At 47.4% G+C, this 142,332-nt stretch overlaps 3 protein-coding genes across 8 annotated transcripts in view; all 3 read right to left on the minus strand.

Annotated features, from left to right (window-relative positions):
* Positions 1-12,751: 12,751 nt before the first annotated feature.
* On the minus strand, positions 12,752-46,493 carry ARHGAP27 (Rho GTPase activating protein 27). Of its 6 annotated transcripts, none has more exons than XM_053568059.1 (19): positions 46,310-46,493; positions 46,014-46,188; positions 44,977-45,112; positions 43,029-43,700; positions 21,995-22,390; positions 21,356-21,541; positions 21,029-21,109; positions 20,871-20,954; positions 20,339-20,406; positions 19,983-20,073; positions 19,399-19,503; positions 17,244-17,345; positions 15,720-15,831; positions 15,441-15,563; positions 15,245-15,343; positions 14,979-15,056; positions 14,765-14,899; positions 14,498-14,603; positions 12,752-14,391 (listed from the first exon to the last, which is right to left on the minus strand). In XM_053568059.1, exons 4-19 carry the CDS (start codon positions 43,680-43,682, stop codon positions 14,214-14,216), a joined length of 2,598 nt encoding a protein of 865 aa, XP_053424034.1. In that variant the 5' UTR covers positions 43,683-43,700; positions 44,977-45,112; positions 46,014-46,188; positions 46,310-46,493; the 3' UTR covers positions 12,752-14,213. The 6 variants fall into 6 exon arrangements, with proteins under 6 accessions (XP_053424034.1, XP_053424033.1, XP_053424031.1 ...); XM_053568058.1 differs by having other exon boundaries at positions 45,267-46,188; XM_053568056.1 differs by lacking the exon at positions 46,310-46,493 and adding an exon at positions 45,267-45,482 and having other exon boundaries at positions 45,864-46,122.
* A 1,650-nt stretch (positions 46,494-48,143) lies between these two features.
* On the minus strand, positions 48,144-101,841 carry PLEKHM1 (pleckstrin homology and RUN domain containing M1). Its single transcript, XM_053568055.1, has 12 exons — positions 101,716-101,841; positions 94,352-94,440; positions 90,903-91,150; positions 88,578-89,204; positions 80,158-80,563; positions 67,254-67,524; positions 63,774-64,682; positions 59,026-59,171; positions 55,681-55,874; positions 51,678-51,741; positions 51,038-51,195; positions 48,144-50,236 (listed from the first exon to the last, which is right to left on the minus strand). The coding sequence occupies exons 2-12, from the start codon at positions 94,397-94,399 to the stop codon at positions 50,125-50,127; spliced, it is 3,183 nt and encodes a 1,060-aa protein (XP_053424030.1). The 5' UTR covers positions 94,400-94,440; positions 101,716-101,841; the 3' UTR covers positions 48,144-50,124.
* Positions 101,842-125,864: 24,023 nt separating this feature from the next.
* Positions 125,865-142,332, minus strand: part of LOC128571135 (leucine-rich repeat-containing protein 37A2-like) — a 46,957-nt gene continuing 30,489 nt past the window's right edge. The window contains exons 12-21 of the mRNA XM_053570773.1: positions 139,897-139,968; positions 139,097-139,171; positions 135,724-135,842; positions 133,789-133,938; positions 132,149-132,438; positions 131,175-131,279; positions 128,467-128,525; positions 127,147-127,198; positions 126,926-127,065; positions 125,865-126,551 (exon numbers count right to left, since the gene is read on the minus strand). Coding sequence (XP_053426748.1) covers positions 126,467-126,551; positions 126,926-127,065; positions 127,147-127,198; positions 128,467-128,525; positions 131,175-131,279; positions 132,149-132,438; positions 133,789-133,938; positions 135,724-135,842; positions 139,097-139,171; positions 139,897-139,968 — 1,147 coding nt within the window. The 3' untranslated portion in view covers positions 125,865-126,466. The remainder of the gene's footprint in view (positions 126,552-126,925; positions 127,066-127,146; positions 127,199-128,466; positions 128,526-131,174; positions 131,280-132,148; positions 132,439-133,788; positions 133,939-135,723; positions 135,843-139,096; positions 139,172-139,896; positions 139,969-142,332) is intronic.

A 142,332-nucleotide genomic window follows, 5' to 3' on the forward strand; every position in this document is an offset into this window, starting at 1 on the left:
GTCCCAGCTACTTGGGAGGCAGAGGCAGGAGAATCGCTTGAGCCCAGGAGTTTGAGGTTGCTGTGAGCTGTGATGTCACAGCACTCTACCCAGGGTGACAGCTTGAGTTGGCTCTGTCTCAAAAAAAAACAAAACCCATCTGAGGCTCAAATGTTCATTTTCTTATGTTTGTCTTTAATTGCTTCACTTTTTAAAAATTTAAATTTATGTGATGTTTTTCTTGTATAATAGACATAGGAAGAAGTACACAAGTCAATTAGTTTTCATTCATGTAAAAAGGAGTAATTTCTCCCCAAGTCAAAACCAGAGTATTATGAGCTCTTTGGCAGCCTCTTCCTAAGCATAACTCCACAGGTAAACATTCTTGGAGTTTTCGATTAGTTTTGCCTGCTTTTGTATTATATGTAAGTGGCACCATAAAACCTTTTCTTTTTTTTTTTTCCTTTCTTCTTCCTCCTCCTCCCCTCCCCTCCCTCCTTCTTCTCCTTTTTCTTTCTCTCTCCTTCCTCCCTTCTTTTGCTTGACATTTGTATAGTTTAATTCATTCTTACCTTTTTTTTCTTTTTAACAGACCAAGTCATGCTATGTTTCTCTTCTGATCATATAAATTTTTCACCTTTTACAGCCCAACTCTTAACTCTGTCGCCCACACTGGAGAGCAGTGTGGCTTGATCATAGTTCACTGTAAACTTGAACTCCTGGGCTCAAACACTCCTCCCGCCTCAGACTCCCAAGTAGCTGGGGCTACAGGTGTGAGACATCCAGCCTATTCTTACTTTCACACAGCATTCGGTTCTGTGAATATGCCACAATGTATTTATCCATTCTCCTGACTCACATATAGATTGTTTTTAGTTTTTGGCTACTATGAATAAAGCTGCCGTGAACATTCTTATGCATGATCTTTGATGAACATCATGTACCCATTTCTGTTAGAATTTTATGAAGGTGTTCATTTCCTAGGTCATGGGAGTAGGAAAGATAGGTTTAACTTCTGTGTACACAGTTTCCCAAAGTAGTTGTTACAATTTATATCCTCACTAGCATTAAATGAGAGTTCCGACTGCTCCACATCCTTGCCAACATTTGGTACTTAAGATTTTTTCATTTTAGCTCTGGCAGGTGTACAGTGATATCATCTTGTGGTTTTAATTTGCATTTCTCTGATGACTAATGAAATTGAGCACTTTTCCGGCCGCGCCTGTGGCTCAGTGGGTAGGGCGCTGGCCCCATATACTGAGGGTGGCGGGTTTGAACCTGACCCCGGCCAAACTGCAACAAAAAAAAAAGCGGGCATTTTGGTGGGCACCTGTAGTCCCAGGTACTTGGGAGGCTTGAAGCAAGAGAATCTCCTAAGCCTAGGAATTGGAGGTTGCTGTGAGCTGTAATGCCACAGCACTCTACTGAGACTGATAAAGTGAGACTTCAGTCTCTAAAATAAATAAATAAATAAATAAATACATAAATAAATAAAATAAATTGAGCACTTTTCATGTTTATGGGCCTCTCATATATCCTCTTGTGTAAAGTATTAAGTCTTTTGCCTATTTTTCTACTTTTTAAAATTTCTATTAAGTAAGAGTTCTTTATGTATTTGGATGTTAATTTTTTTGATGAATAGGTGATTTTCAATATCTTTATCTTTGCCAAATTTATTTTCCTGAATGTTATTATCCTAACTAGAAATCCAATCTCATGTGATCAGGGCAGTGGCTCATGCCTGTGATCCATGCTAGCACTCTGGGAGGCTGAGGCAGGAGGATCGATTGAGCTCAGGAGTTGGAGAGTTGCCTGGGCAGTTGCTTGAGCCGAGGAGTTTGAGTGAGCTGCAGTAAGCTATGATGATACCACCACACTCTAGCCAGGTGACAGAGGGAGACTCTGTCTCAGAAACAAACCAACAAACAAACCCCTCTCCCCAATATCTCACATATCACATTATAGTAAGTAACTGTAAAACAAACAGAATAAAAATAAGAAAACCGTGTTATCTTTCCATTCTAGCTAGATATTTTTCTTATTGGCTGGCAGCTATGGCTGGAGTGCTGATTCCTGCAAAAAAGGAAGATTAGCAAGTGAAAAAGAGATGTTTCCTTGGTGAAATCAGAAGGCTGGACAGAGTTGGAAAGAACCAACTTTCTCATCTTTCAATTCCTGGTTAATGATCACCCCAGGGTGCCCTGGTGCATGGTGTAGGAGAACCTCCCAGAATCATGTCTTGTGACACTCACTGCATGAGTCCTACACTTCAGGAAATACAATTGGGATATGGATGCAGTAAGGGCTTTAAGGTGGAGTTGACATAATGAGATTGACATTTTAGAAAAATCAAAATAAAGGTGGAGGTGGGGAATCCTGCTCCTCTAAGGAGGAGTGGAGGAGGCCCAGGGCATAAGGGTAGAGGGATTAGACTAGGAATGAGCCAGGGATTGGAGTGGGGTGGGGATGAGGAAGATCAGAGGTGGAATCCGGGCAATGTAGTGACTGGTTGACGTGTTAAGAGAGGAGGAGCCATCTAGGGTGACTTCAGGGTTTCTAAATTGGGTGATAGAGAAGGAGAATAGTGGCAAAGGCAGGAGAAGGAAATTATGGAGGGCATATTGTATTTGAAGTGTTCACAGAGCCTCAGAGAGCCAGTCATTCATTTATCCATTCATTAATTTCACAAATATTCTCCTAGTATGTGTAGTTGCCAGGGCCCTTTGGTCCATCAGACGGGCAAGATTCCTGCTTGGATGGAGCTTAACGTTTGTGGGGAAGACAGCAATGGGAAGGATGGACAAAGACAGCAGGCAAAGGGGAAGCAGAGGGAGGTATGCCTGGGGCTTGGGGCCCGGCAGCACAAATGTGGCACCTGACTGCCTGGGTGGGTGATCTTGCCTGGGGAGGGAACAGAGTGAGCAGAACAGAGGGGAGGGCGCCTGTCAGCGCTCAGGGGCCTAAAGGGAAGGAGTGCTGGCAAAGAAAACCACTACGGAGTTTCTGGGAAGGAGAGTTTCAAAGATGCGACAGACAGCCAACACCTTCACTCATGTATTCAATCAAACTTCTCTTGGGCCTGTCTGTGTGCCAGGCTGGCAACAAGAGATGGATGAGAAGTCTCTCAAGGAGCCATGTCTGTGCACCACAAATTATTAGGCAAGGCCGCAGGAGGGAGATTCTCTGAGGAAGTAACGTAACATACATGTGGGGGCCCAGAGGATAGGGACGCGCATTGTTTTCACCCACAGGTCCCGGGGAGGGCTTCACGGAGGAGCGGCAGGAGGTAGAGAATGGGCGGTGGCCACGGGGAACAGCGTGAGCAGGGCCCAGAGCTGGCCACGGAGGCCCTGGGGAAGCTCGGCCCAGCATATGGATGGATGGAGCAAGCCCCAGGACCCACGAGGAGACGAGGATGTGAAGACTGTGCGGACTTTTGGAGGCCAAGGGCCTACGGCTCAGCAACGTTCCACCAGGCGGATAGGAGCCAGGGCCGGCGGAATCCCAAGGTCCCGGAGGGAAAGGCGTCCCTCTGCGGCCTCACAGCAGTTAGCAGATGCCAGCACACAGCATGTGCCCACGCTGCACCCTTCACCAGTGCGGAGGCCTGAGTGGGGGCGGGGGCGTCAGGGAAGGCGTCTTGCAAGAAGTCTGCGGGAGGGGTCTAGGGAGAGAAGTGGGCAGAGAAGTGAGGGATGGGGAGAGTGGGCGGAGATGCCAAGGCCAGCCCTGTGGTCTGAGCTCAGAGCCATTCTTGAAGAGCAGCCTCAGGACCAATGAGGGCCTGCTTCTACCTGCCTGACCCCACCCAGTCCACCTCCTCTTCTTGGTCCAGGCCTCCTCTTGACGCCTCCTCCTTGAGTATAATACACAGCCTCATCCCGCGGCCTCGGAGCTCAGGGCTGGACTGAAATCTGAGTTTTGGGGTCCAGAGAGGGACAAGACTTAAGGGTTATCTTGGCCAATATGCGTAGTGATCCAAAGCTCCCACTCATCTGCCCTGGCGGTCGGGTTTTGGCATCACCCGTTGGGCAAAAGGCCTCTGGCGCCCCCTACTGGCAGCTCTGCTTCGCGCCTTCCTATCTCTGCTTCGGTCCGGACCCGCGAGGCCCGAACACCTGGAGGCGGTGGGTCGGGATGCACGTCTGCTTTGTGGTATTTAACTGAACACCCGCAGCTTCCTAATTGGTCTCCTCCCTCCATCCTTCAGCCGCTGGTGGGAGAATTTCTTTAAAAGTGTAAGTAGGATTTGTACTAACCTGGATGGAGGTGGAACACATTATTCTTAGTGAAGCATCACAGGAATGGAGAAGTATGAATCCTATGTATTCGACTTTGATATGAGGACAATTAATGACAATTAATGACATGGTGGGGCATGGAGGAAGGGGAGACCAGACAGAGAAGGAGGGAGAGGGTGAGGGAAAGGAAAAGAAAAAAAAAGGAAAATAAAATAGTGACTAATTCTCACATAAATTGGTTTTAATTTTGACCAAAGTGCATTACTTAAACATTAATTTTTAATTCAACTTGTTAATACGTTGTTTAGGATATTGCATCCTCGTTTATAAGTGGAATATGTTTGTAATTTCCCCTTTAAAATAATATATTTTCTCCAATTTTAATATCAAGTGTATCCAGCTTAAGTAGAATGATTTTGAAGTTTTTCTTTTTTTTCTATTGTCTATAAGATTTGGCATGATCCGTTTTTTGAAACTATCTTTTACTTTTATTTATAAATATTAGTTGTCTATTTTTTGAGACTTTGGAAAGAAAATAAAAGAAGTTAACTGATGACTCCATACTGAACCTCAGAGTCAAAGCATTCTATAATAGACATTTATTTGACAATGTGAATGTTACTTTCTTTGCATTATTATTATTATTTTGCTTAATAATAAAAAAAAGTGTATGTAGGCCAGGCGCAATGGCTCACTCCTGTAATCCTAGCACTCTGGGAGGTCCAGGAAGGTGGATCACTTGAGCTCAGGAGTTGAAGACCAGCCTGAGCAAGAGCAAGACCCTGTCTCTACTAAAAATAGAAAAAAATAGGGTATAGTGGCCCACTCCTGTAGTCCCAACTACTCTGGAGGCTGAAGGAAGAGGATCTCTGGAACCCAGGAGTTTGAGGTTGCTGTGAACTATGACACCATGGCACTCCACCCAGGGTGACAGAGTGAGACTTTGTCACACACAAAAAAAATACAGTAAAAAAATTGTATCTGTGGAATACTACTGGACAGTAATAAGTAATGAACTATTGATACCCTTGAGTGGATCAAATAGGGCATAATGCTGAGCATGCAAAGCCAATCTCCAAAGTTACTTATGGTATGACTCTATTAACATTCTCGAAATGACCCAGTATAGAAATGGAGAATTACAAGGTTGCCAGGGATGAGGGAAGGAGAGGGAGGATGTGACTCTAAAGGAGAAGAATCAGGAATTTCTTCTGAGAGATGGAACATTCTGCATCTTGACTGTGGTGGTGGTTATATGAATCTACACATGTGAAAAAAATGTCATGTAATGATAGACAAAGACGAGCAAAAATGAGTGCATCTCATCTTCTGATAAAAAATAAAATTAGTGCTTGCAGAGAGTGGCGGAAATCAAGCAAGGTCAGTAGTCTAGTCCCCTGGTCCCAAACCCCCAGGCCAGGAAGGGCACCAGTCTGTGGCCTGTTAGAACCAGCCACACAGCACCACCTCCTGAGCTCCACCTCCAAACCTATCCTCCCCACCAGCCACTCCTTCATCCCTGGCTGTGGAAAAATTGTCTTCCATGAAACCGGTATCTGCTGTCAGAAAGGTTGGGGATCACTTGTCTGGTTGGCTGCAGTGCTGACTCTTTTCCCATTTTGATATTGTGGTATGGTTATGTGTGATGCCACCACCAGGGAGAGCTAGGTGCCCGGTACACTGCACCTTGTTGTACTATGTATGTAACTTTTTGTGAGTCGATAATTCTTTCAAAATCAAATGTTTTAAAAAAGAAATCGGCTTGGCACCTGTAGTACAGTGGTTACAGCGCCAGCCAGGTTCAAACCCCCCAAGGGTTCAGGTGAAGGGTGGGTAGGTCATGCTAAAGCTGATGGGTTTGAACCCGGCCTGGGCCAGCTAAACAACAATGACAACCGCAACAACAACAAAAAAATAGCCAGGCATTGTGGCAGGCGACTATAGTCCCAGCTACTTGGGAGGCTGAGGCAAGAGAATCGCTTAAGCCCAAGAGTTTGAGGTTGCTGTGAGCTGTAACTCCACAGCACTCTACTGAGGGCGACATAGTGAGACTCTGCCTAAAAAAAAAAAGAAGAAGAAGAAATCATTCCTGCCTGTATTGTCCAACTGGTCATCACTTAGCTGTGCCTGCTGGGCTATAAAGAATAATGTCCATTCTCCCAGCAGGACATGGCCTGCCTCTTCTCCCTGAAAGGAAATCTGCCACCTCCCTTAGCATACAAGGTCCTGTTCTGGGGCTGCCTAGCAAATAAGAATATCCACGCTTGGAGAGCAAAAAAGGCTGGACCTCTCTCAGCCCCAATCCCACATGGTAGGACCTCTCAAGTCAATCCCAATGGGTCCCCTCCTGTCCTGGCCTGAGGGGGACACTTGCAGTTCTGATGCTCCAGCCCCAACAGACAAAGTACCCTCCCCAGGGCACTGCTGGGCTGAAGTCTTGAAAAAAGGCTGCTCTAGAGCTCTGGAAACAAAAAGGTCACAGGTTCAATGTGCTGTCCTGCCCTGAGGCAATCTGGCTGCACCTGAAGGCCCTCTGTGACCCTTCTGCTTCTGGCCTCTGTGACAGAGCCTACCTCATCTTGGGACCTAGGGCTATCCTTGGGTCTGTGGAATGAAGACCAGCAAGATTTCACAAGTGTTCCTGCACAAGTGCTTCTGGGCCATGCATGCTGCACGTGTCTCATTTTACAATTGTAAGAAGTTTCTGAGGTAGGCCTGAGTGTCCTAGCTTCACGGACAAGCACTTGGAGGTGAGCAACTTGTCCAAGATGATGCAATAGCTAACGGCAGAGCTGGGGTTCTCACTAGAGCTGTTTTCCTTCCCAGGTATTGGCTCTCACACCTGTTATATCCTAAGGACTGCACGTTACAGTGTCCCCACCCTCCTGGGCTTGTAATGGGCCAGTGAGCAATAATGATGACATATTAATGCAAAATGACAAATCGAGATAAGAGAAGTGCATTAGTGTCTGCTGGTTCATAACAGAGAAAGCAGACTTAGCCAGGCATTTGGAAGAAGTGCCCAAGGATTGGTTAGCTGAGCACAATAATAAAAGATGACTAAGCAAAGGGAAAGAGAACTGCAAAGAGGGCACAGCATGTGCAAAGGTCCTGAGGCAGGAGGGAGCATGAAACATTGAGAGGGAGGCCAGTGTATCTGCAGTGCAGAAACTAAGAAAGCAAGTAAGGCATGAGTCCCACCAGTGTTCTCAGAATGTTTACTCTGAACAGACTCTCTTCTCAGAACCTCACAAGTATTATCTCCTGAGGCTGGTGCTGCTATTTCACACCCATTCTCCAGATGAAGAAACTGAAGCACAAAAGAATGAGTCAGTTATCCAGGATCATCTGGCATTGTGGAGTTCGGATTTGAGTCCAGGTGGCCTGACTCCAGAGCCCATGCTCCCATCCACTAAGTCACACTGATTTATTAGAGGAGGCCGGGTGGACAGGTCATGCTAAATCTTGAAGTCTTTTCCTTAGGTGAGTGGAACGGGCAATAATATAATCAGGTTTGTATTTTAAATGAGGCTGGATGAAGTCAGGACAATGAGGTCATAGGAAGGGAAGCTGGGAGCTACTGCTGTGTCTAGATGGGAAAAGTTGGTCTCTGAGACCGGGGAGAGGCCCTGGATGGAGATGAGGGGAGCAGGGAAGAAGAATGACAGGAATTGGACACAGATTGGGTACAGAAGTGGACAGAGAGATGGAGATGGAGGGAATAGGCCATGTTCCCAGGTGAGGGGTGAATGAAGCCTTTTCCTGGGACAGGTACAACCCTGGAGGAGGACAAGGTAGTGGGAGGAGTCTTGGGATGAGGACTATCTCAGAGCAGATATCGAGTTGTGAAGGCGATGCTGAGGTTGGGGGTTTCCAGGGGCAGTAGGGCCTGGTCAGCTAGTCACCGATGGTAAGGGCGAGGTCACTGGGGAGGAGGCCAGGGAGGGGAGGCTGGCCCCAAAGGTTCTGCCTTTCCTGGTTCCACAACAGAGAATGAGCTTCTTGGCCAGAGGAAGGAGGAAAATGAGGAGGGTGTGGCATCATGCAAGCCAAGAGGACAGGAGTGTTCCCAAGGTGAGAGTAGCGAGCGGAGGACAGGATACCTCCAAGGATGATGAAAATGAAAACCAGAAAGTTTTCATTCCACTGTGGAATCTCAGTGGTCTGTTGGTGCATGGGGCTTGGGGAGTGAACAGGAGCCGCTTGTGGGGACAATGAGTGTGGAGAATTCTTTTAAGAAGTTTGATTGGAAGGATCAGGAGGAGGAGAAGGAGGAGCATAGGCAGCTGCAGAGATGTGGGATTGAGGGAGAGTTTTTCACAGAGACTTGAACAGGTTCACACAGTGAGGGGAAGGGGCCTGTTGGAAGTCACAGCAGTTGCCATGGGTACCACCAGATTCCCTTCTTCAGGGCTGAACACAAAGCTGCATGGGGCTCAGTGGCCGGCAGCTCTCATCTGATCCTCTCCCCGTAATGTGGCCTGGGCTAAAGAGTGTGGCCCTGCATGTGACCCACATCCATGCCCTCCCTCCCCCAGCCCTGCAAAGCAGTGGACTGGTCCCTGGCTGCCGTGTGGCATGACTCTGAGGTTGTCTCAGCTCCAGAGCTTCCCGTGGAGTGGCTGAGGCCTTACCTGGGCCTGTGTCACAGCTCAACTGACCCTCAGCGCTGTCCTGCTGCCTCCACCCACACAGGTGTCAGTTCTGAGAGCAGCCCAGTAAGTTTTCTGCTCACTGATCCCCATTTCCTCACTGACCCAGGACAGCAGTTCATGAGCAGGAGAGAAGAGTTGTCTGTGATCGTGGTTATTTTCCCCCAAATGGAGACTAGAGAAATTTCTGCTCTTGGGTTGCAGGGGAAAGGAGCCCAGGGAGCATGTCGTGAAGGAGATCTGAGCTTGACAGTGGGATAAGTGTTTTCATCTTTTCTGAGAGGTGGAGGCAGGCTATCTGTTGAGACAGTAGGAAGGTAAGGAGGGCCAGAGGTTTGAGGAAAAGGTTAAAGTTAGACTTACCTTATGACCAAGTAATTTCACTTCCAAAGAACTGAAACATGAGTTGTGGACTGAGTTTTTGTGTGTTCCCCTCCCCAATTTTATATGTTGAAGCCCTAATCCCCAACTAGATGGTATTTGGAGGTGAGACCTACAGTTTAGATGAGACCGTAAAAATGAGATTAGTGTCCTTAGGCTGGGCGCGGTGGCTCACACTTGCAATCCTAGCACTCTGGGAGGCCGAGGTGGGTGGATTGCCTGAGCTCACAGGTTGGAGATTAGTGTCCTTGTAAGAAAAGGAAGAGACTGGAACTCCATCTCTCTCTATCATGTGAGGATGCAGCCAGAAGGCTGCCATCTGCAAGCCAGGAAGAGGGTCCTCATCAGAACTTACCGTGCTAGCAGCAACTCGATCTTAAACTCCAGCCTCCAGAACTGTGAGAAAGAAATCTTCATTGTTTAAGCTACTCAGTCTATGGCATTTTGTTATGGCAGTCCAAGCTAAGACAATAGGTCCACATAAAAACATGTATACAAATGTTCAGAGCAGCATTGATAATAGCCAAATAGCGGAAACAACTCAAATGTCCATTATTTGATGAATGGTTAAACAAAGTGTGGTATATATCCATTTGACGGAATGTTATTTGGCAACAAAAAGAATGGGGTAATGATACCAGCTGCAATGTGGATGAGCCTTGCAAACATTCTCCCAGTGGGGAGCAGTAGATGGAATCACAGCTGTATCCAAGGAGCTAAGTGTGATGAGGGAGCTGCACATAGGGAGACCTGAGGCTTCAAGGAGGAGGAGGAATGAGCAAGAAGCAGCCTGGAGTGTGCTGGGAGTGACATGCTCAGGCACAATTGGTAAACAGAGGTTGGCAACATGTGTGGTTAGCCTGTTACTGGGTAGAGGATTAAATAGGGAGAGGAGCACTTTTATTTTATTATTTATTTATTTATTGTTAGAGACAGAGTCTCACTTTGTCGCCCTCTGTAGAGTGTCATAATGTCACAGCTCACAGCAGCCTCCAGGTCTTAGGCTTAGGTGATTCTCTTGCCTCAGCCTCCCAAGTAGCTGGGACTACAGGTGCCTGCCACAACGCCCAGCTATTTTTTTGTTGCAGTTTGGCCAGGGCCGGGTTCCAACCTGCCACCCTCGGTATATGGGGCCGGTGCCCTACTCACGGAGCCACAGGCGCTATTTTGAGACAGAGTCTCACTATATAGCCCTTGGTAGAGTGCTGTGGCATCACAGCTCACAGCAACCTCAAACTCTTGGGCTTAAGCAATTCTCTTGCCTCAGCCTCCCAAGTAGCTGGGATTACACGCGTCTACCACAATACCCAGCTATTTTGTTGTTGTTATTGTTGTTGTTGTCATTGTTGTTTGGCAGGCCTGGGCTGAGTTCAAACCTGCCAGCCCCAGTGCATGTGGCCAGTGCCCTAGCCACTGAGCTACAGGCACAGAGCCAGAGAAGAGCACTTTTAGAGGCTGCTGTGCTCACCCAGAGGAGAGAGATCAACAGAGGATGGAAGAGGCAGAGCTGGGAAATATTTAGAAGGTAGAAGATAAGGACTTGGGGACTGGGGGTGCCATGCTCAGAAATAGGGAAAAAAAGCTGGTTTTGGGATTTTGTCGCAGGCAGGTTGCACTTGGAGTTTCTGGGAGCTATCCATGTGGAGGTGTTCTGCAAGCAGGTGGACTTTGAATGTGGGACTTGGAAGAGAAAGGTCTGGGTTGGTGACAGAGATTTGGGTGGCACATGAGCAGGCTTGGTGACTGAGTCCCCAGCATTCCTCCTCAAGGAGGGCACAATCTGGGAGGAATCACCATTTATAGGGTGGACAGAAGAGGGGGAGCCGAGGAAGGGAGAAGAGGAGTGATGGGGAGGACCTATGTTGTTTTGGGCAAAGGAACCATGTGTCCCAAGGAGGACAGCAGACAGTTCATGTGTCCACCAGACTTAGCCACCACCTTAGCCTTTTCAAAAGTAGCTTTAGGGACAGACTGCAGGCTGCAGGAGGATTTAGGGGCATCTGCTGGGAGACTGCTGGCTTGGTGAGAGGTCCCTGCCAGCCCTTATCAGCTGTGCCATTGTCACTCCTTTTTATTTCCCTCCCCCAAGCAGGCAAGGACTCAAGAGAGCTGATATTGTTTCTAGATGCCTACGTATCTCTGAAGAGAGTCCAATTCATTCAGAACATCTTAGATGTGGACCTACAGTGCTCACCAGGTGCTGTGTTCAGTGTCACGGACATCTGCTTTGCCTCACATTTTGGTGGGGTGCACAGTAGCTCTTCAGACAGCAAATGAAGCTCTGGGCCAGATGCTGCCAGCAACCTGCCAGTGAGCTCAGGTGAATTATGACGTCTCTCTAGGAGTTTTCTCATTGGCAGTGGGTGATTTTTGCAGCCCCTCCTTGTGATAAAATGCCTGTAATCTTAGCAGTCTGGGAGGCTGAGGCAGGTGGATTGCCTGAGCTCATGGGACCAGCCTGAGCTACAGCAAGACCCTGTCTCTAAAAATAGCTGGGCGTTGTGGCAGGCACCTGTAGTCCCAGCTATTTGGGAGGCTGAGGCCAGAGAATCGCTTGAGCCCAAGAGTTTGAGGTTGCTATGAGCTGTGACACCATGGCACTCAACCCCAGGGCAACTGAGTGAGACTCTCACACACACAAAAAAATTCCACCCAAGTATCCTCCAGCTCGTTGTCCTGGTAACTCAAAGTTCTCAGCCATAGGCCCCACATGCTCTGTCCCCTGCCAGCTGTCTAGTTTCACCTGGTGCCCATGCCCACTGGTTGCTGGGCTCCATTTATGATGGTTTTCTCTCAGATCTTGTTCTCCCCACAAGCTCCCCTGCCCCTGAGCCAGACATGCTATTCCCTCTGACTAGACACCCGGCCCTGAACTCCTCGCCTGGTTGATTCCTCTTCATTCTTTACCACTTCACTCAAATGTGGCTTCTGCAGAGGCATCGTGAATCCCTAGGCAACAGTCCCCCCATGACACACCTCAGAGCACCCTGCACTGCTAGCTCTTATATGGTAGTTAAGCAAATAATTGGTTAGTTAAGGTCTGTCCGGTTCCATCCTTAGACCTGATTGACAGGGGTCCCTGCTATGGGACCTTCTCTGTCTATGGCTCCCAGGATGAGGGATCTGTGGAGCCCTCTCAAAGGCAAGATTCCTCCCTTTTAGACCATACTCCCAGTATGGGGCACCCTACAATGTTCTTCCCAAAGAGACCCAGGCCCTTTCCCTCAAAGGGTCGACTGTGTCACCAGTGGGGTGGCTAAGTAGCAGCTGGTGGCAGGAGGTATGAACGGTTTGCATACATGGACTAGAATGTCCACATGTGACCATGTGGACTTCTCCTTGGGGCAAGACGGCTTTGAGGGTGGGAAGATGAGGGGGCAGGCTGAGGGCCAGGTCAGCTCTTCTCATGCCAACCATCCAGGCAGGGAACTTAGAAGTCAAAGAAGTTTAAATTAGAACCTGGCCTTTTAGGTCATTATGAAAGCATATCTGTCAAAGTAGGAGAATAGAACATACTTTATTTAACAGTTGTTAGCTTGATTTATAGCTTTTAAATGTCTGTACATTTGGTATGAGGTCTCCACGTATTCTTGCCCTGGCCCCGCTGGCACTGGGGGTGGGCACGAGTCAGCCTCACCTGCCAGACCATACGTTCCACCATGGCAGGCAGATGTACTCTCCCTCACCCCAGGGCACAGTGCCTGGCACAGAAAAGCAGACAATAAATATTGGCTGTGACAAACAAATGAGATAATCCAAGTAAAATGCCTGGCATGGTACAAATGTCCAATAAATATTAGCTGTCATTGTTGAATAAATGAACAGGTGGGTGGGGCCGGAGGCTGAGATCCATTTGCTGAGGTGGCTCATGTCTGAGGAGGGGAGGGACAGCTGAATGCAGGGTTCACACTTCTTGTCTTGAGGTTTCACCCTCCTGTCCCCTACCCTATAGCCTCTCCCAGCTCTTCATGGCAAGGTGGGCATGAGGTGGGCATATTTGGCAGACAGAGTGCCAAGAGAGGCTGGGGGCTCCTACAGTGTTTTCCTCTCCCCTCAGGAGAGAACAGCTAGGACAGGCTCCCTCTTTCCCTTCAGAGACCTACCCCAGTCTAGACAGAACACACGCAGCTTAGTCCTTTTGCTTAGCTCACAGGCCCATGCTAGAGGTTGGGGGTGGATAGATGAAAGGATCAATCCCCCTGACCTCAGGCTGTGCTCTAAGATGAGAGGAGACTTTTCTGGGGAGTCAGATCATTCACTGGACCTTGAATAGGTCACTTTGCCTCTGCAAGCCTCAGTCTCCTCATCTGTAAAATGGGATGGTGTGTGGAAATGGTGCACTTCTAGTGGAGGTTCAGGGTATACATTTAGCTAACATAAAGAACCCTTGCACAGAACACAGGTGAGTCAGGGAGGGCAGAGGCACTGAACCCGAACAGGAAACTGGTCCACGGCCAGCCTGCCAGAGGGTCAGCAGGAGCTATCCCTGAGGCCTAAGGAAAGTGGGTTCAGCTGCCCAGGCTGGAGGCCTGGTCAGTCATGTTTCTACAGTGGGGAAGTTGTCACAGCTGCTTCAGGACTGCCACAGGGGGCGCCCACGGGTCTCAGTGAAGGACAGAAGAAACTAGGAAGCCCCTCACTAAATTTCTCATCCCAGCATGGTCCTTCCCAGAAAATTCCCCCAATACATACTCTCCCACAAGCATGGTAGACTGCCTGCTGTGATAGAAAACAAAACCCAATTAACCTCCAAATAGGACATGCTGGGGCTGGGGTGGGGAATGGTGGGGGGTGGGGGTGGTGTGCGTGTCACATTTTGTGAACTGCCCACCAGGGGTAACCATACCCTCTGAACCGAGGGGGTACAGAAGTCACACCTGCCTGCAGACAGGTGGGAGGCGGAGGGTCTCAGAAACTCCAGCTGGGTGACCTCCAGTCACCCCCAGTCCCTGGTCCGCAGTCAGTGAGGCCGGAAGATATCTGAGCACTGCTGCAGGATGAGCTCCACCACCTGGTTCTGGAACACCATGGTCATGGGCATGCTGGTTTCTTCTACCTCCGGCCGGAGCAACGTGGGTCCGAACACGATGGCCACACTCTGCACTGACATGCGGTTCTGCTCGCCGTGCTCGATCACCCTACGGCAGGGTGAGTGGAATCAAGCCCCAGAGCTGGAGGGAAATGGGGGCGGGGGGGAGTCCTGCAAGGACCCGCCTCCCCATTCCCGCCCGTTCGCCCTCTCACCGGCACAGGTGCTGGAAGAGGGTCTGCAGTGTGTCGTGGTTGGGGGCAGGCAGCGAGCGCACCAGGTCCCGTACACAGCGGCTGCGCTGGGCCTGGTCCTGCAACTCTGGACAAGGGAAGGGTCAGAAGGCGGGAGTTGGACGGGGAGGGAAGAAAGGGAGGGTGGGCTTAGTGAGGGGAGAGGGCTCAGAGCCCAGCCGAGTAGGTGGCCCAAGGCAGGACAGCTTCACCCCTTCCCTATCCGCCCCATCTCCCATAGGTGCTCACTGATGGCCGCGATGAACTGGCGGAAGTGAGAGAAGGGGAAGAGGGGCTCGGGCAGCTCCCGAAAGAAGAGCTTCAGGGCGCCGGTGATGACATGCACGTCCTCCCAGCGCCCGTCGTCCAGATCGAGGCGCTCATCTGCAGACGGAGGAAGGGAGGAGGTCAAGGCCCCTTCACGCCCTGGGGCCCTGGGGCCGGGATAGGGGACAGGCCTCACCGTGGTCCACTTTGTAGCGCAGCTTCTGGATGGTGGCCAGGTTTCCACTGATGCGGTATAGCCCGTCGATGTCCAGCCCTGGGGCAGAGAGAGGCGCTGACACCGGGTTGGGTACGGTGGGGTGAGGCTGACGCTCCTAGGATTCCTACTCAGGGTCTTCTGCTCTTCCCACTCAACCCAGCACCCACCCAGGGCTCTCCATCCTGCGGTCCTGGCAGGAGGCTCTTGGGCGCCGAATGCCCCGCCCAGCACGCCGCCCCACCTACCGCGGGCCTCGACGGTGCGGATGCACTGCTGCACGAAGCGCGGCACCCGGCTCCGCTCGCGCTCGCACAGCGCGGCCAGCGCGCAGCCGAACACCTGGTCTGGGGGAGAGGCTCGTCAGCACAGCCCAGCGGCCGTCCGGCACTGCCTTGCGCCTCCCAGGCCACCTGTGCCACCCGTGGCCGTGTGCCCCGGTACCTTTGATATAGCCCTTTTCCCGCAGTGACTGCAGCGTGGGCCGCCTCTGGAGGAACTTGCGGAGCTTGTGCCGGACCTTGCTCAGGTCGCTTTCCAGGCCCCCGGGACCCAGAGTGGGTGCTCCTGCGGCAGGAGAAAGTGGGATTGTGTGAATCAGTTGTTGGCATCTGGTTGTTGGCCTATCAGGTCCCAGAGGCAGTCATCACCTCCCACGAGAGGTCTCCCGGATGATACCCCCTATTCCTCCTACCCCCAACCCCGCTCGCCCCCGTGTGACACCTGTACTCAGTCGCACGTCATCCTCTTTCTCCTGCCAGCTTCCCAGGCGCTCACTGGACCCGAAGTCCGCGCTGCAGGTCTCGTTCTCCTCCTCCCGGGGCAAGTCTGAGGACTGGAATCACACAGTTTCAGAGAGGCAGGGCCTTGGGCCAGCTGGGGCTCATTTCTGGGATGGGGCAAGGGGCCTGAAATGCCCTCCCAGCAGGCGTGCCCCCCAAAACCCATTTCTCTTTCCTTAACCAGGTTAACTCCCCTCACCTCTGCTATGGAACCTCAGAACACTGGCCTCTCTCAGATGCCTAGAGCCCTAACTGTGTTGGAACCAGTCATCCTGTTCTCCCCTACCCACCTCCCAGTACCTGGCCCCCTCTTCCTGTATTTTCCTCAGCTCCTGTAGGTGCACACCATTAGGTCAGCGTTTCTCAGTATGTGGCTCCCAGTTCTGAGCGTCTAATTCCAGCTAAGGCCAGGGCACTATCAACAACTGCACCAATGTCACCTCCTTGGCTCTGAATTCCTACCCTGTTTTCCCGAAAATAAGACAGTGTCTTATTTTAAGGTGTGCTCCCAAAGATGCTCTAGGTCTTATTTTCAGGGGACGTCTTATCTTTCCTGTAAGTAGGTCTTATTTTTGGAGGATGTCTTATTTTCGGGGAAACAGGGTACCTCTATTATAACTGCACCCAGTGGCTTGGCGCCCATAGCACAGTGGTTAAGGCGCCAGCCACATACACCAAGGCTGGGGGGTTCAAACCCAGCTCCGGCCAGCTAAACAGCAATGACAACAACAAAAATAGCCGGGCTGGGTGGCACCTGTGGCTCAGTGAGTAGGGCACTGGCCCCATATACCAAGGGTGGTGGGTTTGAACCCAGCCCTGGCCAAATTGCAACAAAAAATAGCCGGGCGTTATGGTGGGTGCCTGTAGTTCCAGCTACTTGGGAGGCTGAGGCAAGAGAATGGTTTTCTGTGAGCTGTGATGCCACAGCACTCTACCCAGGGTGACATAGTGAGACTCTGTCTCAAAAAAAAAAAAAAAAACTGCACCCAGTGTTGATTCATAGGGAACTAAGGGTCAAAAGTGTCAAAAAGCCCAGGTCATTTCCAGTTCACTAGTTGCCAGAAGGGACCGCCCTATCTCTACTTATGCCATTGATATTTTGAAACTAAGAAATAGCAGACTCCTGAAATCAATATTTTTAAACTTTACCTTCCAGCTTCAGCCTGCCCATTCCAGCCTGAAGCTGGTCCCCAGAATATTTACTTTTCCTCCTGCTTCCCTTGAAGCGGGAAATTCCTCTAGGAGGATATGCCCCCACTCTTACCTGGGCCACCCCAGGGCTGGATTTACAGACTCACAGAAGGCAGTTTCTTTAGCAGCTTATCCTGCCATCCCAGCCATGCAGGGAGTGACACCCACTGGTGCCACAGAGCTAGTTCCCTGTGTCCCATAGTGGGCACAGATGCCCTGCACAATAGCTGGCCATCCCTCCCCACTGGCCTGAGAGCCCCCAGTCTCTGCTTACCAGCTCCTGGGCAATGGCCTGGGCAATGGCCTTGTACCAGGTGCTGATGATGGCCTCTGAGTCATGCTGGATCAGGTACTCTGAGCCATCTCTGCTCCGCAGCTGGAGAGATACAAGGCACTGTGTCATCTCTGGTTCCCTGGGCCTTCCCTGAGGGTTGACCCTCAGAGGGGTGAAAACAGAGATGAAGATCTGTCTCTACCCCCAGTAACTTAGAACCTAATGGAGCCAGGGCCTCACTGTAGGCCAAGGGCTTCTGCCTCACTTAAAGCAGTGGGTGATTGCTTCTCTGTGTCACAGATGACCAAACGGAGGCTCAGAGACTTTAAGCAACTTCCTCATGGGAAATGGCTAGTGGTGATGGAGTACAGATCTTCATGGCTCAACTGTCTGCTGCATTTTCCCTGCCTTATCCCATCATTAGGGATACGTGGGACATGGCAGACCTCACCCAGAGCACTGGCCTGCAAAACACCAAGGGAAAGACATTTGCTATGGGAGAGCCCGGCCACTAGAACTAACAGTGAAGGAAATGTGTGGAGTGAGGATTTGAAAGCAGATCACAGGTGATCCCAGAGAAAGTGAGTGTCCCGCCAGCCCTCTCTCATATGCATGTCCTACCCACCCTCTCTCTCCCACAATCCAGCCTGGGCAACACATTCCCTTTCAGCCCACTTCATTGAAAAGCATAAATTAAACAAATGCCAGAGGAAAACTTGCTACAAGCCTGAAACTCAAAGCCCTTTCTCAGAGGATGGCAGCTTGGGTGGGTCCCTGGTCAAACTCTCGCTCTGAGGACCACACGTTCCAGGTTAATGTGAACGCTGGGCTGTGGCAGCTCACACCAACTCCTGCCCTTTAGGTTGAGTGACAGAGGAGGCAGAAACAGTCTCAGACGGGGAACACCTCTAGAATCAGAGAGCACTGTCTTTCGGCCACCCTCCTTTTAAACTTATGCATAAATACTAGTTAAACTGCTTTAAAAATGGGGGTGGGGGAAAGAAAAATATGCCCCCACCTCCCTTGAAGATACTAGAGACCCTTCAGAGGCAGCCCCCTCAACCCTGGTGGGGATCACCCCAAAGAACAGCCTCACACCACTTCTGAAAAACCTCCATATCATTTTTGGCAGCTCCCTCAAAACACAACCACTTCATATTTGAAAGTTTCATACAGAAGGCAAAGCTGTATTACTACACAGCAATGTATTTCACAAAACATTCATCCTGTTGAACCCACAGGCAAGCTAAGTTCTAGTGGCTCTTAGGGGGACTGAGACTGAAATTTTCTGTGGCTAGGGGTCCTCAGGAAGACCTGCTGTGCTAAGAGTTAGGAAGAAGCTTTGACCCTGAGGGTAGGCTTTATTATTATTTTGTCAACAAGAGCCACTTAACTGAGAGGACTTCTCTTTTCACATTAGCTACCAGGAAAACTGGAGCCAATTCTTTTCAATCACCACTGCCTTGGCACCTGGATATCATGTGCCCCTAATTCCCCTCCACCTTCAGCCTGTCTTTCACTTGTTTTGCCTGGTCCTAGTTCTATTAGTTTACCACATGTGTTTTTGTTGTAACCTGTCTAAAAATATTTAGGGACTGAGGTGAAAAGAAGGAATAGTTTAAAAACAAGACAGCACCTGGACAGGGAAGGGAGTGGCACTGGGAGGACCCTTGCCAGGGTCTTCTCTCCCTTCTCCTTTCCTGCTGGGAAGGCTGAGAAGTGTGTACACTGTCCTGGCTTATTCACTGGGAACCCAGTCCAGTCAGAAGCTGGGCTTTGGGCCAGGGGCAGGGGCAGGGACCTGGGGAGAAAGACCTAGCCCAGCCTATCAGAGTAAGCAGCTAGGGACCAGGAGGTCCCTGTTTCAGGCTGGGATGAGGGTTGACATTCTAGGTGGGACAGAGTTCCATCTCCCAGAGACCTCTGCTTCTCACCATCCTCCAGGGCAAGAACTGTTAACTCCACTTCTGGAGAGGGAACTGAAAAACCCACGATGCCAGAAAGCCTGAACAATTCACTGAGATGGGGCCGGCTTTAGCCTTGAGCCCTGAGATTGCTAGCTCCAACTCTTCCCAGGTCCTCTTCTTGGGGCTTGGCTGAGGGTCCCTGGACATTAGGAAGCCCCTCCCCTCCTTCCCCCAATCCCACCACTCACCTCCAGCACATTCTTCTTGCTGGATTTGTCTTTGGGAGCCCAGGACAGAGAGGCCCCCTTCAGCTCTACCGTGTACTCAGGGGTGGAGAGTTTGGAAGGCTGCCTCTGTGGGACAGGGAGGGTTGGGGTCAGGGTCACGAGAAGCCCTCAGCTCAGATGGGCCTGCTACAGCACCCTGGCTCTAGGGACACAATGGGGTCACTGGTGTGGCCAGGCAAGAGCTCTGGGTGAAAGAATCCCAAGGATTCCTAGAACCCAGAGGTCCGGCTGTCTGGCTTGTCCTTTGCTGTCTGCCCACCCAGGAGAGGAAGGAAGGAGCAGAGCCCCCACCCCCGCAAGCAGGAGTGCTTAGCCCTCCCCATCCTTCCGACCCTCCAGCCTGGAGCTGCCCACCCTCAGAGACTGCTCTCTATCCCCAAGGTGGCTACAATTGCTTGCCCTGAGATGACTCTGCTGTCATCACCTGCTCCTTGCCAAAGCCCAACTCCTTTGGCACTCATGGACCTATCTCAGGCTGGCCTTTTCTAAGCCAAAGCAGACAAGAACAGACAGGATAGTCCCTGGCTTGGGGGCCTAGGCCTCACCAGGCCACCCGAAGCTGAGGTCTTTGAATCTTTGAAGAATGTCAGCACACCACCCTCCAGCACTGTCCACGAGGCACTCCAGTGCTTCTTCCTGTATGGATATGGGAAGCAGAGTGGGCAGGACTTAGATTTTGTCCAAGGCTGAGGCCCCCCTGTGACCCCCAGGAGTGGGGCACAGAGCTTAGAAACATAGCCTAGGACTTTGGGCAAATAACTTTAATCTCTCAGTGCCTCAGTTTCCTCACAGGACCGCTCATGAAGTCACTACAAAGATTAGTGAGAGTCTTGGCACATGGGAAGAGAACATCATCTTTAAAGCCCACCTTGCCCTGGTCTAGGTGCAGGTGGGTCCTTACCGGAGCCGCTTTCCCTTGTCCACTGTCCTGGTGCGATGGAGCACCCCTGCCTTGTCCAGTGTCTTGATCTAAGAGACAGAAGGGGGGGGCGGCACTTGTGGCTCAACGGAGTAGGGCGCCAGCCCCATATGCCAGAGGTGGTGGGTTCTAACCCAGCCCTGGCCAAAAACTGCAAAAAAAAAAAAAAAAAAAAAAGAAGAGACAGAAGGGGAAAGAGCGAATAGTTCTGAGGGTGAACCATGGGGGTTTTGAGGGGGAGGCAGGAGCTAGTCTTCCCCCAAGCTGCAACTCCCTGTGGGCTGAGCCTGGGTCTTCATCAGACCTTCGTCACCAGCTCAGCCTCCTGGGCAGCCCACAGTAGCCATTACAGGAGAGATTTTCTCCCAATTGCAAACTTCACTCACCCCTGGGAGGTAGTGCTGGGACCTATAGAGGAGACAGATATGTCTCACCCAGTTCTTGCCCCCAGGATCTCCAGAAACCCATTTCTTCTGTGGCCGTCCTTCCAGGGCCTTCATGCCATCCCTCTTACCTTTTCCTCCGGGAGGCTGGCCTGGGCTGGGGTGTCACTGTCTTGGCTGGATTTGTGGATGCTTCGAGGGGCAGGGACGGGGACCTAGAGAGAAAGAGATGCTATCATATATAGTCTCTTCCTCTCTCTCTAGCATTCTCCTTTCCCCATTTGTTTACCTGGGGCAGCTCCCACCGGACGGAAGAGTCCTCTGGGTTGTAGAAATATGGCTTCCCGTGCTGGTCCTCCAACTTCACCCACTGTGGGGAGAGGGGTGATCAGGGCCCCCTGCCCAGCTCGTGAGAGGAGAGGAAAAGGTTCCCCCAAGCAGGGTCTAGGACAGCACCAGGGAGCTTTGAGGGGTAGATGCAGGTGACTCCGTGTCTTGGGCTGGCCTAGGGTCCTTGTGGGAGCTGCAGTTTAGAGTACTAAGGGGAACTACTAGTAAAGAAAGTTGAGGGATGCAAACCCGTGGCTGTCTGGGTCCATCTGCCCACTGCCCCTACCTGCTCTTGGGTGAAGTGGTTGGTATAAAGCGTCTGGTTGTCCTGGCTGATGTGACAAGACCAGCCGGGGGGTGTGGTCAAGGGGGGTGAGGTGGGGCCGGGCTCACTGAGGGAGCCCACGGGGGAATAATCTTCCTCCGGGTAACTTGTCAGCAACTCGGGGTAGTCCGTCTCGGGGGTGGGGGGCTGCAAGGATGAGAAGGTGGAGTCAGAGGCTCTCAGTGCCAGCGCTGCCTCCTGGCCTCCTCTTTTGGACCAGACCCACCCCCATTCCCTTGGGTCCTTGGGGCTAGGCGGAGCAGGAGGCGTAGCCAGATTTCAGAGATAGCCCCGCCCACCCTGGCCCACCCCGTCCTCTGGCCCCTGGGGCTGTGAGAAGCAGGAGGTGGGGCCAGAGGCTCCCAGGGATAGCCCCGCCCCTCACCCTTGGGTCTCTGGGAAACAGAGGCGGGGCCAGAGGGCTCCCAGATGTAGCCCCGCCCACCAGGCCCCGCCTCCACATCTGGACCCCGGGCTGTGGGAAACAAGAGGCGGGGTCAGAGGGATCTCAGGGATGGCCTCGCCCCCGCCAGCCCTGGTGGGGTCTAGGTGGAGCAGGAGGCGCGTCGAGGGGTTTTAAGAGGTGGTCCCGCCTCTCACCCTCTGGTCCCTGGGGCTGCCGGGGCTCAGGCTGGGTTGCATCTCCAGCTCGTCCTCAAGCTCGTCCTCCCAGGCTGTCTCTCCCGTCAGGGGGTTGTAGAAGAACACCCTGCGGCTCTCCTCATCCCAGTACTGGCCCCAGTCGGTGTCTAGGCTCTCGCGGCTGCCCACCGAGGCCGGGGAGGTGGCCGGGCTAGCGGCACTCTCTGCAGCCTCGAAGGGCGACTCCCATGTTGTCACGCCCGTGTCTGGGTTGTAGTAGTAGGGGCGCCCGGTGCCAGCATCCGTGTGTGTCTCCCACACCGGGCTTGGATGGGGGGTCTTGGCCGTGTCTGGCGAGGTGGCCCGAGGCTGCCTCTCTATGTTTGCGTACACGGGCTCTGCGGGTTCATCCACCTATGGGAGGACGAAGGGTACCTGACTTTCAGAGGACCCATGGGGTCACACAGTCCTGACTCACTACTTGCAACTTGGCCACCTTCAGAAAGTCACACTGCCTTCCTGCCTCAGTTCCTCAGGTATAAAATGTCTGTTCTGCCCATTACAGAAATTGTAGTGAAGAGAGAATGTGGTGGCTCACGCCTGTAATCCTAGCACTCTGGGAGTCCGAGATGGGTGGATAGCTTCAGCTCGAGTTCCAGACTAGCCTGAGCTAAAAGCAAGACTCTGTCTCTACTAAAAATAGAAAAAAACTGAGGCAAGAGAATTGCTTGAGCCCAAGAGTTGGAGGTTGTTGTGAGCTATGACACCGTGGCACTCTACCCAGGGCAACAGATTGAGACTCTGTCTCAAAAAAAGAAAAAAGAGAGAGAGAGACATAATAAGGAAATGTTTTTGAAATGTTTTTTAAAGTATTTAGTGCCCTAGATGGATATTTATTAACAATAATTAAGAATACCGGTTGGTGCCTGTGGCTCAGTGAGTAGGGTGCTGGCCCCATATACTGAGAGTGGCGGGTTCGAACCCGGCTCCAGCCAAATTATAACAAAAAAATAGCTGGGCGTTATGGCGGGCGCCTGTAGTCCCAGCTACTCGGGAGGCTGAGGCAAGAGAATCCAGGAGTTGGAGGTTGCTGTGAGCTGTAACATAACAGCATTCTACTGAGGGCGACAAAGTGAGACTCTATCTCTAACAAACAAACAAACAAACAACCCCCCCCCCCAACGATAATAGAATACCAATAACCCAGATCTCACAACTATGCCCTCTTAGGGGCAAGTAAGATGTTGGGCAGTAACAGAGAAGTGGCCTGGGATCCACCTTTTGGTGGTTCCCCTCCAGAGCCCTGTGCATTCTATAGCCCCTAGTAAAAGCTCCCACCCCTCTTTCCCTCCCAGTTAGAAAGCTCTGGGTTTGGAATAAATATGGCCTCTAGATTTGGGGCTAGAATTTTCCACTGTGGAATTTGCAGGTGTCAGAATCAATTCCAGATGAGAGAGAGAGAGAGCTGATAGCCAGATGGGCTAGAAAATGGACAGGCAAAGACAGGTACAGCCCTGTTTCCTTCCAAAAGGAAGTGAGGGTGGCTGCAGGGTTCAGTCCCACAGAATGTGAGATTGGTCATGTTTACCACATGATTCACACCTCAGGGCTCCCTGTTGGCTGCAGGTCAAAGTCTAAGTCCTTAACCAGGCATAGGAGGCCACTATTGCCTGCCCGTGCTTCTACCTTATTTCCTGCCACTCCTTGTCCCTTGCCTTGAACTTTAAGCTCCAGTAACACCAGTTGCTAGAGGTCCCCGCCCTTTGCTATGTCTCCTGCAGGTCTGGCTCATTTACAGCCTGCCCTGTCCTATCTCTGCCCCTTTCATATCTGGTTCATGACTCAGCTGAGGTGCCATGTTCAAAACCTTTCCTGAGATTCCTCCCATGTGCCACCACACTTGTGGTCCAGTACTCTCAGGCCACCAGAGGGATAGACAACTACATTATCCAACCCCAGGCAGCAGAACAGCATTCAGGGGTTAATACTGTTCTCTAAGAATACATAATGCCCCAGGGAAAAAGTAGATTTCAAAATGGTAGAGTTAACATAATTTCAATTTTGTGTTTTTAGAAATGCTTAACAGAGGTTCCTCTCTGAGCAATGTGATCATAGCAATTATATTTATGTTTTGTTTCTTCTTCAAACTTTTCTGCAGCCTCAACATTTCATACAATAAAATGTTTAGAAAATCCTAGAAGTTCCTCTGTTGACTGAGACATGTTCACTAAGCTCTAAACTCCTCAAGAAGGAAGCATATCCTGCTCAAGGTAGCCTCTGCCTGGGTCTTAGGCAGGAGCCTGAAAAAAACATTCATTCATTTTTTCAGCAAACTGATGCTAAAAGAGAGAGAGAAGAAAAACATTCATTCATCCAACAAAGATGTGCCTGCTCTGTGCCAGGGACTATTCCAGGCAGTGAATAAATGGACACAAATCCCTGTCCAGGTGGGGCTGACTCTCAAGTTCACATGAGTGTAAATGGTGGTGGCAGCGGCTGATAAGTGAATGCACGGCACGCCAGTGATGATCACTGCTCAGTAAGAAAGCAAAACCAGTCAAAGCAGGGGCATGACAATTTCAGATACTGTGCTGGTCTCAGGTACATGGGGCAGGGAGAGCTGGGGACCCAGCCTATCAGTTCCTCACTCCTACTCCTTCCCCTAACCCAGTGGTTTTCAACCTGTGAGTCGCAACCCCTCTGGGCGTCGAACCCTTTCACAGGGATCACCTAAATACATCTTGCATATCAGATATTTACATTACGATTCATAACAGTAGCAAAATTACAGTTACGAAGTAGCAATGAAAATAATTTTATGGTTGGGGGTCACCACAACATGAGGAACTGTATTAAAGGGTCACGGCATTAGGAAGGTTGAGAACCACTGCCCTAACCCTTCCAGGTTCCTGTGTTTCAGAGATGAGACCCTCTGTGACACTTCCTCTTTTGCTCTCCCTACCATAGCCCTCAGGTGGCATCTGGCAGTTCAACCACAGTAGGCCACTCACCACCCCCAGCACAAAAGGCATCTTCCTACCTCCGTGCCTTGCTCCAGCTGCTGCCGCTGCTCCCTCAGCCTGGAATTTCCTCCTCTTATCTCTGCCTGCCCAGACCCTGCTGCTCCAAGGCACTGAACTCATAAGCCTCTTTGGAGAGGGGTCTAACCTGCTGGCACTCTGCTCATCAGGGCCCAGTGGCATTCTGCCTTGCTGGTCAGTTGTCTTCCTGTCTGCCCCCCTTCTCTGCCCCCCAAAGGCAGGATTTTCTTGAAAGCAAGACCCAGGATGATGTGGCTGATTCTATTTGTCCCCTAGAAGCTGGCCCAATACCCCAGAGCACACAGCAGAACTGCCCCAAACACTTAACTGCTTGAGTGTACAATTCAACCTCTTGCCAAAATTCAGCAACAAACACACAAATACACCTGACACTATAGAAGAGACAGGGTGAGCTCTAGGCAAGAACTTCCTGGGAATGAAGGTTTGAACTACAGAAACCAAGGGACTTCTTGGGGGGTCAGGATGGAAGCAGGGGATAGAGGAAGGCGGATGAACCAGACACACCTCCTACCCACCCCAGCTAGATTCACTGAGTCAGTGGCCTTCCCTATCCCTGGGGCAGGGGTTGTAAGGGCCCATGGGGGGTAGATGAGCTGGGCTCTTTGGAACAGAGCTTGTTGGCTCGGTGCCCATAGCTCTGTGGGTAGGGCACCAGCCACATGCACTGGAGCTGGCAGGTTTGAATTCAGCCCGGGCCTGCCAAACAACAATAACAACTACAACCAAAAAATAGCCAGGCATTGTGGCACTGCAGCATCATTAAGGTGCCTTCAACTCTAGAACTCTCCATAGACCCCACAGTGCTGAGATAGAGCTGTGTTCCTCTTTAAGCAGAGCCATAGTTGGGTTCTGACCAGCTCCTAGAGACCAGAGCTGGGGCCAGGTCCTCTACATCCTCCAGCCTTCAAGTGGTTACAGGAGGACCTGCCACCCCTGCCCCAGCTCATGGAGGTGCAGACAAGACCTAGATGCAGCCATAAACAGGGACCTCACTCTTAAGCTTTTGGGTCATATCTTAGAGACAAGAGGCCTCCCCACCTCAGGCCAAAGCATGAGCCAAATGGGACTTTAGTTCTTGCCACACTAGGCTGCCAGTACCCCAAGCACTTCCTCACGGTAGCATGTCCCTGGTCTCTACTTCCCTCCCCTGTCCAGAGCAGGTGGCACCTCTGCCTCTCTTGCCCAAACTGACCACCTCTCAGATAGGCCTGGCCTCTGAGAAAAAAGATAAAAGATGAGATAAACCCCAACCTCCAGAAGACTCCCTGCTCTGAGCCCCAGCTCACCCAGCTCATAAGAGGAGACCCCAGAGGTTCTTCTGCCACACCTAAAGCCAGCGTCCCCTACCTGTGTCTGCAGGGTCCGATTCTGCCTCCTGGTCAGTTTGGCGATCATGTCTACCATCCCAGCCCCTCTGAGCCGCTGGGACGGAGCCCTGGGAAGATTTGGGGGTGGAGTGCAAGGGCACAACCCCAGGGCTGGCACAGGGCGACAGGGAAACAAGAAGTTGCCTTGAGATGGCGGGAGCCTGAGACTCCAGCCCATTTCCTGTCAGGGCTGCGGAAGTGAGTGCTGCCTGAGACAGAGGCTGCCTGAGACAAAGTGGGTGGGTGCAGGGGCCTCAGGTTGGGGGTATTTTATGCTTCCAGAAACACTAATGGCTGTCCCATGTGAGTCTCTGATGACTGATGAACTCTGACTCCCAGGCCCAGACATAGCCACAAGAGCCTGCTGGGGAGGGGTGGTGCTGCAGGTCTATAGCACAGGATAGGGCAGGCAGAGGGCACCCACCACCTGCCCCTGAGTGCCAGGGCAGGGCTGGCCTGGAGTAGCTCCTGGGGCGGAAACAGAACAATGAGAGGCTGTCAACTCCCCCAGGGCCCCCGGAGGCTGTGATGGGAAAGAGGAAGCTTGTGGGGGGAGGGGAGGGGTTCCCAAAGAGGAAGGGGTCTGGGCAGATGTGGTATCAGAAGGAACAAGTGTCTGGATCCTGCCAGCCATGCAGAGGACAGGAGGGATTCTGACCACACCACTATCTGCCCGCCTGACTGCCTGGGTCTGTCTCCTCCAGATTTGGTCATCCAGGCACTGTGCCCTCCCACACCTGCGTGCCCACATGCATATACAACATGTCCGTGGCCCTCCCCTACTCTGTAAAGACCCAGAGGAGGGGGACAGGCACCAGCTGCCCCTCCTTAGCGAGGTCAGATCTTTCTCCTGGTCTCCCCTTCCTTCACCCTGTCATTCAGCTCCCAGCCATGCATAGTGGACACAAGCCCTGAGTGAGAAGCTGTGGCCCCTCCTCCAAGCCTTTGGGGACCGTCTTATCCCTCCCACCCCCTACTGGAGGGGCTTCCTCCCCAGCCTCAAGGGCCAGTCAGCACCCTGCCAACCTGCTCCCCCATGAAGGCCTCAACCCTCCCAGCTCAGGCTCTGACCTCACCCTCTCATCTTCAGGCCCCTTCTTCCATTTCAGTGATCCTTTTGTTCCCCCATTCTCCCTTTTCCCCAGCCCATGTCCCCAGGCTCCCCCTCTCCTGCACCCACTAGGGGCTCAGAACAAGGACACCCAAGTAGAGCCAGTGGATTTGGGGTGGGGGACACCTGGGGAGGACACACTGAAAGCAAGTCTGGGCCCCACGCCCTACTCTGCCCTCAAAACTCTATCCCTCCCTACCCTAACCCCTGTGCCCTGCTCAGAAACCCAGACCCCAGGTGCAGACTAATACACACACACACACACACACACACACACACACACGCGCGCGCGCGCACACACACACACACACACGCGCGCGCACCCCATGGGTCACCAAGACAGATGAGGCCAGGCCCAGAAGCAGGAATAGCCTCTGTAAATTCCAGTCAGCACAGCCAAAAACTCTGAGCCCTCAGGGAGAAGCTGGGTTGGGGAGGGGAGAGAGGACAGATGTGGAAGGCAGACTAGGCGGGCAGGGCCTCCCTGTGGCAGGAACCAGTCAGTGTGTGGGGCTGGGACCACGGAACTGGCAGCCAGTATCTCACCTGCTCTCTTCCCTGCCAGAGGTCAGGCCCCCAGGACTGGTTCCCGCCTGCACTGCAGGTACTGAGAAACCTACCTGGCTCCCGCCTGCTCTTGGTCACACAGGGTGCCTCCTAGACTCTGTCGGGGCCTCTCCTACCCCAGAGAGAGGAGGTGATGACCACAGGGCTCCCTAGTGGGGTCCTCCACCCTCGACCACACCCTCTTGCCTCTGAGAGGCACATGCAGGAGGGGAGGGGCAGGGACATACCAGAACAACCAGCTGCACAATACCCTGCCTCTCTCCATCTGACCTCACCCCTCCCTTCCCCCCTAGGAAGGGCTGGGGCAGGAGCAGGTGTACTAGAAAATCCTATGCTCTGGGGCTACAGGCAAAAGAAAGCCCCTACACCAGGGACTTGGCCCTGGGACTGGCTCAGAGGGCAGTGAGGGGACATGATTCCCCCACACCCCCCACACTCCCACCCCCCTGTTGACTCAGTAGCTTGCTGTATGCCACTTGGGCTGGGTGGAGGGAGAGCAGGAAGGAATCATGAGCTTTTGAGCTAAACTGTGTTCACAGGATGGTCCTTCCCTCGGCTGCACCTAGTCCAGCCAAGACAGAGGCTGGTCTCTCTCTGTCCACCCCAGCCTGGCTTGGAGCTACCTATCTACCCATGTGTGGGGCTGGGGGTGACCCTGCAGGGTTGTGGTCCTCAGGCCTCACAGTACTCATCTAGCTCAGCCTGAGATCCTGATGGTACTGGCTTGGGCTAGGGCCTGGGCAAAGTATTTTTTTTTTTTCTTTTTTTAGAGGGGGGGTGTCACTGTGTTGCCCAGGCTGGAGTACAGTGGCTATTCACAGGTGTGATCCCATTACTGATCAGCACAGGAGTTGTGACCTGCTCTCCTTCCGACCAGGGCCGGTTCACCCCTCCTTAGGCAACCTGATGGCCCCCGCTCCTGGGAGGTTACCACATTGATGTGGACACCTGATCAGCATAACACACTACAGCCCAGAACTCCTGGACTCAAGCGATCCTCCTGCCTCAGCCTCCTGAGTAGCTGGGACTACAGGTGTGCGCCACTGCATCTGGCACAAAGGATTTTACTTTAAGGGTCCTCAGGGGATTCAACAGTGTAGCCCAGGTGAGGCGCCAAGGATCCAAGTAATCTCATCACAGGGATATAGCAGGAGATTCCAAACGTAATGGCTTTAAGTGAGATTCTTCTCTGGGGCTTAGGACAGAAGCATCAGCTGATTAAAAGGAAACAGGAGTGGAGCAGGAGTACAGAGACAGGGGTTCTTGTGTAGATGCTACTTCCGCTTCTCTCTGAACAACCACTTGAATTTCTGGGCCTCAGTTTCTTTATCTGCAGATGGGGGCTGTCATCCTTGCTCCCTCACAGGGCTGGTTTCTGTGAAAGAGTGGAGCAGGTCCCGGGGTTCCCACACCCACGGGCACGTGGGGAAAAGCAGGGCTGCATTTCTGCTTTTCTGACTTCAGGTTTCAATAGGGTGCCCTAGGCCTTGGACTCTGCTCCCAGCCCCTTGTGGGGCTGCCTGCCTTGCTTGCTCCTCCAGGGCAGGGGGACTGCAGGTGGAGCCCCTTCACCTGCTCTCACAGTACTTGAGCTCACAGTAAGGATGGTGGAGACCCAGCAAGGCCCACAGGGGCCAGGAGGGGTCAGAAACAGTCTCTCAAGGAACCTGCCAGGCAGTGAAGGCCATGGATGTGACCCAGCATAGCCCAGGAGGAGGAAGGAGGTGGAAAAAGTGATCAGGACACCTTTTGCCCATCCCTTCAAACATATCTGTGTCTGCACCCACCAGTCCTTCTTCCTCCCCAAGGGGGGGAGCACAGGGACTTCCCCAGACTGGGCAAGAGGACCCCAGAGCCTCCCACTTGCTTAGAAGTGACCTCAAATCTCTAACTCTTACCCTCTTGACTACCTTTCACCCTATGGAATTTCAACAAACTCAAGATCTCTCCTTTTTTTTTTTAAGAGACAGAATCTCACTTTATCTCCCTCAGTAGAGTGTCGTGGTGTCACAGCTCATGGCAACCTCCAACTCCTGGGCATCACAGCTCACAGCAACCTCCAACTCCTGGGCTTAGGTGATTCTCTTGCCTCAGCCTCCCGAGTAGGTGGGACTACAGGTATTTGCCACAATGCCCAGCTATTTTTTGTTGTTGTTGTTGTTGCAGTTTGGCCAGGGCTGGGTTCAAACCCGCAACCCTTGGTATATGGGGCAGGTGCCCTACCCACTGAGCCACAGGTGCCATCCTTTTTTTTTTTTTTATATACAGAGTCTCAAGCTGTCACCCTGGGTAGAGTGCCATGGTGTCACAGCTCACAGCAACCTCAAACTCTTGGGCTTAAGCGATTCTCTTGCCTCAGCCTCCCAAGTAGCTGGGACTACAGGTGCCCACAACAACGCCCGGCTATTTTTTGGTTGCAGTTGTCGTTGTTGTTTAGCAGGCCCGGGTCAGGCTCGAACCCACCAAACTAGACGTATGTGGCTGGCACCCTACTCACTGAGCTACAGGTGCTGAGCCGGGTCTCTCCATCTTAAAAAGAAAAAGTGTGCTCCCTAAACCCAGCTCTGAATCCTCTTTTAACAACTTCTCTGTCCTCTCACTTAGACACCAGCTCACTGTTTGAAAGGCCTTCCACACTCCCTTGATGACAGATCTGGTTCTCCTGTGGCCTGACTTCTCTCCAGTGTCACTCCTGACAATTCTCTCCTTCATTTCCCTCCTCTTCCTCTGCTACTCTTTCTCAGCTCTGTGCACTGGGGCCCCACCTCCTCTGCTGTGGCCTCAGCGCGGGGTGCCTCACCTTCCTTCTCACTCGACTGCCTGGGAGAGTGCGACCGGTTGTAGGTCACCAACTCACAACTCCTCTTTAGGCTCACGTATCCAACTACTGCCTAGATGTCCTTTGTAGGCCTTGAAGGATGTCCAAAATCAAATTGTCTCCTTCCCCCATGTCAGCATCATTTGTTACTTCAGGCAGAGTCATCCTTGACCCAGTTTCCTTAGCATCATCTGTCACTAAGCCCCAGTGATCTGACCTGTCTGAGCTTTTCAGACCTACCAGTTCACAGGTAACACAGGGGTTAGGGCAGGGAAACGCTGCCACAAGGAAGCCAATGTACATGACAGACATTCCACGGCACAACTGGTCTGGACTCCTGAACAAGTCAGTCTCAAGGCAGAAGGAAAGAGTGTAGGGGGAGGTGTTCAGAAGAGATTAAAGAGACGAGCAGAAGCAAGGCATAACGTTGGCCTGGATCCTGGTTCAAACACAAACCAGCTGAGAGACAGAGAGAGATTTTGGGACAATGGAGGAAATTTGACTATAGCCTAGGTCTTAGACAACATTCAGGAACGAAATGTTAATTTTGTTAGCTATACTAATGGAAGGGTGGTTATGAAAATCAAACACTACTTTTCAGAGATGCGTGTGAAGTTTTCAGGGGTGAAATAGGATGTCTGGAATTTGTAATACCTCAGCAGAAAATAAATAAATGATAAAAATAAACATGGCAAATATTGTTATAGCTAGGTGACAGGTATAATTGTATTCATTTTTAAAAATATTCTTTGTGACCAGTCTGAGCAAGAGTAAGACCCTGTCTCTAAAAAAAAGAAAAAACAATGGCCACATGTGGTGGTTCACAGCTGTAATACTGCCTGTATCCAGCATTTGGGAGGCTGAGGCAGGTGGATTGCCTGAGCTCACAGGTTTGAGACCAGCCTGAGCCAGACAGAGCCCCTGTCTCTAAAAATAGCCGGGTGTGTGGCAGGCACCTGTAGTCCTAGCTACTCAGGAGGCTGAGGCAAAAGAATTGCTCGAGCCTAGGAGTTTGAGGTTGCTGTGAGCTATGACACCATAGCACTCCATTGGTGGTGACAAAGTGAAACTTCTTAAAAAAAAAAAAGAAAAAATTAACTGGGCATGGTGGTGCCCACCTGTAATCCCAGCTACTAGGGAGGCTGAAGTGGGAGGATCACTTGAGCTAACAAGTTTGAGGCTGCTGTGAGCTATGATGACACTACTTCACTCTAGCCTGGGTGACAGAGTAACATGTTGTCTAAAAAAAAAAAATTCTTTTTACTTACCTGTATATTTGAAAAATTTCATAATAAAAATTAAAAAAAAAATACCCACTCAAACTTTTTTACTATTCTCCATCCTCACTGTTACTACTACACAGTGGTACAAGTTGTTCTCTATTACTCATCTGGAAACAAACCTGCCCTTCTGGCTCTCCCATACCCTGATCTGTCACAGACAAAGTAATCTCTTTTTCTTTAAGCTCCAGCTCTGGGGCTGGAGGTTTTGAGAATAAGGAAGCTTAAACATAACCCTGCTTCTCCTCAGCTCCCACCTGCACAAATGAGAATTAGGAAGCTTAATGCAAGCTCCACTTGCAACCTGGAGTACACAGATGGGTGGACTTAGCTAGCACAGGTGAGGACAGGCTGTACTTCATGTGGAGACTGTAAGCCAGGGGACCCTGGGGCAGGCTGGCCTAACTTGAGACCTCAGGGGGAAAGCAGGGTGGGCCTCCTCATGCCAGAACCCTCACCCCCAGAGGGTGGAGGGGGAAGGGTGAGCTAGGCACTGTGCCCTTCAGGCTGGGAGTGTGGAGGAGGCAGAGAGCAGGGAGAATCCCTGCAGGTGTCCTTATACCAGAGGTGTCCTAGGACTACAGTCCCCATTGCCAGAGACCACCATCCTTTCTCCACTCCAGGGCCCTCTACCAAGTGGGGTCTCCAATAGCCCGACTCCAGCCTTAAGAGCAAAGACATATAAATCCGACCCCTCCAACAGCTCAATAGCTAGGGGGAGGCAGAATGAACAGAAAAACCAACGCAGTGCTGCTGTTAGACCCCAATACAGCCAGGAACCAGAACAGCTACAGACACCATGACAAACTATGGGGAAAAGATGAACTTGTCAGGAAAAGGTCATGGGACAAATGGTTGACCATCCAGAACAAAATAAATAAAGGTGGGTCCACATCTCACTCTGTCTACCCACAAAACCCCTCAGAGGATTAAATGCAAAAAAAATGAAGCCATAAAAATACTCAAAGAAGAAAACAAACAAAATTCTATATACTATTTATCTAACAGACTTTGTAACAAAGACTCAAAATCTAAAAGCCATAAAATAAATGATTGATACATTTGACTACATAAATATATTGTAAGAAAACTTGTGTCACAAAACAATACTAATAGCAAAGTCAAAAGACAAATGGGGTGGGGGAATTACAATTCATGTAATAGACAAAGGGCTATTTCCCCTAATACAGAGAAAGCTCCTAGGAATCAATAAGAAAAAACCCAATAACCCAATACACAAATGGGCCAAGGATATAGATAGGCCATTCATAGAAAAAGAGAAACAAATGGGCCTGAAATACACAAAAAGATACTCAACCATCACTAGAATGCAAATTCAAACTACCTTAAGATAATGTATTTTATATTCAGATTGGTAGTAAACAAAAGGTGTTAGCAGGGCTGTGGAGAAACAGATGCTCTCTTTTGTGCTGGGGAGAGAGCAAATTGGCACACACCTCATGGCTGGCAATTTGGCAATACCTATCAAAACACCTATTTATCCTTTGGCCCAGAAATTCTACTTCTAGAGCTTGTATGTGTACAAAAGAGTATTCATTATGGCATTTATAATTGTAAAAGGTAGGACACAATCCAAGTGTCCATCAACAAGAGACTGGTTAAATGAATTTTGATATATCCCTACAGTGGAAATGATGTAGGGAAGGAGATGGAGCCTCTCTTAGTGCAATCTCTAAGATACACTCTAAGCCAAACAGGCAAGACAGACAGAAAATCAAGTAATCAGATATGTAGTCATACTTGTTTGTAGGCACAAACTCGGGAAGAATAGAGAATGAATGAAACTGTTTATGTTTGAGTTGAAAGAGAACGGTGCAAGGAAGCAGGGGTGTGGGTGAGATTTCCACAACATACTTCTTAATATTGCTTTGATTTTTAAAAATCTATAAATATGTTTAATGTTTTAAATACGTTAAAATTCAAGGCTACTAGCAAGACAGAGGGGCCGGAAAATGCAATTATAACTTGTCCAAAAACCAAAAACTCTTAAGGAGACTTGAGTCGGGCAAAAAGTTAAAAACCCGAAACATTGTTTTTTAGAACCTAAAATATATCACTGTACTAACTAAGAAGATGATAATGACTCTGGAGATTCCAATCTGTGGCCTAAAAGATCAAGCAGAAGAATTATCAAGCCTCAGAGCAAAGGTACAGAGGGATGGAAATAAACTGGGCAAACCCAGGAGAGTTCACATCCAAACTAAAGAAAAAGTAAAAGGGAAAATAATCAAGAAACAAATAGATTATTTTCCTAAGCTGAAAAACCCCAGGGAAGGGGACAAAAGCCATTAAAAAATGGAAAATGAGGGATCTAAAAATAGACCTGCCATTCAATCCTTCAATTCCTCTACTAGGTATATATCCAGAAGACCAAAAATCACATTATAATGAAGATATTTGTACCAGAATGTTTATTGCAGCCCAATTCATAATTGCTAAGTCATGGAAGAAGCCCAAGTGCCCATCGACCCATGAATGGATCAATAAATTGTGGCATATGTATACCATGGAATATTATGCAGCCTTAAAGACAGATGGAGACTTTACCTCTTTCATGTTTACATGGATGAAGCTGGAACATATTCTTCTTAGCAAAGTATCTCAAGAATGGAAGAAAAAGTATCCAATGTATTCAGCCCTACTATGAAACCAATTTATAGCTTTCATATGAAAGCTATAAACCAATTATAACCTAAGAATATGGGGAAAAGGGATAGGGAGGGGAGGGGAGGATGAGTGGAGGGAGGGTAAATGGTGGGACCACACCTGCAGTGCATCTTACAAGGGTACATCTGAAATTTACTAAATGTAGAATATAAATGTCTTAACACAATAACTAAGAAAATGCCAGGAAGGCTATGTTAACCAGTGTGATGAAAATATTTCAAATGGTAAAACCAGCACATTGTACCCCATAATTGCATTAATGTACACAGCTATGATTAAAAAAAAAAAAAGGAAAATGATGAAGGTAGCAGATAAGCTAATACAATGGGGAGCGGAGGGGACTGAGCAAGTGGTAAGGGGGCAGGAGGGGGGATTGGGGGTCACGGTGCATGGCACATCTCTTGGGGGTGGGAAATAATTATAAGAGGGACTTTATTTTACAAACACAATCCGTGTAACCTAATTCTTTGTACCCTCAGTGAATCCCAAACGATAAAAAAATAAAATAAAATAGAAGAGCCTGGCACCACCTCCTGTCTTGCCCCTTCTCTCACCATGTGACATATCTACTCCTCCTTTGACTTCCCCTCTTCATTGCAAACTCCCTGAAGCCTAGCAGGTGGCAGTGCCATGGTTCTCTCAGTCTGCAGAATCATAAGCCAAATAAAACATTTTCCTTCATACATTTCCCAACTGCAAGTATTTCCTTTATAGTAACACAAAACAGACTGAGACACAGTTCTACTCTCGACCAATCTCTAACCTCATCTAACACCAGCCACACTAGTCTTCCCACTGTTATCCAAACACATCACATTTGAGAGACTGAAAATATCAACCATGGCCAGACCATATTTAAGAATAGAACTCTGACCCTCGATCTGGCAGAAACAAGTCCAGGAAGTCAATTTACTATTTACAGGTCCAATTTGTAAGAAGTCAGACTACAATCTCTAGCATCTAATCTAGGACCAAATAAGAATCCCTGTAACAATCAACCCAAAGTAGCCAGGATTCATTAATAAATGATAGCTTTCCTAATTTTGCCCCCACTTTCAACAACAACAAAAAAAGAGAAATGGAAAATGAAACAGGGGGAGGCAAAGGAAACCCACAGGAACTAGATTGAAGGGGAAAAGCCACAAAGCAAACCAGTACATTTAAAACAAGCCAGAATAATAAAACCAAGTATAGTGTATCAGTTATTAAAAGAAACTCAAAGAGGTTGAATTCTCCAGTTAAAAGACTTGGGTTTAAAATCTTGAGTCAGCTTGGGTTTAAAAAAATACAGTGATATATGTGGCTCATGCCTGTAATCCTAGCACTCTGGGAAGCTGAGGAGGGTGGATCGCTTGAGCTCAGGAGCTGGAGACCAGCCCGAGCAAGAGTGAGACCCCATCTCTACTAAAAATAGGAAAACTACAGCTACAGTGCCTGTAGCTCAGTGGCTAGGGTGCCGGCCACATACACCAGTTTGAACACGGCCTGGGCCTGCCAAACGATGACAATTACAACCAAAAAATAGCCGGGTGTTGTGACGGGCCCCTGTAGTCCCAACTACTTGGGAGGCTGAGGCAAGAGGATCGTTTAAGCCCAAGAGTTTGAGGTTGCTGTGAGTTGTGACACTACGGCACTCACCAAGGGGTGACATAATGAGACTCTGTCTCAAAAAAAAAAAAAACAAAAAAACACCTACAAATAAAAATAAATAAATAAATAAATAAAAATAGGAAAACTAGCCAGGTATCATGGTGGGTGCCTATAGTCCAGCTGCTAGGGAGGCTGAAGCAAGAGGATCACTGAGGCCAACTAAAGTTTGAGGTTGCTGTTAGCTATGACACCATGACACTCTACCCAGGGTGACAGAGTGAGACTCTGTCTCCAAAACAAAACAAACCAACCAAAAAACAGTGATATGACATATACAAGAAATACAGTATAAAAAATGATAGTGGTTAAAAAAAAGAGATTTGGGACTGGGCAAGGAGGCTCACTCCTGTAATCCTAGCATTTGGAGGCCGAGGTGGTGGATTGCCCGAGCTCACTGGTTTGAGACCAGCCTGAACCAGAGCGAGACCTCGTCTCTAAAAACAGCTGGGCGTTGTGGTGGATGTAGTCCCAGTGCTTGGGAGGCTGAGGCAAGAGGATCACTTGAGCCCAAGAGTTTGAGGTTGCTGTGAGCTGTGACACCACGACACCTGACCAAGGGTGACAAAGTAAGACTGTCTCAAAAAAAAAAAAAAAGAGAGAGATTTTTAAAAAATGTAATGTAATATGAAATAAAGAGTGGCCATATTAATAATAGTAGGGTCAAATTTAAGCACTAAAACAGGGTAAAGAGGGATGCCGTGTTATGATAGAAAGGTGCAATTTGTAAAGATAGCACACAACATTTATTCAGGAAAAAAAAAGAATACTCAATACTCAGCACAGTTAAAAATGAAAAATGAAGGGCGATGCCTGTGGCTTAATGAGTAGGCCCCGGCCAAACTGCAACAAAAAAATAGCCGGGCATTGTGGCAGGCGCCTGTAGTCCCAGCTACTTGGGAGGCTGAGGCAAGAGAATCACCTAAGCCCAGGAGTTGGAGGTTGCTGTGAGCTGTGTGAGGCCACGGCACTCTATGAAGGGCGATAAAGTGAGACTCTGTCTCTACAAAAAAAAAAAAAAAAGAAAGAAGAAAAAAAAAGAGAATACTCAATACTCAGCATAGTTAAAAATGAAAAGCAAAAACTAATAAAAGCACCAGAAGAACTTTATAACAAAAATTTGAGAGGGAAGTTTAATAAAACTTTATCGGAATTAGAAAGAAAAACAAAAAAAGATACAAAGGAAATGAAAACTTGAACAATATATAATCAATCAACTTAATAAACTTGATTTGATTCATATGGGACCTCATATCCCTTAAGGAGAAAGTATGCTTTTTCTCTATATGTGTCTATGAAAAACTTAGAAAATATCATTTACTTGGCCACAAAGAAATTAACAATACATTTTTAAAGTGCAGTGTTTACAAATCTAGAGAAAACAAATGCTTTTCTAGTAAGATATAAAATGGCCCAAATTAACTAGAGAACTAGCAGAAACTTGAAAAGACTAATTATCACTGAGAAAAAAAAATCTGCCACTGAAAAAGCACGTGATCCAGAGGGTTTCACGGGAGGGAACTGTACAAAGCTTTAGGATTTACTTCTGGCCACACCTTCCTCCTCCAGGAAGCATTCTTAGAGTTTCCTCCTGCCAAGAGGATCCTGCACCCAGCAGACGCACCTTATCACATCATAACCATGCCACACTCTATCAAGCTCTTCCCATGCCCCAAGGCCTGGCACTGACCACCCAATGCGGACTGGCATGTCAGTACGGATGTCTGCCCCCTCATACTACTAGACACTGGCAGCTCTAGGAAGGACAGAAAAAATAGGTGCAGAGTGAGGGCAACTGTGGGGGCTCAGGAAGGAGGTGAGGAGGCAGGTGGACTTGTCAGAGGGCCCATCTCAGGAGGCCTGGGGCTGAAGGGGGCCAGGGACTAAGAGGTAAATAATGAGGCCCCGGCTCCTGGGAGATCTCCAGAGGACCATGGGGCCACCTCCAGGCCTGTGGGGAGGGGGGAATGGGTAGCGAGAGCTCTCAGCGGCCAGGAAAGTGGAGTGAGGGTGGGAGAGGTACCCAAGAACCTGCTCTCTCATAAGTCAGATCACCTGGACATGGGGGCTCCTGGGGTGTCCTGGGGCATCCTGGGGTTGCAGGTGAGTCATGGGGAGGGAAAGGTCAGGCCAGGTGTGAGGGAACCAGCTGAGCCACCCTATGGCTGCCCTAGCTGGTGGGTGGAGAGCTGCAGAGGTGGGGGTTCAAGCAAAAGGCTCACTGGAGTCCCTTCAGCTTGGCTTCAGCTCCTCTGCTGTTACCAACTCTCCCTCCTTTCCAAAGGCCCCTGGCTGGCCCTGCAGGAGGACAGGTCCATCTGTCCTGAGGCCAGTTACTTTGTCTCAATCACAGCCTTGGGGCTGCCCTTGGAGTTTGCCCCAGGAAGTGGGAGCCAGTCTTGATCCAAAGGGGAGGGGTCGCTGGGTGGGCTTTCATACCGGATAGGGAAGGACCTGGTGGAGAGTTTAGGAGGAAGGAGAGAGAGTAGGAAACTGAGGCAGGCCCTTCCTCCCCCGGGGCGAGGGGTCACTCACAGTTCTTGGAGGAGGTAAGGACTCCAAGAAGGAGGGTCCTGGCTCCTTCCTGTGCAGGCCACCTGCTCAGGTGCGGCGCGCTTGGCCCGTTTGGGTAAGAAGTGGCAGCTGCCGGTTATAACTCTCCCAGCAGCCAATGTCTGGCAGCAGGGGCGGGCTCCCAGCCAGATCTACCGGGCTCTCCCAGGCTCTCCGGCCTCTGGGGTGGGGATGGTGGACACACCCAGAAATCCTAGAGTCAGGACTGGACCGCAACCCCCTCTGAGGCCCCTTCCTTGCACTGGCTTTTGCCTGCTTCCCTGGCTCCCTGAGTGGCTGCCTTGGGGGAGGGGTGTCCTCCCAGCTTACCTCTCCGTCTTCCTCTCTCCCTCCCCAGAAGCCTTTGCTCTGCCCTGACCCTAGATGTCCGATTTTCCCACTATACTCTCAGCTGCAGATAGCAAGGTCAGGGTTTGGAGTTCCTGCCCATGACAGGGCTGGGCACATAGGGTGCGCAGAAAAGTGAGCACTTGTTTGCCTTTGGCTTGCATTATTCTTGTCCAGGGTAATAGAGTGGTCCATCCTGAAGGCCACCTGACTGAAACAGAGCCTGGAACTGACCTGGACACAGCCACTTCCTGGCTGTGTGACCCTTGGCCAGTCTCTAAACTTCTCGGGACCTCTGTTTGTACTCAGGGCAAATTGGGGTAGCTGTACCTACCTTCCCAGATGCTGGGAGCTCAAGCCTGGGTACAAGCCTTTGAGTGAGAGCCCATAGGACTGTGCTCCTATGGGACTGTGTCTTACAATGCTTTGGGTCCCCAGTGTCCAGCAGGGTGACCAGCACACACGAGGTGCTCAATATGTGCTGAGTGAATGGTGAATGACAAGGCTGTAAAATTCCGTATGTGGAAGAGACTCCTCTGAGGGTGCCCTGGCCCTGCTGAGGAGCCTGCCTTGAGCCCTGAGCTGATGCCTGGCAGATGGACCCCCTTCTCCCCAGCAACCTGGTCACCTCCCTCCTCACATCCTTGCCTCTCCTCCCAAGCCCTCCCAGCATATCTTCTCTGAGCAGCCACCTCCCTGCCATCCTCAGCCTCATCTCCTGGCTCTTGCTCGTCCACTCTCCACCCCACAGCCCCTCTGGCCAGTTGTCTATGCTCTCCATCCTCATCCTCACCATCACTCCTCTGCCTTCAGCAACCCTGGTGATCTGCTGGCCTGCTGGTGGCTACTTCAGACAAATGTTCTTTGGCCTTTATCTAACTTGACCTTCCTGTCATTCCCCCTCACAGACATTTCTTGGCTTCTGGGCTAGCACTTTCATGCTTTTCCTCCCATTCCCTGGCTGCTGCTTCCTCTCAGGCTCTTTTCCTCCTTTTGTCTAGCAGAAGAGCCCCATCTTTCTTCCAACTGTCGCCTCTCAGAGTTCCTCTCAGTAAACTGCACCACTGGCTTCCCACATGTGCAACAGGGAAACTAGAACTCAGCCTGACTTCCCTCCTATACCCCAGCACCCCAGCCCAGAGGCCACCAGACCCTGCTGAGTCCACCTCCCAAACCTCCATCATCATCTCATGCCAACAAGACTAGGAAAGTCCCCAGCCACAGGGATCTTTTCTCAATTCTCTGCTAAAAGCCTTCCAAGGGCTGCAACACTTCGGGTCCTCAGTACATTCCTGGCAAGGGCCCATGAGGCCCTACCGATCTGGGACAAACCCACTCCCAAGCCCACACTCTGCTTCTGAGCCCCAGCAGAGGGCAGGTGAGGGGCTGCGAGGACCAGACTTCACCTCTATCATGGCTCACAGCACCCTGGGTACAGCCTCATCACAGCTGGCAGCATGCTGGGCTGAAGCATCTGTCCCCTCTAGCCAGCCTTGAGTCTGGGACATGAGCTCCCAGGGCTGTGGCTGTGCCTGCCATCTCTAAATCCAACAGCTGGCTCACCTGGGGCTTGGCAGGTATTCAGTTAATTCATGCTTAATAGTCAAGTGAATGGGCCTGGAGGACCATGAAGCAGGAGGGGGAGGAGAGGGCTCCTGTGTCCTCTGAGGAGAAAACAGTCCAGCTCACCTTTCAGGAAATTCTTTCCCATGCTGTCTGGAACAACTAAGAGCAGGGATGGGGTTTCCTTCCTAAGGGAGCACCAGCTCCCCATGCCTGGAACTTGTTTAGGATGGAGTGTCAGGGAGACCCACAGCTGGCATTTGAATAAAGCACAGTCACAGAGAATGTGGTTTTAGTAAGTCCATGGGGTTACTAAATGACACAGGGGAGGAAGCAGGTCCAGAGATGCTAAGTAACTTGCTGAGGCCACACAGTGAGTTAAGGCCACAAGTGGGGCCAGGCAGCAGCCTTCCTGCTCAATACCCAGGTCTCTGGCAGATGCCCCAATTCCGCCCTGTAAGTCCTCCCATCACCCGTGTCCCACCCTACATACCACACAAGTGCTGGGGGAGGGAGGGCAAAGGTATCAAGTGGCAAGAACTCCGGCATGGGAGTGATTACTCAGGAGATGCCAAGACCTGGGGGATCTCCTGCCTCCTGGGTTTGGGTTCTTGGGCAGATCTACAGAGCCCTGGTTCGTGGTAAAGGGCTGCCTCCTCGCCCCTCCTGCACACACTCTGCACGCTGCCTGGGCCAAACGCACAGCAAGCCCATTTCCCCAGCTCCAGGACGCTCCCTACCTCAGAGAAGCAGGCACATCTCCACCATCACTAGGACAGAAAACACACCTGGGAGTGCGCCATCACGGGCGTGCCCAGGAAACAAAAGCCACCTATCCCAGAAGAGCTGCCTGCCTGCTGGCAGAGACACTGCCCGCGTCCCCGTCCGCTGGGTGCTATTCTCCACCCATTCCACCAGAGGGCGGGCTGCCCCTGAAGAAACTCGAGAGAAGGCGGCGCAGACCCCGGGGAAGCGCACCGAGGGGGGATCCCAGGCAGTCTGAGGAGACCGCCGCCATCTGCTGCCCAGCGCTTCCACGCCTCGCCTTATTTAAGGCTCACCACAACCCTGATTCTTAGGTACTGTTCTTACACACGAGGACGCTGGGAGAGTTACTTAGCCCGCCAGCAGCTGGCAGGTGACCCAACAGAGTCACATCCCTTTGGGTTAAAGAACGAACTGAGACCTTGAGAGTGGAAGTGAACTCTCACAGGTAATTGCACTGCTGGCAACACATGACAGAACGGTTTCTGTGGATCTTTTTTTGCCCTCAGGCCTGAAAAGTTCCCAAAGTTCAAGATGTCAGTTCCGCCCAGAGGATTCTGAGGATGTAAGAGTGTTTTAAAACGTGCGCTATTTTCGATTTCCCAAATTAACACAACTGGACGCGGAAGTTTGGGGAACCCTTACCATAACTGGACTTCTTTCTGAAATAAACTCATCAAAAAGTTTTGGTTTTGTTTATAAAAAAAAAAAAAAAAGGAACTGAAATTTAGAAACAGCCCCAAAGAGAACACGACTCCTTACTTTCACATCCATCTCATTCGAACCCCCAAGGTCCAGGGAGAAAGGCGAGGCAGGTGGAGCCAGCCCCGGAGGTCCACAATCCCCCATCCATACAGATTGGCTGGAATTTTAGAAAGATAATAGGAGAGCAGGCACCTGCCTCTGGATTATATAACCTCCCAGCTGGGCTTGGGGCTGCCCTCTGCAATCAAGCTCATTTGCATTCCTGCAGCAAAACATAACAGTTGGCACTGAGGGGGATAAAGACCATCAACATCCTCATAGTTTCATGTGAAGTTTTGTCACCGGGTGAATTACGAAAAACCTTTGAACTTCCAGGGAGCTTTGGCATTTGGGAGTTGCAGATAAAGGATTGTGAGCGTGCACAACTCTCATTTTGGGTTTGGGGAAATGGAGCTCGTCCGAAGTCGGCAGACATGCTGGCCGGCCGCGAGCAGGACGCTAAGCCGAACAGGTCTCCTCGCGCCCCGGCTCCGTGCAGGCATGGCTCCCTGCCCGCCTCCCGGTGCCCAGCTGCGTACCTGCGCAGGGCTGTCTTCTGGCTGCGGGCCACGCACGTCCAGGATGGCTTCGTAGACGTTCTCCGAGTCGCTGTGCGCCAGGGGCCGCGGGCACACCCAGGAGCCTGCCACGCTGCAGGCCTTGAAGCCGCCCGCGCTCCCAAGGAGGGCAGGAGGCGCGACTGCGGTGCGCGCCAGGTCGTCCAGGGACTGCGCTGGCCTTACTGGCGCCAGGGGCCGCACATACAGGCAGGCGGGCAGGCCAGGTGCCAGGTTGCTGCGACGTGTCACGTCGTCGCGCCGCGCAGGGCCGCATAGCGAGCTGGCACGGCCCCGGGGCTCGGCGGGGGTACTGTCCGGGCCCGCCGACGCGCTCACGAACCGGTAGTCGTAGGCGAGAGGCTCGGGGGCCGTGGGGCCCGAGTGGGGCGCGGTCGGCGGTGGGGCAGTGGCGGGACCGCCGAGCGCTGGCAGCTCGCGCACGTACTGCGCTGGTAAGTAAAAGGGGCGGCCGTCAGGCTCGCGCCGCACGTGCCACCAGTGCTCAGTGCTGCGGCGCAGCAGCCGGTAGCGCTCGTTGGGCCGGATGGCGACGCGGCGTCCGTCCTTGCCAGTGTACTCGAAAGGGTGCTCCACCAGCACGTACACGTCCCCTTTGACGACGTCCGCCGCCATGGCGGCCACGGCGTTTTCCTGCTGGCAACAAGGGGGGGTGGGCACGAAGGTCAGGGCGGCGGAGCAGGGAAGAGCACCGTGCTAGGGCACTGAAGGAAGGCATGGGTTCGAATCCTAGTCTGCACTAGCCACGTGCACACGGGCCTCAATTTTCCAATCTCCAAAATGGGGACTTGCATAAAATTATCTCTATGGCTCCTATTCTTACACTCTGTGATGGAATGAGGACAATCCCTTCATTCGGTGTGGGCAATACAGGACCAACTTTACCGCTAGGGAAGCCTGGGCTCCAAGACGAAGGGTGATTGCCGGTGAGAAGGTCGACACCACATTTGCTTAAAAGTTGACTGAGCCTCCGTTTTCCCGTTAGTGAAGTGGGAAGAACAGCCCATCTCCCGCCGCTCCCTGTCCGGGTCCTGCCCTCACGGACTCCAAGAGAAGCACCGCAGCACCCCCCCCCCCGGCCCCCATCAGTCTGCACCCTAGGCCCGCGGGGTCAAGTTCCAGGTAGCGGTTCTGGGGGCAGCCCCTGGAGTAGCTCTATCTTGAGGGTGTCCCTGCCTTACTTAGTTCAAGGGACTTGGTGTAGGAAACTCAACTGCCAAGGCAGGGGAACCGGTTCTCTTGGTTTCTCTTTCCTTCCCTCGTCGCTTCGCCAGAGAAGTGAACCCAGAGCCCAGCCCGCCCAGCCTGCCCAGAGGCGCCCGCACTGCCCCCTGCTCTCCAGCTCCCACGCCGCCTCCCCAGAGGGTCTTGGCCCTCACAGCCTACCCACCTACCCTGTGATCACTGCCCCATGAGAATGGCCTCTAGAAGATGCACTTTGTGACAGTGCCTACCCCTGCAGGGTCTCCAGGGTCCCCAAAGCTTTCTGGAGCGGTCACCACACACTCCCTTCGCCCGCTGCCTGGTCATCCTGGCTCTGTGACAAGGAAGGGGGCAGAGCCTAACTAAATCTGCCTGTGTCCCTCTATCAAATCCATGAATCGGTGTCCTCCTCCAGAAGAGGCTGATTTCTAAACCCTTACACTGCCCACACCTTCTCCTGCCTGACAAGGTGGCCCGAGACCAGGCCTCGGAGCCGGGCTACCTGCTGAGGCTGAGGGACCGCAGGAGCAGTCTCCGATGGGGGCCCCTAACGCTCTCTCTTTACTTTCTCTAGCGTTCCCGGATGAAGGAAGGGGTGTAAACTGAGTCCCAGGGCACACTGAGCTGCCCAGAGCTCGGCAAATAAACTCCAGGCAGGAAGACACTCCCCTCGCAGCCCCTTCCCCGGCCCCCGCCGCTCACTCACGTTAGCTGGGCGGGCGGCCGGGAGCCCATGGGCTGGATGGGCGGAGCCAGCGAAGGGGCAACAGGTTAGGCCCCCACCATCTCCCTGGGCGGGACTTCCAGGGGCTTGGCCCGAGAGACCGTCCGCGGAACAGCAGCTGGAAAGGGGAGAAGAGGCAGAGAGACGCTCAGGGGGGCTGCCCCCAATCCCCAAAGCACCTCTGTCTAGGAGAAGCAAGGAGGACCCTGACTGCCTATGACAGGGCCCGGGGGTGGGGGTGGGGGTGGGGGTGGGTGGGACGGAGCCCAAACCTAGAGAAGGCACCCGGGAGGCCCCGGAGCCAGGAGGGCTTCGTCTGAAGGGGCGCTGGCGAGTCGCCAGTAGAGCCCTGGGAGAGGAGAGTTCGGTCCCTGCCCGGTTTCTCTCTCCACCCGCTGCGGAACCTGATGTTAGCGAGCCCCTGCGTCCCGTGGGCACGCGGCTTTGGGAATGCCCGGCTGAAGTCGGCTGTCTCGTCCGGGCGTTCCCTTTCCGAGAGAGATCATTTGCACCCTGAATCACCAACTGCCAGCCCTTTCCAGCCAGACTGCGGCCTTACCCTCCCCGGGCCCACTCCAGCCCTCCCCAGGCCCTTTCTAGGATTCCCACAGAAGGGATGCTCCCACCGGAGCGCAGTGTCTAGGACTGGGTGGGAAGGGGATCTGGCCTCAGCTCCTTCCCCGACCTTGGGGAAGCGAAGAGAACAAGGAGGGATTGGAGAGCGGGGAGGATGCCTGGAGCAAGAACTCATCCGTCCCAGAAGGTCCTCAGGTCCAAGGCCCGGGAAACTAGAGCTACAGTGTCTTCAATGCCTGGGTTATCGCTGGGGCCTGGGCCTGACACCTCCCGTCCCCCAACCCTTCGCTTACCTCCTCCTCCCCAGGGGGGATGCGGCTCGCTCAGTTCCCGCCCCAGCGCGGAGTAAAGGGGAGCAGGCGCGCGGAGTTGCCTGGTGAGGACGGGTCGCCCGGGGGCACCCTTCCCACCTCCCACAGCTCCCCCCGCCCGGCCCTGGGCACCTCCGGGCCTCCGCTCGCTGGCCTCGCCTCCACTTGCCCCGGCAGGCGCGCGAAGCTAGGCGTCTGGCGCTCTCTCCTCGTCCGCCCGGCTCCCGTGCTGCCCTGTTTCCTGTTCAACAATATAACGAGGGAGGCACCGGCGGAGAGCAGAACTTCCTCCCGGGCTGGGGCTGGGCTGTGGTTGCAAGAGACAATCCCCGGTGTCCTGGCTTCCTGTCCCCTCTGGGCCGGGCCAGAGCCCCAGGAGCAGAGGCGCCACCCCCTCCCCCCTGCCCCTCCGGGATCCAGGGCCACACCTGGCTGTCTCCACGGAGCAGGAGGAGGCTGCAGGCTGCGATGGTGGGAAGAGGGTGGCAGGAGCCTCCCCACTAGCTCCTCCTGGCCAGATTGTCCTCTGGCTGGCTCCTTACCTCCAGGAGAGGAGGGCCACCTTCCACTCTGTCCACAGGGGACGTTCAGAACTCCTCCCAGAGGCCAGAATCTCAAGTACAGCCACAGATTCCACTACCTTGGGGGTCTTCTCAGGAGTCATCTGCTTCTCTGGGGAAATCTGCCCCTCTCTGACTTGACCCTGCAATCCAGACACCACAAGCCCTGGCCTGGTGGACCCTGCTTTGAGGGCCCTGAAGGAACAGTTGTGCATGTCCATCAGGTGCTGGTGCCTCAGCCTCTCTGAACGCCACCTCATGAGGCCTGAGGTTTGTTCGGAACCTGAGTCTAGCCACCAGTGCTCGGTGCTGCAGCGCAGCAGCTGGTAGCGCTGAGTCTACATTGTGTGGGGTACTTCAGTGTGTCTAAGCCCTGGAGGCATCTTGGGATCCTCCAGGGCAGGCTCAAGGCAGAACTCAGCATGCTAGAAAATAGTGCCCGAATGAATACTCCCCACACTCTACCGCTTAGGTCCTTCCCCACCTGTCCTGAGTTACCCAGTAAGCAAGAAAAGGTGGGGGCTGCAGTTACGGTTCTTGCCTGGGGCCAGGCAGATCTGATGCCAACTCTGCCACTTGCTGGCCTTTAGATCTTGGCAGTGTTGCCTCACTTCTGCATCCCAGTTTTCCTTCCTATAGATGGGGTGGTAACACCTACTTCATAGGATGGTTGGGAAGATTAAAAGGGATGCAGTAAGCACAGTGTCTAACGCATGCTATGCACACACAATGCATTAGTTATTGCTGCTGCTTTTATTCTGAGATGGGCTCTTTGGGGTTGGGATCGGTAAACCTCCATCCCCATTTAGGCAGAAGGGGAGAATGGGGAACAAATGCTCTCAGAGGCACCTTGCTGAGGATGGAGGGACTGACACAGGCAGGGTGGCACCGGGTCATGTGCCCCCGACACTCAAAACCAGTTCTTCTCTTCTTCTCTGGACCTACAATCCACTGCCTTGTAGGTGAGGCTCTTTGGAGAAGCTGGGGTCATAGATGAACAGAGGGGACCCCCTTCCCCTGTAGGCTGAAAGGGGTCTTCAAGGACAGGAAACTGCAGAAGGGAATGTTGCTTTTTTTCCATACCATTTTCCTGTTACCTGAGTTCCCTCTCCATTAGTGTTTCCCCTTATGGTACAATGGACAGTGGCAGGCCTCCCTGGAGAGACCCCTGGGTTTCTCCTGGAACTTCTGAGGAAGGCCAGCAGCCAAAGTGTAAGTCACTTTGAGCCCCCAAACCTCTGAATCCAGGGCCCTGCTCAAATAGCCCATTCTTCCTGTGCCCCTTCTCTCCTGCCTTTATTTCTCCTGTATTCCTGAGGTTTCACGTGATTTGGTGTCAAGGTCTGTGCTTTGACATGTGAGGCACAGGAAGAGATGCGTGGTGCTGATTTCAGCTTCTATATGAGTGTGAGTAAACCTCTCCAAAGCTCCTGAAATCCTACTGGAGTTGGGGGGGGGAGGCTGACTGCTGGACATGGCCAGAGTGGTGAGTAGCCGGTGGCATGTAGACTGACACTGTTGCTTACTTACTGTCCCCTCCCTACCCACTCCTGGCACACAAGCCCCCTGCTGCAAATGTTTGTCACTGACCCCCTTCAAGCCTTCCCCTGTGACTAAAAAGAGGGGGCCCTATCAGACGGTAATGATGGCTGGTGGCCTTCCACCAAGCAGCGGCAGTGTCAGGATTCAGAAGCCAGGCCAGTGATTAGAAAGAACAAGTCTTTACTGCAAAAATCACACGACAGCAATTCCTTCAAAACAAAGCACTTCTCAGGGCCAGAGCCCCAGTCATTAGGAACAGTTTATTGCATAAAATAACATTTTAAAATAATGTGGGCACTACTGAAGTTCACATCAGTGCTCCACTCTGGGGGCGGTGGTTAAGAGTCAACTCATCTGAAAGCATTAGCAGCTTCTTGGTCACAGGGAGGGAGCCAGCTCTAATGCTAATAATCCAGGTGGGGGAGGCCCCTCCAACCAGGGCCTCACCCCGCTGTCTCCTTGGGGACCTCCTGGGAATATCCTCAGAGGCCCAAACCCACCCCAGGCTAGACTCCTGCCCACACAGGGATGGGGTGGTGAGAGCTCTGATCATGTTTGCGACTTTGTGGTGGAGCGTTAATGCAGGCTGTGGTTGGTGGGGTGGGGAGAAGGACACGCACCCAGTTTAGGAGGCCAGGGTGTCTGGGTGCAGGTGCACACCATCTTCTGTGACTGTGAGGAGCTGTTGGCGCCCCCTCCAGCCCCCTCCTGCCAGCCTGCCGCCTCCTCTCTTCTATTGCACATTCATCTAGCTCTGATGACTCAGCAGCTGATCACCCCCAGGGAGGGGTGGAAGGCTCATTTCTTGACAGTGACAGATAGATCACCTGAGGCCTCCAACTCCAAGTTGAATGCAGGTAGGATGGCTGGAGGACCCCAGGGCTGAGAGGGCCTGCTGGGTCCAGGAGAGGTGGGGGAAAGGAACAGAGACCATGCCCCTCCCCCTAAACCTCAAGGGTCTCAGCATCACTGTGAAAACATTTTCAGGCTCCCACCACAGCCTCAAGATCCCTTTCAAAGGTAATCCTGGGCCAAGGACATTTCCCAAAGTCCAGCAGCACCCCTGCTGGCAAGTGTTAGGAAGCTTTGGGAATTTAATGGCTTTATAAGACTGAGGCTGAGGCTGCTTTCTTAGGGCAGCTTCTCTGCGCATCCCTGCACATCTCAACGTGGAAGGACCATTCTCCACAGTGCAGGGCTTCGTCGTCATGGCACCCAAGGCCAGCCCCTCCCTGGGATCACTGTCCCTTCTGAGGTCTCGCCTATCTCTGCTCAGGAGGGGTCAGCCAGGCAGGGTTGTGACCCAAGAGCCCATAGGAGGAAGGCCTGTGGCGTTGGCAGCAGCACCCTGCCCATCTTTACAGGGGATGAGGGGGTGGGCAAGGTGATGACCTTCCCTGAACCAAGGAAGGTGCAAAGTGCTGACAGTGCTGGTTGAGTCATTTCTCCTTGTCCTGCAAGGACCAAGAGCCCTGGCTAGGGAAGAGCCAGGGAGTCTGACACCAAGAAAGGGGATGGGCCCTTCAGGTAAGGAGTGGGGAGTAAAGACACAGGGACAGGAAGAAGAGGTCACCAGGTAGTTTGGCATGTGGCAGGAGGGTGAAGGCAAGGCACCCGGTCCAGCACCAGGCTCTGTCCTGGCAGCAACTCATATATTTGTTACCTGCTGCTGCCAGGCCAGGCCTGAGTGGCTCCTGAACATCTGCTCATGGTGAGAATGCCTGGATTTCATGGGTGACTTGTGTACGGTCAAGTATAAAAAAATATTTTCTGTTGCAATATGAAGGGGAAAAACCCACCTTAAAAAACTAGACCTTTTAATCAGGAATTTGGAATTGAATATGCTCCTCAGGTCTCATTTCCACAGTGTTTGAACAGCCTTAACGGAAGTGCTGTGACAGTGGTGAGCCAGGGCCTGGTTAGGAACAGGCCCCCTGCCACCCCCAGACAGGGGACACTTGGTAGCAGGGAGGCCATGGGGCATCATTGGGGCATCCTTGGCTTTCTCTGGGAGGCCTGTACACTGGTCACATTTGAGGGTCTTCTCGTTAAGGGGACACAGCTGGGATACCATGAGATGGAGCAGCCTGGGCTAATGGCTCTTACCCCCCGGCCTCCGGGGTGGGGTCTAGTGATGGGGGTTAGGTGAGAATGTTCTGTTCTTGGTACTTGCGCCGGCGGGCACAGCGTGGGCAGCCCTCCTTCACCACGGCCTGGCAGCTCTCGTGGAAGACGGCCTTGCACTGGGCACACCTGGAGAGAAAGTGCAGGCGCTGCTTGTGCTGTCTGGATGGGGGGCTGCCCTGTGGTCAGTGCTTTTGACCAGGCCCACAACATGGCTGTGGCTGTGCCATGCCATCCCTAGCAAGAGAATCTTGAAACAATGCTTGCCCATAAGTCAGGCAGTACATGCTGATATTCTCTGTTCTATTTCATTTCTTATAAATGCTGCTTGAGAGTCACTAAATGATTTCTTGCCTATGTTTAAAAGACTCTGCAGTTTAAAAAGTCAGCCCTAGGTCCGCTGAATCCTGCCCAACAGACACCTACTGAAAATGAACTAATGCTCCCAGCATTAGTGGGAACTCCCACTCCTATATGGGTTGCAGGTAGGTTTGCATGAACTTTTCCATTTAGAGTCTCCTGAAATGAGCAATAACTGGGAACAAGAGTGATCCTGATAGCAACAGAGGCAGTGGCAGGTACCATCCACCAGATGCCCACTTTGTGCCATGCCTGGTGCCAACACTGTGGGGCAGAAACTCATCCAGTCCCTCCTCAACCCATTCACAGTCTGAGGCCCCACTCAGAGAGCCAGCGGCCACCTCTTCTCTAGGAAGATGACAGCTCAGTAGAAGCACATCTCGTCTCCTGAGCTGTCATGACTGCTCAGCTGGCTGCCCTGGACAACCTCGCCACCCCTTGGCAGGGGCACAGAGTAGATGTCCAATGTTTTCCTGTACCACAGAGCTGGGACTGCCACTCTGGGACTGTTGTCCAGGCTGTGAATGTGGGGGGCGGGACTGTGAGGTGGCTGGCTGGTATCACACATACCTGACTGTGGTGTCAAACTCAAAGGGGAAGATGATGTCGTGATGGTGGCAGATCTGGCAAATGAAGCCACGCTGGGTGCACAGGTCACAGTGGTAGATGTGCTGGGAGGCAAATTCGATCAGGGCCTTGAGGAATCCTTCGTACACCCCCTCTGCGATCTGAGGAGGGCAAGCGTGGCACCAGGCCTTTCAGCAACTGCGCTGAGGCTCCGCGGCACCCTGTCTGGAGAACTTCTACCCTCAGATCCCACACGGGTGACAACACCTTCCCCGAAGCAGGCTGAGCAATGCAGGTGTCCAGCCCTGTGCAATGAGGGCACTGGAGGGTGTGGGATATATAGATGAGAACTGAATCCATGGGGCCCTCCCGTGAGGAAAGGAGCGTTTCAAACTTTCACCCCTGTGCCCTGGGATTTGCTGGGGTGCCTGGGTATTCCAGGGGGTGGAGGGCACAGTCACCGCCCAGGAAGCTTTGGGGCAGCAGGACAGCCTGTTCTGGGGTATGGTTAAAGCTGAAGATTGCTGTCTTGTCGGGGTAAACTACAGGCACCCTCCTGCCCCCACCCCTCTTGCCGTCTCATTTCTCCAGGAACAAGGTCCCACTAGGGAGGCCTGGTGGGAGGAGAAGCACAATGTTTCACCTGTTGGAGGTCAGCGACGCTAAACCTGTGGGGAGACTCCAGGAGATAATTCCTGTGGTTGAGCCTTCAAAGAAAATACAAGAGATTCTTTAGAAGGGTTTCCAGGAGCTAGGCCAGCCTATGTTATTTTCATTCCCTTAGCACTGCTAGCCAGGTACAGACACCTCTTGCCTGGGTGGGGCAGTGGCTAGGAGCAGGAGCCAGCCTGCCAGGACCCGGGACCTGGTCTTCAAGGTAACTAAGTAGCTGGTGGGACCTAAAGCAAGTTACTTAACCTCTCGGATCCTGAGGTTAATCTTTCTCCTCTGAAAAATGGAGTTGTTTTAAGGATTAAATGATGTATTTATTTAAAGCATCTGGCACAGTGCCTAGCACGCAGTCATCACATAATTAATGAGGACCACAATGATGAATGCTAACACTTACACCAGGAACTGGGCTGGGAGCTTTACATGTATTCATTCATTTGATCCTCACAATAATCCTGGGAGGGGTGGTGCCTGTGGCTCAAAGGTGCCTGCTGGCCCCATATACCGGAGGTGGCGGGTTCAAATCTAGCCCCAGCTAAAAACTGGAAAAACAAAACAAAACAATAATCCTGGAAGGCTGGTGCTAGTATAATCCCATTTTGAGAAGAAGAAACACAGAGAAGGTAAGTAACCACCCTGAGGTCACACAGCTTAGTCAGTGGCAGAGCTGGCATCTGAACAGGAGTCTTATCTAGCTGCAGAGCTTGAGCCGATTCTCCCTGGTGAGGGCCTACAGGGAGAATGATGCTGGCTGTTGTGTTACTGCCATCATTACACACCAGGGACAGCGCAGGGGCAGAAATGCACAGGATATGGCCTCTGGCCTCCTGCAGCTCCTGGTCTAGCGGAGGGACAGGCATTCCTCTCTGGTTTCAGTGCTATGTGAGAGGAACTGAGAAGTGTCTTAAGCACAGCAGATCCCATTTCAGAGGTAGGGGTGGGGAGCAGAGGATGAGGGCTCAGCTGCCAAACTGGCTCTAGTTTCTACCACACCAATAGCAGGGATCCCGCAGGTCACATCCTGAGGGACAGAAAGGAAACATCTACCCAAAATCTCCCGCTACAAAAACCTGCCTGGCCTTGCTGTGTGTGTGCGTGTGGAGAATACTCCATGTCAGACCATACTTGAGAACATGCCCTGGACATCTGGGGGCAGGATGGTGCCATGTCTGAGGCTGGGCTCCTGAGTGCAGGCTATGGGACATCTGGAATGGTTGCTTGGCTGCGTTACCCCCACCCCCTACCCCACTATGGCCTCTGCTGTGATCTTGGGGAAACCCTATCTGGGGTGAGGTGGTGCCACCAAGCAGCCAGACAAGCCATGGGGCCAATTGGCCACTCAGTTGACTATGCTGGTGTTCCCAGTGAACATCCAGCTTTCTGAGGACAGGAGGGTGTCAAGGAAAACAAGGGGACACACAGGCTGGCCCTGAGCTGGCAGGCAGGGTGGGGTTGATTTGGGTGAAGAATTCTCTCTGTCATCTGCCCTCTGCATACAGTTACGGAGCCCCTCTACCCCAGGCCTGTCACACTCTCAGTGAGGCCTTGCAACTGGTTTCTCAGCAATGCTTCATCAAGGCCAGAGAGGAGAGAGCACTGGCCTGGGTGAGAGGCCACTCCCCTGCTGCCCTCCAGGAAAGAAGCCCACGTGCTTCTCACACCCCAGGCCTACTCTGGGCCTCAGTTTCTCCACCCACACAATGAGGAGACCCCTTTGGTCCTCTGGCATGAGGCTGACTGCCTGGGGAAGGGCATAGAGGAATTTCTAGGGCTCTCTAGGTGAGTGGGAAATAGGTTATATCTCAGTTCCTGTAACCAACAAAGTGACGGAGTGGGAAGAGCCCTGGCCACCCTCTGCCCACCCTCCCTAGCTGTTGGGAAGAACACCTGGGGTCTGATGGATGGACACCCCTATGGGGCATCTCTGTGATAAGTTCCCAAAGGCCTGAGAGGAAGAAACCAGCCCTCCCTGGCTCCCCTCTACTGACTGTATCCCACTGCTGCCAGAGGGTTTTTTTTTTTTTTGTAGAGACAGAGTCTCACTTTATGGCCCTCGGTAGAGTGCCATGGCATCACGCAGCTCACAGCAACCTCCAACTCCTGGGCTTAAGCGATTCTCTTGCCTCAGCCTCCTGAGTAGCTGGGACTACAGGCACCCGCCACAACGCCCAGCTATTTTTTGGTTGCAGTTCAGCCGGGCTGGGTCTGAACCCGCCACCCTCGGTATATGGGGCCGGCGCCTTACCGACTGAGCCACAGGCACTACCCCAGAGGGGTCTTTTCTAAAACACTGATCAGGCATGATAGTCCTCAGGGCTCAGAATCCTCCAATGGCTCCCTGTTGGTGGCCAATAAAGTCCAAAAGCCTCAGTGTGGCACCCTAGGCCCTTGGAGCCCTGGTGAGTTGCGCCCCTACCTGCCTCCCACTATAGGTCCCTAAGCCAGGAAAGGCTCCTCCCTGCCCTTTCTTCTCTGTAGTCATTTTTCTAAACTTTAATTCAATATATACATGATGCTACTGGTGTGCAGGCAACTGTCTTTTTTTTTTGAGATTGTCTCACTAGGTCACCCTCAGTAGAGTGCCGTTACGTCACAGCTCACAGCAACCTCAAACTCTTGGGCTTAAGCGATTCTCTTGCCTCAGCCTCCCAAGTAGCTGGGACTACAGGAGCCTGCCACAATGCCCGGCTATTTTTTTGTTGCAGTTGTCATTGTATAGCAGGCCCGGGCTGGGTTCAAACCCGCATGCCTTGGTGTATGTGGCTGGTGCCCTAACCACCGAGCTACAGGCACTGAGTCTTAACATGTGTGTCCAGAGTAGGGCTGGAAGCAGGCGGTGTGGGATTTCAAGGTCTGCTTCATTCCCTTTCACAAATATCCTTCTCTTTGAAGACTATCTTTGTAAGAAGAAAAAAATATATTTTTTTAAAGAAACAAGGAAAAGAACTCTGCAAACTCTCGGCTCAGCTCAGATGCCATCTCCTCCAGAGCTCCCCTGCTACGCCGGGACAGGTGCCTCCCTCAGGACACACACCACACTGACACATGGGTACCTTTGGTTCAGAAGCCCTTTGTGTGGTCCTCGCCACAACTCAGGAAGGCCGCAAGAACTCAGGGACCACTGGCCCACTTTATAGATGGGAAAGCTGGTGCTCTGGGAAGTGAAGCCACTACCCTGACTCACGCAGCGGGTTTGGGGCTGAGCAAGGGCTGCAGGTGCAGTGCTGCTTCCCAGTGCCCAGCACAGGCTGGCTCTTTGGACAATTTTGGGAGGGAAGCTGCCTTGGACAGCACCAAGCAACCTGGGATGGAGGACTGGCTGGGGCAGGGAGGAGACAGGGCCCTGCCCTCCGTGATCTGGCTCTTGCCTGCCCCTCACCACACTCCCCACTTCCCTCCTTGCTCCAGCCAGCGTGCTCCCTGCTCTGCCCACAGCTGATGCCTTTGTTCATGGCCTGCACATGCCATTTCTTCCGTCTGGTTTCCCCTCTTCTTCCCCTTCCTAATTCCTACTCACTTTTCAGGTCTCACCGTGGAAGTCACTTCCTCCAGGAAGTCTCCCCCACTTTGCTCTCCTCTCATCTCTGCTGCTGGTCTCAGCACCCTACTTCTTTCTCCAGGCCCTCACCCCTGGTTGGAATTGCCAGCTTACTCATCTGTCTTCCCTGCCAGGCCAAAAGCTTCCAAAAGGTAGGACCTGGCTCTGCCTTGCTCACCACTGTATCCCACACACCTAGCCCAGAGCTTGCTTCTTAGTATGTTCTCAATAAATATTTTTAAAGAACAAATGACTATACGAACAAAACTCAAAAACCACCCTCAAAGGATACAGTAATCTCCCAAGCTCAGTGGAAATGAGAGTGCCGACCAGCCCCGGCATCTCTCCCAAGTGGACAAGTGGATGCCTTGCCTCAAGAAGGTGCACACATACCTGCATGCACACACCCCTGTGTACACACATGCATTATGCTCACCTCTTGCTTAGCTCCTTCAGGGCACCGCTCCGGCACACGCCCAGGTAATCCCCCAAAAGCTTCAGCTGCTCCCTGCTCCTCCCGATGAGGTGCATCTGTTCCACATGCTCATATAGTGAGGGATTCACCAGCTGCAGGTTGATGAGGGGCTGGGCCCTGATCTGTGTCAGGAACTTCAGGGCCTGCCGGCAGACCTGTGGGCCATCGGGCTGCTCATGTGCGTGCTTCTGGCCCCACACTACCTACCTACTCATTCACCTGAGGTGCTTCACAGATGAGGAAACAGCTCAGAGAGATGAAGTGATGTGGCCAAGGTCACACAGCTCATAACTGGTACAGTTCACATAGCCAGTTTACTCCCAAACTCATCCATGCCATAATGGCAGCTGCCCCTCCACCTCCATGCTGAGACCCAGGGCCACCCTGGTCACTGCCCCTCTCTCAGGCCTCACAGACCCGCCCTATGCTTTCCTGTCCTCCCAGCCCCATTTTCCTGCCTAAAGGAAACAGGCGCTCCCCTCTGGGCTCTGACTCAGGAACCAGGTGCTGGTCTGAGTCAGGCTCCAGCCACAGGAAGCCGCAGATCAGACTCAGCTTAGTATGAGGCTTCCAGACCTCCCCCAGCTCTCACCAGGAATCCCCCATGCCTCCCTGTAGGGTTGAGTGACCGTCAGTCTCTCCCAACTGACAGGGTGTAGAAGGTTCTACCCTCGGTCCCAACCCTAATACCAGTGCCAATAATTGAGCACCTATTTATCAAACACTGGGCTAGGGGCCTTGACCATGTAACCCCCTTCATCCTCAGAACAACCTGTCAGGGAAGGTGTCATCACCCCCATTTTATAGATGAGGAAACAGGCTCAGGGAAGCTAAAGTGGCTCCTCCAAATGCCTGTGGAGAGCAAAGCCCAGGCCTGAGCTGAGGTGCTGTCTCTGAACATCAGGCTGCCACAATAACTAGGAAGTCCCTCACTCCTGCAGTGTCCCCACTGTGTGATAAGATCAGTGGAGCTGAGATGTTCCCCATAGTTGATTACTGTGTAGTGATTAGGAGCCCAGCTCTGGAGTCAGACCTGGGCTGAATCTGGCCTCCACTACTTCCTGCCTGTATGACCTTGTGACTTAGTTTCCTCATCTTTAAAATGGGGAAAATAAAAGCACCCAAGACTTGTGGGTTTGAAGCCTTATCGTTTGCTATTGCTCCTCTGGCTGACCCACTCATGCTGAGGCCTGGCTGGCACTTGCCAGGGTCTGCCAGGACTAGGGCTTCTTTCCCATGGGATGATTTTGACTTTAGGGTAACAGAGGTCATCCACAGGACTCCTGGCACAGGGTCCGGCACAGAGCACACTCCCAGTAAACACATGCTGCTGTTAGGGGCTGTGTGAGTGCCTGGCGTGAGGACTGGGGGACTTGGCAGGCCCTCAGGAGACCTGTCCCTGTATTTGGGGGCTGGGAAGACCTCTGCCCTCCTGTCTGCCAGCTCCACCAGCATCTCTGGCCTCCCCCAGCAGTGGATGACCCCTTCTTTTCCCGTATCTCAGGGTCCTGAGGAGCAGCCCCACAGCCCAGGGGCAGCCCAAGGGCAAACTGCCCTGGTGACTTAGGTCAAACTGTTGTTCTCCAGCCCTAGCCCAGCTCTTGCCGTGACTCAGCCTCAAGCCTGGGGTGAGGCTCAGATGAAGTAACACATAGGAATGTGTGCTACACGCTGCCAAGTGATGGGCAGGGGCTTCGCACTCCCTGAGGGCTATTCCTACACTGTGGGAATGGAGAGACAGACAAAGAAAGAAGCCCAGCCTGGCTGACACTCTGCCAAGTGCCAGCCAGGCCTCAGCACAAGTAGGTCAGCCACAACAGTGACCGTTAACAATAGGCCCCAAACCTGTGGGCGCCACTTTCTACTTTCAATTTTACTGTCTTTCCCAGGCCAATGATCTCTGAGAGGGAACCAGGGATTTCCTGATCTCAGATAGGCCTAGAAAAGTATTGTGATTTTCTAGCTAGAAAAAGGAAGTGGTATAAGGATTACAGCAGTGAATAAGGAGATGGTACAACAGATGTATCAGGGGTTTGTAAATAGTGAATGTATTTTATGATCTGGGGTTCTTTGCATTTAGGGTGATTCTAATTTAATATTTTACAATTAATATTTTCATTGTACTTACTATTATTTAAATTATCATTTAATTTTCTCTCAGTAGTTAGTTAAATATTTAACACTGAGGGTAGGTTAGGGACAATGTGAACAACAATAAACCCAGAATGATGCCAACTTCTTTGGGGTTTCCTCTCCCCAGGGTGACTAAGAGTCACCTCCCTAGGCTCCGAGGAAAACACAGCCACACATCAAGCCTTCTTGGCTGCAAGCTTCTTCCTCATAATACTCTGTCTGTCTTAGCAGAAATCTGTGCCTTTGGAAGAAAGCCAAGTTTGCGCCCGTTGGCAGACCCTGACCAAAGGGATTCAGGGAAGGAGGGATGGCAGGTCTGTGGGAGGAAAGGGCACTGTTCTGAGTGACAGGTGCACCCTGTCAATACACGACAGACACTGTCATAACCCCCCTTGCAGATGAGGAGGCCCAAGGTGAAGTTGTTGTGATAACGCAGCTAGAAAAGTGGCTACACTCAGCTGGAGAGGAGGAAAACAAAAAGACCTTAGAATACATTCTATTCAAAAGCATTTGCTGAACAAAAAAGTACCTAAGATATATTAAGTGAACTGTTATAAAGCAGTGAAAGGCTAGTATGATCCTAACTTTAGAAAAATAGTTGCTTACGTAAGTGCACAGAAAAGGGTATACCTCAAAATGTGACAGTCATTATCTCTGGGCTACAACACATAATTTTGATTTGTCTTTGGGCTTTTCTGTAATTTAAAAATGTTAAACAATAATCATGTATTATTTTAATAATGAGGGGAGCCCCAGAAAAAAATGCTCTTTAAAAACACGAATTAAATAAGCCCATGTAAGGTCTGCAAGGAAGTGCAGTCAGCTGGGCCTCACGGGGTTTGCAAAGGCAAGGCTGAAAGCAAGGGGTGTAGCCAGGTGGCCAGATACCTATCTACCACGCATCCATCCATCCATCCATCCAGTTGCTGGTCCCTTAAACAGTTTTGTCTGTTGCTGCAGAGGACTATCCTCAGACTCCCACCTGGGGACCGAGGCAGGCATTGACAGGGCTCTGTCCAAGGACTGTAGATTGTCCCCCACTAGTGACACTGGCTTCCCACTAGTGACACTGGATTATTTGACACAAATAAACAGTGGCAGCAAGGAGGAGGGAACACTCCTCTGTCCCTCAGCAGCCCTGTGTGGCCTTGGTAGGCTGGGCTCAAGACTTACCGGACGCTTGGTAAGGTCCCAGTTATGGATGATCCTGGCCGGAATCACCGAGGCATCGTCTTGGTGGCAGATGTCACAGTAATAGAGGCCAGAGAAGGCACAGAGCTTGGGTCGTACAAAGGAGAAGCCAATCTGCCGGGAGCAACCTGAGGAGAAGGGTGGTGGGTGAGTGGCAGGGCCTGAGTCAGCTCCCAGTAACAGGGCAGCCACTATGGTGGAAAGGACCTGCTAGCTTTTTTTTTTTTTTTGCAGTTTTGGCCAGGGCTGGGCTTGAACCTGCCACCCCCGGTATATGGGGGGGCCGGCGCCCCACTCCTTGAGCTACAGGTGCCACCCTGCTAGCTTATTTTTTAAATTAATTAACGTGCAGTTATGTTATCATAGTTTACTGCAGCCTCCAACTCCTGGACTCAAGTGATCCTCCTGCCTCATCCACCTCCTGAATAGCTGGGACTAAAGGTGTGCACCACAATACCTGTCTAATTTTTCAAGTTTTGGTAGAGCTGGGGTCTTGCTTTTGCTCAGGCTGGTCTCGAACTCCTAACCTCAAGCAATCCTCTGCCTCAGCCTCCCTGAGTGCTAGGATTACAGATGTGAGCCACCATGCACTGCCTTAATTTTCTTTTGAAGGAAAGTGCAAAGATAAAATAATCAATCAGAATCAACCTTATTAATTAATCTTTACAACGCATTACAGGGATCATCATCATTTTACGGCTGAAGAAACTGTGATGTTCAGAGATGTTAAGAAACCATCCTGGTCACATAATTAAGTGGCATGGCTGGCATTCAAATCTGGGTTTGGCTGGTTTCAAAGCCCACCTTCTGCTCCATTACCACCAGCTGCCTGCGTTTGGTGTCTCCACTGCTAGCTCAGCAATACCAACCTCCCATAGGCCCACCTCTCCCCTGAGGCCCAGAAATGGAAGGAAATAAGCCAGGGCCTCAGCAAACAGTGAAGGAACTAGAGCAGCGGTTCTCAATCTGTAGGTCGCGACCCCTTTGTAACAATGAATATACATCCTGCATATCAAATATTTATACTGTGATTTATAACAGTAGCAAAATTACAGTTATGAAGTAGCAAAGAAAATAATTTTATGGTTGGGGGTCACCACAACATGAGGAACTGTATTAAAGGGTCGCAGCATTAGGAGGCATTAGGAAGGTTGAGAACCACTCAACTAGAGGGATGGGGCTGGCCTCAGGGAGGGGATGAGAAGCCAGCATGAGGCAGGGTAGTCTGCACATGGCCTGGTGACAACTTAAATCCCAAGCTGCCTGATATCAGGACCAGCTTCAGCTTCCTCAGTTGGAGGTCCCTCCATAGTGGGGTTGGGGGAGCAAGGGTGGGGTGTGCCCAGGGCAAAAAGTAAGGCCAACTCAAATCCTGAACCCATGCCCTGTCTCCCCCAGGCCTTAGGACCAGAAGGCTGGCCCTTCTGCTTACCTATTTTTTTCAAAGTTCCATTTCAGAGTTTATAAAGTTCAGTGACTACCAGCTATTTTGTGGGGTTATCACAAAGTTTGAGTGAGACAAGTTTCTGAAAATGCCCTGCAAACTAAGAAATATAACCCAGATGCTTGTGGTTGGTGTCTGTCTAGCCACAGAGCTGTGCGTGCTGGGTGGAAAGGAAACCCAAGCTCCCTAGTGTCACGTACAGTCCCACTGATAGGTAGCAGCCATAGTGAGAGCTGCCTTGCAGAGTTCACACCCTTAGGTGGGAACCATTCCTTACAAGCTCTGGAGTCCTGGCCAATTCTGAGCCCCCACAGGCTAAGGAGCAAAGTGTGAGTGCCAGGGTGGGCAGAAGTGAGGCTGGACCTTGGCTTGCAGGTGTTTTCTGCAGGAAGTTCTGCTCTGCCTAGCTTCTCCCATACTCCAGGGGGCCAACCACAGACCACTTCCTTCTTGCTTGAAGATGCTTGAAGCAGGCTTCTCTCCCAGTCTACCCCAACAGGACAGCTCTCAAACCAAGGCTCAGCTTCTTCTGCAGCAGGACAATCTTCTCACAGGCCACCTGAGGACCCCCTGGTGATGGAGATGCCACCTCCCCCTTGGTGACAGGGAGTGGGAAGAGCTAGCAATGGAATGTGGGCAGGGGAACATCACACAGCCTTGAATGATATACGGGAGGGAGACCCTCTGGGGGTCCTGGCTACGAGCACAGGCTCCAGGGCTCGACCTTTAAGGTCCTAATTTTTCCTCTGCCACTTACCAGCAGTGGGCCTCAGCTTCCTCATTATAAAGAGAGATAATAGCAGCATCTATTTCTACAGGCTTGTGAGGATTAAAAGAGATAATTCAAATAAAACATCTGAGCCAGTGCCCAGCATGGAAGTATTAGATGTGATGATGAGAATGATACAGCAGGTGTGCTGGCTTGGAAAAATACCCATAAAAAACTGAGTTGCAGAACTATATACATGACCCTTGAACTACACGGGTTTGAACTGTACCAGTCTACTTATACCTGGATTTTCTTTCACCTCTGCCACCCATGAGATAGCAAGACCAGCTCCTCTTCCTCCTCCTCAGCCTGCACAATGTGAGGATGACAAGGATGAAAACCCTATGATCTACTTCCACTTAATGAATAGTATAGTTTCTCTGCCTTATCATTTTCTTATTCTTTCCTACTAACTTTATTGTAAGAATATGGAATATAATACATAGAACATATAAAATACATGTTAATGACCATTTATGTTAACAGTAAGGCTTCTGGCCAATGGTAGGCTATTAGTAAAGTTTTGGGGGAGTTAAAAGTTAAATGTGGGCTGAGTTCAGTGGCTCACACCTACAATTCTAGCAATCTGGGAGGCCAAGGCAGGAGGATTGCTTGAGCCCAGGAGTTGGAGACCAGCCTGAGCAACAATTTTCTTTTTTTTTGAGGCAGAGTCTCACTTCATCGCCCTTGGTAGAGTGCCGTAGCATCACAGCTCACAGCAGCCTCAAACTCTTGGGCTCAAGCAATTCTCTTGCCTCAGCCTCCCGAGTAGCTGGGACTACAGGTGCCCACCACAACACCTGGGTATTTTTAGAGGCAGGATCTCACTCTGGCTCAGGCTGGTCTCAAACCTGTGAGCTCAGGTAATCCATCCACCTTGGCCTCCTAGAGTGCTAGGATTACAGGTAGGCCAGGCCCAGCCTGTGCAACATAACGAGACCCTATCTCTACAAAAAATTAAAAAAACAGCTGAACATGAGGGCATATGCTTGTAGTCCCAGATACTAAGGAGGCTGAATCAAGATGCCTAAGCCCATGAGCTGGACGCTGCAGTGAGCTATGAGGGTGCCACTGCATTCCAACCACCTAGGTGACAGAGTAAAACTCTCTGTCATAAAAAAAAGAATTTATGGAGGCGGCGCCTGTGACTCAAAGGGGTAGGGTGCCAGTCCCATATGCCGGAGGTGGCAGGTTCAAACCCAGCCCTGGCCAAAAACTGCAAAAAAAAAAATTTATATGTGGATTTTTGACTGCATGGGGGGAGGGGTGGCAGCACCCAAAGCCCTGCATTATTCAAGGGACAGTGGCATACATACATCTGTGCTGTCCAATACAGAGTGGCCAGGGCTTGAATACGACCCTTTTAAATAATTTTAAATAAATGCGAATGGGAAATTCAGTGCCACATTTTAAGCCCCCAGTAGCCATGCAGATGGCTCATAGCTATGGCAATGGACACTACATATTTAGAACATATTCATCACAGCAAGTTCTATTGGACAGCACTGAATAGCATGAGCCTGTTTTTGTAATTAAAAAAAAAAAATGTAGGCTTGGTGCCTGTAGCTCAGTGGCTAGGGAGCTAGCCACACACACTAGAGTTGGTGGATTCGAATCCAGCCCAGGCCTGCCAAACAATGACAACTACAATGAAAAAATAGCCAGGCATTGTGGTGGGCACCCGTAGTCCCAGCTACTTGGGAGGCTGAGGCAAGAGAATCGCTTAAGCCCAAGAGTTGGAAGTTGCTGTGAGCTGTGACACCACAGCACTCTACCCAGGGTGACAATTTGAGACTCTGTCTGAAAAAAAATAAATAAATAATAATAATAAATAAATAAATAAATAAATAATAAAAAAATGTGTCCTGGCTGGGAGTAGTGGCTCACACCTGTAATCCCAGCAGTCTGGGAGGCTGAGGTGTGTGGATTGCTTGAGCTCAGGAGTTCGAGATCAGCCTGAGCCAGAGAAAGATCCTGTCTCTTAAAAAATAGCTGGGTGTTGTGGCCAGCACCTGTAGTTCCAGATACTTGGGAGGCTGAGGCAAGAGGATCGCTTGAGCCTAAGAGTTTGAGGTTGCTGTGAGCTACGACCCCACGGCATTCTACCAACGGTGACAAAGTGAGACTCTGTCCCCCCCAAAAAGTGTCCACTTGAAAAAGCACACAGAAATACTTAGAAGGATGCCATGCCCCTGCTGTGAAAGAATGTGATAGCACAGAAATGAGGTGAAGACAGGCGGGACTCCCGGAGCAGCAGCAAGCACCCGGCTGCCACCCCAGGGCTCACCTGCAGCAGGCAGAGACGGAGGAGAGCAGGGCCCCTGCCTGTGAGCAGGAGCATAGCCCCTGAGTGCTGGGGTGGAGCAGAGGCTGCAGGACAAGCCTCATTTGTGGCCCCATCCCAGGGGAGAGGTGGAACATCTGGGGGAGCAGGAAGGGTGGAGAGCCTTAACCAGGACCCCACAAAAGGCGGGGCCAGGCTGGCAGGCTGGGGGTGGCAGGAGAGCAAGTTGGCACCTGCACAGAAGCAGCCCTGGGAGTCGAGGCCTTTTTCTGTGGGGATAGCCACCAGGTACTGCAGTAGGAAGCCGTTCTCCCGGGTGGCGAACTTCAGCACCTCCTGACAGTTTTCATCCAGACTCCCGCCGAGCGTCACTGCCTCCTCAGCTGTCTCCAAGTAGGATGCCAGGACCTTGCGGACCAGGTCCCTCCACAGGGCAGCCTCCTCGGCATTCCCTGCCTGCAGCTTCAGGATGGCCTTGGCCGTGATGATTTTAAAGAAGGACGGGCCTCCGAGGCTTGCATCTGGTAGGATGTCGCGAATGGTCTCAATGCCATGGCTGTCACTTAGCATCTTCTCGTTGTTTCTCACGCGGAAGCATTTCAAAGACTCCAAGGACAGGGAAAAAATATAGGGCACCCAGGTCCTGTCCACGTACAGGTACAGAAGGGATTCCTTAATAGCGTCAGGCTCTGGAACGTGGGCAGATGACCAATCAAACTGCGTGCCTTGGAGGGCCACAGGCTCTGACAGCAGGTCCGAGTGACCCCGGGACACTTCAGGGGCGTCGTCAGGTTGGTCTGGGTATTGCACATTTACCCACTCATCCTCCTGCTGAGGCCGGACCTTCTGCAGGGCCTCCCGCACCCGGTCCAGCCAGTCCTCGGCTTCATCCTGGGAGGAAGCACGCAAGGCCAGCTTCTTGCCAGAGAAGATGAGCTCAAAGCGCCCATCGCTGTGGGCTGGCCCCACAGCCTCACAGCGAAGCAGGGAGCAGTTCTCCACACAGGTGCGCTCCTCGTCACTCAGGTAAAGGCGGAATTCCAGCGGGGAGAGCTCGCAGAAGAGTTCCTTCCAGATGCCCATCGCCCCTCGCCGCTCCACTGTGCCCAGCTTCATGAGACCCCGGAATGGGTTGGACAGCCCTGAGGCAGAAAGAAGCATGTTAGACTATGGGTCATCCCCTCACTGCCCAAGGCAACTCCTGGTGCCTGCCACCCTGTGGCGGGTGTGGACACGGTGACTGCCCTCAGAACACGGGCCAGCCATGGTGGGTGGGTGGGGCGGATATTTTTGCAGTGCCTCTGCCTCATCGTCACCTTCAGCAGTTGACTTTGCTTCTTGTATTTCACTGAGCAAATAAAATCACTCAAAAGATTATCTCCACGTGCCAGCTCACCACACTCACCCCCTTCCCTCCTGTCACTTCTGTGTGAGGCCAAGCCCCATCTGTGCAGTAGTGGCCCCTGCCACCTTCTCGAGGATGAGGACATCTCACCAGCAGTTCTCCCTTTCTCCTGTGGCACCCTTTTCTCCCCTCTCTACTGGATCCTTCCATCAGCACACAAACAAGCAGCTGTTCCATCATAAGAAACATCTTATCTCCACTTACATCTCTAATTACAACCTGTTTCTCAGGCCCCTTTAGAGAAAAACTGGTTGAGGGGGTATCAGAAGTCCCTGCCTCTACTTTCCCTGTTCCCATTCTTCCTTGGACCCTGTCCAGTTAGGCCTTCATCCTCTCATTCCACCAAAACTGCTATTGGGATGGTGAGCAACGCACTCCTTGTTGCCAAGCCAAAGGCCTTCCCAGTCCTCATCTCCCCTCCATCCCTCTGGTCTGCTCCTCCTCCCCCTGACCTTCCAGGGCTAGACCCAGGGCTCAGTCCCGGGCCTTCCTCTCTTCTCTGGGGACACCCTCTTCCTCGTTGATCTCACCTACTCTCAGGGCTTTAAGGCCAGTAACTCCCAAATTGCTACCTCCAGCCTAGACCTCACTCTTGGATTTGAGAGTCACATATCCACCTGCTCTGTGTGTGTCCCGCAGGCATCTCAAAGTCAATACATCCCAAGTGAATCCCCCTCCCTGTGAGAAAAGACACCCCCCCCCCCCCGCCAAAAAAACCAAAGCGAATCCCCAAGTCTCCCACTGCAAACTTGCATCTTTCCTAACAGTCCTCATCTCATAAAATATCAAAATCCATCCTTGAAGTTGTTTGGGCTAAAAACCTTGGAGTCACCCTTGATTCTCTTTCCTTCACACTGATGTCAACCAGCCCCGGTGGCTCTTCCTTCAACATACACGCAAGACTCCACTTCTTACCAGGTCTACCACTACCTCTGGATGACAATGACCTAATTACAAGGTTAGTCAGACAGGAGTGGTGGTTCACACCTGTAATCCTAGCACTCTGGGAGACTGTGGCAAGTGGATTGCTTGAGCTCAGGAGTTTGAGACCAGCCTGAAGCAAGAATGAGACTTCGTCCCTTAAAAAAAAAAAAAAAAGCCAGGTATTGTGGCAGGCGCCTGTAGTCTCAGCTAGCTACTTGAGAGGCTGAGGCAAGAGGTTGCTTGAGCCCAAGAAATTGAGGTTGCTGTGAGCTATGACACATGGCACTCAACCCTAGGGTGACTGAGACTCAGTCTCAAATAAATAAATAAATACAAAATAAAAGGTTAGTCAAAGCATGTCCCTCTGCCCAAAACTCGCTGCCATGTCCCTCAAAGCAGAAGCCCACAGGCCCCAGCACTCTGACCTCATTGCCTGTGTACCTACACACTGCTCAACGCTCCCTGTTCCCCAGGGGCCTGCCCCCAACCAGGGGAAGGACACTCTCTCCCAGTCTGGACTAGCCTTGAAGATTTTAAACTATTGTAGAGGGTTTCCTACCCCTCGGGGGACCTGGTGGCCCAGGCATAAAGTACACCTTTTCTGGTGTGGTTGGAGACCTGGCTGGCACAAGGGCTGAAGGACAACCTAAGAGAAGCCAGTCTGGGGCCCAGGCTCGACCACACTACACAAAGAACAGAGAACAGGGCAGAAGGCAGAATTCTGCTGGGTTATTGCAAAAGGAAAATGAGGACAGGAGAGAGACTAGGGCACATATTTTTTGCTTGGTTGGTTTTGAAAAGGAAACCTATTATAAGGGTAACAGAAAAATTAGGGTATAGTTACTTAATGCTTTCTGGAATTTCACAGGGTATGGAGATCATTACAGTACTGGCTTCACTTGTAAACAGCACATGGAGGACACTAAACAAACAGTAGCTCTGATAAGCCTTACCAGAGCTGTTAAATAAACCCTCTAAGATAAAGGCCTTTGGTAGGATCAAACGCCTGGGGCTTCAGGGGGATGGGTTTGCTCTGAGCTACAGATAGAATCAAGAGTTCTCTATAATAATAAGTGGTATAGAATAATGTCAAAGAAAATATTTTCTGTTTCCACAGATGAAACAATATTTTTATACTCTGCAGGCAGGTTTGAGCATTATTTTATTAAGACTTTGTAAGAAAATACAGTACTTTTCTCTAAAATGCCTCCCTGAATTACTGAACACAAGAGCTTCCCATTAATACATTGTGGGATGAAGCTTTTCATGTGAGAACACACCTGTTTGGTCATGGAAGAAGGACTTCGGAGCTGCTTTTTGAAAGGCACAGTCCCTGCACATGGGGCCCACCCAGGAGTGGGGCCCTCCCCCCAGAGTCACTTACCCATCTGCCTCCGGTGCACCACCCGGAAGTTCTTATGCTCCTGAGCTGGGGCTGCCTTGGTTCTCCTGCTTCCTGGGGAAGGCACACCTGCTTTGTCTAATGCCCCCAAGGAGCAGCTTTTTCTTGGTCCTTGAGAAAAATGCCTTTGGAGGCCAGGCCTGGGCTCTGAAGGTCCTCTGGGAGAAGCCACGAAGCCATCTGAAGCACTCTGTGGGGGCTGCTCCGGGGTAGGCCGGTAGAAGTCATCTTCTGAGATCCAGCTCTTGCTTTTCTGTTGAGAAAGAAGTAAATACAGAGGTTGTAGTTTTTGTTTGTTTTAAAATTAAAAACAACAACAACAACAACAACAACACTTCATCTTTATTTTTTGTTTGTTTGAGACAGGGTCTTACTCTGTCACCCTAGCTGGAGTTTAGTCATCGTAGCTTACTTCAACCTCAAACTCCTGGGCTCAAGCACTCTTCTTGCCTCAGCCACGGGAATAGTGGGGACTACAGGCACGTGCCTCAATGTCTGGCTAATTTTTTAAGTTTTTTGTAGGGTCTCACTATGATGCCCAGGTTGGTCTTGAATTCCAGGCCTCAAGTGATCCTTGGCTGGGATTATAGGCGTGAGCCATGGCACCAGGTAAAAATTTCTAGTTAGATATGACTCAAATACCATAAAATTAATCCATTTAAAGTGTATAATTCTATGGTTGTGGAATAGTCACAGGTTGCACAACCATCAACACAATCTAAGTTTAGAACATTTTCATCACCTCAAAGAAACCCCACACCCCTTTGTAGTTACTCTCATTGCTCCCAACCATCCCAGTTCTCCATAATCACCAATCTACTGTCTCTACAGATTTGTCCATTCTGGCCATTTCACATAAATGGGATCATGTAACACGTAGTCTTTTGTGACTAGCTTCTTTGCTTTAACATAATGTTTTTTATTTATTTTTTTTTTGGCTTTTTTATTTTATTTCGCTGCTTATTTTTTATTTCTTTACTTTGTTGTTGTTGTTGAGACAGGGTCCCACCCTATGCCCCTGAGCAGAGTGCAGTGGGCGCGGTAGCTCACTGCAACCTCAGACTCGGGCTGCGGGCACCCCGCTGCCTCAGCCTCCGGAAGGTGCTCGCCGCGGCGCCCGGCTGGGTTTTTCCATTTTTTTCATGAGTCGGGGTCTCACTGTCGCTCAGGCGAGTTTCAAACTCCTGAGCTCAAGCAATTCTCCCTCCTCAGCCTCCCACGGTGCTGGGATTACAGGCGTGAGCCACTGCGCCCGGTTTAACATAATGTTTTTAAGCTTCATCCATGTTGTAAGCATGTCTGAGTATTTATTCCTTTTTATTGCCAAGTAATATTCCACTGTGTGGATGGCTTACATTAGTTTATACAACCATGAGTTGATGGACATCTGGGTTGCTACTACTTTTTTTGATATTATAAATAATGATGCTATGAACAGTCCTATGCAAGTTTCTGTGTGGACTTATGTTTCTATGCCTTGGGAATATCCTAGAACTACTGGATCGTATGTTTAACTGCCTGAGGAACTGCCCAACTGCTTTCTACAGTGGCTGTACCATTTTACATTGCTACCAGCAAAGCATGAAGGTGCTGATTTCTCCACAAACTTTCCAACATTTGTTATTATCTGTCTTTTTGACTATAGCCGTCTTTATCAGTAGAAATGCTATTTCATTATGGTTTTGATATCCATTTCCCTAATGCCTAATGACATTGAGCATCTTTTCTTTTTTGGTAGGGGGAAGGGGAGAGAAGCCTGAACATCTTTTCATACACTTATTGGTCATCTGTACCTATTCTTTTGGAGAAAAATCTATTCCTTTGCCCATTTTCTCTTTCCCTTTCCTTCCTTTTCTTTCTTTCTTTTTTTTTTTTCTAACCTTGAAATAGGGTCTTGCTCTGTTGCCCAGGCTAGAGCAAGAGGGCAGTGGCATCATCATAGCTTACTACAACCTCAAAGTCCTGGTCTCAAGCAATCCTGTTTCGACACTCCAAAATGCTGGGATTATAGACCTAAGCATGTAATATGCCTACCCCCTTGGCCCATTTTAAAATTGGGTTATTTGGCTCAGTGCCCATAGCACAGTGGTTACGGCATCAGCCACATACACCAAGGCTGGAGGGTTCGAACCCAGCCTGGGCCAGCTAAACAACGACAACTATAACAAAAAATACCGGGCGTTGTGGCAGGTGCCTGTAGTTCCAGCTACTTCGGAGGCTGAGGCAAGAGAATCGCTTAAGCCCAAGAGTTTGAGCTATGACACCACTGCACCTAGCCAGCCTATTTTTTTCTTTTGTCACCCTACAGAGGGTGACACAGTGAGACTCTGTCTCAATAAATAAATAAATAAAAATAAAATTGGTTTGTCTTTTTGTTGTTGAGATGTTATGGGTTGAACTGTGTCCAATGTTGAAGTCCTAATACCCAGTCCTTCAGAATGTGATCTTATTTGGAAATTGAGAATTTGTGTATGTAACTAATTAAGACAAGGTTTTATCCAGTGTGACTGGCGTCATTATAAGAAGAGTAGAAAAGACACACACACAAAGGAAAAAGTCAAGCAAAGACAGAGACACAGAGGTATAACCCTATGTGATGACAGGAGGGAGGGACTCAAGTGTTGTGTCCATAAGCCAAGGATTGCCTTCAATACCAGAAGAAAAGAAAAAGGCATGGAACAGATTCTTCCTTAGCATCTCTAGAAGGAACCAACCCTGTTGACATCTGGATTTTGGGCTTCTAGCCTCTAGAACTATCAGAGGATAAATTTCTGTTGTCTTAAGCCATCCAGTTTGTGGTACTTTGTTATGGCTGCCCGAGGAAACTAATACAAGTAGTAAGGGTTCTTTATATATTATGAATACTATACTCTTATCAGATATATGATTTGCAAAGAATTTCTCCCAATCTACGAACTGTCTCTTCATTTTCATGATGGTACCCTCTGGGGCACAAAAGTTAGAGTTTGTAATTTAGAAAGTCCAACTTATCATTTTTTTTTTTTTTTTTGAGACAGAGTCTTACTCTGTCTCCCTGGGTAGAGGGCCATGGCATTAGTCTAGCTCATAGCAACCTCAAACTCCTGGGCTCAGGCGATCCTTTAACCTTAGCCTCCCATGTTGCTGGGACTATAGGTGCCTGCCACAAAGCCGAGCTAGTTTTTTAATTTTTTTTCCATTTTTTTAGTGGAGACTGGTCTTTTGTTCAGGCTGGTCTTAAACTCCTGAGTTCAAGTGATGCACCTATTTTGGCCTCCCAGAGTGCTAGGATTATAGGCGTGAGCCACTATGCCTGGCTTTTTTTATTTTTTGAGACACAGTTTTATTATGCTGGTCAGGGTAGAGTGCCAAGGTGTCAGCCTAGCTCACAGCAACCTCAAACTCCTCAAATCTATCCTTTTGCCTCAGCCCCCAGACTAGCTGGCACTACAAGCACCTGCCATGATACCTGGCTAATTTTTCTATGTTTATTAGAGTCAGGGTCTTGCTGTTTGCTCAGGCTGGTCTTGAATTCCTGAGCTCAAGCTATCTTCCCACCTCAGCCTTTCAGAGTGCTGGGATTATAGTTATGAACCACTGCACCTGGCTGGCCTATGTATTTTTTTCTTTGGTCTATGTTTCTGGTGTTATATCTAGGAAACCATCGCCTAAGCCAATGGTGCAACGATTTACTCCTATGTTTTCTGCTAAGAGCTTTATAGTTTTAGTTCTTAGTTTATATCTCTGATCCATTTTGAGTCAGTATCTGTGAAAAGTATTAAGAAAGGGATGTTACTTTATCCTCTGCAGGTGGATATCCAGTAGTCCTGACACACAGGGTTTCTCAGCCCTGCTTTAGGATTTGAGATGAAGAAGGTCTGGTGAGCAGGACTCAGGGTTCTCGCTAGCTTCCTCTGCCTGTGCTCCCCTCTTCTGTGCTGGGCCCTGAGACCCCAAGCAGCCAGGCCTGCATCCTCCCACTGCTATTCTGAGTCTGAACTTGTTTGCTGGCAGGGGATGGTGGGGTGGGGTTGTCTGGGGTCAGTGGGCTTGTGGGAATGGATTCTAGGTCCTTTTCCCCACTATTCAAGTCCTCCCTGACTTTCTGTGCCTAAACATGGAAGAGCAGAGACAAGGAGCTATGAAGCCGGTTGGGCGACCCTGCATGGTTGTCTACACAGAGGAAATGAGTCACACAGGGGTGGGGCCAGCCTAGCTGTTTTGTTAGGTGCTATCAACCTCACCCTGGATATTGCTATTTTCAACTCCTAAATCATGGCTGTGCTCTTTGCTGTGTAGACAGGGAAGAGGAATCTGACTCAGGCTGCCTTAAAAGGGTGCGTTTGGATGGTTTAATCCACTCTGATGCTATAAGACTCTTTAAGCTAATGGTGGTAAGTTCTTTTTTTTAAAAAGAGAAAAAGATACAATTATATTTAATTTAGCATACACAGGAGACTATATTCCTGAGTTCTGATTCAGGCATATGGAGGCTCTTAGAGAACTGGGTCCTCAGGGCCTTCTCCATGGGGCCCTCAGAACTGGCACGTGCTTCCTTCTGCCAGTGATGGGATAATACATCTGTCAGGGTGGCTACAGGATGCCACCTTCAACACTGGATTCTGAACAAAGCCTGCCTAGGCCACCAAAGCTGGGGACTCCTGAGGAAAACAGTTGGAGGCAGCTCCAAGCAGCCACACAGCTATGCCCTAGCCCTGCTAATGGCCCTGATGGGACAAATCACCATCCCTTAAGACTCAGCTAAGGGGTAATCCATCACCTCCTCCTAGAAGCTTCTCTCACCCACCCCCAGCCTACACCCCTTTCTGTGCTTCCCCAACCCTCGCACCTATATGCCTGTCTGGAGTGGTTATTTTTCTTGGTATCTCTAGAAAAAGAGTCATAACAGAGAATAGAATACATCTTGACTATCCAAAGGTCTTTAACGTACAGTAACAAAGGTGGCTCAAGGGAGCTAGAAGGAAGGAGACAAATGTTCACGGGGGAGGCCTGATGACAGAGGTGAGTGGGAAATGTTTAGAGAGTCCTGGTGTTACATCTAAGAAACCAGGAAATGATACTCTAGGAAAAACCTTTTGCTGTTTTCAGTAACAGTGAAAAATTGTGGGGACAGAGTCCTTGGAGCTTTTGCACTTGGGCCTGGACAGAGCTCTCAGGCTGTGTGCCCTCCCCAGGGTGGTGGGCAGGAGGGAGCCCACGTGTGAGCACCACTATTTCCCTCTTCCCTCCCTTCCTCCTGCCACCTTCCTTCGGCTGCTAGATGAGGGCCCACATCTGGTTAGCTCCCTGTCCTTTAGAAGTGGGGAGAAATCACCACTGACCAAAGATCTACACTGGAGCTACACCTGTCACCAGGGACCAAAGATAGAGAATGCCACTTTGATTTACTATAGGTATCATGACACTGTATATAACAGCTAAATCCCAGAGGGGAATCTCCCTGAGGAACCAAATGCCAGGTCTTAGACCACTGTCAGAAGGACTGGACTTTTTGTCTGGTCTGTCCTCATTCTGCCAGGCAAGGGGACTATCTGTATCCATAACTGGGGGAAGGAAGCACATGCCATGGCAGGTAGTCCATGAGGGCAGTGATTAGGACTCAGACTTTAAACTCAGACTGCCCTCTGGGAGTTAAACTATGGACTCAACATATACCCGTCAGCTACCAGACATGCAGTCACCCTTGAGAGCTCTCTGCCTCCTACACCTCTCCTTCCCAGCACTCAGCACAAGTGTAATTATGATGTAGATATCTAATGGCCTAATCTAGTGTCTGTCCAAAGAGGCCAGAGCTATTCTATCATTGTACCCTGAGCTCTCGGCATGGTGGCTTGGCTCACAGTAGGTGCTTTGTGTTCAATGAATTTAAAAAAAAATTTTAAGCTGGGCGGCGCCTGTGGCTCAAGGAGTAGTGTGCTGGCCCCATATACTAGAGGTGGTGGGTTCAAACCCAGCCCCAGCCAAAAAGAAAAAAAAAGCTGCAAAAAAAAAAAAAAATTTTTAAGCTGGGCGAGGTGGCTCATGCCTTGTAATCCTAGCACTCAGGGAGGCCGAAGAGGGTGGATTGCTTGAGCTCAGGAGCTGGAGACCAGCCTGAGCAAGAGTGAGACCCTGTCTCTACTAAAAATAGAAAAACTAGCTGGCTATGGTGGTGGGCACCTATAGTGTTCCAGTTACTCAGGAAACTGAGGCAAGAGGATCACTTGAGCCCAAGAGTTGGAGGTTGCTATGAACTATGATGCCACAGCACTCTACTGAGGGCAACAGAGTGAGACTCTGTCTCAAAAAAAAAAAAAGAAAAATTTTTTACAAATAAATATTAAATGGTTTTCAGCACTATAAAACTTGACAATGGCCCCACCATGCCCCCAAAAGTATCAAATAAAAAGCATATGGCTGATGGAAGAATAGAAAGATGAGGACTGCAGGTGTTGAGGTGCACGGCATAGCCCTGCACTATGCACAGGCTGGGAGCCCCGGCAGGCCATACAGTGGTGTGACTGCAGTGTCTTGTGTGGAGCAATAAATTCACAACTCCCTTGGGAAACAGACACGGGAAGGCAGCAGCATCTGAGGCTTTCATGTTAGACTTGGCACCAAGCACTTCCATGTTCCCTAAGCAACCCTCTAGCCATTAGACTCCCGAGGCCAGCAAGGAGGAAAAGCCTGCCCCAGTCAGAGAGACATGACCACCTGTCCACTCATCTACTCAATGGTGCACTTCACAAAGTAAAGTTCCAAGCTGGAATCTCAAAAGTCTCTAGATAGGTGTTTCTCAACCATTTGTAATCTCACAGCATATTTGAACCTATAGTTAAGCTTCCACGGCACACTTAAACTACTTTGATCAAAAAAAGAGTAAAAAAAAAAGAATATACTTTTGTGCTTTGAACGTCTCTCAAAAATAATTTAATTAATAATTTATGTTCTTTTTTCTTTCTTTTTTTTTTTTTTGCAGTTTTTGGCCGGGGCTGGGTTTCAACCTGTCACCTTCAGCATATGGGGCCAGCGCCCTACTCCTTTGAGCCATAGGTGCCATCCTTAATCAATGATCTTTAAAAATTTTTGTGGTACATCTAAGATCCTCTCATGGCACATGAGTTGAAAATCCCTGCTCTAGACAGTTCAAGAAGTATTAGCTAATGCCTACTTTCTCCCAGGTACAGTACTGGGCGCTAATACTACAGAAGTGAAAAGGCATGGTCCTTTGTATCACAGAGCTAATTTTCTAGTAAGGAAGATGAAAATAAACAAGTAGACAAAGCAATAACGTAAGAGCACATAGTGCTAAGTGTTATAAACAAAGTAAAGCAGATAAATTAGACAGAGGGTCACTGGGATGGTGCTTTCTAAGACATGGGGGTCAGGGAAGGCTGAGACAACAATAAGATGGAACAGGAAACATAAAAGCCTAAGGTTGGAAGGCACTTGCTTTGTCTAAGGAGCTACAAGGAAGCCGGTCAGTCAGAACTCAATAAGAAGGGGAGGAGCTTTGTTGATAAGTGAGCTGTCCTGTCCCTGGGGCCCTGGCAAGACAGGATATCTGAGCCTGCAAAGCAGAAGCCAGGCCCTGGGCAGGAGTGAACCGGACATGGTCAACAGTGCTCTGTGAAGCCTTCATGGGGCACATAGCCAGCATCCTCAGGAACCTCTGGCTAGAGCCAGGGCCACAGAGCCTTTCTTCAGCCTGCACATGGGTTGGGAGTTGCCTTGTCATAACCTTCAGGGTTCCATAACAATCATCTTCAGGAAACAAATCTTCAAGACTTGCTTATGACATCTTCAGAGTAGTAAATATGGAGAGTCTGATGCACACTTACACAGTTCCATGATTTATATGGTTATATTCAATAAATGGTGGCAGGTCAATCAGATACTCAAAGAAAAAATCTGGACTTTGACTCCTTCCATGCACCATATATAAAAATTAATCACAGAACATAAACCTAATTGTGAAAGGTAAATTAATAACACTTCTAGAAAAAAAAAAAACAGGCTGGGCATGGTGGCTCATGCCTGTAATCTGGGAGGCCGAGGTGGGTGGAATGCCCTGAGATCAGAGGTTTGAGACCAACCTGAGGCAGAGTGAGACCCCATCTCTAAAAAAAAAAGAAAGAAAGAAAAAACAAGAGAATACCTTCAGAGCCTTGTGGCTGGCAAAGATTTCTTAAATAGCACAAACTCCACACAAATGATAAACAAAAGACCGATAAGTTGAATATCATTAATATTAAGAACTCCTGTTCTACAACAATAAAAAATCATTAAGGCAAGTCAGAGACTGGAAAAAGATATTTTCTTTTTTCTCCAAAAACAGATTTATACCTGTAATATATAAAGAGCATCTATAAATCAATAAAGAAAACACACACACACATACACCTCAATTTAAGAATAAGATAATTCGAGTATACACTCTATAAAAGAAGATCAAATGGCCAATAAGCTAATGAAAAGGTATCAATATCTTTAGTCATCAGGGAAATAAAAATTAAAACCACTACACATTTACCAGAGTGGCTAAAATTAAAATGATTGGCAACACCACCGTCTAGGGTAAAGAGCAAGTAAAATGTTTATATATTGCCAATGAGTATGTATTAGTACAAGTACGGTATCTATTAAAGCTAAACATAGACCTATTCAAGGACCAAGAAATTTGATTCCTAGGAAATACCCACAGAAATGAGTGCAAGGTTCATTGAAAGGCATGTACAAGAATGTTCACTATAGCTTTCTTCATAATGTTCAAAACCTAGAAACAACCCAAATATCCATTAACAGGAGAATGGATAAATACATCCAGACATATTCTTATAATAGACTATAAAATAAGGGAAAAAAAACCTTCAAATTATAGTCTTATGCTGTGTGTACAGCTGAATCTCACCGACATAATGTTCACTGAAAGAAACTAGACAAAGGGTGGCGCCTGTGGCTCAAAGGAGTAGGGCACTGGCTCCATATGCCAGAGGTGTGGCAGGTTCAAACCCAGCTCCAGCCAAGAACTGCAAAAAAAAAAAAAAAAAGAAACCAGACCAGACACAAAGAATATATATGGTATGGTTCCATTTATATGAGGCCCAACAACAGGCAAATTGACATATGGTACCAGAAGTCAGAATGGTGGTTTCCTATGAAGGAGAGCAACAATTGGGAGGGGGTATGTGGGAACCTTCTGGTGGGCTAGGAATGTTCTGTGTCTACATCTGGATGGTGGCCACAGGGCGCACATCACATGTAAACACTCACAGAGGTGTTCACTGAAGATCTGAGTACTTTAAATACATTATTTCTCCAAAAGTTTTAAAAGGTGGAATGGGAAAATTCAATGGGGGAAAGAATAACCTTTTCAACAAATGGTGTTGGTACAACTGGATACCTACACGTTCCATCCACCAAAATTAACTCCAAATGAATCGCAGACCTTAACATAAGAGCTAAAATTATAAAATTCTTAGAAGAAATTGTAAGAGTAAATCTTTATGACCTTGGATTAGGCAATGGGTACATAGATATGACACCAAAACACAAGTGACAGAAGAAAGAAATAGATAAATTGGACTACATCAAAATTAAAAGCTTTTATGCTGCAAACAACCAACAAAATGGGAGAAAATATTTGCAAGTCATATATAAAAGGGGTCTAGTATCTCAAATAATTATTGTGTAACTCAGTAATAAGAAGACAATCCAATTAAAAAATGGGCAAAGGTTTTGAATAGATATTTCTCCAAAGAAGATACCCAAATGGCCAGTAAGCACACGAAAAGATGCTCAACAACTTTAACCAGGGAAATGCAAACCCAAACCATAATGAGGTATCACTTCTTACTCACTGGGATAGGTATGATAATTTTTTTTTTTTTTAATGAGGCAATAACAACTGTTGGTGAGGATGTGGAGAAATACATTGCTGGTAGGAATATAAAATAGGGCAGTTGCTCTGGAAAACAGTTTGGCAGTTCCTCAAAAGGTTAAAAATAACTACTATATGATCTAAAAATTCTACTCCTAGTATGCATGCATAGTACAAGAGATTCAGAAACTTGTCCACACAAAAACTTGTATATGAATGTTTATAGAAGCATTATTTATAATAGCACAAAAGTGAAAATAACCCAAACATCCACAAACCGACGAACCCATAATATGTGAAATAGACCCATACAATGGAATATACAATGAAATATTACTCAGCAATAAAAAGCAACAAAGTAACTCGGCGTCCATAGCTCGTGAATAGGGCACCGGCCACATACACCGAAGTTGGCAGGTTCGAGCCCAGCCCGGGCCTGCTGAACAACAATGACAACTGCAACCAAAAAACAGAGAGGTGTTGTGGCAGGCACCTGTAGTCCCAGCTACTTGGGAGGCTGAGGCAAGAGAATTGCTTAAGCCCAAGAGTTTCAAGTTGCTGTGAACTGTGACGCCACAGCACTCAACCGAGGGCAACATAGTGAGACTCTGTCTCAAAAAAAAAAAAAAAAGAAGCAACAAAGTACTACCATATGGATGAGCCTTAAAACATCACGCTAAAAGGAAGAAGCCAGTCACAAAAAAACCCCTGTATTATATGATTCCATTTACATGACACGCCTAGAACAGGTATTATCTATCTATTTTTTTTTTTCTTTTTGAGAAAGAGTCACACTGTGTTGCCCTGGCTAGAGTGCTATGGAATCACTGTAGCTCACAGCAACTTCATACTCATGGAGAGAGATCCTCTTGCCTCAGTTTTTCTATTTTTAGTAGAGACAGGGTCTTGCTCTTGCTGAACTCCTGACTTCAAGCAATCTACCCAGTTTAGCCTCCCAGAGTGCTAGGATTACAGGCATGAGCCACCGAGCCCCCAGGCAAATTTATAGAGACATGAGGTAGATTAGTGTTGCCAGAGATGAAGGGGAATGAGGTAGGAGATAGGAGAGGTATGGGAGCAGTTGCTAATGGGTAGGGATTTCTTTTATGGGGGATAAAAATGTTCTAAAATTAGGTTGTGGTGATGCTCGCACAACCCCAACAAAACTACTGAATTCTACTTTAATAGGTGAAATGTATGGCATGTGAATTATATCTCAAAAAAGTGTTTTAAAAAACCGGGGTACATGTGCTTCTGTTCATCTTATTTCATGGCCCTGGACCCATCCTGAGTTATATGATCTAGAAGCTATCCCAAAGGAGAGATGAGTGGATAGAGCTGAAAAAGCAAGACGATATCCCAATGTGAGCCCCAGAGTGCAGCGGGCTTCCAAGCATTTCTAACTCTGCTTTCCATGACCCTGTTTTGCTATACATGGTGTAGTTTAACTGTGAACCCCAGAAACAGAAAGAGTCAGAGGCCGGGCAAGGTGGCTCATGCTGTAATCCTAGAACTCTGGGAGGCCAAGGCTGGTGGATCATCTCACCTCAGGAGTTTAAGACCACCCTGAGCAAGTGCGAGACTCTGTCTCTACTAAAAACAGAAAAAAACTAGCCAGGCATTGTGGCGGGCACTTGTAGTCCCAGCTGCTAGGGAAGCTAAGGTAAGAGGATCACTTGAGCCCAAGAGTTTGAGGTTTCTGTGAGCTATGATGATGCCATGGTACTCTACCCAGGGCAACAGAGTGAGTCTGTGTCTCAGAAAAAGAAAAAAAAGAGAGAGAGAGAGAGAAGGAGTCAGAGGCGCTCAAACCTGTAAAGGTATTTGTTGTAGGCAACAATCCTGACTGCACTGCACCACCTCTCTCTTGGCCTGTAGACTCTCCCTGTAGGTGCCCTGGGCATTCTGGGGCAGTTGCCCTCCCTCACCCTTCTAGGGTTTGAGCTGCGGAAAGAGCAGATACCACACATATACTGTTCCTACCAACACTCAGCAAATGTCAATAACCTTGTCTGAGAAACTTCAAAGGCCACACAAGAACAAATACAAGAGGCAAAAGAATTCAAGTTCACAGCCTTTGACTGGGGCTTCACTGGGCTCATAGTTCCTAAGCCTCCAGGAGATGCCCAGGCCTGAAGTGGCTTATTTCAGAACAGCACTGTCCAATAAAATTACAATGTAAGCCACATATATAATTTTAAATGTTCTAGTGGCCACATTAGAAAAAGTAAAAGGAAGCAGGTGAAATAAACTTTAATATTTTATTTAACCTAGTATTTCCAAAATATTTTAACATGTAAATCAATAAAAAAAATTGAGAAATTTTACATTTTTTAATTTTTTTTTTTTTTTTTTGAGACAGAGTCTCACTCAGTTGCCCTGGGGTTGAGTGCCATAGAGTCATAGCTTATAGCAACTTCAAACTCTTGGGCTCAAGAGATTTTCTTGCCTCAGCCTCCCCAGTAGCTGGGACTACAGGTGTCTGCCACAATACATTTCTTAATATTAAGCTGTCAACCCTCAGTGCTTATTTTATATAGCACATCTCAATTTGGACTAGCCATGTTTTAAGTGTGCAATAGCCATATATGGCTAGTGGCTGCCATAGACAGTGCAGTTCTAAAACCTGGTTTATGTTGCAAAGTAAGTATTTTCAAAGCCTGGTATTTTATAAAAATATTAATAATAACAAGGAATAAGGAAGAAATTAAGGTTCAGAGAGGTGTAGTGATTTGCCCAAGGCCTTATGCTGGTAAGTGGTACAGTCAGGTGAGAAGTTTCTTCTTCAAGGTAGATGTGAAGATGACAGGAGACAGTGTGGGAAGCAATCAGCATGGTGCCTGGCTCATATCTACTATTTACATACCAAAAAACATTAGCTCCATCACTACGGTGCTATCTCCAAGCAGGGAGTGGGAGGTTAGTGGGGAGAAGGCAGAGAACCCTCAGGGTCACTAGCTAAGGAAACCCTACATCAGCTCTGAGACATTTCCCAAGACCTCTTCCCAAAGAGCTTGCACCACTCACCGGACTGGTGGGTGAGGAGACCATAAGCTTCAGTCCAACTCCGTCACCTCCTGGGGTCTTCTGCTGGCCACTCTCTTGGCTGACTGCTTTGGTGGTCTCTCTCACAGAACCAAAAGGCTGCTGGCCTGAGATGCTCCCTGAAGGGACTGGTTGGGCAGTGTCCAGCTGCTGCAAGTCTAAGGTGCCAGGTGCTTGGGAATGCAGCTCCTGCTCATGGCCACCATCTGGAGTTCCAGAGGCTTCCTGGGCAGGAAAGAGCTCTGCAGGCACCTCATAGTGCAGGTGTGTGCTGGTGTCGATGCTGTGGGGGGGAAGCGAGGCTTGGAGCGTGGGGATCTCCGTTTCTTGGCTCAGTCCATGGGTTGGCACAGAGTTTACCTGGGCTTTGCTGAATTCCAACAATACCCTAGTTTTTAAACAAAGAAACCTGTGTGACAGGTTGGAGGCTACAATGTTGAAGGCTATCAGGGCAGTGGTAAGAATGCAAAACTGCTGTTTTATGATTTAAAACAAACCACACCCTCTGAATTATCCACTGTACTCCCTCCTCATACAACCCTCCTCTCACACCCCTCACCCATGGCTCTTTCTGGCCAGAACTTAGGCAGATCAAGTGGGCAAATGGGTTTCACTTTCTTGATTATATCCTTTATAATCACGATCTCTGGTGGAAAAGGCTTGCATAGCAGAGAAAGAAGCTTAGACTGGGTCCAAAAGACACATGAAGCTCCCCTTAATTTGGGCTCATGGGACTGAAGATTTTTAGGACTCAAGTTGCTTACCTGATTGTCTTTCCTCTTAGCTCTGCTCTTACCTACATCATCATAACTCCAAACAATATTTCAAGATGTTATAGTCAAGAACAGGTGACCAACCTATGTATTTATGAGCAATTGCTTTTCAACATGGACACTAAGACATTTCAATGGAGGAATGAACAGACGTGAACAAATGGTGCTGAGATAAGTCACATGCACAGGAATGAAACTGGATGACTATCTCACATCATACATAAAAATTAACTCAAAATGGATCAAAGACCTAAATGTAACAACTAAAATGACAAAATGCTTAGAAGGAAATAGAGGTATAAATTTCATGTCTTTGGATTAGGTGATGGTTTCATAGATATGATATTTAAACCATAAAGAACCAAAAAAATACATAAATTGGACTTCATCAAAAATTAAAAACATTTGTGCTTCAAAGGATATAATCAAGAAAGTGAAAAAACAACTCATAGAATGGAGAAGTATCTGTATATCATACATAAGGGTCCAGTCTCCAAAATATATAAAGAACTCTTACAAATCAGCAATAAAAAGACAAATGATCAACAGACACATGGAAGATGCTCAACACCATTTGTCATCAGGGAAATGCAAATCAAAACCATAATGGGGACCAGGCACAATGGCTCATTGCTGTAATCCTAGCACTCTGGGAGGCTGAGGTGGGAGGATCACTTGACTTTAGGAATTCAAGGCTAGCCTGGGCAAGAGTGAAATCTCTATAAAAAATAGAAAAATTGGCTGGGTATTAAGGCCATTGCCTGTAGTCCCAGCTACTCAAGAAGCTGAGGCAAGAGGGTCGCTTGAGTCCGGGAGTTTGAGGTTGTGAGCTAGGCTGACACCACGGCACCCTAACTTGGACAACAAAGTGAGATTCTGTCTCCAAAAAAACCAAACCAAAACAAAACAAAACCCAACAATGAGATAACTATTTTACACCTGCTAGGATGGCTACAATCAATCAAAAAGACAGAGAATAACAAGTGTTGACAAAGATGTGGAGAAATTAAAACTCACACGTCAGTAGTGGGAACGAAAAATGGTGCAACTATTGCTGAAAACGGTTGGGTAATTTCTCAAAAAGTTAGACACAGAATTACATATGACTCAGCAATTCCACCTCTAGGCATATACCTAAGAAAATTAAAAATATATGTCCACATTAAAATTTGTACATGAATATTCATAGCGACATCACATAATAGCCAAAAAATGGAGGGACAATGACCATTAATTGATGACTGGATAAATGAATTGTGGTATATCCATACAATGATACACTATTTAGCCATAACACATGCTATCATAATAGTAACAAGAACGAACCTTGAAAACATTGTATTAAGGGGAAGAAACCAGTCACAAAAAGCCAGATACGGTGTGACTGAATTTATATGAAATGTCTAGAATAAGCAAATCTATAGCTAAGGGTACGGTGGGTTTCCTTATAGGATAATGAAAATTTTCCTTTTTTTCAAAGACAGAGTCTTGGTCTGTCACCTAAGCTGGAGTGCAATGGTCTCATCATAACTCACTGCAGCCTTAAACTCCTGGCCTCAAGTAACCCTCCCACTTCAGCCTCCCAAAGAGCTGGGATTACAGACATAAGCCACAGCACCCAGCCTATGAAAATATTCTTGAATTAGATAGTAGCATATTCACAATTTTGTGAATGTACTAAATACCACCTAATTATGCTTTTTTTTTTTTTTTTTGAGAGAAAGAAAGAGTCTCACTCTGTTGCCCAGGCTAGAGTACCATGGCATCAACCTACATCACAGCTACCTCAAATTCCTGGGTTCAAGTGATCCTCCTGCCTCAGCCTCCTGAGTAGCTGGGACTACAGGTGCCCACTACAACACCCTGCTAATTTTTCTATTTTTTAGTAGAGACGGGGTCTTGTTCTAGCTCAGGCTGGTCTATAAACTCCTGGGCTCAAGTGATTCCCCCCACCTCTGCCTCCCAGAGTGCTAGGATTACAAGTATGAGACACTGCACCCAGCCTGATTTATCCTTTTTTTTTGAGACAGAGCCTCCAGCTGTCACCCTGGGTACAGTGCCATGGTATCACAGCTCACAGCAACCTTCAACTCCTGGGCTCAAGCAATTCTACTGTCTCCACCTCCCAAGTAGCTGGGACTACAGGAGCCTACCACAATGCCCAGCTATTTTTTTTTTTTTTTTTGTAGAGACAGAGTCTCACCTTATCGCCCTCGGTAGAATGCCGTGGCATCACACAGCTCACAGCAACCTCCAAATCCTTGGGCTTAGGCGATTCTCTTGACTCAGCCTCCCAAGTAGCTGGGACTACAGGCGCCCACCACAACGCCCGGCTATTTTTTTGTTGCAGTTTGGCAGGGGCTGCGTTTGAACCCACCACCCTTGGCATATGGGGCCGGTGCCCTATCCGCTGAGCCACAGGCACCGCCCATGCCCAGTTATTTTTTGGTTGCAGCCATCACTGTTGTTTGGAGGGCCCAGGCTGGATTCGAACCCGCCAGCTCAGGTGTATGTGGCTGGCGCCTTAGTTGCTTGAGCCACAGGTGCCGAGCCTGATTTATCCATTTTTAATTTTTTTTTTTTTTTGTAGAGACAGAGTCTCACTTTATCGCCCTCGGTAGAGTGCCATGGCATCACACAGCTCACAGCAACCTCCAACTCCTGGGCTTAAGCGATTCTCTTGCCTCAGCCTCCCAAGTAGCTGGGACTACAGGTGCCCGCCACAACACCTGGCTATTTTTTTGTTGCAGTTTGGCAGGGGCTGCGTTTGAACCCACCACCCTTGGCATATGGGGCCGGTGCCCTATCCGCTGAGCCACAGGCACCGCCCATGCCCAGTTATTTTTTGGTTGCAGCCATCACTGTTGTTTGGAGGGCCCAGGCTGGATTCGAACCCGCCAGCTCAGGTGTATGTGGCTGGCGCCTTAGTTGCTTGAGCCACAGGTGCCGAGCCTGATTTATCCATTTTTAATTTTTTTTTTTTTTTGTAGAGACAGAGTCTCACTTTATCGCCCTCGGTAGAGTGCCATGGCATCACACAGCTCACAGCAACCTCCAACTCCTGGGCTTAAGCGATTCTCTTGCCTCAGCCTCCCAAGTAGCTGGGACTACAGGTGCCCGCCACAACACCTGGCTATTTTTTTGTTGCAGTTTGGCCGGGGCTGGGTTTGAACCCGCCACCCTCGGTATATGGGGCCGGTGCCTTACCGACTGAGTCACAGGTGCCGCCCGATTTATCCATTTTTAAATGGTAGATTTTAATGTAAATCCTATCTCAATTTAAAAAACTGGTGACTAGAGAAAGGCAGAATGGTGTTTATAAAATAGGTATAGTTATGGGGAGAGGCAGGTAGGTGTTGACTCTTGCTGTAAGGTTTCACTTTAAAATGGACTGATGAAGGCTATGTACCTATAATCTCAGCACTCTCAGAGGCAGAGCCAGAAGTGGGCATGGGATTGCTTGAGCCCAGGAGTTTGGAGACCAGACTCAGCAAGAGTGAGATACATCTTACTAAAAAATAGAAAAACTATGGGCGGCGACTATGGCTCAGTGAGTAGGGCGCCGGCCCCATATACCAAGGGTGGCGGGTTCAAACCCAGCCCCTGCCAAAACTGCAACAACAACATCTACTTACTTAGATGTAAGTAATGGAAGAGCTGACGTCATAGGTGCCTGGTAATAAAATGACAGCAATGCCACCTATTGAGCACTACTGACACCTATGTGGCAAGGACTGTTCTAAGCACTTTATGTGTCTTAACTCATTTAATCTTCCCACATTACTTTTAAGAATTCTTATCCTTGGGCCAGGAGTGGTGGCTCACACCTATAATCCTAGCCTTTGGAGGCAGAGGTGGGTGGATTGCCTGAGCTCACAGGTTCGAGACCAGCCTGAGCCAGAGGGAGACCTCATCTCTAAAAATAGCCAGGTGTTGTGGCAGGTGCCTGTCATCCCAGCTACTTGGGAGGCTGAGGCAAGAGAATCAGGAGTTAAGCCCAAGAGTTTGAGTTTGCTGTGAGCTGTGATGCCATGGCATTCTACCAAGGGCTACAAAGTGAGACTCTGTCTCAAAAAAAAAGAATTCTTATCCTCATTTTACAGATGAGGATACCAAGGTCAGAAAGGTAAAGTAACTTCCCCAAGGTTGCAAAGATGGTAAATGGAAGACCTATGCAGTCTAGCTCCTAAGTCCACATTCTTTACCACTGGACTATACTCGCACCCTTCAGAGTTGTTATCATACAGATCCAATGAATGTGGAAGCAGTTATTCAGGAAAAGCAATCCTCTATTCACAAAGCAAGCTGCAATTTGGTTTCTGCAAAACAGAACTCCTTATATTAAATTAATAAATTTCACCTTGAGTGTTATGTTTTGTACTTTATGTCTATTTTGTAGATGTTTTGATTTTATACTTATAACAATAAACACAAGGTATTTATGTCTAATTTAAAGTTACAAATATACTGGGTATTTACTGAAAGGAATAAAAGACATTTTATAAAAAAGACACCTGCACTCAAATATTTATAGCAGCACAATTCACAATTGCATAGATGTGGAAATAACCCAAGAGCATATTCTTCTAATACTACAAAATTTTAATAAGAACACTGTGAGGGCTTAATTATACAGTAGAACCTTCCCTGAAGTTGACCACTTCCCTGCATTGACTAATTCCTTAAGTTGATCTATTTTCATAGATCAGAGATGTACCCCATGTATATATCAGTACAGCAGGTATAGTTTCTGATGTTGACCAGTTCATTACAGTCCCTTGGGTGGTCAATTTATAGAAGTTCTACTGTATATAGATTTTGTAATAAAACTGGGGCACTTTAATAGAGTTTCTGGAATCTCTGTACGAAATCTGAATGCATACTCTGGTACTAGGTTAGATTTTAAGCTTGAAAATAAATGCAAATGTTTTTGTAAAAAAGAAAAGTTACAGGGGTGGCGCCTGTGGCTCAAAGGAATAGGGTGCTGGCCCCATATGCCAGAGGTGGCAGGTTCAAAACCAGCCCCAGCCAAAAACTGCAAAAGAAAAAAAAAGTTACAAATATTTAAGTAATATAATAATAATAATAACTTCAATGAACTCTTAAGTGTCTGTGAGACCCTTTTACCACTGAAATATGTACTCTAAGAAATGCTGGATCTCAAAGACTAACTTCAAGGTCCAGCTCTAAGAATGATGGTGTTACAAGTGTGTGTGTTCTCTGTTTGGCAGTTCCTCATATCACTGTCCAGTGTTCAGGGGCGCACTTTGGGAGGCCAAAGCAGGAGGATTGCCTGAGACCAGGAGTTTGGGACTATTGCCAGTGATCATCTATCCATCCTCACCCTCGGCCTTGAGTTTCCCCACAATATCCAGACAACACTTCCCACACAGAGGGGATGGCTCCTGATTCAATGACCTTACGTTGGAATTTTCCAGTCACAAGACTGATGAGAGATAAAGGCAAGGCATATGACAAGGAGAAGGCTGGCTGGGCCCTCGAGGAGACAGTGACACAAAAGGTGCTGAGACAGGCAAATGAACCTAATTCATGCCATGGACCTGTCACACAAGGGGCCCAGCTATCCCTAGAGGCAGAGACTACTCCTCACCAACGTATTCTACCTAAATTCCTCCATTTGACATATGCAAACTCCATCTAAGTGCTCAGGCTTGAAATGCTGTTCTGAGGCCTATTAGATATTCTCACGTGTGTAATTCACTAACAGGCATCTGAATTGATTCTCAAATCGCCCTATGAGGGCATCTCCAATGTAGAGATGAAGAAACAGAACCTCAGAGTCATTAATTTGCTTGATGTTACTGGACTTGTAAGGTGGTGAACAGGATTCAAAACTAGGTCTGCTCCAAGTCCAGTCTGGAACATCAGCCAATTCAGAACACTAGGTGTGAGCCCTGGAAGGACCAAAACCAAGTTGCGGGACAGTGAGAGTGGAAAAGAAGGTCCTAAACACAGGCTGATGGAACACGGGTCTGATTGAGGAAGACTTTAATAAAAAGTTACCATTTTTCACATATCAGATGAACAAATATCCAAAAGTTTGAAAATACCTTCTGTTAGCAAGGCTGAGAGTGTAACTAGGTACTGTGAAAACTGGAGTGTAAATAGGTACTACCTGTGAAAATTACAATTTATCCTTTGGCTCAGCAATTTTGCTTCTGGGAGTTGACTGAACAGGAACACTTGCACAGAACTAAAAGACCACATATGTAAGGCTATTTATGAAAACACTGAACTCCAAAGTTCACTGAATACAGGGCTGATTAAGTAAATGACAGTTCATTCATACAATAGAATAATATACAATAGAAAAAAAAAGAAGGGGGTGGCGTCTGTGGCTCAGTGAGTAGAGCACCGGCCCCATATACCGAGGGTGGCGGGTTCAAACCCAGCCTCAGCCAAACTGCAACAAAAAAATAGCTGGAGGTTGGGGCGGCACCTGTGGCTCACAGGGGTAGGGCACCAGCCCCACATGCTGGAGGTGGCAGGTTCAAAACCAGCCCCGGCCAAAAACTGCAAAAAAAAAAAAAAAATAGCCAGAGGTTGTGGTGGGCGCCTGTAGTCCCAGCTACTTGAGAGGCTGAGGTAAGAGAATCACCTAAGCCCAGGAGTTGGAGGTTGCTGTGACCTTGGTGGCACGGCACTCTACCAAGGGCGATAAAGTGAGACTCTGTTTCTACAAAAAAAAAAAAAAAGAGAGAGAGAATGAAGAAGCTCTGATATGAAAAGATCTCCTCCTGGGGCAGCACCTGTGGCTCAACGGAGTAGGGCACTGGCTCCATATACCAGAGGTGGCGGGTTCAAACCCAGCCCCGGCCAAAAACTACAAAAAAAAAAAAAAGAAAGAAAGAAAAGATCTCCTCCAAAATAGAGTAGTGTATATATACTGCCTTTTGTGGAAAAGGGGGACATAAAAATAAGAAAGAAAATTTAAAAAATCTGTATATTGGACCTGTTGTAGATCCATTTAGAAATTTTGGAAGAAGAGATTAATTGCTATGGCCACGGGGCTGACAGGGAAGAACAGGGTAGGTGGGGGACTGTATATGTTTTAGATTTTCAACCACAAACACAGATTATCTATACAAAAATTAATTTTTACAAAGGCTTATGGGCCAGGCTCTCCACACACTCACCTGGCCCACCTGTCCACACCACTTCCACACAGCATTCAGGCTGTGTGTCCCCCAGAAGGTCTTCTGTGACCTCACACCCTTCTGTGTCATGCTTCTTACCTGTTGGAAGTTGTAACTATGCTCTGAACTATTAGTTTCCTTCCCTCTAGATGAACGAGACAGTAATATTTTGCTCTGAGCCCCAAAGAAACTTAGTGACTTGTTAAATGTCACCCAGGAGCAGAGCTGGAGCTTAAACTAGCTCTGAGCCCCTCCAAATCCCTTCTCCCCACCATGCTGTGTTGCCTCTTCCAGCTCCTAGCAACTCCAGTCCCTGGAGATGAGCAACGATGTGTCCTTTGGCTTTCTTTATCTCCTAATACAGTTCAGTGACAGACAATACACACTATAATGCTATAGAAAGGGAGAGAGAAGACAGGAAATAAGGAAGGGAGAAGAGAAATAGGGAGGGGTGAGGGAGGGACACACTCACTCTTGCAGAGACCGGTCTGAATCATCAGCATTTGCTGTGCCCAGGTCTGAGTCGTAGGACATGGGCTCCTCAGAGCGGTCCGGACTTTTGCAGCCATTCTCTTGAAGGAGGCAGCTATCAGAGTTTAGGCTGCAGGACAGCTGGGACGAACTGGCTGTGTCCAGACTAAGGGAGGAGGCAGTGAGCTTCCTGTTCCGCCGGATCTTAGGGCCTGAGTGCTGGACTTCGATGTCCTCTGAGCCTGAGGAATGGGAAATTGAATCCAGAGACTCCTTCCGCTGTAGCTCCGCACCAGAGGTAGAGAGAGGGTCAAGCTCAGAGAGTGGGCAAAGCCCAGAGAGGGCCAACGGGGTGAGTGTCCACTCATTTAAGATGGCAGACTTGTAGGAGAGCTCAAAGGACAAGGACGTTAGTCCCTGCAGGAAGCTAAGGAGGAACTCGCCCTCCTCAGCATCTCGAAGCAGTGCTGTAGGCTGATAGTACTCGCACAGTCGGGCCTGTTCCTGGAGGAGCAGCTTCAGGTAGCACTCCATCAGGCCGTCGTTGAGGGCCAGCCGCAGCCATGCCCGGCAGCGACCCACATCCGTGTTGACAAATAGCAGGTGCTCCAACTCCGAGATGATGTGTCTGGGAAGGGGAGAACAGACCTGTTTCAAGAAACTACCTCACCTCATTGACATGGCCTTTTATTCACTAGATAGCAAGAACCAAGAGTAACTACTGCAAATATACATAGGCACGAAAAATTCTTGCATAACAGTGTTTGAGGAGGAATATGGAAATATTAAGCCACGGTCTCCAACTTTGAGGTTGGTGTCACAAAGGGTAATTGCCATGTTCATTACCCCTTGGGCCCCTGACATCACCTCCTCAGCCAAGGCCTGTTTGCAAAGCTCCCTAAGGGCAAGGTCCTTGGAGCTCTGAAGACACAGGGTACAGACATGGTCCCTGTCCTCAGTCCAAGGAACTGACTTTCAAGGGTGTACTGAGGCCTTTTCATCAGTAGCTGGGGTGAGGAGCTGGGCAATCACGTGTCGGTTGGACTAAAAAAGTGTAGTATGTAAGCTGGGTTCTGAGGGAGTTCAAAAGGCAAAGATAGAAGGAGAATCTTCTAGTCACAGGGGACTGACAAAAACAGGCATAAAGGGGAGGAAACCTACAGCCCTGTAACAGGAGTGAGGACAGCTCTGATTATAGCACATGGAGGAAGAGTGAGTGATTCAGTTGCAAAGCCAGGTTAAATGAGGGCCTTGAATGTCAAGCTGATAATGCAACCCGGGGCAATGGTCTCCACAATGGGCTGTGCATCAGAATTCCTGGGGAACTTGAGCCGGATGCAGAATCTGGGGCTCAATCTAGTTAGAGTCCATCTGGGAGCCTGTGGGCAACAAGTTTTTACACAGGGAAGTGACTGAACCACAGGTATGCAGGCTGCAGGGTGGATGCTCTGGATAAGGAGGTCAGAGCACAGGTGTACCAAACCCAGTTCCTGAATCCCTCTGTCTGAGGTAAATGCCCCTCCTGAGCCACCACAGCCCCTGTGCACATCTCCCCTGGGGGCATGTAGACCACATTCTACTGGACACAGTGAGGGTGCTCCAGGTGCTGAAGCTCAGTGAATGCAGACTAGTGGACAGACTTACAGAAAGACAGAGTGAGATAAGGGGAACAATTAGAAAGTCACTGTGACCCAGGAGAGAGGTAAGAACCGGAGACAGGGCAGAAGCAGTAAGCATGGAAAAGATCACAGACTGGCAAGGCACCTTTGGGCTGAAGGTGGCATTTAATAGCTCTTAGAGGCATAGTGCCAGCTATTTGCTCAAAGGCCCAGGCAGTTAGGGGCAAGGTCAAAAAGATAAGTGCTCAGAATTAAATATTCATAAAAGTGATAACATACCTCATTATGGATATAATATTTACAACACAAATGTTCAAATATTCTAAGCCAGGATCAGTAAACCTTTTTCTGTCAAGGGCCAGGGAATAATACTTCAGGCTTTGTAGGCCACACTATCTCTGTTGCAACTATCCAACTCTGCTTTGGTGTGGCTAAAAAAGACTGCTTCTGCTAACGGTGACCAGCCTCAAGGGTTGAAGCAGCCATAGGCTCTTGCGTCTCAAAGGTCTCAAAGGTCTTCTGGCATGCTGGCTGGGAAGCTTGGTCGAGAGATGAAGACACTCTCCCCCCCCTCACCATCTCCTAGCCCTACACTGGAACGCAGGGTGTCTCTGTTGGCTTCCTGCACACAGAGCTAGAGAGAAAAAGACTAGCATCCCACACTCTGAAGCTCCTCCCCAAAGCAAAATCTTTCCAGCTGAACTCACTTGTGGGTGACAGCTTTCAGGAGGGGCCAGAACACAGGCTGAGGCAGAGGCTTCTGGTAGGCACTTTTCTTCCTTTTTCCTCCAGCCTCAGCTCGGATATGCTTGGCATGCAGGCCGTGGATAAACACGGCTTCCAGGGCGCTGCACATGGTGTTGGCATCTCCGTCTTCGCTAGTGACTACCGTGTCCAGGGACACATACTGCTTCTGCAATGCCTTCACAGATCCCACCAGCTTCTTCTTGATGACCTAGGCAGTGCCAAACAGAACACAGGCCATTAGGGGGAAATCCTACGGAGAGCCCCCTAACAGACAACTCTTTGTCTGTTGTCAAACACACCTGCAACCACATGTACACACACTTGTGTATGTACCTATAGATCTCTTCTATAAAGTTAGCACATGCTAATCATAGCAAATATAGATGACTGTAGAAAACAAAAGGAAAATCACCCTTACACTGCCCAGAGATAATTACTGCTACTGTTTTGCATATCCTTCATTGTGGGTCCTTTTTATTTTCTAAACTGAACTTGAGTGAACTTACAGCCATATACTCTGTGTTTAAATACTGACTCCAGTATAGTTACAGCTATGGGAGCTTAAGCAAGTCCATCTCGGATAGGTGGGAGGCTTCCCTTAGTTACATGACCAAGATTCTGCAGAGAATCAACAAGATTAGAAGGAAAAAGTGCTGCTTTAGAACGATAAAAACATCAAGAAAATGAGCATTGGCCTCGCGCCTGTAGCTCAAGCAGCTAAGGCACCAGCTGCATACACCAGAGCTGGCGGGTTTGAATCCAGCCCGGTCTGCCAAACAACAATGACAAGTACAACCAAAATATAGCCAGGCATTATGGCTGGTGCCTGTAGTCCCAGCTACTTGGGAGGCTGAGGCAAGAGGATCGCTTAAAACCCAAAAGTTTGAGGTTGCTGTGAGCAGTGATGCCATAGCACTCTACCCAGGGTGACAGCTTGAGACTCTGTCTCAAAAAAAAAAAGAAAATGAGCATAATCTACATTCAAAAAGATCCTACGCCTGGGCTCAGCACCTATAGCTCAGTGGTTAGGGTGCCAGCCACATATACTAGGGCTGGCAGGTTCGAACCCGGCCAGGGCGTGCTAAACAACAATGACAGCTACAACAACAACAAAAAAATCGCCAGGCACCTATAGTTCCAGCTACTTGGGGGGGGTGGGCCTGAGGCAAGAGAATCACTTAAGCCCCAAGAGTTTGAGGTTGCTGTGAGCTGTGACACCATGGCACTCTACCAAGGGCGACATGATAAGACTGTCTCAAAAAAAAAAAAAAAATATATATCCTAGGCCTGAGAACCAGAGGCCTAGATGTAGTCCTAGTTGTCTGTAACCAGCAGGGTCTCCTCAGACATTTCACTTCACCTCTCTTAGCCTCAATTTCCTCACCTGTTAAATAGGAAAATTCTTCCTGATCTACAGCACCAGGGGCATCACTCCTACAGGACATGACTGGTTTTTTATTCATCTTTAGGCGCCTGGCACATACAAGTATTCAGTGAATGTTTGTTAAATAAATACACATAAAGTGTACATGAAGTCTTTTGGAAATACAGAGTAAAAATTATTTGGTCATAATTATGTCAAAATCACACAAGTGTTTGGAAAAGGACTGGAAAGGATTGGATAAAAACTAGTTTGAACTATTGGGTTATAACCACTATGGATAAAATATTTTACTCTTTCATTTTGAGTTTAGCCAAAACATTAAAGTTTTCAAGGTTCATCCATATTGCAGAATAGATCATTCCTTTTTATATTTTTTTTGAGACAGAGTCTCATTCTGTTGCTCAGGCTAGAGTGCTGTGGCATCAGCCTACCTCATAATGACCTCAAACTCCTGGGTTAAAAGCAATCCTCCTGAGCAGCTGGGACTTCAGGTACTTGCCACAATACTCAGCTAATTTTTCTATTTTTAGTAGAGATGGGGTCTCACTGTTGCTCAGGCTGGTCTGGAACTCCTGAGCTCACGCAATTCTCCTGCCTTGGTTCCCAGACTGCCACTGTGCCTGGCCTGGATCATTCCTTTTTATTGCTAAACAATATTCCTTTATATAGGCTCAGCGCCTGTAGCTCAAAGGGCTAGGGCGTCAGCCACATACACCGGGGCTGGCGGGTTTAAACCCAGCCCGGGCCTGCCAAACAATGACAACTGTAAACAAAAAATAGCTGGGTGTTGTGGCAGGCGCTTGTAGTCCCAGCTACTTGGGAGGCCGAGGCAAGAAAATCTCTTAAGCCCAGGAGTTGGAGGTTGCTGTGAGCTGTGACGCCACGGCACTCTACCCAGGGCGACAGAGTGAGACTCTGACTTTTAGAGATGAAGTCAGTGGAGTCAGTCGCTCTTGCTCAGGCTAGTCTCGAACTCACAAGCTCAAACAATACTCCTGTTTCAGCTTCCCAGTCACTATGCCCAGCAAGAAATCTGACTTTAAATGTTCTTTTAAATGCAAGATATTATTAGTTATTACATAAAAAGTACATACACTTCATTCAACTGAGCACCGACTACGTATTGGGTTAGATATGCAAGGATAAATAAGGCAGGAAACTCACACCCTCACCGTCAGCCCAGCATAGGCAGCCCTTATTAGAAGGCAGAGCTGACCCAGGGCGCTGCCCCATCCTGGGGTGGGATGCGGAATGCAAAACTGGGACCAAATTACAGCCTACTGTACATAAAAGCCAGCTAGGGTATAGGAGCAGGACTCTCCACTGGCCAGGAGTGGGAAGCCACATCTCTGAGAGCTGCCCTTCCTTTCAAGTAGAAAGTTCTCTCACTTGGGGAGCAGCAGTGGGAAAGAAAGGGACATCTGGCTTCTCCCCAAATGCTACCTCAGGGTTCCCTTGAGGAACCAGCCCCAAATCTGCTTGACCTCTTTCCTCTCTGAAGGAACTGACAAAGCTTTGTCCACAGAGTAAGACAGTCCACTGCCCAGGGTGCAAAGGGGTCCCCAAGAGAGGGGATCCATGGGGGCTCTGGTAAACTGGCTACAGACAATTGTGCTTGGAAAATTATTTAAAAATTGTTTTATATATATATAAAAGCTACCACCTTATCCCTTTATTGAAACAACAAACTGGTGCCTGGGAATATTTGACTCTGACCAATTTGAAGCATTGGCCAAACTGGGACCAAATCACAGCCTACAGGCAGAAGGCTGAAGGCCTGAATGCAAATCCTCGGGCTTCAGGTAACTGTCTTAAATCCTCATTTTTTTTTTTTTTAAATAAATTCCCATTTTATCACCAGTAAGATGGTCTACAAAGGGGAGGATCTCCTTAGAACCTGCTTCTCCTTTAACGCCCTCCACTTCTCTTTTTGGACAGTGGTCATCATCTAAAAAGTGAGACAAACTCATGAAATGACTGCCCCCTACAGCCCTTTCCCACCCTGATTCTCCCCTGCCCACCTACCGGGATGGCAGCCCGGGGGTCCAGTCCATTCTCCACCACTGAGAGCATTTCCACTCTCACAGCAGCTCCCACAGAGAATCACATGACACCTGCAGAGACAGATGGCAGCCAGATGAGCAAGCTCTAACTCACCCCCAGACAGAGTCCTTTCCCAGCAGGAGGTCAACTCCTCTTATGCAAACTCTAACAGAAAGACTTTTGAGGAATATAAGAACAAAAACTGACAGTGGATTTTAAGGAAGGAAGTAAGAAAGGAAACCAAGTCAGAGGGCTCAGTCCTTGAGAGGTGAGAAGCACTGGTTGTGGGGGGTGAGTCCACTCCAAGGAGTGGGGGATGAGGGCTCTTCACTACACCAAAAGCTGCACAGAAAGCCAGGGCCCTGTGGGGTCAGGGTGCAAGAAATAAGAGACTGATTCAGAGAGGGCTCAGGGTGTGACCGGCATGTTGCTGCTGAAGGTGCCCAGAACCTGCTGGGGTTCACAAGTCACATTCAGGACCTAGGCAACACCCTGGCCCCTGCCACCCACTCCTGTCCCAGTCCAACGGCCAGCTCAACTGTGAAAAGTGCAACTGGAACAGCTTCAGAGGGAAGGGCTCTCTTGCCACACTTCTGCTTCTCCTTTGGGCTCTGAGGGCTTGGCTTGAGCAGCACAGGGACACATCTAAATGGGACCCCCACTCCCCAGCTTAGGCATGCTCAGGTGTGGTATCAGACCTGTCAGATGGGGAGTCTAAATGTGTAAAAGACCTGCTATAAGCTGACACGTATCCAGCTACAAATGATATCTGTAATCCCAATGAACTTGGCCATGACAATTCATAGGCAAAGAATGCTACTGTTTAAAAGAGTGTGCAGAAATAGCTGAAGTCCATTAAATCTCTCTGAACAGCTGACTTCCTCCTGGGGTAGGGGGTTGGAACTTTGACCCGAGACTGAGGGGGCTGCGGGCTGACCTGGCCTCCCCCCAGCAGCTTGGACAAATCAGGGCTATGCAGGAACATCACATCTAAACCAATCTCAACACTCTGCTAAGCATCAGGGAAACACCAAAACCATCAAGGCACAAAGAAGTTAATAAAACCAATGAATCTAGGCCAGGAGAGGTGGTTCACACGTGTAATCCTAGCACTCTGGGAAGCCAGAGTGGATGGATTGCCTGAGCTCAGGAGTTGGAGACCAGCTTGAGCAAGAGCAAGACCCTGTTTCTACTAAAAATAAAAAAACCAGCTGAGCACTATGGTGAATGCCTATAGTCCTAGTTATTCAGGAGGCTGAAGCAAGAGAATCTCTAGAGCCCAGGGTTTGAGGTTGCTGTGAGCTATGATGCTTCTGCACTCTACCCAGGGTGACTGAGTGAGATTGTGTCACAAAACAAACAAACAAAAAGAAAAAACCCCAAACCAAACCAAACCAAGGAATAGCCAGTGCAGTGGCTCACACCTGTAATTCTAGCACTCTTGGAGGCAGAGGCTGGAAGATCCCTTGAGCTCAGGAGTTTGAGACCAGCCTGAGGAAGAGTGAGACCCCATCTCTACTAAAAATAGAAAAATTAGCCAGGTATTGTGGTGGGTGCCTCCAGCTACTCAGGCAGCTGAGGCAGAAAATCACTTGAACCCAGGAATTTGAGGTTGCTATGAGCCACGGCACTCCAGCCTGGGTAACAGAGTGAGACTCTGTCTCACAAAAAATAAAAACAACCCCCCCCAAAAAGAAAAACAACCCAAGGTATGTTAAATGGGTTCTATTTTCTTTACACATATTGCCTATTTATATTCCTCCCAGGGATTCTAGGGGTGCTGTTTTATTATCTCTACCTGACAGATAAGGAAGAGAAGCTGACCTAGGTAAAGGAATTTTCTAAGATCCCAGGGCTGACCCCACAAAGCCAGCCCCAGCTCTAGGGAAAGCTCAGATTCCTGGGTATGTGCAGCACCTCAAAGCCTGGGGTGAGCTTGGAGGAGGACACTTCAGCTGGGGACCCAGGGAAGGGGGAACATTAAGGCCAGTCTGGTGGAAAATGTTTCCAGGAGAGCACTAGAGCATGAGGTTTGGAAAGGAAAGAGGCAGACTGACCTTGAATGGTAAAAGGGCCTCTGACTCAATCTGCAGACTCTGGTATTAGCAGAGGCCAAATGGGACCCAGAACAGACCTCCCAGTTCAGGACCCACAGAGAGAGGAGGAGTCTGTGGAGGGAGGGTGGTCCCTGAGGACCCAGCTCCAGTCATGTTCGGCCCCCATGTGACTGTGCCACACTTCACCACATTCTCTGTTCCCGGGGAATCTCAGGGCCCTCCCTCGGAGATGAGTTCCAACTCTGGCCATGGTGTAGTCACAAGAGTCACTCTCAGAAACATGCCTGGTCCTGAGGTTGGGCTCCTTCAAGGCTACCCTTGTACAGCCCAGCAGACCAAGTCCAGCTTCTCTGGATCCAAAACCCCAGGCTTCAATCCCAATACACAATTCCAGCAGCTCAGGCCTATCCTTCTAGACCAGTGTTTTTCAACGTTTTTTATCTCATGGCACTCTTGAACCTATAAACTTCCGGGGCATGCTTAAATTATGTTGATCAAAAAGAGGAGTAAGAAAAAAAATATACTTACTGTGCCTTGAACTTCTTTCAAAAATAGTTTAATGAATGATCTTTAAAAATTTTTGTGGCACACCAGTTGAAAATCACTTTTCTAGACAGAGCCTTGAAGCTCCAAAGTTGCCCATCCCTTAACCAGCTAGAAGGCCAGGACCCAAAGCGCTCAGAGCACAACAATCTGATTAATAGCCTGAACCCATTAGGCCTCATTAGCTAATTAGCTGAGAGTAATATTCATTGGGGGGGAGGGCATCAGCAAGTGGGTGCTCTGGTCAAGTAACAGTCTCCGGAGAAAACAAAGTAATCTAAAGCTAAGAGAGGTCAGGGTAAGGCCAAACAAGAGACAAGTTAACTGTCACCTAAAACAAAATGTCAGAAAAGTGATAAAATGATTGACAACAGCTCAGAGGGATCCAGGAGAATAGACACTTGAAAATGCACAAAATATGGCTCAGCGCCTGTAGCTCAAGCGGCTAAGGCACCAGCCACGTACACCTGAGCTGGCGAGTTCGAATCCAGCCTGGGCCCGCCAAACAACAATGACGGCTGCAACAAAAACTAGCCGGGCGTTGTGGCGGGCACCTGTAGTCCCAGCCACTTGGGAAGCTGAGGCAAGAGAATTGCTTAAGCCCAGGAGTTGGAGGTTGCTGTGAGCGGTGATGCCACAGCACTCTACCTAGGGCGACAGCTTGAGGCTCTGTCTCGAAAAAGAAAAAAATGCACAAAATAGGACTGAGACTTTGGGGTTGAGGCCACAATTCAGGACACCTCCCTTTGTAGGAAGCCAAAGCACCCTACCGATTTGTGTCTGCTCTATGGAACAATACTTGCAGAGCCAAGACTCTATAGTCAATGACAAAAGAACTCACTTTTGGAACCAGAAAGAGGCTTGGGTGTTGGGACTGTTGGCTCAGCATCCTATTATCCAGCTGAGTGGCCCAGATCCCAAATCTATCATTGTACTGGTTTTGCTAGTTTCACTTTCCTCACTGGTCCTCAAAATACTCTTCATTGACTCGCAGAACCAAACTAAAGACAGTTGTGGCTCCAAGGAGACCCACACAGAGGGAAGTGAGGGGAGAACTTGATTCACCCTTACACAACTCCCCAGAGTACACAAAGCAAGCTTCTCTGATCTCATCCTCTAACCTCATTTAATTCGTACAACAACCTTGTGAGAGAAGAATGAATAACCTGTTTTACACAGGAGAAAACTGAGGCTTAGTAGAAATAGGCCTCAGGGAAGAGACAGAATTCTCTGGTTTCCTCATTCTTTTTTTTTTTTGAGACAGAGTCTCACTATGTCAGTAGAGTGCTATGATGTCACAGCTCACAGCAACCTCTAACTCTTGGGCTTAAGCAATTCTCTTGCCTCAGCCTCCCAAGTAGCTGGGACTACAGGAACTCGCCACAACACCCGCCTATTTTTTTGTTGCAGTTGTCATTGTTGTTTGGCAGGCCCAGGCTGGGTTTAAACCCATCAGCCCTTGTATATGAGGCTGGTGTCCTAACTGCTGAGCTACAGGCACTGAGCCTGGTTTCCTCATTCTAACACCTTAGCCCTTCATGGGACTAAACAGACTCAGATCTTTGGCTCAAAGAATTTCAGGCAAACTATTACAGACTCTTACAGGTACTCAGAAGGTCCATTTCTTCAAGTAAGTTCTAAAACCAACAAGAAACAGTCTTGCTGATCAGTCTGATAGCCCAACCAGCTGAGCCCAAGTCCCTTCCATGCGCCCTAAGTCCCAGAACTATTCTTTCTTAAATGTTTCTACCAGTTAGGAAGGAATTGTCTCAGCTGGTTTTTATTATACTGCCTGAACTTCTGCATGTGTCCAATTTCACTTCCAGGAAGAGATCCAGGAAGATAGAAAAGAGAAAAATGACTTAGAAGAGACTTACATTAAAAGAAGAAATGGATAACCTGGCTTCAGCACTCCCAAAAGATTCAATCCATCAGTGAACAGCACCCTCTTCAGAGACTTCTCAGCCACTCCCCACAGCCTTCCCTCTACTGCCTGAATTGTGCACCTGGCTGTTCTTCCTTCTACTGCCTGAATTGTGCAACAGGCTTGGCATTTAAGCCATCCAGATGCTGTACCAATTGATGAGTCATTTTTTTTCAGTTGGAAAAGAATGACAAAGTTATCTTCTGATTCAGAAAGACAGCTGATCTTTGAGACATGTGAGTGCTGAATGAGCAAGCTGTATTTCCACCTGAGGATAGTTGGATTTCTGGACAAATGTCCGGTGAAAGGCAGGATGGGGTATAGGGAGGGATTAGGCCTTTGAAGGCATTAAATACCAGGTGAAGTGTGAAAATCTAGCTTGCAATTCCTTGAACAGTGGCTAGTTTGAAAGGGCAGAATTGTGAAGTTGGTGAACATTGAGTACCTTTCTTTCCTCCCTCCTTCTTCTCCTCAGTTAACACCCATTTCTTCCATAGCCGAAGGATTTTTTTTTTTTTTTTTTGAGACAGAGCCTCAAGCTGTCGCCCTGGGTAGAGTGCAATGACATCACCGCTCACAGCAACCTCCAACTCCTGGGCTTAAGCAATTCCCTTGCCTCAGCCTCCCAAGTATCTGGGACCACAGGCACCCGCCTCAACGCCCGGCTATTTTTTGATTGCAGCCATCATTGTTGTTTGGCGGGCCCAGGCTGGATTTGAACACGCCAGCTCTGGTGTATGTGGCTAGCGCCTCAGCTGTTTGAGCCACAGGCACCGAGCCATACCAAAGGATTCTAAATGATGACCAAACTCTGAGAGAATGAAAACAGGATCTTTGCTTGACTCATTCACCATTGCATTTCTAGTATCTAGAATAGTGCTTGGCACACTGTGGTGCTCAAAAAATTACTGTTGAATGAATTGATGAATAAATAAAAACAAGCCACAGGGCATGTACCTTCATTTCACAAATTATGGGAAGTTAAGGTAACAACTCTTAAGTAATGGGGCTATAGTGGAACTCCTTTCATTAAATCAAGCTGCCAATAAGCCTGAAAACCATTGAGATATTGCACCTTAATGAGAGATAGAACAGCATTCAGATTTCAAAGGCACAAAACTATACAAAGCAAGCAAAGACAACATTCCTTGGGGCTCTTTAAAATTGCTGTCAAATAGTTGACCCTTCAGAAGCCAAGACATCAGAATTTGGAGGAAATGTGTACCAAAAAGCCCCCAGGAAACTATAAATGCTGAGCATGGGACTTGCATGATTCAGGAATGTTCCCCTGCCTCAGCTACTCTAACTTGGCTCCCTGTGCTCATGGAACCCAAATAGCCAAAACTCAATGATCCAGAACCTGTGAAAAGAGGAAGCGATTCCACAGCCTCTTCTACCCACCTAGGCCTCAGCCTCCCTAGGACCCACTCATCTATATTCTTCACAACATGCAACATTGCCTCTAGCACCCGACATGTCCCCTGTATTCTGCGTTGGGACTGATTTACAATCAGCTCCAGCAAGGAGGAACACCGGCAGAATCCTTTGCAAGTGTCAGGACAAGTCACATGGATAAGGGTCAACCCCACACAGAACCTCCCTGAAGTGCCAGAACACCAGCCAAAAGGGAGTAATGGCTTCCATTACCCCAGGCTGAATGAGCTGGGTGAGTAGCCATCTCTCACCTTTCAGGTATTTGAATAATACCTACCATATTCCAGCAGCCAGCACAAGTAATTTACTAAGAATTCCAGAAACATAATCCTTGGAGACACCAGAAAAAACTCCTGCTTGATCCAAGAGCTGGGGGTGGGGGGCTCTCTCTTCCTCCACACTTATTTACGACCTGAGGTCCTGCATGCACCAATCAAGCTGCTCAGTCTCAACTGCCTGGCTCTGAGCAAGCACCCAGACTTGGCAGTTGAGAAGCAGCTGGTGTGATTGGTAGAGGACTCTGCACTAAGTTCTTAGATTGTATGGAAGCTGGGTCAAGGAAAGAATGGGTGCAGAGTTGCGGTGAAGAGATGTGGTAGGGACAGCAGAGATCTCCTTTGTCATAAGATTGGGTAAGGGTGGCAAGAACAGGAAGAAGCAAGAGTTGGGAACAGTTTAGCAAAGACTTTGGGATGAGGTGTCTTCAGGATGCTTGAAGACAGAAAGGAAGTACACGGTAGGCTAGGAAATTAGGGACCAAGTCTGTGAGGACAAGATACTTTGGGCTAAGGATGAGATCAGAGTTATCCAGAAGAAAGGGGTAAACTCAACAGGGCATCCACTTTCGAGGTGGGTCTTAAATGAAAGGGGGCACAGGCAGGGTGTCTGGGATGAGCAGATCTTGGACAGCTGAACAGGACGTGTAGGAGATAGGGATAAGAAAGCTCAGCCAGAAAAGGAAAAATCAGAATGGTGGATCTAGGGGAGGTACGTACGAAGCACCAGGATTGCCACAGAGGTTCAGGGGTGAGGATGAGGTGTGCTAGGGCGAGAGGAAGGGATATGGCGGTGATGGAGACTGAACTGGGCTAAACCGGGGGTCACGAGTGAAGCTGCAAGACCGGTGGCGAGCGGATGCGGGTAAAGGCTGGGGTCGGGTCACGGGTGGGAGAAGAGCAGGGGACTGATCAGCAGTGGCAGTGCGGGCCGAAGGCTGGGTCCAAGTGGGACGGGACGTGGGCTGGGAAGGGCTGGGGGGTCTTGAAGCCGGACAATTCTAAGACAACCAGGGTTTGGGATCCCAGAGAGGGCTGTGAGCGCACAGCCCGCTCGCGTCTCGGCCCTGCCGCCTTTCCACTGCCCATCTCGTTCCCTAACCCTTGACTCACCCAATGGAGCGGGAGCGGGCAGGGGTCGCTCCCAGCCACTGCAATCCCCCGGCATCCAAGCCGACGCTGCGGCCTCCCCGCCGCTGACAACAGGAAGAGGCGCCCCCGGCGCCTGACGCCATCACGCTCCGGCCCTGCCCCGCCCCCTTCCACAGGACCAATCGCGGGGCCAGGAGGACCGGGGGGCGGGGCCAGTTGCTCAAGGCAACAGCTGGGCCCCGGGACCTGCGGTCTGTGCAAGGTCGGGTTGGTTCCCAGAAGCGAAGGCAACGTTCCGAGCGGAACCCGTCTGTCCTCCTGCCTCTAGCAGGTCTGCATCAGACTAGATCCAGCAGGTCTGCGTCAGACTAGATCCTGACCTCGCTATTTGGGCTGTCTCTTCGCCTCCCTCGACGGAAGGTCTGCGGCTTGTGAGTGGGACCGATAACGCCTGCCCTATCCCTGTGACCCCCGCTCCCCAAGGGGATCGGCGCAGGCCGGTGGGCAGAGCCCGGGCCCGAAATGGAGCCTCCGCCTGACTCTTCCTGGAAAAACACCTTGTTTTGACCACACTTTATCCAGCAGAGCGCCTTAAGGTCCCCTTGGGCACTCGCTGATCAGCTCCGCGTTGCGCGAAACTCAAGGGTCCGCTTATTCTCTTCTGGGCACGTATTCGTATGTTTTCTCTCCATCATTAAAGTGGCATTTCTCCTTCAAATGGACTCAGAACAAAATATCATAAGTAGTAAAGGGGGAGGGGGGGTTCTGGATGTGGCCGTTCCTTGGGCACTTTACACTTGCAGGCCTTGGTCAAATGGGAACCTCATAGGGCCCGAGTGTGGCAGAGGGGCAGAGCGAGTTACCACTACAAGCAGATCCCAAAAGCGCATAGGGGTGGCTCAGAAGGAGCCATTTCTTGGAATCAAGCTCCAGACGTTGTCTAGGGAGGGAGTAGTTCCTGTGATCCCTCAGCCTGTCTGGGAAGAAAGGTGTCCCTCATCTCCGCAAAGGTCGGGGTCTGGGTCCTGCTTCCATTTATAAAACTGACTGTCGCGGGGTGAGACCCCAGACTGGGGCCTGCCTCTTCAGTAATTCTCTTCCCAAGAATGAAAACCTCCCTCTTCAGTTTTAGGGTATGTAGGTCTGAGCGTGTACTTCAGTACTGTTATTGGCAGAGCAGGAAGATGGGAAATAAGGACATGGAAATAAACTATTTTCTTGGTACATTTAAATAGGTGAAAAGAAAAGAATTTACTAGGGAAATGCTTTTTTTTTTCTTTTTAGATAAAGAGTCTCACTTTATCGCCCTCAGTAGAGTGCTGTGCTGTCACAGCTCACAGCAATCTCCAACTCCTGGGCTTAGGCGATTCTCTTGCCTCAGCCTCCGGAGTAGAGCTGGGACTACAGGAGCCTGTCACAACGCCCGGCTATTTTTCATTGCAGTTTGGCCGGGACCACGTTTGTACCCACCACCCTTGGTGTATGGGGTCGGTGCCCTACCCACTGAGCACAGGCGCTGCCCTATGGAAATGCTTTTATCTTGATGATATCCTTAAGACGGGTTCTGGCCTGTAGTGAGCACACAGAAATAAACAAAAGAAGAGTGTTTCTTGTCATAATTGGTACTGCAAACTCATTCATGACTTGGCACAAACACACCCTACCCCCAGACTGGGCATGTAATGGCTCTCAGTTCCTTCCATGGAATTTATGCTCAGCTGCTATTTTCCAGATTCCTTAGAGGGAACTCCTAAGTAATCATTTCTCAGCTCTTCAGGAGCTGCTTTCTCTGTGTCTTCTCTTATTTCCCCAGGGTTCCAACGTCTCTGAAAAGTCTGCAGGCTTATCTGCCTCTTCTCATCTTGTTCTACATGCCTTTCTGAAGCTTCATAAAACTATGGATCATGGTGGGGAGGGTTGAGGAGAGGGAAATGGACAAATGTACACACAGAGAGCACATTTCCACCGAAGATTTTATACATGGACCCTGACCCCACCAGGAAGTTTCCAGATAGGGAAAAAATTTTCACATTACCATGTCACTTGAGCAATAATAAAGACAACTACAATAATGCCACAGGACCGGAGAGGAGTACTTGAGAGTTATCTTGGAGGATGTGACTTTTGATCTGAGCCTTCCAGTTGGGACTAGAGGAAAGGACATTGCAGGTAAAAGGACTGGTAGGTAAGTGGCCAGTGGGCAAGGATGCAGGCTGAGCTCAGGGAAGTGTGCACCCAGCAGTGGAGAGGAAGCTAGGAAGTGAGAAAAGGAAAGGGAAGAGGAGGGAGACAGACAGACTGCAGAAGGGGTGACGAGAGGATGCACTAATATGGTTGGAGGCCAGTGTACAAAGAGCTCAAAACACTTGCAAGGGCAGCTCACATCCCAGTGTCTGTCAGCTTAGATTTAAAACACTATTCAGGGTTATTCAAAGCCAGACAGGAGAACTGAAGGCATCAGAATGCCTCGGAGATTGATCTAAAATGCAGATTCCTGAATTCTACTTTAGCCCTAAAGAGTCACTCTAGGATGGGATCCAAAAATTTGGGCCTGACCCCACCTCTGCTGTCCCCTGCCCTCACCATTGATGGAACTGAAACAATAAAATGTGGGAATCCCTCCCTTAAATAATCCCTTTGGCAGTTACTTTCTGTTTTCAAATTTGAAGTCTGTCTTCCAGGCCTAACCTAGGAAATGGGTTAATATCTATGGAAAATGGAAGAACCTACTGTTTGCTAGGTAGACACCTGCGATGCACCCTATATTCCTTACCATGCACCTAGAAGGTACCCATAAATTGCTGTGTATAGTGCATACTGTTGCCCAATTTTTTGAGAGAAAAATAAGGATGTGCGTTATATATGGATAGTACTATTTGTTACTGATATGTAAAATTTCTTTTACCTTGTTAGCTGTTGTTATGTCTTGTAATTATTTGTTACATAAAATTTCTTATACCATAATATATTAAAATATAAATGCTAGGCTCGGAGCTTGTAGTTCAGCAGCTAGAGTGCTAGTCATGTACACCAGAGCTGGCAGGTTGAGTCCAGCCCGGGCCTGCCAAACAACAATGAGAACTAGAACCAAAAACATTGCTGGGCATTGTGGTAGGCACCTATTCTGGGAGGCTGAGGCAAGAGAATTGCTTAAGCCCAAGAGTTTGAGGTTGCTATGAGCTGTGACGCCACGGCACTTTACCCAGGGTGACATAGTGAGACTCTGTGTCAAAATAAATAAATAAATGCTAAATTTCTTTATAATATAAAAACAAGCACTTAAATATAAACAAATAAAAATTTGAGTTAAAAAATTAAAACAAAAGTTGGTTTTTTTTCGGTTTTTTTGCAATTTTTGGCTGGGGCTGGGTTTGAACCCGCCACCTCCAGCATATGGGGCTGGTGCCCCACCCCTTTGAGCCACGGGCACTACCCTAAAACAAAAGCTTTTTCCTGAAACTTTGGGCCCAAAATGTAGGTACACATTATACATGGAAAAATATTATAAGTGCTATTATCCCCATTTTACAGATAAGAAAACAGACTTAAGAGAGGTTAAGCAACTGGGTGTGGTGGCTCATGCCTATAATCCTAGCAGTTTGGGAGGCTGAGGCAGGAATATTGATTGAGGCTAGGAGTTTGAGATGAGCATGGACAACACAGTGAGACTTTGTCTCTACAAAAAATAAATAAAAAGAGAGTGGGTAAGTAATTTGCTGGACCAAAGCCACATAACTAATAAGTAGTAGAAGCAGGATTCTCACCCAGCTCTTTCTGATTCTACAAGATACCCATACATATATACATAGGGAAAATGGGGAATTATAGCTCAAGGTACCTTTATTTATAAAACACTCATTACAAAATTTTATAAAATATTTGCAAAATATTTCTCTACATGTTGATATATAAATGTAAAAATATAAAATACAAGTTTGTTAAGTTTTCCTATGTACGGCAACCTTTGGGACACCCTGTAATTGGAGAGGCAGCTTAGTTCAGTGGGTTTTAGAGTCGAGGCTGCTTAAGTTTTAATCCCAGCTCTGCCCCATAGTATTTGCTGAGCCTTCCCTAAAACAGTGTGGAGCCTAGGACAACCCAATGGCTATCTATCTAAGACAACTGCCACAGGGTCAATATTTTTCATTTTTCATTTCTCTGTGTCTTCTCTTATTTCCCCAGGGTTCCAACTTCTCTGAAAAGTCTGCGGGCTTATCTGCCTCTTCTCATCTTGTTCTACATGCCTTTCTGAAGCTTCATAAAACTATGGATCATGGTGGGGAGGGTAGACATTTCTGAATTGCATTGAAGATAGACATTTCTGAATTGAATTTTATTGATGTTCAGGAAGGAGATGCCCTCTGGCCCTTGTAGTGTTAAGACATGTACACATATGTGTGGGTTCATTTGTATAGTATTTTGTCCACCATGCTCATAACTCCTATAGCCCTTGTTACAGCCTTCTGTTGTAATGTTGAGTGTGTTAAGCCTCAGGAGCAGGGCTCAGGAATAGAATCTCTGTGACTTTCACCTTCCCCAAGGCAAAGCTGTATGTGATCTTCCCCCCATCTTTCTGATTGTGAGTCCTAAGACCTTCATTCCAGAGAGGGTCCCTTCCCATACCCTGAAAGCTAATCACATTTTCACATAGTTGTCCATAAAAAATCACCCAGACACTTTGGGAGGCTGAGGTAAGAGAATAGCTTGAGCCCAGTTCAGGACCAGCCTGAGCAACATCTCAAGACCCCATCTCCACAAAAATAGAGAAATTAGCCATGAGTGGTGGTGTGTACCTGTTGTCTCAGCTACTTGAGAGACTGAGGCAGGAAGATTGCATGAGCCCAGGAGGTGGAGGTTGCAGTGAGCTATGATGATGCCACTGCACTGTAGCCTGGGTAATAGGGTGAGACCCTGTGTCCAAACACACCCCCCGCCAAAAAAATCCCCAAACAAACCAAAAAAAACTAACAAACCAAGTTCAGTGATCTGGATAGCTAAACAAGGAGAGGTTCCTGGACAGTGGTACACCCAGGGAGAGAATGGATGCTCTGCATCCTGCCCCCCATATATTGCCCTATGCATCTCTTCAGCTGTATCCTTTATAATAAACCAGTAAATGTGTTTCCCTAAATCCTGTGAGCTATTCCAACAAACTGAACCCAAAGAAAGGGTCATAGGAACCCCAACTTGAAACCAGTCAGTCAGAAGTCTTAGAGACCCAGACTTGAGACTAGTATCAGGGAGTGGCAGTTTGGGGGATCTGACACCATCTCCAGGTAGATGGTGCTGGACCTGAACTAGAGGACACCCAGCTGGTGTCTGCTATTTAGTAGGTGGGGGAAACCCTGCATTTGCGCACAGATGACTTCTTCTGTGTTGATGATTGCTGTGGTATAATAATGAAGGAAAACTCAGTTTATGAGTCTTTTTTTTTTTGGGGACAGAGTCTCAAGCTGTCACCCTGGGTAGAGTGCTATGGCATCACAGCTCACAGCACCCTCAAACTCTTGAGCTTAAGCGATTCTCTTGCCTCAGCCTCCCAAGTAGCTACCCTGTTTCCCCGAAAATAAGACAGTGTCTTATTTTAATGTGTGCTCCCAAAGACGTGCTAGGTCTTATTTTCAGGGGACGTCTTATCTTTCCTGTAAGTAGGTCTTATTTTCGGAGGATGTCTTATTTTGGGGAAAACAGGGTAGTTTATGAGTCTTTTTAAAGCAGCTGTTTAAGCCCCCAAGCAGACACCCCAGAGTGTGTGACCTCAGGCAAATTCCAAAAACTCTCTGAGCCTCAATTACTCATGTGTAAATTAGAGATCATGTCAGTTGATGTGAGGATTAAATAGGATAATATCCTTAAGACTGGTTCTGACCTATAATAAACACAAAAATGAACAGCTATTATTGTTCTAGCTCTGGCTAATTTTCACAGCCAGTTGCTCAGATCCTTGCCTTCCACTACTCTTCTGAGCACTTGAGGGAGATTCTTTCTTGTCTGAACCCCAAATATATCCTTACTCTGCATCTGAATGAAAGTATCAAACTAGTATTTAATGCAAATATTTCTCTTGAATAGCTGGTATTCTCTTTGGTTCTCTTGTAGGAAGCTGGTTCTTTCCACTCTCCCTTTAAAAGTGGATTTTTAAAAATGTATTATACACATGTTTACAGTTCAGATAGTACTAAATGAAGTGAGATGGTGCTGAAACATAATGATCCACCATGGTTCCTTGCTCCATCCCCGTGAGCTACCTGAGCCTGGTTAACTTCTGCGGAGTAGGGCTTAGCAGAATCTTTTTAAAAAATTTCCAGAAAATGCAAACTAAGATATTTCAACAGGGCTCTGCACCTGTAGCTTAGTTGTTAGGGTGCCAGCCACATATACCTGGGCTGGTGGGTTTGAATCTGGGCCTGCTAAACACAATGACAACTACAACAAAAAAACAGCCAGGCGTTATGGCAGGCACCTATAGACCCAGCTGCTTTGGAAGCTGAAGCAAGAGAATTGCTTAAACCTGAGAGTTTGAGGTTGCTGTGTGCTGTGATCTGTGATGCCACAGCACTCTACCAAGGGTGACATAGTGAGACTCTGTCTCAAAAAAAAAAAAAAAAAAAAGATATTTCAACATAAAGACTATCAATGAATGCCCATAGAACAGAAACAAGATAGGGGTTTAAAAGTGTGGGAAGGAGGGATTGAAAGGGGCAATAGAAAATTTGGGGAGATTATAGAAGTTTATCCATCTTGATTATTGTTAATGAATTCACTGATGTATGTTTTATTATTTTTTACACATGCACGTAGGCCATTTAGTTCAAATTTAAAAGTGAAGGCTGGGCGTGGTGGCTCATGCCTGTAATCCTAGCACTTTGGGAGGCCAAGATGGGAGGATTGCTTGAACTAAGGAGTTTGAGACTGAGCAGGAGTGAGACCCCCATCTCTAAAAATAGCCAGGTGTTGTGGCGGGCACCTATAGTCCAAGCTACTTGGGAGGCTGAGACCAGAGAATCACTTGAGCCCAGGAATTTGAGGTTGCTGTGAGCTATGAAGCCACGGCATTCTACCAAGAGGAACATAGTTAGACCCTGTCTTAAAATAAATAAATAAATAAATAAATTAGTTAATTAAAAGTGAGTACATGTGGTATTTTTCTATTCTTGTCATACTCCATTTATTTTTTATTTTTATTTTTTTAGAGACAGTCTTACTTTATTGCCCTTGGTAGAGTGCTGTGGTGTCACAGCTCACAGCAACCTCCAACTCTTGGGCTTAGGCGATTCTCTTGCCTCAGCCTTCTGAGTAGCTGGTACTATAGGCGCCAGCCACAACACCTGGCTATTTTTTTATTGCTGTTTGGCCAGGGCCAGGTTCAAACCCGCCACCCTTGGTATATGGGGCTGGTGCCCTACTCACTGAGACACAGGCGCTGCCTGTCATACTTGATTTAGGAGGATGGTCTCCAGTTCCATCCAGATTGTTTCAAAAGATACTAGTTTTCCATTTTTATGGCCAAGTAATACTCCATGGTATACAAACCACATTTTATTAATCCACTCATATATTGATGGACACTCAGATTGTTTACACATCTTTGCAATTGTGAATTATGCTGCTATGAACATTTCAATGCAAGTGTCTTTTTAATGGAATGACTTTTTTTGTTTGGGTAAATACCCAGTTGTGAGATCAAAACAAAGATCTACTTTTAGTTTTTTGAGGAATCTCCATACTACTTTCCAACTAGGTTGTACTAGTTTTCAGTCCTACCAATAGTGTAGGAGTGTTCCTTTCTCTCCACATAATGCCAGCATCTGTTGTTTTGGGACCTGAGAATAAGGACCATTTTCACTGGAGTTAGGTGACATCTCACTGTGTTTTTTTTTTTTTTTGCTTTTGTTTTTGAGACAGAGTCTCACTCTGTTGCTTGGGTAGAGTGCCGTGAGATCAGCTTAGCTCACAGCAACCTCAAATGCTTGAGTTCAAGTAATCCTCTTGTTTCAGCCTCCTGAGTAGCTGGGACTACAGGTGTCTACCTCAATGTCCAGCTTATTTTTCTATTTTTTGTAGAGATGAGGGTCTCGCTCTTGCTCAGGCTGGTCTCAAACTCCTGAGTTCAAGCAATCCACCAGTCTCAGCCTCCCAGAATTCTAAGATTACCTCCCTGTGGTTTTGATTTTCATTTCCCTGATGATTACAGATGTTGAGCATTTTTCATGTTTATTGGCCATTAATGTATCTTGTTTTGAAAAGCTTCTATTCATGACTTTTGTCCACTTTCGAATAGGGTTGCTTGATTTTTTTTTTTGCTTACTTGCATGAGTTCTTTGTAGATTCTGATTATTAGCCCTTTATAGGATGTATAGCATGTGAATATTTTCTCTCATTTTGTAGGTCATCTATTCACTCGATTGTTTCCTTGGCTGTGCAGAAGCTTTTTAATTTAATCAGGTCCCATTTATTTATTTTTGTTGTTGCTGTGATTGCCTTTGGGGTCTTCTTTATAAGTTCTCTGCCTTGGCTGATATCTTGAGTTTTTCCAAACACTTTTTCTAGAATTCTTATAGTTTCATGCCTTAGATTTAAGTCTTTTATCCATCATGAATTATTTTTTGTGTATGGTGAGAGGTGTGGATTCTGCTTTAGTCTTTTACATGTGGCTATCCAGTTTTCCCAGCATTGTTTATTGACTAGGGAATATTTCTCCATCATATATGTTTGTCTGCTTTGTCAAAGATCAGGTGGCAATGTGAGGTTGGTTTTATATCTGGGTTCTCTGTTCTGATTCATAGGTCTTTGTCTCTATTCTTTTTTTTTTTTTTTTAGAGACCGAGTCTCACTGTACCGCCCTCAGGTAGAGTGCCGTGGCTTCACACGGCTCACAGCAACCTCTTAACTCTTGGGCTTACGCGATTCTCTTGCCTCAGCCTCCCGAGCAGCTGGGACTACAGGCGCCCGCCACAACGCCCAGCTATTTTTTGGTTGCAGTTTGGCCGGGGCTGGGTTTGAACCCACCACCCTCGGCATATGGGGCTGGCGCCCTACTCACTGAGCCACAGTACAACGATGTTTCAGTTATATATCCTTGCAGCATATATGTAGCTCAAAGTCTGGTAAAGGGATGTCTCCCAATGTGTTCTTTTTGCTTAAGGTTGCTTTGGCAATTTGAAGTCTTTCCTGGTTCCATATGAAGTGTAAAATTATTTTTTTTCTTGATCTTCAAAAAGTGATGTAGGTATTTTAATGGAGATTGCATTGAATCTATAAATCACTCTGTCTATAGACATTTTAATGATGTTGATTCTGTTGATCCATGAGCATGGTATGTTTTTCCATTTCCTCAACATTTTGTAGTTCTACCTGTAGAAGTCTTTCATCTCCTGGGTTAAATATATTGCTAGGTATTTTTATTTTCTTTGTTGCTATTATGAAAGATATTGAGTTTTTTATTTGATTCTCAGATTGACTGTTGTAGATGTATAGGAATGCTACCAATTTGTGTACATTGATTTTGTAACCTGAGACTTTGCTAAATTTCTTTATCAATTCCAGGAGTCCCTTATGGAATCTTTGGGGTTTTCTATATGTAAGATCATATCATTAGCAAAGAGCAGAAGCTTGATTTCTTCTTTCCCTATTTGGATACCCTGGATTTTCTTCTCTTGCCTGATTGCTCTGGCTAACACTTGTACATTTTTATAGTATTCAGAGATGATATTTTGTATTTCCTTGGTATCAGTTGTAATATCCATTTTCACTTTGGAATGAGCTTATTAAGGTCCTTCCTTTCCTGTTTCTGGTTAATCTAATAAGAGGGCTGTTGATTTTGTTCATCTTTTCAAAGAACCAATTTCTTGTTTCATTAATCTTCTGTATAATTCATTTGTTATGGATTTCATTTTGTTTGGCTCTGACCTTCATTATTTCTTTTCTTCTTCTAAGGTTGGGTTGGGTTTGCCCTTCCTTTTCCAATTCCTTGAGATAGGTATTTATCCTACATCCAAATAGTCATTCATTTACAACTGCTTTTGCTGAGTCCCACAGCTTTTGATAATTTGTGTCCCCTTTGTAATTTAGCATGAAGAATATTTTGATTTCCATCTTCATTTTTTCCTTGTGCCAACTATCATTTAGCAGTGGGTTGTTTAGTTTCTATGACTTTGTATAGAGATGAGCATTTCTGTTGGAAGTGATGTCTAATTTTATTCTATTGTGGTCTGAGAAGATACGTGTTTTAATTTCTATTTTTCTGAATTTGTTGAGACATGTTTTGTGGCCTAGGATGTGATCAGTCTTAGAGAATGTTCCATTAACTGATGAGAAGAACATATTCAGTGATTTGGGGGGTAGAATGTTCTGTAAATGTCTGTCAGGCCCATTTTTTCTAGAAGTCCATCATTTCATTGCTTCTTTTCTGCTTGGAGGATCTGTCCTATTTTGTCAGTGGGGTGTTGAAATAACAGTAATGCTGTTATTTATCATTTTGTTATATCAAGTAGGGTTTGCTTTATGAATATGTGCACACTGTGTTATGTGCATAAATATTTAGGATTCTTATGTCTTCTTTTTTTTTTTGAGACAGAGCTTCAAGCTGTTGCCCTGGGTAGAGTGCTATGGCATCACAGCTCACAGCAACCTCCAACTCCTGGGCTTAAGAGATTCTCTTGCCGACATGATTGCAAGAGGGACTTTACCTAACAATTGCAATCAGTGTAACCTGGCTTATTGTACCCTCAATGAATCCCCAACAATAAAAAAAAAAAAGAAATATGAGAAAATAGGAAAAAAAAAAAAAAAGAGAGATTCTCTTGCCTCAGCCTCTCAAGTAGCTGGGACTACAGGCACCCACCACAATGCCTGGCTATTTTTTGGTTGTAGTTGTCATTGTTGTTTGGCAAGCCTGGGCTGGATTCGAACCCACCATCTCTGGTGTATGTGGCTGGTGCCTTAGCCACTTGAGCTACAGGCGCCAAACCTCTTATGTCTTCTTGTTGAATCATACCTTCACCATTATATGTATAATGATTGTCTTTCTTTAGTTTTATTGATTTGAAGTCCATGTTTTCTGATAAAAAAAATGGCTACAATAGCTTTCTTTTGGTTTCCATTTACACAGAATATAGTATCCCATCCCTTCACCTTGAGTCTGAATGAGTTCTTGTCTTTTAGACGTTTCCTAAAAGTGGAAGATACTTGGCTTATATATTTTTATCCATTAAGCCAGCCTGTATCTCTTGAGTAGGAAATTCAGACCATTCACATTTATTTAAATAATTGGTAAGTGGAGTGGATTTCAGTTCATTTTGTTGAGGAGAACTTTATTGCCTTCTTTTACCTCTTGAGCCATTGTGGTATCTGGGCTCTGACCTTTTTAGCTTTTAGGTGCTTTTACATTAATGGGTGTTTCTGAGTACTTTGGGCAGGGCAGGTCTGGTCTTGACATTCCCTCAGTGTTTGCTTATCTTTATTTGTACGTCATATAAGAAACTTAGTTTTGCTGGATACAAAATTCTAGGCTGGCCATTATTCAGTTTGAGAAGATTGAGAATGGGGCTCCAGTCCCTTTGGTTTGTAAGATTTCAGTTCAGAAGTCTTCAGTTAGTCTAATGGGTTTTCCCTTATAAGTTACCCAGGGCGGTGCCTGTGGCTCAAAGGAGTAGGGCGCTGGCCCCATATGCCAGAGGTAGTGGGTTCAAATCCAGCCCCGGCCCAAAACAAACAAACAACAACAAAAAAACCTTATAAGTTACCTGATGCTTTCACTTTACTGTTTGTAGAAATCTTTCTTCCCTGTTATCTCTGGCCAGTCTGATGATTATATATCATGGTGATGGCCTCTTGGTAATAAATCTCCCAGGAGTCTGTTGCAGTTCTAGTACCAGAATGTCTAGATTTCTAGCAAGGGAAATTTTCCTCTAGTATTGCCTCAAATAGGTTTTGCAGCCCTTGTGTATTTTCTTCTTCATTCTCAGAGATGCCGGTGATTCTTATGTTAGGTCTCTTTATATAATCCCAAATTTCTTGTAGGCTTTGTTTGTTCTTCTTTTTCTCTTTGACTGACTTATTTAATGCACAGATGTTATCTTCTAGCTCTGAGATTCTTTCTTCTGGCTGATTAAGCCTATTCTTAAGGCTGTCCACTATGTTTTGTATTTCCTTGAATAAGTTTTTCATGTACAGAAGCTCTGCTTGATTTTTAAAAAAATACTTTGACTTGTTTAGTGAATTTTTCATTCATTTCCTGCATTGTTTTATGGTTTCTTTGTGCTGGGTTTCTATTTTCTCTTATATTTCATTGAGCTTCCTTATAATCTATATTTAGCATTCTCTGCCAATCATTTCAATATTCTCAATTTGGTTGGCTTCCATTGGTATGGATTTATTATTTTCTTTTGGGGGTGTCCTGTCACTCTGACTTTTCATGTATTTGGAGATCTTTTGACAATTCCTTCTCATCTGGAGCAGCTTTTGCTTATTATTTTTGGATTTTCTTTTGTTTAGATAATGGCAACCCAGTTTAATCTCTGAGACAGTGGGTGGTGTTTGTGGATGAGACTGAACCACACCCTGTCAGTAAATGCTATAAAGGCATGTACATTGACCTCGCTGTCAGTAGGTGGCACTTGTTGGAAGAAACAACACTTGTTGTTTGTGGGGGTCCTGTGACTGGCTCTAGTCCCTTTGGAGAAATACTTGATTACCCCAAGTGGTGAGTAGAGCTCTGGAAACTCTAGAATTAGACAAGTCCTAATTCTCTTCCATAGCAGAGGTAGGTAGGAGAGTGTAGCTGAGTGGGGTTAAGTGTGTTGCCCTCAGGACCCACAAAAGCTGGTAAGGTATCTGTTTTAGCTGGGGTCAAAGGTCTGCTCCCAGCTTCTAGGCAAAGCTGCCAGGGATGGGCTGTTGTGACCTCACCCAATGAGAAAGCCTGCTTGTGATCAAAATTCATGATCTGGAAGTCTGAAGTGGGCTGTGGTCCTCTCGTGGGAGAAAAGGTGCTCTGCAAGTGTGCCACAGGTAGTACCCACATTGCACTCTCACCTCTGACCTGCCCACGTGGGCAGTCTCACCTCTAGAGACTAATTCACAAATTTGCCCTCCTTGTCCCCAAGGAATGTGGTTGAAACCTGGAAATATGAGATCTGGCCTATGGGCCTGTCCTGGGGTCCCCAAAGATCAATCTTTAACCATGCCAGGGAGAAGTGCACTGGACCTGAGTTCCCCATGGGGTGCCCAAGCAGGTTTGACATCCTTCCACTTTGGGGTGCACCCCACTCTGGTGGATTAGCTGGGCAGGCAGCACCAGGGAATGCCAACAGGCAGGGACTCACCGTCCAAGCTCCCCGCTGTCTGCTGTAGGACCCCTTTAGGAAAAGTCTGAGTCCCACTCTGTGGAATCCAGGATGTGGTGGATGCACCAAGGAAAGGGAATAACAGTTCCTGTGAGCCTTGGCTCAATCATCTCTTAGTAGCCACAGGCTTGGGAGGGGAAAAGAAGGAAAAGAGTCTGAATGAAAGAAAGTTAGCACTGTGGGAAAGAAATTGTCATCCCTGACAAGAGGGCAGCCATTTTAGAAGACAAACGATCCCTTCCCCAGACTCTGGAGTGCTTCAAGGACAGAGTTTCTGGGAAACATTGTACCATATATGCCCATAATCCTGACTGGCACTAGAGAAGTGCCCCAGACAGTATGGTAGGGTCACTTTCCCATTCCAGCTATACTGATAAGGCTAATAAAAACCTTTTGCACCTGGGTAGGAGCCGAGGAGACTCTTGCTTAGGCTCCATTCTTCTTGTCCCCGCTATTAAAGTCTTTCCTTGTCCCTAGACTATCCTCCTCTCCTTTTTTGCAGACCCTCACCCCAGTTTTGTGCCAGAACCTCTCAGCACTATGGTCATTTCTGTCTCTCTCTCCACAATGCAGCCACTCAGAATGTCCAGGTTCTAGGGTCATGCAGATCCCTTGGGACCAGCAGATCCCTGTGGCTCCTGTAATCTGAGCCAAACTTGGGAAATGTTTGTTTAGGAATGAGCAAGACTAAAACTGAGGGTCTGAAGCCCTGAGGGGAGGCTAATGGTGCACACAGTGGGTGGAGAAACAGTATGGCACCTGCCTTCTCAGTGTGGGTCTGTGATGCCGGGAAGTGACCTTGAGGGCACTGGCAACCTAGAGCTTCCTCCTCAAGAAGCTCCTAGCTCACTGGCAGCAGCAGCTTTTGGACTTGTGAAGGCAGAAGGGCTCTCTAGCAGCCCTGGAGCCCACTGACTTAGGAGAAATTAACGGCTCCACCTAGCCCTCTCACTGGACTCTAAGCTCCTGGGGTTGCTCGCTGCTGAGATCCTGCTCCTGTATGTTCTGCTCCACAACTTGTTGGCTTTCTAGGTTTCACACAGGGATCTTTTTCCTTGCTTATTTTTTATTTTTATTTCTTCGCTTTTTTTTTTTTTTTTTTAAGACAGTCCCACCCTATGCCCTGAGCAGAGTGCAATGGCGTCATAGCTCACTGCAACCTCAGACTCAGGCTGTGGGCAGCCTCCAGAAGCCGAATCTGCTGGGATTACAAGCGCCCAGCTGGGATTTTTTTTTTTTTTTAAATGAGTGGGAGTCTCATTCTCGCTCAGGCAAGTCTCAAACTCCTGAGCTCGAACAATTCTCCCTCCTCAGCATCCCACAGTGCTGGCATTCCAGGCGTCAGCCACGGCACCCGGTTCTCCTTTCATTTTAGACACTGTCTATTGTATTCCTAGTAACTGTAGTCCATTCTTGAGGTTTGGTTATATCATGATTTCTAGTAAGTTAATAGTGTTCATAGAATTATGACTTCTTAAATATTGTTTACCATATGGCTGTTTCCTTCCCTCCTGGGTATACCATCCCCTCTGTAACCTAATTGTTTGTAACCTTACGTTAATCTGAAATTTAAAAAAAAAGAATCCCTATCAATAGTCCTGGACCTCCTAATGATAGCATTTATATCTTTACTGTCCATTAATTGAAAATATATATATACAAGGACCAAAAATTACAATGAAGACACACACTGGATTTGTCTGTTATCATAACAGCTCTTACGAATACGTAACAAACTGTTAAGAGTCTAGGCTTAAGGGTTAATTCAGTCTAACTTTATTATTTGATCCTTCATTCCTCATCTCACCCCTTTGTTTTCTGGTAACAGAACCTCTTATTTTGTTTTAGGGATGAGCCTCCTTCACTCCCTGAAATTTTACTGGGATTCAGTGGTTTAAGGCCCCACACTGGAATTTCCTGTGGGTATGGCTGGCCAATCAGAATCTCCTCTTTCCTGACCCAGGGTTCAAGCTGACCAGAGGCCTTTTGAAAGATAGAGCTATTTCCTACATAGCAACATAGAGTTGGAATGGCCACCTTTGCAGAGTGGAGTGCCATTCCTCCTAAACTGAAGCCAACACAGAGGAAGGCAGAGCTGACAGCTAGATAGGGAGAGGATAAAGTCTGGGTCATGGATGCAGCCAGCTCTAAGCCCTTAGGCTTTCCTATTATGTGAGTTAATATAATGTATGCCATTTTTTGTTTAAGCATGTTTTAATTAAATTTCACATGGAACATAAAGAGCTCTAATATGTCATCTTTTTTTTTTTTTTTTTAATATGGGCAGCTTATCTATCCCCCAGCCTCAGTTTCTTCTTCTGTTAGTTGGGAAGAATTAGATCCACCTCAGGGAGCTGTATGAATTAAATAACATCTATACATGCTTATTATGTGATCACTCTCTGTGACATTAAAAACTATTTTTGTGGGAGACACAGGATTCATTTGCTCTGTAAGCAGTGCTTGGTGCACACATGCATTCAGAGCCCCCTTGCTGCAGCCTGCCTTTGAAGAATCTGTAGTCACAGATTGGAAATCACTGCTCCAAAGGCTGCCTGTTGAGCAGAGCGACGTATTCTTTTGTCCCCATTTGATCTGTGTGTATTCTTCTTTAAGAGTGTAGTTTGGTATCACACAGTCCCCCCACCTCATTCCCTTCTTAACTGGCCCCTTACGCAGTTACTTCCAAGCAGGATCTCTGTCCTGTTGTACTGGTTCTCAGACATTCTCAGAATCCAGGTGCTTGGAAGTTGTGCCTTCTACAGAACACTTACTTCTATTTATAGAACTAGTAAGAAAATTGCAACAAGAACTATGGCTGCTGTTTATTCATGTAGAATAAAATCACAATAATCCACACCCATTTCTTAGGAAAAAAATAAGCTGTCAACCAGTGCATGACAGCGGGTTGAGTTTTTCCTTTAACATTCTTTTTTCTGAGACAGAGTCTCACTTTGTCACCCTCAGTAGAGTGCCGTGGAGTCATAGCGCACAGCCACCTCAAACTCTTGGGCTAAAGCAATTCTTTAGACTCAGCCTCCTGAGTAACTGGGACTACAGGTGCCTGACACTATACCTGCCTGGCTATTTTTTTAGAGACAGTCTTGCTTGCTCAGGCTGATCTCAAAGTCCTAAACTCAAGCAGTCCACCTGCCTCAGCCTCCCAAAGTGCTAGGATTACAGGCGTGAGCCACTGCGCCTGGCCTTTAACATTCTCTTGCTGCTTACTAATTCACTTTGTTGCCCATGAGCTCTTAAGCGCAGAGAGATAACAGCAGGAGCTGAAATACTTAAGCTGTGAAAAAAATTAAATGTGAAACCTTAATAGCTTAATTTAGGTAAATTGTAAAGTGATTTCCTGGGAACCACTGTGCCTGTAAGTGACCTCATAAGGGGATACCCAATTCCCAATTAAATTTTTTTTTTCTTAAATACTTAAACACATAATAGACAAACCGGTCTTTGGCACTGCCTGCTCCCAGTCGACATCTCTGAAGGCAGCCACCATTACTAACTCCCGGTGTGTCCTTCCAGAGACCAGCTTCATCCAACACAATTGTAATGATGAAAATCCTCTACCAGGCTGTCCAATAGCTATTAACCACGTGTGGCTACTGACTGCTTAAAACACGGCTAGTGTGTCTTAGGAGCTGACTTTTAAATTGTATTTTATTTGTATTTAAATTTATATTTAAATAAAAAGAAAAAAGAAAATAAATTTATAGTTATACTTAAATATAGTTTAAGTAAATTAGTTTAACTAAATATGGTTAGTGGCTACTGAATTGGACCATGCGGTTCTGTATGGAGTCTGTACAGTACACACGCCATGCTATGTCTTGCTTTACTCCCTTAACAATGCCTATGTGTCTTGGAGATAGATTGTTCCAACCTGCCTCATTATTTGAAACTTCTATACAATATCCTCTTATAGTCTTTGAAGGTAATCCCCTACCCATCTTGGAAAGCCATGGGTCCTCACTTCTTACAACAAGCTTTAAACTCTTCCGCATACATCATAACCAAGACATCTTAAAACAACCCTAGGCTCCCTACTCCCCTGCTTTTTTCACCATGGGCCTGAGATAGCTTTAGGGGCTGAGGAAACAATTTACCATGAATCACTGCCCTAAAATACACTTTCCACCCACGTGGCCTGTGCCTGGAATACAGTGGTAAGGGTGGCATTCTTTGGGGTTAATGGCAGCTCTAATGGTGGCTCTCCTTTAAAGAGCAAAGTTTTCTGGGAAAGGCAGCAATTAAGGTTAGGACATCTGGGGCTCATTTTGTTACTGCCATGATGAGAGGGGCTTTGTGGAGCACAGGGATCTGATGGTGAACCTCACTGTTCTTAAAATTGTCCTTAAGCCCCTGTGGATTCCTGACTAGGTTTGCGCCTTAGCCTTTCTTTTAGGGTATTTTTCAGGGATAAGAATCTTTCCGGTTGTAAATGGTCTCTAGGGAAAGAAATTTGACTAACCTATTCTGGTGTTTAGGCTTTTTTTCTGGAGGTGCCTATAAGGAGGCAATAGATACAGCATTTGGTATCAGACAGATCTGGGGACAGATTCCAGCTCCAAATAGCACAGTCTCTTTACAGCTTAAGGAGCAAATTCTTAGGACTTTGTGCCAATCTTTAGAAAAAGACAGTCTATATTTCATAAGGGATCACATGGGAGGTTGAAGAACAGTTTAAGAAGTACTCAGTAATATTTAATGGGGCTGTGTTGAGAGGAAGGAACTGTGGTTCTTGCCTTGTCAGGGTCCCTGACCAATGGAGACCTGTGGTAGAGTCCTCACAGGGACAGACGCTAACTTCCACTCCCATGCAGTTCCAGGTAACCACTGCATGGGTGGGCCCAGGCTATGCAACCACCAAACCAGGGTTCCTCACCCATCTCCCTGCATCCACCACTTGCCAGTCTCACTGTGGGTGGAAGGTCCTCTCTCATCCCTGGGCTTTGAGCTTGCTCCGGTGACTTCCTTTGTCCACAGGATGGAGCAGAAGTGAAAGTGTGCCAGTTCCTCATCCTGGCTCCTAGAGGCCTTCTGCTTGTCTGCAGGCCCTCACGTGCTTCCACTCTCACCATGAGAAGAGCTCCTTCAGGGTAGCGGCTGCCTCTTCAGGCCTCAGAACGAACACAAGTGAGACAGCTGCCCACTGCTCTGCAGGCCTGCAGGAAGCAGCAGAGCCACCAGCCAGCACAGCATGAGAGCTTAACTACACCAGCGAACCTGCACGCCCGTGGGAGTCATCACCCAACCCACTGAGTTCAGGAATGGTTTATGAGATAGCATTGTTGTGGCAAAGCTGTAACTCCATTACAAGGGTACAGGTTGAGCTGCTACCATAAAGACCTAGCACAGAAGTGGGTTAAATAAGAAGTATATTGAGCTGTCCTACCAGTGTGTCAAGGACCCAGGCTCCTTCTACCTTCCTCCGATATGGCCCTCATCCTCAGAAACCTTCATTCATATTGTTCATGGGATGAAGCCTTCATTTCCTTCAGCCCTGCAAACTCAAAAGCGCCAGAGTAGTGCCAAGCCCTCTTTCCAGCATCGTCCTAACACTTTAAAGACTCACCTGCAATCAGTTCCCACTCCTGCTGCAGGCCTGAAGGTTTTTCCTCTTCTTGAATTGGAGTCCTCCCCTCCCTCCACCCTCCAGGTCTCACCAGCAACTCACTCCCACCAGGATATGAGAAGCCAGAGCTGGCTGAACCTGGTGCTCCCCAGGAATGAGAGGCCCTGACCTGGGGGGTAGGGGTACAGGGGCACTGAGCAGACACGGCCAGTCTGATTCCCACTGCTCCACCCTGCTTCCGCCACCCTCACCTCCCTGCTGACCTCCAGCCAAAGAACCTCACTTTCCCCCACCCTCTGTCATACTTCAGTCGTTTAGTCAGCATAAAAAGGCTTGTTCAAATAGGTCCCTTCGTCTGGGAGATTGACTCAGGGGTCAGCATGGGTGTTGTGAGCGTCAGCCATTTAAGTAAGCATCCCAGTGATGCTTGAGCATAGAGATCCATAGACTGTATTCTCAAAATTGTATTTCCTTGTGGATACCTTCTCTCTGGTATTTATTTATTTATTTAAAGACAGAGACTCAACTATGTCACCCTTGGTAGAGTGCTGTGGCATCACAGCTCACAGCAACCTCCAACTCCTGGGCTTCAGTGATTCTCTTGCCTCAGCCTCCTGAGTAGCTGGGACTACAGGCGCCCGCCACAACACCGGCTTTTTTGTTGCAGCTGTCATTGTTGTCTAGCTGGCCTGGGTGGGGTTCAAACCTGCCACCCTGGGTGTATGTGGCTGGTGCCGTAACCACTGTGCTACGGGCACTGAGCCTGGTAGCTCTTTTAAATGGAGTCTACATTTTCTCTGCTACTGTCTGACCTGCTGACCACCCAGCTTTCAGTCTGGTGAGAACATTCCAGAACAAACTATGGCTCAATCCCAGGTGTTTCTCTGATTACCTCTGGAGATGACTGCATTTCACCTGCCGCCCACCTAAAATGACACCCTTGTATGACTTACCTAGATCTCTACCACATCACTACTGCTCCTCTTCTTTCACAAAGCCCTGAAATCTCATAAACCGACCCAAAAGGGGACCCCTCCGAATGAAGTGGAGCTCCTCACACACCTGGATGTGGAGCTGTGCTGCAGCGTCAGGTGGGTCTCAACACCCATTTTCATCCCTTTCTAGGCAGGTGCTGGGAGCCTAGGAGCCACACGTTAAGGCTGCCTTGCCAACAGGGTGCTGCCAGTAAAGTGCACTCATGGGAAACTGGGAAGGTGGAAGGAGGTAGCAGCAGATGTGGCCAGCTAGACTCTAGTGGCCAGCTGGACTCCTCCTTCCCGTACCCATCACCCACTGAGGGCCATGGGGCTACAATGACCTCAGCAGTGTTTTCCCAAGTTTCTTGACTCCTTTGATTCTCCAGAAACCAGCTGTGATAAAGCGACCTGAGAGCTGGTGGTACAAGCCACCACCTCTAGCCCCTATAATGATAAGCACCAATTGCATATATAAAAACCCTATCTTGAGTGGCTTCTGTTTTCCTGCATGTGGTAGTGTGACATACTAAGAAACATACATTTGGTCTTTCCTGGTATAAAGCTCTGAAAAGCCTTCACGGTTACCTGGGGATAGGGGTGCTAGGAGCATCTTTTGTTCTAATGAGGTGACTCTTGATGGTCTCTTGGATGGTGCTGGCCACCAGAACAACTAAACCATGACTAGAAGCTCAGAACCTTTAGCCTCACTCCCCATTCTCTGGGGAGAAGAGTGGGACTGGAGACTGAGTTAATAATCAATCATGCCTATGTGATGAAGCCTCCATAAAAATCCCTAAAACGGTTTGGAAAGCTTCCATCTTGGTGAACACATCCACGTGCCAGCGGGTGATACACCCCAACTCCACGAGGACCTCTCCAGACCTCCCCCCATGCACGTCTCCTTCTGGGTGTAAAATGTTTGTCCGCATTCTGTGAACCTTTCTGGCACATGATAGAACCTGAGGAGGGGTGTGTGAACTTCCAATTTATAACCACTTGATCAGAGGCACAGAAGCCTTCCCAGGCTTTTGATTGGCTTCTCAAGAGGGGGCAATCTTGTGGGACTGAACCCTTATCTGGTAGGGTCTGATACTATTTGAACTGTTGGACACCCATGGAGAATTAGAGAATCGCGCAGGGGAAGGGATCATCCCCCCAGCCCTGAACTAATGACAGTAGTGGTAGAGAAAAAGTTTGTTTTGTATATGCAAGTAGTTTTAATATAGTCCACAAGCTCTTTAATTCTTCTTTCTTCGAAAGGTGAAGTCTAAATTCCCTCCCCTTGAATGTGGGCTGCATTTAGTGACTGACCTCTATTCATGTTATGTGGCAGAGGTCTTCTGAGGCTAGGTCATGAAAAGGTTAACTTCTGCCTGGCTCTGTCTCTGTCCCTTAGACCACTCACTCTGGAGGAGGCCCACCATCAAGTTGTGAGAACCTTCAATCAAATAGCGTGTGCACAGGCCCGTTGGGGGAGGAACTGAAGCCTTCGAGAACCCACCAGTGTGTGAGTGAGTGAACCACCTAAAGACGGATCCTCCAGCAAAATTCCATTTTCTTCACGGATTTTCCCTAGGCCATGTAACCTTCTTTCTTTTGAACTGCTACATTTCTTTTCAGTATTATTTTTGCTCTAATCATATATTGCCTCATTTCTTTATCTTTTATAAAATTTCTCTTTTCTCTGACAGTTTTCATAGGAATCAGTGAGGATTTTCATTCATTTAGTAGCTGTTGGCCTTGTGTCCCCCTCTCTCTACCTCTCAGGTCTCACTGAAGAGCTGGGCAAAGTAGAATCTCACTTTGGAGAGTTTTAATTTAGAAGTACGTAGGGGGTGCGCCTGTGACTCAGTGAGTAGGGCGCCGGCCCCATATACCGAGGGTGGTGGGTTTGAACCCAGCCCCGGCCAAACTGCAACAAAAAAATAGCCGGGCGTTGTGGCGGGTGCCTATAGTCTCAGCTACTCAGGAGGCTGAGGCAAGAGAATCGCCTAAGCCCAAGAGCTGGAGGTTGCTGTGAGCTGTGATGCCATGGCACTCTACCGAGGGTGACAAAGTGAGACTCTGTCTCTAAAACAAAAAATAGAAGTACAGTAGGATAGCATTTGAAATTAACAAGTATTGTACAAATTTGAGATAGTGTTTTATATAAGCCTCACTTTGTGTACCAAATTGGAAATAATGTAATTATGACAAAATAGGAACCTGGATTTGCCTAGAATCCTGGCCCACAGTCTGGGAGGCCCAGCAGTACAAGACCTCTAGTCTTGGTTTACTGTTAGCTTCCTGTTTATGTCCAATACTCATAACACCCCACCCCATTGCAGTTTGAGCTGGCATGTGGCGTTTCAGTCCTTGTGACTTAACAGTGTAACTAAAGAGCTTCGTATTATGCTGGCCCAAGCTGGTGCCCAATAAACCGTAGCAGCCATCACCCCAGTATTATTGTCATTGTTGACTCTTCACTGGCAAGCACGGGTTCTACTTCTCTATCATCCTCAAACTACAGCCCGCGGGCCACATGAATCGGTGTGATTATATTTGTTCCCGTCTTGTTTTTTACTTCAAAATAAGGTATGTGCAGTGTGCATAGGAATTTGTTCAGTTTTTGTTTTTAAAAAACTATAGTCCGGCCCTCCAACCATCTGAGCGATAGTGAATTGGCCCCCTGTTTAAAAAGTTTGACCCTACAGCACAGAAGAGTAATGGTTAAGAGGCTTGGGTTAAAACCCTAACGGGTAGTTTTGGATGTGTGGCCTTGGGCACGTGAGCAGGTTACTTACTTTCTTGGAGCCATTTCTTTATCTGTCAATGTTGATGGTCCCATGGATTGTTGGGCTAAATGATCTAAGGCTGTAAAATGCCTAACCCAGGGCTTGCCACCAAGTAAGCAAATCATAAACGGTTGCTGCTCCTTCTGCTTCCTGTAATTATTACTATTTAGTCTTGTGCTTTAAACTTAGTAAACTTTTTTTTTTGTTGAGATAGGGTCTCACTCTTGTCACCCAGGCTGGAGTGCAGTGGTGTGATCATAGCTCACAGCAACCTCAAACTCTTGGGCTCAGGGGATCCTCTTGCCTCAGCCTCCCAAGTGGCTGGGACTACAGGCACCCTACACAATGCCTGGCTAGTTTTTTCTATTTTTAGCAGGGTCTCTACTAAAGGGTCTCTTGCTCAGGCTGGTCTTGAACTCCTGAGCTCAAGAGACTCTCCCACCTCACCCTCCCAGAGTACAAGGACTGGAGGCATAAGCCACCATGCACAGACTATAATTTAAAAAATATTTTATAGAGACAGGGTCTCACTATGAATTCTTGGCCTCAAGCCATCCTCCCACCTTGACCTCTCAAAGTATTGGAATTATAGGTGTGAGCGACCATGCCTGGCCTTCAGTAAGTGTTTGATGGCTCACCAAAGTCAACACACAGAGAAAGACACTTGTTTTTCATTCTTGGTAAGGAACTTTTGGAGGTCACTAGGGCAAGCATCAATAGAACAAGTATGGCCAGGTGTGGTGGCTCATGCCTATAATTCTAGCACTCTGGGAGGCCAAGGCTAGTTGACTGCTTGAGCTCAGGAGTTTAATACCAGCCTGAGCAAGATTAAAAATAGAAAAAAAGAGAGAGAGAACAGATGTCTCTCTTGTCCAGCATTGGTGAACGGATTGGCCAGGTGGGGAGCTAAGGGGTGTTCAATTTGCCCAGAGCCCTCTCCAGCACACACACTGGGCTGCTCCTCAGCTGTGTGACTTCTCCAGGGGTTGGTGTGTTGTCCTGTGGTACACACTGCTCTTCATCTCTTATCATTGCACTGCCAACATTCATTTGTGGTCAGTTAAGTACACTGTCAATCTTGTTCATTCAGATTTTCTTTTACTCACTAATGTGTTTAAGTCTCACCAACTTATTATTAAGTGATTTATTAATGACTTTTTAAAGATGGAGTAGAAGAACCCTTGCATCTTCTGCAAAATGGCACTGTGTTATTACTTGGAACAATGCAGCCATGATCTGCCTTGGGTGAGGCAGAAAGTGGGTAGATTTGGCGCAGGGTGATGCTGAGCATGCAGAGGGGTCAGGAGACGCTAGGACAGAACATGTGAATGGAGTAACAGCCCCAACACATAAACACTCAAGGAGGGTAGTCTTGGGAAATTACTGCTCTCACACATTCTTCTGTACCTTACCCTTCCAGCACCTTCCTAGTAGCTATCCAAGGGTTGAGATTTTTAAAAAGAAAAAACCAACAAAAAAAAAAAAACAATTTGAATTTTCTACCAGCTTTAAAGGGTAAAGGATACATATTCACGCATGAATTTGGGAGCATGGGAGAAAAGACAGGACTTGACGCAATAGTGCAGGTCAGCTTAGTGATCCAAACGTTTCTGGCAACCCCACCCACCCTCTGAGAGGTGGCAGCAGAAGGAAGGTTCCCTCAGGGCAAGAGGTCAAGTATGTTGTAAACGACTGGTTCTTAATGGACCAGGGGAGAGAGCCCCAGAACAACTGTATTTGATTTAAAAATTGGCACCCTCTCTCCAGGATGATACATTTTCAGCTTCCCGGAGACTGACTAGACTGGGAAATGAGGTGGGGGAGCCCCTGTGTGTTCTCTGCCCACAATGCCTCTTGTGGAGGTGTTGGCCAGCTTGACAGTCTCTGGCTTCAGTCCTGCTTTTCTTTTCTCTGGCCCTTGTTTCGCGTGTATAAATATTTAACTATTAACGTTTAAGTTTCTTACCAGCTGGCTGGAATTGGCAATAGATTATATACATTTGTTGTGTGCGAAAAATAAGTATCTTACAAGCAGTGTTGAGATGCCAACATTAGAAAATACAGTTTGCAGGCGGCCTTAGGCAGGCTGGATCACTCTTTGTCCTCCCCCTCTGGCGCAGTCTCACTTTCTTCACCCCCTTCAGTAGCGGAATCCACAGGTGTTGATACGGGCTCCCTGGAATAGGAAGACAATGGCAAGGCTTTTACTCTTAAAAGGAGCAATTAAACTTCTCATTATCCCCTTATTTTAGATAAGATTTTTTGTTGAGATGGAGTCTGGCCTGGCTAGATGTTGTGAGCAGCTCATAGTAACCTCAAACTATGGGGTCCAAATGATTCTTCTGTCTCAGCCTCCCAAGTAGCTTGGACTCCAGGCACCTGCCACAACACCCGATTAATTTTTCTATTTTTAGTAGAGCTCAGGATGGTTTTGAACTCTGAGCTCAAGCAATCGTTCTGCCTCAACTTCCCAGAGTGCTAGGATTACAGGTGTGAGCCACAGCGCCCGGCCACTGTAGATGAGATTTTAAATTGTTCCCAGTCATTTACCCTGCATTCTTCTTGTAAATCTCTTCCTCATCAGAAGACTTGTCGTGAAGCTTCTGGGCCATGTTTTTCTTGCGTGTGGCATTGAGAGGTCTGTACATATCCCTAAGCCAAAGTGGACGCCTTAACCAGAAAAAGCCCTCCTAGAAAAGAGAAAGGCAGGTATTAATTCTGCATTTCTCCTGTTTTCTCTGGCCACAGCACTGAATCTTCCTCAAATTTACCTGGCTTTCACTCTGCGATGAGCATCTCCTATGCAGAAATTCGAAAAAGCCCCTTGGGAAAAAACACACACACAAGACAATGAGTGATTCCTGCCATTTCCCAGGTCTCCCACGATGTACACCTCTGGTCTTATTGGGACTAAATCTGTGGTTCGGTCCATAATCACGGTGGGCAACGTCATTATGGACCTGGAATCCTGAAAATCATTTCATGGAGAGACTTCCAGAAGCTCTCCACGTCTGTTTAAGAGGGCCCTGTAATGTCACTGGGGGAACCTTTGGTGTGAGGTACAGGGAGGATTTTCAGCCCCACTTACCCCATTGGCCAAGTTCCCTTGTACAGTGAACAAACTGTACAAACACACAGGCCAGAAGTATTTCACTCTCCAGAAGCATTTTACATCAGTCCCTTTCAAACCTAGTATCACATATAGTGTTTGCTGGTGGGTGAAGGATAAAGTGCTTCTATTCTCCTAGAAGCTTTATCCTATCAGGCGAGCCCGTCAAGCAAATGCCTGGGTCCAGCTAAAAAAATTATTTTCATACTGCAGGCTGTCACTGAGTAGTTGTAAAATCAGTTTAAAGGACAAAATATTCTTTTTGAATATGAGCAGAATAGAAAAAAATCAGAGTGCACTGTTTCCACATCTACTCATGTCTACACAGCATGTGTGTATTGATTTGTGATATAAAATGTGACTCACAGCCCAAGTAGAGAATAATCAATGGAGAAGTCCCCAGCTGGAAAGGGACCACCCTCTTTCTGACACTAGCACTGGGACCATGGAGCAAGGTAATTTCCTTTTCTCTGTCTCCGTTTCCTTATTATAAAAGGAAGAGGCAAAGTATTATTTAAGGTCTCTTCTAGTTAAAATTCTGTAAGGTTTGGATAAATAGAGAATGGAGACCCCAAAGCAAGTAGAATGAGAAGGTAGGTTTTCCTGCCACTCTAGAGGAAGGATTCATATATTCTTGAAGGAGCCTTGAAGGAGACTAGCTCCCTTGCCCCTTCCCCAGAGCCTCCAAAAAGGCCTCTGGCCTGGCCCGATGCCCACCACCGGAAGGAACAGGCACAACTACAACCCCCGCCCCTGCCTTCCCTTGAAGGACTGGTGGCAGCAGATTCGTCCTTGCCACTCCTGTCCAACTCAGCTTTGTCTGGGGAGCTAATTTTGCTGGATCCAGGCAAAGCACTAAGGCAGGTAAGTATTCTTCCTGCCTCTGGCAGTTTCCTCACTATAAAATGAAAGGATTGAAATAGATGAGTTCTAAGTTCTCTAGTTCTAAAATTCTAATTTATATCATCAGACCAATATTTACCTCCTTGGGGTTGAGCCTGATTCTACATCTGTCCTTGCTGCTCTTCTATGAGAATAAATCTGTTTTGGAAGAAAACAATCATGATTATCCATCATAATGACCAGTATCTCCAAATCGTTATTCATTCCTTTTAAGTCTTACCTACCCAGTGAGATAACTTCTATTTATCTATCTTTTCTTTTCTTTTTTTTTTTCTGAGACAAAACAAAAGGTGTCGCCCTGGGTAGGGTACTGTGGCGTCACAGCTCATAGCAACCTCAAACTCTTCGGCTTAAGTTTTGTGGCAACCTCAAACTCTTGCCTCAGCCTCCCAAGTAGCTGGGACTATAGGTGCCCACCACAATGCCTGGCTATTTTTTGGTTATAATTGTCATTGTTGTTTGGCGAGCCTGGGCTGGATTCGAACCTCCCCCCGCCCCTACTCTGGTGTATGGCTGGTGCCCTAGCCACTTGAGCTACAGGTGCCGAGCCAGCTATCTATAATTTTTTATTAGAGATAGGGTTTCACTGTGTCACCTGGGGTAGAGTATAGTGGTATGATCATAGCTCACAGTAGCCTCAAATTCTTGGGCTCAAGTAAGCCTCCTGCCTCAGCATCTTTAGTAGCTGGAACTACAGGTATGCATCACCATGTCTGGCTAAAAGATATATTTTCTGAAGACATAAATTATTTTTCTGAGACAGTCTCACTCCGTTGCCCTGGCTAGAGTACAGTGGCATTACTATAGCTCACTGCAACATCAAATTCCTGGGCTCAACTGATCCTCTTGTCTTAGCCTCTAGAGCAGTGTTTTTCAACCTTTTCATGGCACACTTGAACCTACAAGTTAAACTTTGGCAGCACACTTAAATTATGTTGATCAAATAAAAGAGTAAAAAGAGAATATACTTACTGTGCTTTGAGCTTCTTTTGAACATAATTTAATAACGATCTTTAAAAAGTTTTTCACGGCATACCTAAGATCCTGCCATGACACACGTGTTGAAAATCATTGCTGTAGAGTACCTGGTACTTGAGGTGCACACTATGACACCTGGCTAATTTTTCTTTTAGTAGAGACGAGATCTCACTTTCACTCAGGCTGGTCTCCAACTCCTGAGCTCAAGCAATCCTCCCACCTTGGCTTCCTCATAATCTTTAGGATTATAAGCATGAGCCAGCACACCTGGTCTGAAGACAGAAATTCTATCCTGTTTAATGGTTCTTTGGCTCTTTCCTTGGTATCTGCAGGGAACTCGTTCCAGGATCCACTCCCCTCAGCCTAACATACCCAAATCCAAGGATGCCAAAGTCCCTGTATTAACACAGGTTGATTATTCCTAATCTGAAAACCTGAAATCCAAAATGCTCCAAGATCTGAAAGTTTCTGAGCACCACCATGACACTCAAAGGAAATGCTCACTGGAGCATTTTGGATTTTAGATGTTCAGATTAGGGAAGCTCAGCTGGTTAAGTATAATACAAATATTCCAAAATTTGAAAAAATCTGATATCTGAAACACTTCTGATTCTGAGCATCCAGATAAGGGCCACTTAATCTGTGTATCAGCCAGGTTCTGCTCCCATCTGATAGACCAGGAGCCACTTGGTCCACACAGCTCTACTCTGCTTCATTCTGTGCTGACCTTGGGGTTTTTTCTTGGATAGCATCTTTAAGAACATGGCTTGCCACATTTTTAAGTTCTCAGGGGAGGGAAAATGCTTCACCATATCCTCCAAGAAATGGTGACAAAACTCACAGAGGGACTAGGCCCAGGAAGGCTGGAGTATTCAGAGAAGGCATCAGGAAGAAAGATGAACTTGAATTTTAACAGAGTCACAGGATTTCCATGGGCAGAATTAAGTAAGAGAATTTTGGATGGGTAAAGGCACAGATGAAAGCAGGGATAGGCATGATGTGACTGGGATATGGAGTGGGCTGCTTTGGCTGGAACAGAGGGTTGCCAGAATAGAGAAGTAAATCAAATAAGGTAAATTAGGTTGGATACTAGGGTAAAATCATGATTGTCAGCTTAATTAAACCATTCTTTTAATATGCTAGCACCTACATGTTGGGAAAAGTAATAGGCCATTATGAAATGGCCTATTGAACAAAAGGTAAACACAGGCAAGCTCCAGGAACAGGCCACTGTAAATACGACACACTTTGGAATAGGCAGGTGCAAGGTTTAGCTGAGGTGCTTTAACTGAACCTGTTTAGACAATGCCTTGCACAGTGGAGAAGGAGGAGGCTACCTGAATCTAATGAATCTATAAGATGACACCTCTATCTCTTGCTGTGTCCTTTCTCCCCAGGGTGATGACAGCTCCGTGAGGGTGGAGAGAATACATCTCTTGTCATTTCAGCAACAAGGAAAGAAATCAGTGGTAGAATGAGAGTGAGTGGTGAGTACATAAAATTATTGACAGCTTTGGGTTGGAAAAATTTTCCTATCACTTCAACTATGGCTTTCTTAAACTTAATTTCTCCAAATAATCTAGTGGTTTGTTATCTTGGTTTCAGTTCTATAGCAATCTCCTGGGAGAGGGGTTACTTTAAAAAAATCCTTGGTATATATTACAGTAAAGAACAATGCATACCTTAGTCATAGTGACTGAAGAGAAATTCAAGTAATAGTAGGTGGGATAGTGGCTTTGATTTTCAGTTCATGAGTACTGAATCTATTAGCAAGGATGTTATTCTGGAAACCTGAATGATTGTCCTTACCTCAATAAGACAGAAAATTATAATCAAAATCATCACTATAACAGTCACAGATATCGCCAAGATGAGTTTGTTGTTATAGCCATATCCTGGAACTCCTTTAGTGAGCTAAAAAAGGGAAAGAATAATTTAAAAACAACCAAAGAGATGGAAAGAATGAAATCTAACTATTCAAAACTCCACCCTCCCAAGTAAGTAGCTTATAGGTTCTTAAAGAACAAAGCAAATCTAATGTGTTACATAATCTTAGTATTAAGCATTTTGTTCTACATCTTCTTTATCATGAGTGTTCTGTCTGCTTTATTCTCTAAATGAGCAAAGTGGGAGATCACTGTCATGGCCAAAATTACATGGCCAAGATAAAATATGGACTTGTCTACCCGGGCCTTGCTGCATGGATGCTTTCATGGTATATCCTAAACCAAGGGTGTCCAACCTTTTTTTCCTCTGCCACACATGGGAAGAGTAAGAGTTGTCTTAGGCCACAGAGTAAATACACAAATACTAATGAAAGCTGATTAGCAAAAAAAAAAAAAAAAAAAAGGAGGGGGGGTGTCTGTGCATACTTTTCATGATATCTGACACCACAGATAAGTAAAAAAAAGTCCTCACGGGCGGCGCCTGTGGCTCAGTGAGTAGGGCGCCAGCCCCATATGCCGAGGGTGGCGGGTTCAAACCCAGCCCCGGCCAAACTGCAACCAAAAAATAGCCGGGCGTTGTGGCGGGCGCCTGTAGTCCCAGCTGCTTGGGAGGCTGAGGCAAGAGAATCGCGTAAGCCCAAGAGTTAAGAGGTTGCTGTGAGCCGTGTGACGCCACGGCACTCTACCCGAGGGCGGTACAGTGAGACTCTGTCTCTACAAAAAAAAAAAAAAAAAAAAAAGTCCTCACAAAATCATCATGTGGCCCACAGGCTGTAGGTTGGACACCCCTGAAATGATGAAAAAGTCCAGGTCTCATGTTTCCGTACTTATCCTCACCTCACTTGACTCCTGCTCTTTCTGTTCAGCCTGGGCTTCTGTGCTCTCGTTGATGTAGTTCTCACTCTTCCACTGATCCGTATCCCATTCTGCCTTGGATACTTTTACTTCTTGCTGCTCACTCAGAAGCTTCATCAGGAGACCTGTTCTAGAGATGAGCTTGGCACAGGCCAGTTGCACATGGGTCTCAGAGCAGTCCATTTTCAAAGTCCGGATAACGTGAGAAATGAGCCTTCTCACGTCGTTGTTGGGGATGAGGGATCGGAGCTGCTGGTTTAGCTGCATTTCGAATTGATCACCCGGGGACGCGAGCAATGGGTAAGTGAAGCTTTTTTCCATGTTGGGTAAGTCAGTGCCCGTGTTGTGGTATTCCCACAGAGTTTCACTGATTTGTTTAACAGTCGGTATTAAGAATGCAGTCCCAGTGGAATCTATAGTGGAAGGATTCTTATCATTTGTACTTTCAGAGAGAGTTTCTTCAGGTATAGCAGTGTTTTCCATAAAACTGTTTTCTTCAATACCATTTCCTAGAGGGGACACAGTAGTGATATCTGTAACAGATTCTGAAGGAGCAAATAATTCTGGAAAAGGATTCTCCTGAGGACTCAGCTCTTCTGAAGGTGGAAAAACCCCACGTGAAGGGGAATTTATAAGGCTCCTTACTGCAGAGAATGGAGGCTGGTTTAGAGGCATCTGTCTATGGAGCACTGTTTCTTTTCTAAATGTTTGAGTTAGTTTGGCCGCAGGTGTTCTGTGGGCCACATGGGAATGAGGTTTATGAAAGCGGTATTTTCTTCTAGAATGTACAATTGGTTTACCAGCTTCCATACTTTTAACTCTAGCATTTGCATCTTCTAAAACAAAAATGGTGTAGCTCATGTCTTTTGATTGTTTTTTATCCTCAGGTAGGGATTTTGAGGTGGCAGAAGTAGAAGGCATGCCAATATACTGTTTGAAGACAGAAGAGACCGCAGCCTTGTGCGTCTGCGTGAAGGAAGGCTCGGTGTGGAAGGAGCTTCCCACAAACTTCCGAGGCCTCTGCACCACGTCAAACTGTGTCATTTCACTCGGGATTGGTTTCCCAAGCGTTCTTTCTTCGGCCACTTTCTTCGCTGTCGGCCAGGTACCCTGTTTCCTCTTGATTCTTGCCTCCTGTAAGAGCTTTCTCCGTAGGCGCTTGGGCCCTTTGAGGAATAGCATCACTTTCTTCAGCCCCCTGTCTCCACTCACACTCTCAGTCAGGCTATTTTCCTGTGATTGAGCAGTTGCCACTTTTTTGGGAAAGATTTGGCGTTTAAGTTTGGGACCTAAAAGGCCAGACTGCATAAGCATGGCAGTTTTTTCTTTCTTTTTAACCTCATCGATTTTTTCTTGAATTTCTGCATCTAACAAATTTTCCAGGAAATAGAGCTTCCTCAGTTTATTTTTGTAAGCTGAATTGCTGGGTCCAGGTTCAAGAGGCCGAGCCTTTGTATTGTTTTTCATATGAGTTAGGGACTTCTCTCCTTCCTGCACATTTGAGAAAAGCAGTTTAATGAATGGTAATAATGTCGATTCTACATCTTCTAGATTTCCCTCTGAGAAATAAGGCAATATGTAATTAAGTGCACTAATGACATCGCTTTCATCCCTGAAGTCCATCTGGTCGCTCGTGGAGCCGGACAAGCCGACGCCATTTTTATTTGCAGATACCTCTGGCTCAATGGTCAGCTCGGTGCTCGTGTGCTTCTTCCGGGCTTGTAATACCTTCATGAGCGCTCCCTCTGCATTTCCTACACTTGCTTCTTCAACTGTCAAAAAAGAAGAGACTGTTTTTGACAATGGAAGGCTGATAGCATAGCTTTTTGCCAATCCACAGCCATATATCCCAGTCAAAGAAATTAGGAGTCAGCAAACAGAAGAGTGCCACTTAGACAGGAAACAAAGAAACCCCAGTTTAAACCTATACAATGGAATAATAAAAGGAGAAAAAAATATCTTTGGGAAAAGTGGCTACCTACTCAGAACATTCCATAATGTGACATACAGTTACTCTACTTAGGGTTATTCCACTGGTCCCCAAAATCCACTCGCCCAGAACTTAGTAAATGCCCAAGATGGGAGAACCTTGCTCCCCGCTCCTGGCTGTACCAGCCTTTCTGCAGCCTAGACTGTCCTGCCTCAGATGCAGAGGGGGCATGCTTGTAGATGACTCTGATGAAAGATGGTTCTCTGAGGGGACCAAGAGAAGAGATGCTAACGTGGAGGCCCCAGTCCTATTGCTAAGACGTCCTTATCTGGACATGGCCTTGTCATCTCCCCACCCAGTTCCTCTTCTTGGCCCCTGCTCTCCTGTATCCTAGCCCCGATAATAGAAAAAACACTAGGTTCATTCTGGTTCTTTCCTCAATTTGGGCTGGGATCTGGGATGGAGGTTAAGAGGTTTTTAATTTCCAGATTATATGCTTATGTGGAGTGTTCAATAAATCTAAGGAATAACAGCAATTTTAGATAAACATTACTTGACTTCCTAAAATGCAGAAAGGAAAAAGCAACTTTTGTCAGATGCCCACTTTGCTTTCATTTCATTTCTATAATTCCCAGCTGTACTTGTGGAACCATCCAAAGCTTCTAACTGCATGAAAATCAAGTGTACCATTGTGTAGCTGGGTTCCTGTCCAGAATTAAAAGTTTCCTCATGAGAAATGAGGAACATGGGCTATGGAGAACCCAAATTTGGGGACAGAAGGCCTGAGAATAGGCTACAGCACTTAACGCCTCTGATCTTGTTTTTCCTCATCTGTAAAACAAGATTAAAATGTTTGTTCTGCCTCCTTTCAGGGGAGAAGAGAATAATATAATATAATATGTGAAAAATTGTTTTGGAAAGTAAGCAACTTTAGTATCACAGGTAGAGATCTGTATTCAAATTGTCTGGACATGAAAGCAGTCACATTTTGATGAAGTTAGTGCTAATAAACCTAATATGAGAAAAACATTTAAAAAAGCACCCAAGTGTTTGTTCTGTGGATATAAAAGCTTTAAATTTAGAGCAAGTTCAGAGTTGGAAAGTTTAAGAATGGAAAAGCCCTCTGTTTCTTTAGAAGGGCCACGTAGCAATTTCTGGTTATGCAACTGGGAACTCGCAGGCTCCAAATATCACTTGTACTCTTTGTAAAAATAAACAAACCAAAACCAGATCTATACCTGTCCTATAAGGCAAAGCGCTCTTGAGACCTAATGGATATAAAACCAGTTACAAACTTTGAGGAGCTGTATAGACAAGTTATTGGTGGGGGGCAAAACACCACGCAGAGACACAGTACAGAGTGTGTGGCTGCTAATGTTATACTCTCCCCCTTCCGTTCCTTCCTCTCTGTCCTTTATGGATGTGGAACAGTTACATTATTAAATTATGTAATAATAACTGAGAACCTGACTTTCAGCCAGGGAGTAGTTCAGAAATACAGGGAGTTTAACTCTGAACGAATAAATAGAATAAAGCAATTCCATCATTAGCTTAAAAATTCTCAAATTAAAAATTTTAAAAACAAAATAAAAATTAAAAAATTTATCATTAAGCAATTTAAACTCACAACAATCTTCTGTGCTGTTTCCCATACATGCATCACAATGTAGCTTCACTGTCTTGCAGACAACCTCAATATTATTTTTAAATTGGCAGAGGCAGCAGGCCATATGGCTAGGTAAGATCCTATAAATGGAAACACAGAGAATTAAATTAATGGTAAAGGGATTACTTCAGTTGGTAGAACTCTTGCCTCACTGATGTACAGTTAGGTAAAAAGATGTTTTGAAAGCAAGATCTTCACTGATCTCAAAGCATCACCCCGGTGATTATTTATACTTATTATTGTTTCTTCTTGGACTTTTGTCTGAGATCAAATGTATTTACACATATTAATTAACAATGGAAAAAATAACTTTACAGTGGAGAGCTCTAGAAGATATCACTTTGTAATCAAGTGATCAAACAGCATTATGGGCCATCTGAAGTCATGAGGTAGGAAGAACACATCGTCTTTTTATTAATAGTATTCTTCCTAAAAATGTTTTACCTGAATCTAATCATGAGGAAATAAACAAACCCGGATTGTGGGAGAATTTATAAAACAACCCTGTTAGACTCTTCAATGCATGAAAGACCAAGACAAAGTGGACAAATGTTTTAGACTGAAGGAAACAGAGACATAACAAACAATGCCTGATCTTTGATTGGATCCTGGATCAAAACATAACAGATTTAAAGATTATTATTAGATTCTGGCCAAGATGTAGTAACAGGGACATTGCACCTCTGGCCAGAAACAACCAAAAATACCAGATAAAAGATACAAAACAACAGTTTTAAAGATACTGGACATCAGGCAATGAAGGACAGTGATCTCCGTAAGATGTGAAATAAATGAAGTGAGCCCTGTGACTGCCTTAGCTTACTTCTTTGAGAGAGTTTCCAGGTCATGGTGCTAGGAAAGGAAACTGGTGGACTCTTTGATTAAGGAAATGGAGCTGAGAGTCTGGGAAAACCAAGGTGGCTAGAAGTCTCAAAGCAGAGTACAAGAGAGAAAAGAGGCACACAGAACATGAACTCTGGAGACATGCAGAGGGATCTCTTGAGTGTTCAGCAAAGTAGTGATTGGTGCACGTGTATGAGGAAACTACTTGAGGCTAGGAAAAGAACCACCCAAAAGTATTAGAGAGAAGATAATTAGACGTTGCTCAAGATTAGGAATACTGCCTGTTAGCATAAGCTAGATAGGACAATCTCATGATTCATGGGGCAACACGTACCAAGATCCAATAGAAAATTACCAAGCATGAAAAGAAGCAAGAAAATATGACCCATATTGAAGAAACAAAGCAATCAATAAGAACCAACTCAGAACCTACATGGATGAAACGGGCAGGCAAGGACATTAAAATCATTATTTCAAAAACTTAAAACTTCCCAAAATGAAACACAAGGAGAAACAAAATAAAACATGAACAGAGCATCAATGAGCTGTGCAACAATATTCTGGGCCATAAAACAAATTTTAATAAATTCAAAAGAATTCAAGTCATTCAATATGTGTTCTCTGATCATAATGGAATTAAATTAGAAACCAACAGATCAAAAGATCTGAAAAATCGCCAAATATTTGGAAACTAAACAACACCTATTGTTTTCTTTCCTTTTTTTCCTTTATTTTTCTTTTTGAGACAGGATCTCACTCACACAGGCTAGTGTGTGGTGGCATCTTTATAGCTTGCTGTAACCTCAAAATACAAATTACAAAACCTGTGCTGTAACCTCAAATTACAAACTACAAAACCTGGGCTAAAATACTTTTAATAGAATGAAAAGACAGGCCAGGCACAGTGGCTCATGCCTCTAATCCTAGCACTCTGGGAGGACAAGGTGAGTGGATTGCTTGAGCTCAGGAGTGGAAAAAGTAGGTGGATGTGGTAGCAGGTACACAGCTACTTGGGAGGCTGAGGCAAGAGGATCAGCAGATCCTTATATTTCAGTTTTCTGGTTTTGAGCCCCGGAGTTTGAGGTTGCTATGATTTATAACACCATGGCAATCAACCCAGGGTGACAGCGTGAGACTCTTGTCTCAAAAAATAAATAAATAAATAAATACATAAAATTAAAAAAGAATGAAAAGACAAACCACAATCTGAGAAAAGAGAAAAGATAGTTACTAAACACATACCTGAAAGACTATAAAAAGTATAGTATAAAAAGTACTAGAGTATAAAAGTACTAGAGTATAAAAAGTTCTAAGAGTATAAAAAGTACTCTTAAAACTAAACAAGAAGATAAATATCAATTAAAATAACAGGATCAGATTTGAACAGATAATTCAGTACAGAAGTTATTTACACATGAATATTCAACAGCATTAACTATTAAAGAAATGCGAATTAAAACCACAACGAGATTCCACTATACATCTACTAGTAGAGAGGCTATCATTTTTCAAGAAAACTGAAATAAGGATCCGCTGAATACCTGTAGCAACTGCAACTTTCACATTGCTGGTGGGAATGCAAAATGGTACAGCCACTTTAGGAAAGAAGTTAGCAGTTTCTTAAAAAGTTAAATATGTACTTAGGATATGATACAGTAGGCCCACCCTAGATACTTACCTGAAAGAAATGAAAATGTATGTTCACACAAAGACATGAGTATGAGTGTTAGCAGTTTTCATAATTGTCAAAAAATTGAAAACAACCCAAATGTTCATAAATTGGTGAAAGGATAAGCTGATATATCCATACGACACTGTCCCTTGGTATCTGTGGGGAACTGGTTCCAGGACTCTGCAGATACCAAAATCTGTGAATGCTATAATATTTGCATATAATCTCTAGCATACTTGAAATCATCTCTAGATTACTTTTAGAATATTATGTAACACAGTGTAAATGCCATGTACATTGTTGATATACTGTATTTTAACACATATTAGTTTTTATAATTTATTCTCCCCCCCCCCAATATTTACCATCTGTGCTTGGTTGAAGCTGTGAACGAGGAGAGGACTCACTGTACTGACAGAGACAACATGGATAGTAATATAATCTCAAACAAATTATGCTAAGTGAAAGAAGCTTCACACAAAAGGTTACATACTATATCTGATTCCATTTCTAAGACAGCCGGAAAAGGCAAAACTATAGGGACGTAAATCAGCTTGTGGTTGCCAGGGGCTAATGGTAGGAGGAGGTGACCGACTGCAGAGGAACATGAGAGGCCTTTTTTAGGGCGCCAGAAACATTCTATTTGGGGAATGTGATGGTGGTTACATAATTATACATTTGTCAAAATTCATTGATTGGTGCACCTAAAAAGAGTGAATTTTACTGCATAAAAATTATACCTCACAAAAACTGACTTAAGAAAATATAAACTTAAAAAAAGTACTAAGTGAAAATAAATCTAAGAAAAAAATAACTTACAGTTTTTCCAACTCAAGAGTTGTCATGAGGATGTTCTCAACTGTTGTAAGTGGGGCTTGTGTTGCTCCCATGTCTCTGAAGGAGAAAGTCCGAACAGTCAAGATATTAACCCCAATAGAAAAATTCTGTACTTAAAAAGATATTTCAAGGACATGTCAGCACTTCAATTTTTGTTTCTATATAAAACAAGCCAGCTCAAGAGTTTATTTGCCATAGAAGACGATTACAGAGCTTTTACTGAAGAAATGTAATTATGTTCATTTGCAGCACCAAATTAATGACATTGAATAATGGAATTTATACACTTTTTAACCTTTATCTTCCCATTTTCTTATTGGATTCACCTCCCTGGATTACTTTATTATTTATTTTTGTTTTTGGTGTTTTGTTTTTTTTTGCAGCTTTTGGCTGGGGCTGGGTTTGAACCCGCCACCTCCGGCATATGGGGCTGGCGCCCACTCCTTTGAGCCACAGGCACTGCCCTTTATTTTTTATTTTTAAAATAGGAACATCTATTCTTTTTTGCTTTCTGGGATAAATGATATTCCTACATGCATCTATATATATCATATTTATATACATTTCTCACTACTACTGTTCTCTTTCCCTGCTGGCTGTCTTGCCCATTCATTACACATCCATTCTTAATCTCTTTTCTTTGCCAATAACCTTTTTTTAATAACCAGTTAAAATTTAAATTATGACTTTTTAGCCTAAATTCAACATACTTAATCTTTGATGAAAATAAAAAATAACAGCAGAAATAATCTCATGATTCATGAGATGACCGCAATACTTACAGGTATTTTAATGCCGGCAATTTATAAAGATATGAATCATCAACAGTTGTCAAAGGATTACGATTGAGAATTCTGAAAAATGCAATTGAATTAAAATTACCTGCATTTCAATGTACATGTAACTCCACAAAGAGTTTATATTCGTTTTTTAGTATGAAACTTGTAGGTAAAAAAATAAAAACATTTTCTGTTTTTCCCTTAAATCATCCTAAGACTCTGCCAAGCACTTTTCCTTTGGGAACTACCCAGGTTTATTATGCCAGTTACCCTCCATAATCTGAGGTGTTTGTCTTTCACCTTTTGAAATTTTTTTTAAATCCATGGTTTAATTTATCTGATTAAGAAAAAAATGGACCAAATCCTTGGCTTTAGAGCTAAAGAAAAAGGGATAAATCTGAGAGAAGGGAATTCTTGTCACACACTTGCACTGATAGTTTTGTATCACATCACAGCCTTTGTTACTGTGCTTGTAATCACCTGGGCACTCGTCAGTCTCCTGGACTGTCAGCCCCTCGAGAGTGGGGACCACAGCTTATTGACATTGTCATACCTGTGCCTGGCATGGTGCCTGAAATTTACTAGATATTTAATCAATGTTTGTTGCAAAATATCATTTTATTTAAATATCAGTAAAATGAATAAATTAATTTTGATGCAAATTTGTATTCCAAAATGCTGGAACAGATTTTCTTTTCCATTCTTTAAAGCAAACAAAACGAAAGAGAGAAATAGCAAGAAAGAAAAGAAAGTCTGCCTTTAGGTTAACTCTACTCAACAATTATTAGTGTACTTCTGCAGAACATTATAAAAATAACAATTACTATAGCTAATATCTATTGGGCTGCCGGTCGCTTGTGATCAGCATTTTACATTTAGTCCTCACAATAAGCTTACATGGTAAATATTATTATCTTTTATAAATGAGGCAACCGAGGCACAGAGAGTTTATATAACTTGTCCTTAGACCACTAAGCTAGTTAGAAGCAAAGCTGAAATTTAAAGTTAGTTCTATTGCAAAGGCTGTGTTTATCTTCTCTGAAGAAAAAAGGTTTAAAATAGCTGTTACTTTAACCTTAATTCTGTGACAACTAAATATAAAATGCCTTTCTAAACTTCATCTGTTCATCTGGGAGAACCTCTTGAGAATGACATTTCTCTTTTTACTCCTTTTCCCTAATCACTTCCTGTGATTAAATATTTAATTAGCCCATGGCCATGGAGACTTTAGAGATTAAAACCATATTGTAGGCTGGGCATGGTCGCTCACACTTGTAATCCTAGCACTATGGGAAGCCAAGGTGAGTGGATTGCCTGAGCTCACAGGTTCACATGTTCGAGACCAGCTTGAGCCAGAGCAAGACCCTGCCTCTATAAAAAAAAAAAAAAGAACTGGGCGCTGTGGTGGGCACCTGTAGTCCTAGCTACTCGGGAGGCAAGTACTCTTGTCTGAGACAAAAGAATTGCTTGAGCCCAAGAGTTTGAGGTTGCTGTGAGCAGTGACGCCAGGGAACTCTACTGAGGGTGACAAAGTGAGACTCTGTCTCAAAAAAAAAAAAAAGAACAAAACCATGTTGTAGTTGACAGCAGTGAAAATGGTGGAGTAAAGACATCTGAAAATTCATCCCTTCGTAAAAACAACAACAACAACAACAACAAAAATATGGCCAAATGTCCAGAATCAACGTTTTCAGAACTCTAGAAATTTAACCAAAGTCGCGATGCAGCAACTCAAGGAGTGTTTATTCAGGAAAAAATGGCTAAATTTCAGTAAGAACAGTGAGATTTGTGTTGTTTTAGCTTACCCTAGACCATCTCTTGCTCCCAGCTCAGTCGTAGCCTTAAAAATAGCCCACATCTGGGTGGCGCCTGTGGCTCAGTGAGTAGGGCACTGGCCCCGTATACTGAGGGTGACGGGTTCAAACCCAGCCCCAGCCAAATTGCAACAAAAAAATAACCAGGCGTTGTGGCAGGTGCCTCTAGTCCCAGCTACTTGGGAGGCTAAGGCAAGAGAATTGCCTAAGCCCAGGAACTGGAGGTTGCTGTGAGCTGTGTGACACCACAGCACTCTACCAAGGACAATAAAGTGAGACTCAACAACAACAACAAAAAGTAGCGCACATCTCTAGTACCAGAGGGAGCAAAATGGAGCCAGAGCTCCTTCAAAGCCACAATTCCAATGAACTGTCTTTATTTGACTTGTTTGTTACATGGAAGACCTTCCTGGAAAGGATTGCTTTTATTTGACCTAAAAGGGTGTTTGTGGAAGACAATTATAAGAAGTTATCACCCATTACCATGTCTTAACATGGCAGCTACATGAGGCAATGGGTAAAAGTTGGCACCAGCAAACAAAAAAGCTTAATTGAAAAGGTGAATAGATGGCTTGGCACCTGCAGCTCAAGTGGCTAAGGCACCAGCCACATACACCCAGGCCTG

The sequence above is a fragment of the Nycticebus coucang genome, chromosome 18 (assembly GCF_027406575.1).
Source record: "Nycticebus coucang isolate mNycCou1 chromosome 18, mNycCou1.pri, whole genome shotgun sequence".
Lineage (NCBI taxonomy): Eukaryota > Metazoa > Chordata > Mammalia > Primates > Lorisidae > Nycticebus > Nycticebus coucang.

Excerpts from the sequence above, each read along its gene's own strand:
- ARHGAP27 (XM_053568059.1), bottom strand. The coding sequence starts at position 43,682 with ATGGCGGCGGACGTCGTCAAAGGGGACGTGTACGTGCTGGTGGAGCAC. Across the intron at positions 15,832-17,243 it reads AGGCCATTGCCCAGGAGCTG|TCCTCAGACTTGCCCCGGGA; the intron begins GTAAGCAGAGAC and ends GTGTGATTCCAG. Across the intron at positions 14,392-14,497 it reads CTCTTCCAGCACCTGTGCCG|GGTGATCGAGCACGGCGAGC; the intron begins GTGAGAGGGCGA and ends ACCCTGCCGTAG.
- PLEKHM1 (XM_053568055.1), bottom strand. The coding sequence starts at position 94,399 with ATGCTCTCAGTGGTGGAGAATGGACTGGACCCCCGGGCTGCCATCCCG. Across the intron at positions 55,875-59,025 it reads GGGACCTTACCAAGCGTCCG|GTCTGCCGGCAGGCCCTGAA; the intron begins GTAAGTCTTGAG and ends GATGGCCCACAG. Across the intron at positions 50,237-51,037 it reads GAGTTTGACACCACAGTCAG|GTGTGCCCAGTGCAAGGCCG; the intron begins GTATGTGTGATA and ends CTTTCTCTCCAG.